Genomic DNA, 105,359 nt, shown 5'->3' on the forward strand with positions numbered 1-105,359 from the left:
ATAATTTGAGATGAAATTGGAATGTTCAAAACATTTATGGACCAATTTAGAATGATAGTCATAGTTTAGGGATGAAATTGGAAAGCTAAAAAGTTTGAGGACTAATTTAGAATTATAGTCATATTTAGGGATGAAACTAAAAAATTTAAAAGTTTAAAGACCAATTTAAAATGAGAGTCATACTTTGAGGATATGTGATGTAATTAACTCAACTGTGAAATATGAATGGAATCTTTAACTTAAATATAATGCAAAAATCAATAATGAAATTTTACTTGATAAAGTAAATAACTGCCATTTTTACAATAAATGAATTCTCAAAATTTGATTATAAACCATAAACCTTAAATTTTAAATAAATCACATGACATTTAAATAAAAAATATGATTTTATATAATTTACATTATATATATATATATATATATATATATATATATATATATATACTTTGACCTTCCCTGAATGGTAAATTATTGTTTTAGCCCCTTTATATTTCATTAATTTTCAAATTATCACAATAATACAATTATATTTTGATATTTTAAAATAAAAAAAAATTATGTTTTAATCTCTTTAAAATTATAAAATTCTAAATTAACGTAATAATAAAAAATATTATAATTTTTTTGAGTAAATCACAAATTTGTTCGTTGAATTTTTCTCTTTCTCCTATTTTACTTATTTAAATTTTTTAATGTAATAGTTAAATTATAAACATTAATTTTTTTTGTTACATTCGATTATGTGACTTATTTTAAAATTAAAACCAGTCGATTTTTAACTCTCTCTCTCTCTCTCTCTCTCTCGCACGCATACTTAACATGACATGATTTTAGTCACTCAACGCGTACTCATCCTAGCCCTAAAACCAAACATGCATACTAAGCATCTTCAACTCGCTTGTGTTTAGGATTAGGAGATCGAGATATTTTCTGGACACTAGGAGTCGGAGCAGCATAAGAATCGGATATGAAGTGTTAAACCCATAGCTTAAAAAATGGTTGTGGACTAAGGATGGGCATGAGACTCGAATTTGACAGGTTTTGACCTGACTCGATCAAATCAGGTTGGGTTAATTTCTTTTTAAAATTAAGGTTTGAATTTAGGATGAAAAATATTCGATCTGATCCAACCCAAAAAAATATAATTTTACCTTATATATTTAGGGATAATTGTAATAATATCCCTTTATATATTATTTTCTTTAATTAAATCCCTATTTTTATTGAATAAAAATAATATTTTTTGATCAATATATTATTCAGGTGTATATTTTTCGGGTCAAGTCAGATCGGTTGAAAGATGTATAATATTCGAGTGGGTCGGATTAACCGAAAACCCGACCCATGCCTATCCCAAGTTTAGGTATTAAGATTCAGCTGTGAGGAACTTTGAATCGTGGAACAAGGAACACCGACTGAATAGTAAAAAAACTAGGAGTCTGATCTAGCCTCCAAAACAAAGGTTTTGACCCAGCTCCAACTCCCCCACTCTACACTGCAAATAGCAAGTCTGCAGCACTCTCAACCAAACTGTTTTAGAAAAAGTGCAACCAAAGAAGATATGGTTCCTGGACTCAAGCTCACTACCACAGAGAACACGAACAACATCCACATTAATACCAAAGATCCTTTGTAGGCAATCTATTTAAAATTACCATCTAAGAGATGACCAAGTGCTTTGGAACGTGTAACCGATAATAAACCAATCTATGCCACTACACCTTGCCCCTCCTCTGCCTAACATCCTTCCAAATCTCAGCAATAGTGAGGTTATGATCAAGAAAATCCAACTGCACTGCAGTCGCCCTCAACTATAACAGTTTTCTCCAAATCCAGCTACTCCTTACTTTCACACTCACCTGTCAAAAGATAAATCCCTCAAGTAATGTGATATGTTTTCGTTTTTGCTGATACGAACATTTTAAAAATAAATAAGATAATCGTCATCATTTTAAATCCTATTCATATAGAAAAAATAGGTAAAACATCACCATTGATGTAGCTAATAATAATCCAAACAAATATCAGTTTAACAAATCGGTGATCAAGTTAACTTGGTTTACTCTCGCAAGAACGAGTTTCTTCTACAACCGAGGTAAACACCCCTCTTTGGTCTTACATGACCTTTGAACCAAGCGAGGAGACGGTATATTTAGCAAAATAGCAATCGATAATTGGATGTAGCTAATCTAAGTTTCAAAAAAAAAAAAACTGAACGGTAAATGTGGGATTTGATCATACAGCAAGTCTTCGTCTTTCATTTTGGGACAAGGGTCCACTGTGAGTCTGTGAGTTAGTATGAAATATTCAACATTTGATAACACTTATATGTTTGTCAGGTTTCAAACACGTGTGTAAATTTTCAATAGCAACTCTATTTGAAGTCGGGATTGCTCTGGTTAAGAGAAAAAATGAATTCGGAGGTTATTTGGGTAGACGTAGCATACTAGTGGGTACGGGTGTACTGATTTGGGTGAGTGTGTTTAATGTAAAGAAGATAAAGGTTGATGGTGATTAAGGTGGAGGTGGCGTAAGTGGTAGAAATGGGCCTCGGACGGTGTTTGAAGGTTACCAAAGATCATGTGGATAGTGTAATTGTAATGCGCTTTTCGATAGTCCCTTTTTCTTCTCTTCATTTGGCCAACGATGGTCAGAACAGTAACGGACGATGTTTAGAATGACAATCGGTGATGATCAGAACGATGACCGACATGGTGATTAAAATCTGAGTTTATTAAAGTTGAGGAAAGAAATGAAGAAAAAAAAAGAAGAGGAAATGAAAAAAAGTTTTTTTTTCCTGACATGTATTTTAACATTAAAAAATTGTTTAACTATGCTAAGCCATAACTTCGTTAAAAAATTAACGATAGAGTGAATGAAAAAGTTCAATGTATAAAATTTAGTTATTAAATTGAAAACTTTTAAAATATAATGAACGCAATAGGAGACAAAGTAAAGTTAGAGAGTAAATTTATAATTTACCCTAGTTTTTAATTCATTCATTGTCCAACTAAATAATAGTGATGATTGTATGCCTTTTTGTGAAAGAAGTAAGCTGTCCAAATCCATTGGGAATGTCTCAGGAAAGGCGGGTTAATATACGGCTAATATACAATATTATTGGATACATTAAAATGTATTTAATAAATTCGGTTTAGCGGTACCTATTATGTTGACAACTAATAATGTTTTAGGTAGAAAATATGAAAAACTATTAAAAATTTTGGTAACCGGTAAACTTTGGTTATCGGTAAGTATCTATCCTTTTTATAAAAGTGTCCATACTTTTAACATATCAAGTAAATTTTACCGGTTTTTTCATAATGAATCTGGTTTTGTCATATTTTTACCTGTTATATTGTAAATTATATATCCTTTTTATAAAAGTGTCCATACTTATTTCACTGTGAAAATATATTTATTATTATCTTTAGTTAATATTGTTAAATTTAAAATCTAAATAATATTTTATAAAATATCAAAACAATCAAATAATTTTTTGTGTAAATGAAATTATTAAATTAATATTGTAGGTGGAAAACATGAAACACTATTAAAAAATTGAAACATAAATTACATAACTTTCAAAAAAGTATATATCATTTTTATAAAAGTGTCCATACTTATTTCACTGTTGAAAACATATTTATTATTATATTTGGTTAATATTGTTAAATTTAAATTTTAAATAATATTTTATAAAATATCAAAACAATCAAATAATATTTTGTGTAAATTAAATTATTAAATTAATATTGTAGGTGGAAAACATGAAACACTATTAAATAAATTGAAACATAAATTACATAACTTTCAAAGAAGTATATATCATTTTTATAAAAGTGTCCATACTTATAAAAGTAGGTCTAAGTCATGAAGAAATATTAAAAAATTGTGCTACCGGTTCGTGTCGATCCAAATTAAAAATGTGTCGATCCAAAACGATATAACAGGTAAAACTATGACAAAACCGGTATAGAAATGATAAAACCGGTCAAGCGCTACCGGATACATTTAAAGTGTCGGTACTTTAATATATGGATCGACACTTCGTGAATTTAAAAGAGAAGCAGTTTTAAATCCTATAAAGTGTCGATACTTTTAAAAAATGTATCGATCCAAAACGATATACCAGGTAAAAATATGATAAAACCGGTAACAAAATGATAAAACCGGTAAAACGTTACCGGATATATTAAAAGTGTCGATACTTTATATAAGGATCGACACTTTGTGAATTTAAAAGAGAAGCAGTTATAGCGCCTATAATGTGTCGATACTTTAAAAAAATATATCGATCCACAACGATATAACAAGTAAAAATATGATAAAACCGGTATCAAAATGATAAAACCGGTAAAATGATACCGGATATATTGAAAGTGTCGATACTTTCGTAAGTACGTGTAATAAATTATCGACACTTTAAAAGAAATAGGTAATTATCCTTTCGAAAGTATCGACACCTGACATAAAAGTATCGACACTTTTGTATTTGTATCGATTAAATATAAATAACATATCCGATGAAAATATAAAGGCCATAGCTAAATATCCTCTGAAAAAAGATAGAACGGACGAGTTTTTGAAATCGAAGCGTAATTGTTGCTGCATTTCAGAAGGCGTTTCTAAAGCGAAGTTTGTTTGTTTGTTGCTGCAGTCGAATCGAAAAGTATGTTGTCGAAACCCTAATTTTTTATTATTACAGTAATCGCGATAGGGTTTTTTATGTGTTGTTTGGGGTTTTGGAGTAAGGAAGCATTTGGGACCGATTGCAGGTAGAAATAGATATTTAAGGAAAAATATAAATGTCGATACTTTTATTAAATATTATAGGTAGAAAATGATATTATAGGTTGTATAAATGTGCCGACACATTTTGGTGTGGCCATTCAAATTCTTTTGAAGAAAACCGTTTTACCACAAGAGTAGTTATCTATATTTGTATATTGAATAAAGTGTATGTAACAAAATAATTTGATTTGCGTAAACTGATATATGAAGGAAAAATGGAGTCAATGGGTTGGAAAATTGTTGGTGGAGCAGATGACTTTGAAATTGAGGCCGAGACTCGAAAGCAACCAAAGGGTGGATATATGTACTTCTAGTAAGTATCAATGTCCTTTTGTTATTATTGTTGAAATGGTAATTGGTTTAAAGTATCGATAAACTTTAAATTGATTACAAATTTTAAATGTTAACAGTATGGCCGAATGCAAAAGGATGAAGGGAGATGGCACACAGAGCGGTTCGGTATGTAAAATAAAATTGACATTGAGTAGTATTAGTATTTAGTGTTAATGTATTGATTAAGAAACGTTTATGTTTAATATTAGGTGAAAAAAGATGTGAGGTCCAAATGAAATTCAATGAGTGATGCTGAAAAGGAACCTTACATCACACAGTCAAGGAATGATAGTAAAGAATACAAAGAACGGAGGAAAGCACATGAAAATAAGGTATTCATTAAACTTGTAAATACGTTGATACAAAATATATAAGAACTATAACATTATATATTGTTAAAAAATGTAGGAAGTGTCGACAATATGCAGCATTAAAAGGGTGAATTTATTAATTAAACACCTTAAGGAGAAGGGTCAGTTGAATGTGCTGGGAGAAATAGGTTTTGGATCGTTGATCGGAGTAAGGGATCGACCTATTCGGAGGGAATTGTGTCGATCCTTGATGGCACAATTTGACGTCAGTCAATGTATGGCTAAGTATGGTGATTATTCATTCCCTCTGGGGGTATCGACTGCTGCAGCCGTCTTGTGGGTACAAAAAAAAAGGCAAAAGTGTTATAGAAGTCTGTAGGAGTAAGAACTGGAAAGCACTTGCCTCCAAATATGGTTTGAATCATAAGGTGACATATGCTGAAGTTGAAGAGGATATCAAAAGTGGATCTTTCTGGGGGGATGAGCTGAAGGCCCGAGTTCTATTGTACCTTGTCGGGATATTTCTTTGTCCAACGGGTGATACGTCAACGAACAAGGAATATATGAAGCTCATTTGCGATGAAGGCTTGAAGGGTGAATTCAATTGGGCTGAATATATCCATTCGAGATTGATTGAATCAATAATCACCTTTAAAAAGGGCAGCCAGAGATACCTCAAAGGGTGCATAGCAATCTTAGAGGTAAATGAGTTGAATCACTTTTTTGTGTTTTTATATAAAAATATAAATTTTATTATAAATGCAGGTTGCACTGTTCGATTTTTGGTCGGGCTGTGAGGCAGTGCCGGCTTATGAAAGAACCGGAGTGGCACGCATCCGTGCATGGGGGAAGGAAGAGGTGGTTAGAGTGATGGTGAAGTTGAAGTTGGATAGAGGGAAGAAGCAAGAAATGGTAATAAATGTAATTAAATAATATTAAGAATATAATCAATGTCTTAATATTGTAATTTAATTTTGAAGGTTATTGGCAAGGATGTAGAGGAGGCAGAGGAGAAGAAATGAGGGATGGTTGTATTGGGGGATGACGGTGAGTGGGACGACGGTGAGGGAAAACATAGTAACTTCGACATTTTGATGTCTGAATTGGCTGATATCAAAAAAATCCAATTTGAAATCATGCAAAGACAATCAAGAGTCGAAGAGAAACTTGATCGAGTCGTAGAGAAACTCGAGAGAGTCGAAGATACACTTGAGAGGCATAAGGGGGTAGTGGAAGGAAAAATAGATGGAGTGGTGAAAGAAGTAGAGGTGTTGAGGGGTGAAGTGGTGAAAGAAGTTGGGGTGTTAAGGGGTGATATTAAGATGGTGACGGGAGAAAAATTTGAGGGAGTGGTGAAGGAGGTTGTGGATTTGAGGAGTGAACTTACGGGGGTGAAGGGGGTGGTTGATAAATACTCGGATGAAGGAGCTCAATTGAAGGGTGAAATAAAAGAGATGAAGAGCTATGTAGAAAAAAAGTACGATGAACTGAAAAAATATGAAGAAGAAAAGAGGGAGGAGGAAGAAGAAGAGATGGAAGAAATGAGGAGGAAGGAAGTCGATGTCATTTATACACCGGAGAGTGTTATAGCATCAGTTTTGGATTTGGAATGTCCTACACCCCAGAAGAAGAAGCAGAAGGTAAGTTTAATAAAAGAATACTTAATTTGATTTTTATTATGTTGGTGTGACAAAAATTTGTATGCAAAATTGTAGGTTGAAAAAGCGGATATTCCAAGCGGAATTGATGACATCGAAGCTGCAATTTGTGATTATTTATGGAATAGCGAGTTAGAATCGGGGATCGTTAGACTTACGATATATTTATATGGAGATCGTTGTCATTCCATTCCGTCTTCGAAAAAATCAGTTGATGTAGGCTGTGTGCTTGTACTCAAACTGAGCTTGACTTGAGGTCATGTTAGTTTGTTATGCCCCTCACCGTTGCAGTACCCACATCGCCTAATTTTCTTCTCGACCTTGTTCTTCGGCACTTCTTTTCGCTTGCGTTGTTTTCGTTGAGGGTCACGAACATTGTTTACTACAATGCTCTGGTTGACTGAATGATTCAAACCAAACGAGTTTTCTAATTCTTCTATTAGTTTTTTCATCTCATCTCTTGCGGTTTTGAAAGACTCGTCTGTCTTTGATGCAATGTAGCATAACCTACTTGACGTTGAACGTAGAGCAGCGAACCTTGCCATTTGCATCACTTCTGGAGACACATTCAAATCAACATAGCTGGGTGCAGAAGCCTTCGCATCATTAGTCCACCTACTTTGAATCAAAGTCCCGGGCAAATATGTGTAGTCCAATTGCTTCAAAATGTGAAGTTGATGGCGACACGGAAGTCCAACGGTCTCGAATTTTTTGCAGGAGCAAATTAGAGTTTTCGTACGAGAATCAAAACTAATTTCAAATTTCCTATTTTTTTCTGCGTACTTTGACAAAATAATGTTGACATTCATCTGATAAGGACTTAATCTCTGCCTCAATCCGGTACAATGTCTCCCGTATAAGTTCATCTTGGAACACACGAAAAGATTCGCGGGTAAAAATCGCAGCGGCATGGCTTTCAAGGTCGACCAGTTTTGTGATCTGGAAGGGCTTCGTATGGGAACTTAAGTAATCCGCTTTCAACTCGTTCATACGCATTCTACTAATTCCATCTTCAATTGCACGAACAACATCTAAATATGTCTTCTTGTGTTTCAGTGCAATAGCTAGTGAAGCATTCATAGACTCGCACCTTTGTGTTGAGCGAATATTGGCAAAGAAATGACCGGTTAGATATGATTGTGCCCATAAGTGTCGTGTATTTCCCTTCTCAATCACCCATGGATGCTTTTGGACGTTGAATTCTGAAACAATCGAACGCCATTGAATATCAAATTCCTTGGTTGTCCACCAGGAAGCCATGCATTTTGAGAATGCTGCTGTAAACTTTGGGTCACCAATGTTAGCTTGTGCATTGCGAGAAAGATGCCAAGAACATAATCTGTGCTTAGCATAAGGGATAACAGATTTGATAGCCCTCTGCATTGCCCTATCCCCATCGGTTACAACGGAAATAGGTGATTTATTCATCATGGCTTCTAAAAAATTCTGTAGCACCCACTCGAAAGATTGAGACGTCTCGTCAGCGATTATGGCAGTGGCAAACACAATTGTGTTATGGTGATGATTGACACCAACAATAGGCATAATTGGTCGACCATACAAATTATCTTTGTACGTTGTGTCAAACGCAATTACATCACCGAAACATGTGTAATCCGATCTCGATGTAGAATCCGACCAAATAAGATTATACAATGCCCCCGATTCGTCTACCGAGTATGTCGTAAAAACCCGGGATCATCATGTTTCTTATAATCAAAGTAGGCAATAAGCGCATTCACATCCCCATCGACGATTTCCTTTGCTTTACCTCTTTGAAGTGCATTGTAGAGGTCTTTATGTGTAAATCCAACATTATGATAGCCCCCTGCCTGCTGCGTTAAATAGTTCATTACTTGTGACGTGCCAACACCGACCTCTTTCAATGTTGTTGCCTCATCGATATCAGCCTTACTTACAGCTCTATTAGAACGCATAAATGGTGTCATAGCAGATGTGCACAATGCATGATTATGTTTCTGATCAGACTTACTTATAACCCACTGATCGTTTGTATTTGTTGCTGTAACTACGACTCTAGCCTTACATCCTGTTCTTGTGACTGGCGTATGAGCACGTTGACGATCAACAGTATTGACTTTTGATACTCGAAACCCTTCTTTGGAACAACAAAATTCTTGTGTCTTCAAATTCCCTTCCACGTCAAGCCGTGTTGTTCCCTTACGTGCACTAAACCCATGTTCCCGTGCGAATCCCTTGTAAAAGTGCCAAGCTTGATCACGTGAACAGAAGAGCTGACCAACCAATCTGTCAGATTCATCAACATTATGTACTTCATGGCATTCCTCGGTTGGTTTAACATTGTCTACATCAGTATTATCCATGGCAAAAATTTTGTTGTGCAAGTTCAGTGCTCCAGGAGTTGATGGAGATGTAAGCAAAGGTTCATTTTGAACATGTTTCAGTCGTGCTGCTTTCAATAGGATGTGGCATTGGTAGTGGTAGTTAAAGGGTGGGTACACCATTAAATTCGCAGTACATATTTAGGTATGTACAATAACTACATATTTAGGTATGTTTGTTAACTACATATTTAGGTATATACATCTTTTGAGTGAGTTTTAAGATATTAATTTAGTAATTATAGGCGTCTAATGATTTATTTTTTATGTTACGGTATATATTATTATTAAATTAAAAACAATAAACATATATATTATATATTTATTATTATCTTTGGTTAATGTTGTTAAATTTAAATTATAAATATTATTTTATAAAATATCAAAACAATCAAATAATTTTTTGTGTAAATGAAATTATTAAATTAATATTGTAGGTGGAAAACATGAAACGCTGTTAAAAAAATTGAAACATAAATTACATAACTTTTAAAAAAAGTATCGATCCTTTTTATAAAAAGTATGAACACTTTCAATATAATAGGTAAACATATGATGTAATAGGTAGCGCTTATATAATGTAATAGGTATCGTTTATATAATGTAATAGGTAGTGGTTATATTGTAAAGTATCTATCCTTTTTATAAAAGTGTCCATACTTTTTTCACTGTGGAAAACATTAATTTAAGGTTATCTTTTGAGTGAGTTTTAAGATATTAATTTAGTAATTATAGGTGTCTAATGATTTATTTTTTACGTTACGATATATATTATTATTAAATTACAAATTCTAAATATTATTTTATAAAATATCAAAACAATCAAATAATTTTTTGTGCAAATAAAATTATTAAATCAAATTACTTTATTCCAACCATGTGACAAGTGTGACAACTCCATCAACTCACAACTCAGCTTTGAACTCAATCAATATTGTCTTTTAGCTTGATAGTTCATAAAGCATGTTACTTGAACAGTATGAATCAATTATGCAATTTTCATGTTCAATTTAACACTGCATTTCAAATTCATTTCATATGTAATTGGAGTTTGAATTTAAATTTCAATTTGAGTTTGAATTTCAATATATATTTCGGCTCCACTATAAATATTAGCTCAAGCCAATATGCATGTTATCATTGATTATTCCTAATTTCCATTGTTTTTTTTTTCCAACGTTTAAACGCGAGGGAAATCCCGACCATTGTATTTTTTGGTCAACTTTAAAGCGTCAGAAACGTTTCGGGCGTATGATCTGGGTGGTAAACAAATAGCAACTAAAATCATAAGTCCGAAATGCTTCTGAGTACCACCCAAATCATAAGTCTGAAATACTTCCGATGCTCATCAAAATCCAAAGCTCATATGGTGCCAAGCAAAAGGAAATCAAAAATCTCATATGATGCCAAGCAAAAGGAAATCAAAATCTACAACTTGAGTTTGAACATTGATATGATATGTTCAGTTATTATCATGTTTGGATTTTCTCGTTTTTGATTGCTTGGATAGTTGTTCTCTTGCTTCTTCAAGTGTCCTTAACTTGTAATTTATAGCTTGGAATGTGTTTGATGTTGTATATATTATTATTAAATTAAAAACAATAAACATATATATTACATATTTATTATTATCTTTGGTTAATGTTGTTAAATTTAAATTATAAATATTATTTTATAAAATATCAAAACAATCAAATAATTTTTTGTGTAAATGAAATTATTAAATTAATATTGTAGGTGGAAAATATGAAACACTGTTAAAAAAATTGAAACATAAATTACATAACTTTTAAAAAAAGTATCGATCATTTTTATAAAAAGTATGGACACTTTCAATATAATAGGTAAACATGTGATGTAATAGGTAGCGCTTATATAATGTAATAGGTATCGTTTATATAATGTAATAGGTAGTGGTTATATTGTAAAGTGTCTATCCTTTTTATAAAAGTGTCCATACTTTTTTCACTGTGGAAAACATTAATTTAAGGTTATCTTTGAGTGAGTTTTAAGATATTAATTTAGTAATTATAGGCGTCTAATGATTTAATTTTTACGTTACGATATATATTATTATTAAATTAAAAATTCTAAATAATATTTTATAAAATATAAAAAAATCAAATAATTTTTTGTGCAAATGAAATTATTAAATTAATATTGTAGGTGGAAAACATGAAACACTATTAAAAAAAATTGAAACATAAATTACATAACTTTAAAAGAAGTATCGATCCTTTTTATAAAAAGTATGGACACTTTCAATATAATATAATGTAATAGGTAAATTTGCAATACTATCGGTATAAATATACCGGATTACTTATAAAATAGGTAAATATAAGCGCTACCTATTACATTATATAAGCGCTACCTAGTATGTTATTGTACTTTATAATATTTCCGGTTAAATAATATAACATAACCGGTATAAATTTTAACCGGTCAATTGTTTAACCGGTCACGCCGTATATTAGCCGTTTTTTAGTCGCCGCACCGCAGAACTACCCAAATCCATTGAATGTCGTAATTCTTAACCTTCATCAAACTCCAATATTAATTATTGTTTTTACATTTTGGGTAAATTTTATATTTAGTATATAAACTATCATTTTTTGTTCATTTTAGTACTTAAACTTTCAATTTTTTAAAAATTATACCTAACGTTTAGTTTTTCTTTCATTTTCGTACCTCGCTGTAACGACATTGTATTTTTTATGGGTAAATTACATTATTCATTACTCAACTATCTTCTCAATACTATTTTGGTACCAAAATGTAAAAAAAAAATCAATTTAATTACTCAACTTGCTCCTATTTTAATCACTCTAATTTATTTTACTAATAATTTTTTGACATGAAATTTTTATTATTTTATTAATATATAATTAAAAAAATAAATTTGAAAGTTGAAGTGATTAAATTAGGAGTAATTTGAAAGTTAAGTAATTAAATTAAAAAAATTAGACTTTAGTGACCAAAACGAAACAAAAACTAAACATTTGGTATGATTTTGAAAAAAATAAAAGTTAGGTACTAAAATGGATCAAATTGATAGTTTAGATACTAAACACATAATTTACCCTTACATTTTTTTTAAAAATTTCAATTAGTTTTATAATAAAATAACAATATTTATTTTTTAATATAATAATTTAGTTATTGTTGAAACAAATATACTTGTATAGTATATCAACGTTTAGTTGTCTAGTTGTCTTTCAACCCATTTTCGAGCACTCGAGAAATTAAAATTAGCGTATCAGCCCACATATATATTCTTCTTTTATAAATTTAAAGATTTTATAAAAATTAATATCGAAATACCGTCTCGTATATCTTAACTTTAAATTTAAAAATAAGACCGTAAGAATTCATTGAATGACTTAAGATAAAATTAAATGTTAATTTTTTTAAAAGGAATAGAGTTGTAAATACACTTTGCAAAGTGTGTGCTTTTTTCATCGTTCTCCTCTTGAAAATTAATTGAGTTTGAATTTTTTATTTCGATCCCCAAACTTTTTAACCTGTTACTTTATTTGTTAATAACATTTATAATTAATTATAAAGTAAAAGTATTTATTATTATGAAAATGAATTAGGGTGAATATTTTTAAAAAGGGTAAACTACACCATATATCATTAATTTTTAGGTGATGTATCATTTATATTATTGAATTTTTAAATTTTCGTTTCAATTATATTACTGTGTCGTTAAATCGTTAACAATCGAATCAAAACAATGTCGTTTTGGCGAGGTGCATACGCCGAGAATCGCCAGCCATGTCGGCATCCGTCAGCCACATCATCGTGTCATTAATGATTTAACGATTTAATAGTATAATTGAAACGAAAATCGAAGTTCAATGTTATAATTGGTAAAATTGAGAACTAAGTGGTATAAATGATACAATGGCTAAAGATTGATGATATTTGATATAGTTTACCCTTTAAAAAATATCTGAAATCGTATGGAGGCTCCATGACTGTGGGTTGTTTATGCAACAAAAATCTATCCACCGTGTGAGGGTTGAGGAAGCATTGGAATTTGAGATATTTACTTCTTTTGGAAACCGAGGCAAGTTAAAAGTGCAATTAAAGTTGTGCATACTTTTTGCCTTTTTGGGTGTGTTTTCTAATGCAAATATGTTGGCAAAATTGCTCCTGCGGGTAGTGAAAAAGATTATTGGCTAGGGTTTGGTTAGAATTATTTTTTTGATATAATGTGATTGTTACGGTGTTTATCAGAAAAAATCGTAAACACAATGCATCTTTCGAAAAATGTGACAACCATAGTGCGACTCCTGCTTTGTTCCTCTGGTAGTTTTAACAGTTTTGGCATTCCAATAGCATGAAAAATGAAAAAGATCTATTGTATTTTTTCGTCTTTCACATTATTGTGTTGATCACATTATCTCAAAAAATAATTTCGATAACACCTTACAAGAGTCAATTATTTTTTTCAACACCCCACACGAGCAATTCAGTCCAAGTATGTTAGTTGAAATCACTACTTAATTTCTGGGTAAACATGCATTTGGTACTTGAACTTTGTATTAACATTCAATTTGGCACTTAATTTTTATTTTCAATTAGGTAACATTCCAATAGCGTGAAAAATGAAAAAGATCTATTGTATTTTTGCGTCTTTCACATTAATGTGTCGATCACATCATCTCAAAAAATAACTTCGATAAGACCTCACAAGAGTCAATTATTTTTTCAACACCCCACACGAGCAATTCAGCCCAAGTATGTTAGTTGAAATCACTACTTAATTTCTGGGTAAACATGCATTTGGTACTTGAACTTAGTATTAACATTCAATTTGGCACTTAATTTTTATTTTCAATTAGGTAACGTTTTGGTTCAAGTTGGTTTGAAAATGCATTTATCAATATGGATTGAAAATTCAACTTCAAATATCAATTTGAATAAAAAAATCAAGTTTATAATTGGGCAAAAACAAAATTAGGTAATCGTGTAAGAGTTTAAACCCTCGTATTGTGAATAGACTAAAATATATTGAGAGAGTCGTAGGCCTCTACATTACTCGATCTTGATTAATTAATCTATAGATCAGATAGTAAATATTATAGAAAATAAGTATAAAATTAAACATTAAACTAAATTTAAGTAGCAAATTATATATTTACCTTTTGTTTTTAACAATTTTTAAAATAATATTTCACAGCAGACAAGATCATCCATATCCAGCTCTTAAAAGGTGTTATTTGTCCTTTTCCATCTCAGCCGATTTCCTCGATACTCATGTATTAGGTTTCCCATTTCATTTCAACTGAACTTTGGTCTTTTTTTAAAATATTTTTAGAAAAATGAAATTATAAATATTTATAATTTTAATATAAAATGAAATATTATGATAAAAGTTTCAAATCAATCTAAGAGTTAATTGAATCATATGTCTTTAAACTATGATCCTTTTTTTAAATCGGTCCCTAAACTTTTAAATATTTCAATTTCATCCTTAAACTATGATTATCATTCTAAATTTATCCTCAAACTTTTGAACAATTTATTTTCATCCCAAACTATATCCTTCATTCTCAATTAGTCCTCAAAATTGTTCACCATTTCAATTTCATCCCAAATTATATGTATATACTAATTGTATTCCATTTTAATAAAAATCTATATTATTATATGTTTCAAAAAATAACGTTTAGGTTAAACTGTGGTTAAAACTAATTATATATTTGGATGAATTTTGGGATAAAATTAAAAGTTTGGGGGCCAATTTAGAATGAGGGTCATAGTTTGAGGATGAAATTAGAATATTAAAAAGTTTATAGACCAATTTAGAATGGTGATCATAGTTTAAGGAATATAATGCAATTAACTCTTAATTTCAAAATGAAACAAGCTACCAATATAATTTAATTTATTAAATTTAGGGATGTTATATTTTAATAGCAATATCACATTCATATATTGAGCTTAAAAAAGTTGTTTTCTGACGCGTAGTGTGAATGTACATTATTGTTCAAATTATTTGACTAAAGAAATGGGAATTTTATGGGCGATTAGTTTATCATTAAACGGGAAAAAACTTAAAGCGTAAATTACAAATTCATCACTGAGCTTTACCCTCTCTCCTATTTTACTCACTAAACTTTAAAAGTTTTCAATTTCTTTATTGAACTTAATACATTAAGTTTTTGTATCACTTTGCCGTTAAACAGTTAATGACGTTAAAATGATGTTGTTTTAAAAAAAATAAAATTTTCACCAAATGAAGCATTTTACATCTATATAACAGCCCATTTATAACGCGTCGTTAGTGAGAAAATGGATGAATAACCAAAAAACTTGTATTAAGTTCGACAAAAGGGTCAATGTTGCCCCTGTAGTAAACCTGATTTATTATTTTCACCTCTATCGTATTTTCACATCAATTTAGCCCTCAGAGTTGTTTAATTGTATCGTCTTATACCCAAACCTTAAATTCTAAATCATAAACAATAATAAATATTTTAAACGTTGATGCAATTGAGCAATTTCTAGGACTAACAATAGGGACAAAAATGATTAAAACCATAAATTCTAAATCTTAAACAATAATAAATATTTTAAACATTGATACAATTGAGCAATTTCTAGGACTAACGATAGGGACAAAAATGATAAATTGAGTCTGCTACAAGGATAAAAGTTACCCTTTTGCCTATTAAGTTCAATGAGGAAATTGAAAAGATTTAAAGTACAGCGAGTAAAATAGGAGAGAGAGTAAAATTTGGTTACCAAATTTGTAATTTATTCAAACTTTAAATATGTACACATAAAAGATGTGATGTTTGAATCTATAGAGCAAAGTGAGTAGGAAGATTAGATATTGGTTTGTAAAAATAAAAGAAAGAACATTAATTTGATTCAAAGGGATGAAGATTTTATGCGATGTGTGCGATAAAGAAGCTGCCGTTATGTTTTGCTCGGCCGATGAAGCTGCTTTGTGTGGAGCCTGTGATCGCAGTGTTCACCATGCGAATAATCTTGCCGGAAAACACACTCGTTTCTCTCTTCTTCATCCAACGAAATCCCCACTCTGTGATATCTGTCGGGTAAACTAAATCCATCATTATGAGTTTCAGTTCTACCGGTAGCGGATGTAACCTTTGTTCAGGATAGACACGTTATCATCCAGAAATACAAATTTCTTTATATTAGTAGTTTACTTTATCGGGTGATTATTTGAAATTTTATTTGTATCTATCTATACGAAAAGTTTATGTTTATACTTCCGTCCACCCTAAAAAATATTTTTGAATCATACTGAATTCTACTGTTTCTGGGGTTTAGTTTTGTTATTTTATCTTGAAAGGAGAGACGGGCGTTTGTGTTTTGTCAACAAGATCGAGCACTTCTTTGCAGAGAATGTGATGTTCCAATTCACAGAGCCAATGAATATACTATGGAGCATAACAGGTTTCTTCTCACGGGCGTTAAGCTTTCTTCTTCGATCGAGAACCCATTGACGACAGTCAGTGTTGAACCTAATTATTATGCCGTTGACGATGAAGTTTCGGTTTCGACAACGAGTATATCGGAGTACTTGATGGAAACTTTGCCTGGTTGGCGCGTCGATGATTTCCTTGAACCGAATTCATCTTCTGCCGCCATTAACGGTTACTTCCATTGATACATTTTCTGAGAAATTATTAGCAGAGTTGTTTTTCATCTCGACCAATTTGTGTTACGTGAAATTTTGAGGACGAGAAACTGCCGCTTGGTCGACAATCAAAGCTTTTTTAGTGGCTAGATCAGCTCTTTATATCTCAAGAAATGCAGCGATTTTTTTTTTGGTAGAAATCCGTGTTCTAGATGCAGACGCGGAATATTCAATCCGTTTGGTCTTTCAATGTCTTTCTCCCTTCTAATTCCAGCACTTTACATCTTTTAAAGGGTAAATTACAAATTTCATCATTAAACTTTACTCTCTCCTATTTTTCTCATTGAACTTTATTTTCTTTCCTATTTTGCTTACTGAATTTTAAAAGTTTTCAATTTCTTCACTGAACTTAATATATTATGTTTTTTGTTCAGTCCGTCGATAAAGAGTTAAAGCGTTAAAACGACATCGTTTTAAAAAAAATAAATTTTCCACCAAAATGACATCATTTTGCATCTATATAACAATCCATTTATAACGTCGTTAGTGAGAAAACAACTGAGTGACCAAAAAGACCCAATGTATTAAGTTGAGTAAGAAAACTAAAAAAATTTAAAGTACAATGAGTGAAATAAGAGAGAGTGAAGTTTAGTTACCAAATTTATAATCTACCCTCCTTTAAGTTGAATTTCAATGTAAATAATTTTTAGAGTAAGTGGTTAAATACTCTTAATTTGACAACATTATCTTTCCCTTAAATTGTGAGTTCAATACCCATTAAGAGTAAAAATTACCTTCCCCTTTCTTAGTAGAAATTGCTAAAAAAATTAATTTAAGTTCAATTAATATCCTATAATTTTTTTATTAAATTTGTATAACATTAAAAACGAGTAGAACATCGAATTACTAAATAAAAATGTTATAAGTATATGGTATATGATTTTGTATATGTAATTGTAAAGTAATTCGGTATATGCAAAAAAACATATTAATCATCGACGAGATTTATGAACAAAACAACATTTCACAAATCTTATCTGTACAAAACAATTGAAAGTTTTAAAAGACAACCTTCGCTATGAATAATAAGAAATGAAACTTTTTTTTTAAATGGTAGGAACCTTCAATCTCTTGATTATTTTACAGCTTCTCATTGAAGTAGCGAACAAACTTGTGATATACTTCTTTAAAACAATTCACAGATAAATTAAAGAAATGTATGCTCTTATCACATCGAAAATAGGAAACAGGCGATCCCAATCCTGCAAAAGAAGGGGGGAAAGGTCAAAATTGCATGATCAGAACGCCTCTTTTCAATAAGAACGAGAATCTGTTGTCGGACTCTGTGAATATCGGACATATCGGACAAAGATAAGTCCCAAGTTTCTTCTCCATATATTAAGGAATCATATGAATTCTTAATTCTATTCGATCTCGGAATAAAAGACGAGTGTGGGATAATTTGCAGGACCTTCATTTGGGAGGGTATGAATAATTGTAACATGAAGTGAAATGCCAAAAGCCTATCTGCAACTCCAGACGATGAATTGGACACTCGGAACAAGAAAGCGAACACGATTTACATACCGCAAAATGGACAACATGAACATTTCCGAAAATATAAGCACTCAAGTGCAGAGAAAGGGGAAAAGAGTGTAGCTTAGAGAATCACTTACGACGAAAAAGAAAAGCCAGGAGAAGAGCTGCAGCAGTTGGTGATTCAAATAATACTTTACAACGGATAGGAATTGGCATCTCCATTCCCAAGGGACTTGAGCTCTTTTTCCTTCATCTCTTGCATTCGAGCCTGTAAGTATTAAAGACTTTTAAGTTTGCGTTTGGCCATGAAAATCCATTAACTTCTAGAAATAACGTGATTTGTACATAGGTATGTTTAGTTTTTTCCTTTCTTCTTCCTTTCATTGGGGGAATCCTTGGAGGATTACATCCCCATACTTTCTCTAGATATACATTGGATATGGAAAATTCAAGAAAAATTAAAGGTAGTGAAAAGTTGGCAGAGGAACGAACCTTCAGGCGAACAACCAAAGGTTCTTCCTTAGGTCTTTCATTTGCTGGTTTCAATGACACTTCTGAAGCTTGTCTCTCTTTCAGGATATTGTTGCTCTCTATGTTGTTTGCTTTCTGAACTTCAACATTGTCTGCACCACTACTACGCTGCTCATCAATATTACCATCGAGCGTAGCAGCTCCTTTCTTCAACTTAGCAACAAGCACCCACATGTTGGCTAAATCATTCTCCAGAGCTTCCTCCCTCTTCTTTGCTTCTTCAACCTTTTTCCGGTATTCATCTTCTACCAATTCCTTCTCAGCTAGAGCAGCTTTAAGAGCTGCCTCCTGTTGTTTCCTAGCTTGTAGCTCCATCTTTAGATCATGTGGGTCAAGATCCCAGGACTCAAAGTCAGCACTAGCCACTCCAGAAAAGTCATAAGAGCGGCCAGAGAGCCTCCCCTTATGTCCAGGTCTCATGCTGGCATTATACTTCCGGTTGACACCGTTTAAAGCCGGATTACCAAAACCTCGAGAGTGTGCCAACTCTCGAGCAGCCAATAATTCCTTCTCTTGTTTTGCATTTTGCATTGAGAGCTTAGTCACCTCCCCAGCCAAACTCTTTAACTCAACAGCAGCAGCAGATGCTAATTCTTTAGCATAAGAAGCTTCCTCGGCAAGTTTTTGATTTTGGACATGCAACCCACTGTTCTCCTCAGAAAGCTGCACCTGTTCTAGTTTCAGTTTTTCATTCTCAATCTCCTGCAGGGATAAACACAAGTTAGAAGTTAGAATAGTCCAAATTTGAGACAGCAGACAGCTACAGTCAGTAAGAGTAGGGCAATTGCAGCAATATGTAAATTACCTGAGATTGAACCTTTTTTCTTAACTCATCAACGTATTCTTCGGATATTCCTTGTTTGGATGACAATGATATTTTGTCACTAGAGAGAGATGCCAATGGCTGCTCCAGGAGATTCACCTTCCCTTGCAATTCCTCGATCTCATAACACTGCCAACAACACTTAACAATAAGCAAAAGATAGCTCCATAATTATAAATGGTGTAACTATCAACAGGTTGATAAAGATGCCAAAAGCGCATAGAGAACCAAATGCAAGAAAAACAAAATTGTATAAGGACATAATAAGCCATTATATTAATTGAGAAAACTAGACATCAAGCACAAGGCTCTGACCTTGTTTTGCAGTTGTTCTTGGAGGATTCGATTATCTGCTGATTTTATCTGCATGAAGGAGAAGAATAAAATCTATTACACAGAATGGAAATAATCCTGTTTATCAATGCCGCACAAGTCACTGTTTAACAAGCCTTAGTCGATGGCAAAACAGTTCCCATGAAATTTACTTCGACTCCATGAATCAGAAGAATGGAACAGTGCTAACCTCTAGCTCAAAACTCTTCTCATTACACTCTGTCATAAATTTCATAAGTTTCTGTTGCAACAAGAAAGCGTTAAGAATTAGATAAACTAAAGCCAATGGGAATGAAATCCTCACAAATAATTTAACATAATCTTTAAAAAAAATTAAAATAAACAGATAACGACAATACCTGCTGCATATCCACAAATGATGCTTTAGAAATTGAAGCTTCACTCTCAGTTATTCGTTGCTCTAAAACCCTCATTTGCCTCTTCTTTTCTTGAATCTCCCTTTCCAAATTCTGAATCTGAGTTTGGATAAAGTTAATCAAGACCTTTATAAAAACTAAGCTAAGTTTATTGTTGAGTAGTTAGATATTGGAAACACAAGAACTCAAAGTTTAGTCCAGATTGCACAGTCACAAGTCTTATAACCTCACAGACACTCCAATAGTTTTAAAATTTATAAATAGATTGAACAATAAGTAATATTAGTTCAGTTCAGCTTGTCTGCTTTGCAAAAGAAAAGCGTGCTACCCAGGAAAACCAACAAACCCCCCAATTCTTCCTACCATTAGGAATATCCATCGGAACTGCCGCTGAATTAAGATGTGCTATAGATGTAAGGCAGGAAAATAATACCTGAGTTTTTGAGCTGTCAGGATCATTTACAGACTGATCCACAAGGCGTTTCAGGGTACTAGTGCTAAATGCAATCTCTCCAGCAAGCATCTTAACTTGCTCAACAAGAAGGTCCATCTGATCTGATGTCATCCGACCCTATAACCACAGAAGTCTTAGCTTTTATCATTACAATACCAATAGCAATTCAAGAAAACTATAAAAACACGAATAAAGAAGGCAATTCTGATTGTGATTCACTACAGAAATGGTGCAGGATGGTATGCTACTTTATTATGGTTTAAAATTTATATAGATCACAAATCCTGTGTATTGGTGACAGGGGTTGTAAAATTTCAGCTGCAAATAGGTAAATTAGAAAATGGAAATAAAGTGGAATTGAGGATAAGAGAGTGAAACTACTTTCTGATCGTTGAGAGTGAAAGCTGCAGAGACTTGATACTAGACCATCATAAAAATATATTAAAAAGGACAACAAAATAAAAAGATAAAGATGACTGAAATTGCAGCCCTAATTATGAGGTTCTAAGACCATCCAACCGTCAAGCTAGAAAGAGAAATTTGATTAAAGACTGGAAGGAATTTTTTTCTCTGAAAATATAACGAAATGAGATTTAAAAAAGGTTAAGTAAATGAAAAAAGTGGAACATACTGCCGGCAGTTTACTCCAACTAATAAGTTCACCCACTTTAGTTGACTCGGTGAAAGTACGGCTAGATGGTGAGAACTCATCATTCCTCCGGCTGAAAGATCTTCTGTTTTTGAACTCATAGCAAGGATCCGTAACGGGTGCTGAAATCAAAGATGGGGAATCTTTTTTATTGTCATCTTCCATGAGCAAGGCATCACCTACTCGTAGATCCAGTTTCTGATGAAGGAAAAGTACCAAAATGATTAAAAAACATATTATACTATTAGATTGAAAAACAAGACCTACAAAAAAACATCGCATGACTACATAATACAATCCAGAAAAAGAAAAGCAGACAAGGATAGCAAAACTCAGTAGCAGATATATCCGATAGAGATACAGATGCATGGCTCGGGTATCAACACTAAAAAAAAGAATTACAGTTATCCTTTTTGGCATATATAAATACATGTTTGTGTGTGTTTAGAATAATTGCGCTGGCTTAATTCTTCAACCATCTGTATAAAAGAAATAAGCTTTTGGTTTGACCTATTTATCAAAAGAACTTACATCCTCCTCACCAACAGAATGACGCCTTTGATGACTAGGTAAATCACTCAAACCTCCAGGGATTGTACTTTTAGTAGAAACAAGTATAAGCTTGGTAAGCCTTTGGATTCTGCTCATCAAAGCAGCTTTGGCTTCCTCTTCCTCCTCTAATCTAGATTGCATTTTCACCTGACCCTCCTCCAACTATCCCACAAACAACATATCGCAAGAAGAATACAGTAAATTGTTATGCCATTAAAAAAAACAATATGATTGCAGACAGGAAACTGCCAAACCTGTTGCCTTAAGCTCAAAAGTTCTTCATGATTAATACCAACAACCGTTCCCTTCCTTAGATGATCAAGTTCTTCTTTGAGGACAGAAATTTCTCTTTGATACTTCTTAATCAATGATTTTTCATCAATAATCTGGAATAAAGTTTAGTTTTGACAGCAGTATAAGATTCAGCCTTAAGTGCATCTCTCTACTACTAGCTGATAAAAGAAATGCAGAGGTTATAGAAACCTTATTACGTGAGGCATAGATTTCCACTCGTTTAGCCCTGCTAGCAAACTTCAGGGTATTATGAGTTTCCTCCATATTGCTAGATGCAGGTGTGACCGTGCAAATGACCTGTAAAAAAATCACATTTTGATAAAGGATTCATAACCGCACAGACAGATTACATAATATTATTAGAGAAAAAAAATTGAAAGAGGAAATTAATTTCATGTTGGAGGAAGATAAAACCAATGATCCTATAAGAAATAGCAAACAATGCCCAGTTACAAAATAATATATACTGATCAGCTCACCGAAACAAGTCCATGCCCACTTAGTGAAGATTGCAAAAGCGGGTAAGCTTGGAGTCACGATATGGAATATGGCAAGCTTTTCCTTCACTTAACTTTCCTATTACCTTCACAATGAAACCAGACCATCAAAATTATAGAATTAAAATGTTAGTCAAACAACTGCTAAAAATCAAGTCAGATGAATTTGCGACTGTTGTCAGAATATACTTGTCAAGATTCAATTCATTTCTCTACGCCTTAATAGAGACTAATCCAGCAGAGTAGATGAAGGGACACACATAATGCTTTTATATTTTGGCCTCTTATAACAAGGGGAAAGAAATAAACGTTCGTCCATAAAAATGTTTATACAAATCACTTACAGTTCCAAGAGTCAGAAGACTTTTGTTTATGAAGGATCCTTCCTTCTCCTTATTCCTGTTGTGTCAGTTTTGAACTCTCAGATCCAGCTAAATCAATCAAATTCTGGATAAGGGAACAAAGAAATTAACAAGTCAAAACATTTATTAAAGACAAATATTTGTTCTTGAAAAATGAAAGATCGATTAAATCATACAAGTTGAGAGAAGACCACTCCATCGTATTCATCACCATGAGCACTACTCTCAATCATCTGCAAATCCGTAAAGAAAGGAAATATACAACATAAGTATCCATTTTGTTTCAGAACAATTAAAAACCACACTCGCCTCTCAGATAAACTAAACAGCAACTAAGACAAATTTAAAGGTTACCCAAAACTTTTCAGGGAAATAAATAAGTTTGTGTGTCAAGAATGTTTACCAATGTGAATATAGTGTGACTTCGGCTGCTAAAGAGATTGAAATTATTTGAACCAACATGACGATGCTCTGTCCACGAAGAACATATTCAAACTTAGTAATAGAAAAACTCTACAAGCAGATTATCCATATAGAAGGTAGAAAGAAAAGATATTTAGGAAAAGGCATGGAAACAGCAAAAATAACCCAGAAATTACCTTCTCCTGAAGCAATAAAAGAAAGGGCATGTCCAGGAGACAAAACCACTTCTTCCTTTATACCCTCGATGTAAGTTCCCTGAAAGATAATGCTAACATAAGTAAAAATATGAAACCACTTAATTGCTAGCCATTCGATCAGCAACTTTATTGAATCATATCAAAAAATCTAAGCACAGGCCACCAAGAAAGAAAATAGTTTTTATTATTAAGAATTATAGACTGATATTAGAAATTAAGAATGTGAGTCCTTGTGTAGACATTACTTCTCGAATGAATGAGACGAAGGCCATTAACAAAAATAAACACACTGCAAAATTTTGAATAAGTTGAGCGAAAAGACCTGGGCATCTTCTCTAACGCGCAAATTTTGACCGGTTGGATCAAGTAAGTCATTTATCACCTGTTGTAACAAGCAAAATAACAAGAAAACCATTAAAAAAAAAAAAAGAAATTCCAACTTAAAAGAAACTGAAGACCAAAATTTTTAACTACCATTTATATGACTAACAATTCAACAAAACTACTCTTAAAGAACATTATAAATTACGGCAGATATGTAAAACCTAAAACCAAAGAAATTGAAACCTCCAGGGCTATGTTGAAATTTAATCATAAAATTAGAAAAACAACTCACCTCATTGTAGATTTCAATATATGAGACACGAAGTAAGAATTCCCGTCCTGGAGTCTGAATTATGAGCACAGTCGGTCATTCAAACTTTAGACATACAAATAGGGGAAACAATCTAAAGCAAGAAAACCATGGACCACAACCAAACAATTTTTAGTATAACTATTATTTTCCGAGAAAATGGCCTGGACTTTCAACACCAATATATGGAAGTTAACGGGAAAAGGCTATCTAAGTAGTTGGCTATGAAACAAGTAAATGCAATTGCTACTGCACAAGATGAAGCACAAATAAATCTTAAGATTGCATTGAAACATAAAAAACAAACAAAGGAATAAAAAATATGACACTTAAAGAACATTTGTTACCCAAGTGCTGAAGGTAACTTATGTAATGTTGTCCCAACTGACATAGTTCAAAACAAGCTACTATATGTTCTATAACTGATGAACCAAATTTTGAGAAGAAAACTAGGAACTTGCATGATTGCATCAAAATGGAGCAAAAAAAATAAAGTAAAAAAGGTACATGTGTAGGTTAAAGAAACAACACATGCTTAAAAGCAATGTAAAAATGGCATTCATCTGACAGTTTCTGTATTTATGCCTGATAAATTATGTCAGAAAACTTACATCTTGGATAATGCTGAACACGTCCTTTATTGCCAATGGTATGATACCAGGAGAATTTTGATCTCCCTGTGGATATTGAAAAAAGAAACAAAAAATCAAAAGTAAGATGAGTGGAAATTTTATTTTATTGTATCATAGAATTAGACACATGAGACTCATGTTAAATAAAAGAAGGAAAACTATTGATAAATATCAGGGTGTATCACACAGGACCTTGTTAATATTAATTGGACTGAGTAGTAATATGATTAAAATTTTATCAATAAGGGGCCAGATGAATATACAGTTTTAACGCAAAAAAACATCCCAAGATAGAAATAATCTAGTAAAACTTAATTTAACTAAAATGCAGATAAAAAATTCTTTTTTTTCCTTCCATTTCCAGGGTATATAAGATATTTAGAGAGTATGATATAAGAAGTAAATATATACATGACTTGGTTTCACCACTAATTATATACAAGTAAATATGTCCTAATTGGTGAACATTTTCCAGAAACAGTACCCAATAGTATACGTAAAAATTAACTTTCAGAAAGGATAAATTTAGCACAATTTAGGAGTCGAGATTAAAGTTCTGAAATTACTAAACTCGTGCATAACAACCTCATATATAAATGCAGAATGATACAGGAAGTCCACTGAAAAACAACTCAAGAAACTTAAATACATTGCCTTGTCCCAAAAAGAGCATTTACAATGTGAGATACCTTTACTTATTTTAATTGAATATTAGTTACCATTTATGGAGGAAACCACAAAGCTATGTATTTAAGGAGTTCCTCTCGAATTGCCATTTAAAAACTAGGGAAGTTTCATCCAAAAGCAACAAAAAACTAGAAAATTTGTTACTAATAAGCAAAAGAATTGACATGCAACAAGATTTGAAGAACTCATAAGTAAAATTTTATAAGCAGTAGAAAAAATAAGTTTGAGTTGAGGCAATTAGACTTACATGCATAGTGTGTGTCTTCCCACTACTTGTAACACCATAAGCAAAAACAGTTCCTATAATTCCAGCAAGTTAATATTAGCTTCAATCAATTACAAAAATATAATTTCAGAACTGAAACAAAACATGTTTGAGCAACATTACAATACATGGCTTCCGGAGATTAATCTTTAGATACTTTTAGTTAAATTCAATTAGCAAACGACTGAAAGAAATCAATATGCATTCCAACAATTCAATTGGCATACCATTAACACCTTCCATTGCAGCCTTCACTACAGGTCTAGCAGCTACCTCATAAACCTCTTGAGAAGTTGCATGAGGTCCGAATACTTTGTCTGTAAAAAAGCAAATAAAAGATCATACAAAGTCCACATCCATTCCACTTACCAGGCTTAAACATCATCATTTTAACTAAAATTTAATAAACCCAACAGAAAATTATATTTCTTCATTCAATTATACAACTTCGCGAATGGATAGATCCAACAATTCCAGAAATTGATGACAAAAACAAATCGAAAATAAATTCCAAATTAAAAGTCAAAACAAAATTGGAACATACCAAAAGCGTAGGCTGTCGCTGGATTATACTCGTTTCTCACAATCTTATCATCATCCGCATACCATGCGATCTCATCCCCTCTCAGAAATTCCCTTTCACTACAACCAGATAAAAAATGAGTGATAAACCAAATCATATGAATCGCAAAATCTGAAAATAGAACTCCGAAAGAAAAAAATTATCTACTGAGATCTAATATGGTACACTCAGATCTACAACATACTTCAACGGTCGAAACCGAATCGAAACTGAAATACTATCCCCCGACGGCGTATCCAACGGCTCGCCGATCATCTCTTCCGACGGATAAGCAACCGGCGTGCGAGCATTGTAACTTTGTAAACCGTAGTGCACCGAATCGGACATGGATCGAGAACCGTATTCACTTCCCGAGTTAAAATACGAAGATGCCGATGATAAGCTCACGTGATGCGTCGGTTTGCTGCTCATGAACGAAGAAGTCGAAGATGTGGATGAGAAACTCGAAGATTTCCTATACGATAACGGCGAGCTGCTTCTCGTTCTGTAAGAAGAAGAATCCATACAGGAGAGAGAGAGAGAGAGGTAAAGCGTGTGTGACTCACCGAGTCAGCGACTCAGTTAAGGACAATGCATACGAATAAAAAGAATAAGAAATCGTGTCAGTAAGCTCACATGGCTCGACATACAAAAGATTGAAGAGCATTTTTAAGATAAAAATAGAAATTATTAGAACTTGCAATTGGAATTAGAAGAAAATGTTAGAAAAGAAAGAGATTGTTTCGTCTTCTTTACGACAAAAAGGGGAGGGGTGGAGGTTGCAGAGAGAAATTGAAAACTTGAAATTGAAATGAAGGATTTAAAAATTAAATGTTAGGTTTGAATTTACAGATCCGTGTGTTTTACAGTGGAGAACGGAGTAACGTGGAAGTTGGTGGTGGTTTAAAAGTTAAAACTGGGTTAAATGAAGCATAGGGATTTTTGGAAAATATAAGAGTTAATTGTCCCACATGTCCTCAAATTATAACTTTCATTTTAAATTGATCTTTAAATTTTTAAATATTCTAATTTAATCCTCAAACTATGACTCTAATTTTGAAGTAGTCCGTAAACTTTTGAACATTATAATTTCATCCCTAAACCATAGCCCTATTTCTAAATTAGTCTCTAATTTGAATATTCTAATTTATCCCCAAATTCATCCAAATATGTAATTAGTTTCAACTAGGGATGGGCATGGGATCTAAATCTGACGGGTTCCGACCCGACCCGATCATGTGGGATTTTTTAAAAAAGTTGGGTTCGGGTCAGGTTTAGGGTGAAAATACTTAACTCGACCCGACCCTAGAAAAACATGTAATTTTACCTCTATATTTATGGATAATTGTAATATTGCCTCTATATATATTATTTTTTCAATTAAATTCATATTTTTATTGAATAAAAATAATTTTTTAATAAATATATTATTTTGGGGTTGGGTTCAAATTTTATATCAAAAATTTAGGTCGGGTGGAGGGTATATTTTCAACCATAGTTTAACCTAAAATTTGTTTTTTCAAACATATAATAATATAACTTGACCTAACGATTTTTTTAACAAGAGACGCGATTAGTATATTCATATAGTTTGGAATGAAATTGGAATATTTAAAAGTTTGAGTATTAATTTACAATGATAGTCATAATTTAGAGATAAAAATATAATATTTAAAAGTTTAGGGACCAATTTAAAATGAAGGCATACTTTGAGCATATATGATGCAATTAACTCAAAATATAATTAAAAAAAATGAGCGCCAATAACCGGCGGATATAGACGAAGTAAAAATTAGGAAAATCACTAGCATTTTTGTTAAAATTGCTAAAAATGTAGCATCTTTTTACTATTTCTTTTTCATTTTTGTGTTTTTTAACTGTCTTATTGGATAAATAAATTAAATTTTAAATATCAACAATTATAATATAATTGGACTTCATCTAATTCCTTGACAGATTTAAAAGAGACTACGACTTCAATTTTTTATATTAATTTCGATGAATTTGTGGGTCGATTTCATTAATTTAAAATTTATATTTTTTTATAATTAAGTTTAAAGGGATAATTCAAATATAATCATTCAAAGTTTCATATTATAATACGAACCAAATGATCTCAGTGGTTAAGAGATAATTATTAACTCTATATATTTTAGGTTCGAATATAATGTTTGTAGACGTATTTAAGCGTTAGTTATCAAATGATTAATAATATTCCGATCATATATTACCTTGTAATTATTTTAGACTAATAGAAAAAGTATTGTGTTATACTAATGCGGATAAATAGACAAGTTTACTCCACCATCCAACATATGACAAATTGATTTTGTTTAGCATGGTAGATGATCATACTCCCATGTATTGTTGGCAACCATATATAGATGTTCATGGGTTGGGTTGAATTTTCGATTTATCTAATCTGATTTAAAAATTATACTCTCCATCCGATTAAAAAATACACTTCCTTCACTCAACTCTAATCCGACTTGACCCAAAACAATGTATTTATAAAAAATATATATATCACTTTTACTTAATAAAAAATAAGAATTTAATTGAAAAATATATATATCACTTTTCTCTAGCCTTAAAACAGTCTGGTTTAGTGCAGGATTTTGGGTCTTGTTCGGGTGGCATTTGGTCGTGGAATATTGAAATTAGGAGACCCTTGTTTGTGTGGGAGTTCAACATTTGGGAGCAGTTTATGGAGGTCATAAATAGGGCTTCCAGTTCCTCCTGTTCTGCCGATTCTCTCCAATGGACAGTTTCCTCCGACAACAGTTACCATTTGTTTATCTATATATCGCACTGTCTGGCTCCAAATCGAACCCTATTTGGAAGTTCGTTTGGTCTATTTTAGCCCCTCCTCAAGTCGAAGCTTTTGTTTGGATGGTTATCCATGGCAGAATTCCAACGTTCATCGAGCTCCTCAAGCGGGGTATCAATCTAAGAGCTTCTTCTCGCTGTGTTTTCTGCTGAAATGTTGATGAATCTATTTCTCATCTTTTTCTTCATTGTGATCTCTCTTGGAGTGTGTGGGTTAGATGGTGGGGGCTTTGGAATATCCACTTCTTGGTTCCGGTTGATATTCGAACTTCTATTACTCAGTGGATCAATTCTCCGGTTCCTAAGTTCTCCAAGCCGATTAGGAATTTAGCTTTGTTTGGTTTTATCTGGACAATCTGGTTGTGTAGGAATGATGCATCCTTTAATAACAAAGCTTCTTCCTCTGCCCAGCTGTTCGATTCTGCATTGTTGAGAATTGGTTTTTGGGCGAAGAATTTATCGCCACTATCTGTGTTGTCGGCTCAAGATTTCGTTCGAAAGCCATCCATTATTAGATCACTGGAATTCGGCTAAACTCACGATATAATGCACTCAAAATAAATAATTCACGAAATAACGTTCTCCCAACATTATTTGCTGAAATAGGGCGAAATCAACAGTGTGGCCGTAGGTCGCCATGCCTTCCAGGCGACCTACGATGGGACATGCACAACCCAACCATAGGTCGCCATGCACTCCCAGCGACCTTCTAGGTCGCCATGCACGCCCGGCGACCAAGGAGGTCGCCATGCACTCGGGGAGACCAAGGATTCATGCATGGGGAGATCGTGCCATGCACTCGGGGCTCGGTTCATGCATGGGGCACTCGAGGCGACCAAGGATGACCAAGGAACGGTTCATGCATGGGGCACTCGGGGCGACCAAGGATCGGTTCATGCATGGGAAGAATGGGGAGATCGTGCATGTGTAGGTCGCCATGGAGTCCCGGCAAGGTCGCGAGCAGGCGAGCATGCAGCAGGGGATGTCGCCGCGAGTGCATGGCGACCTCCTTGGTCGCCGGGCGTGCATGGCGACCTAGGAGGTCGCTGGGAGTGCATGGCGACCTACGGCCACTGTTGATTTCGCCCTATTTCAGCAAATAATATTAGGAGAACGTTATTTCGTGAATTATTTATTTTAAGTGCATTATTTTGTGAGTTTACCCCTGGAATTCACTTGCTGATTGTCTTCCTCGTGATTGCATGGCTTTTCATCGAGTGTTTTGCTGCTGTTGTGCGTTGTAGCTAACCGGTTCCATGTTATAGGTTTACACATTCATGCAAGGAGGGGTTTTTTTTGTCTCTGTCTTATTTTTATGCTCTCCTCGAATCTGCTATGTAGGGACTAGGGAGTAGCAGCTGCTTTCGGCGCGGTTACTCTTTTTCGGGGATTTTTTAACGAGGCCTGTTACTTCTTTAAAAAAAATTGTTGCTTCAAAATTAAAATTCTCTTGTGATATTTAGGGAAACATGAACTTTAAGGTATGAATGAAAGCCACAGACAAGTAAAAGGGTCGAATGTCAAGCTTAATATTAAGACAATGCTCCCTTTAAGACCCCACCAGAATTTATATTAACCAAATGCATTCACAAATATTGCAAATAGAAATAAATATAAGATAAAACGTAATTCGTGGGTCCAAAATTATCAATACCCCTTTGGCTTCATCTTGACTTGTTGAATATTTCATACTAATTTGCAAATCAGCAAATTAATTTGTATAAACTTAAGTAATTCGTGGGTCCAAAATCTATTCTGGCCAGGTCTTGCCTTTGAGGGAAGATGGTCCTAGCAATGGTGGGCAAATGATTTAGAAGAAAATGGTTATGTCCCGTGGAAGATACATTAAGGATTTAGAACAGGTATGTATTTTTCTTAAAAATTAATTTTTTTTAAAATAATTATTTATTTTAATGATTATATATACCCTAAAATTTTATCTATATTTATTTCATATAAAAATTTATATAATTAATATATATTTTTATTTAAAAAAAAATTAATTCGTCACTTATTATATCGGCGAGCACAAGCTAAATTACCCATCACTTTTCCTTTTGAGTTGTTCACGTGCAAGCTTGATTTCCATTTTGTCTCCTTTCACATGCGAGGGGGGCCACCGCTCTGCCACATCTTTCGCTTTTTCCACTCCTCTGTTATAAATAATATGGAGTACGATTAAAACATATAAATAGAATTTCAAATAGATGTGCACTATTGTAAACAACTTTAATTTAACATTTTTTTTTATAAATTTTAATGATATTACTTGTATTTGTCCCAATAAATTAAGCACGTTATAAATAAAATAATTAACACTAATACTTGTTCTCTTTCTTATTTTTGAACTAAATTAGACTTGGATATAAGTAAAACAAATTAAAAACATATTTTTATTCACTATGGTCATACTATTCTTTATTTTTCTCTCCTATAAATATCTAGGCTTAAGTATAACCTACGATATTTCCCGAATGTTTCTGTGCCTAACATTATTATTTTAAGTATGTAATTTTAAATGTGGTTAGTTTTCTCAGTTAAGTGATATATGTTATATTTTAGTAATTTTAAAATTTTAAGTAAAATTAAAATTATATATTGTTAAAAAAATATACAAAAAAATCTAAAATAACCTCAAAACTGTGAAAACTTTCATTTTAACTTCTAAACCTACATCGGTCGCCGTCTTTTATTATTGATGAAGCTCTACCTGACTTCACCTACTCCCAACGATCAATAGTCCTATGAAATCGCGATCGATCTACTTTTTGTACCTCATGAAACTTATGATGAAAATCGCGATCAAACATGATTGCGACGACTAATGGACGAAAACTACGACGACGTATGATTAGAAGGATGACAGAGACTAAGTCGTCGGCGATGGTCGTAGTCGAAAAAAGCGACGGCGGTAGGTTAGTGTTAAGATTTAGATTTTTTATGAATTTAGGTTTTTTTCGTAATCTAAGAGAAATTAGAATTTTATAAAAATAATAATGTTTTTAATTAAAAAAACAAAATATGTGATAAGTGTCACCTAATAAATAAAACTAATGACAATTACAGCCCGAACATCTAAAGTAATAACGTTTGTAACGTTAGATACTATGATCATTCAAAAAATACTATAGACATATATTCATAAAAAACGATATAATTTAGATACTTATTTTATAATTAAACAAAATATATATAGAGGGATTGGTTATGTCACGATTTATAAAGTCTGTTGTTGGACCACCACAGTCCAATAATTTGCTAATTCAAGGAAAACGACCTCCTGTTAAAAAATAATTTTACCTAATGTATTAAGAGATAATTATAATAATATCTTCTATATATATTTTTAATTAAATCTTTATTTTTATTATAAAAAAGTAATATTTTTTATAAATATATTATTTTGGATTGGATCGAGTTTAGATTTTATCTAAAAAATGCATATTAAGTTCGGGTTGGGTGGAGGGTGTATAATTTTCGGGTCAACTCAAATTGACTGGAAACTCGACCCACACCTGTCCCTACCAAAATCCCTATCAAACCCGACCTATTGTCATTCCTAAATTTGAATTGAAATTTTCATTATTTAAAATTAATAAATAATAATATATGAAAAATAAAATTTAAATTTAACACCATACTAATTTCATAATTAAGACACTTGTAAAGGAACAGATTTGTATAAGAAAGAAAAAGATATCAAGTAAGAAATTTTAATCATCAGATTTAAAATTTATTAACTATTTTTATATTTATTAAAATTGATCGCTTGATCGTGTAGTTGTTTTTACTCTAAGAATTTCATTTAAAATATTACGAAAATCTCAAGTTGCTATATTTAAGGTCTATTTTCATATGATTTTATTAAGTAGTCTCAGTTATTAAAGTAAGTATTGTTCGTTTTAGATATCCTAAATTTGAACAATTACACATGCATGAATTGATATGTAAGTATTATCCATGATTAAAAATAAATAAATACTATCATATAGTCATTTGATATGATTAAAAATTTTATTTTTACGTCGAAGATAAAAAAATATAATTATTCATAAAAATTTAATATAATTGAATTAAACTTAAGACGTAATCAGAAGCTATAATACTAGCAAATATAAAAAGAATCTAAAGAGGGAGAAAAGTAAAAAAAACTGAGAAATGGATTAACTGTAAATAAAAAATTAAATATCATCTTATAATAATTTAATACGATTAAAAATTTTAATTTTATGTTAAAGATAAAAATATATAATTATTCATTAATTTTAATATAATTGAATTAAACTTAAGACATAATCAAAAGCCATAATACTAGAAAATATAAGAACAATATAAAGAGGGAGTAAAGTAAAAAATAAAAATTTGAGAAATGGATTAACAGGATAAGTTGTTGATATCAGTGTTGGATATTATCGTTGATATTTAGTGCCGGATATATTGAGGGATTGATGGGTACGTATTTATCTTAAAATTTAATTTTTTTACAGTTAATTATTTAATTTATTAATGATTGTTTAATTAATTATTTTATTAATAATATATATTACGATATTTAACTTATATTCACCTTATTTAAAAAATTTTATATACACACCTATAAAAATGTTTTTAAATCCGTAACTAGTAAGTGAGATACAACAGGGTGAGAACATACTCAACTTAAAATCTAAATTTTTTATATTAATAATTTATTTTATTCATAATATTAAGTCTTAAAATTTTGTTTATATCTCTACTCTATAAAAACATTATATTATTTATATATATATATATATATATACCCACTTTAAATAAATATTCTAGGATCCATGACTGGTGACGTGTAAGATTTCCCAAACGTTTACTTTTAGTGTGTTAGGCTCTTAGACTATCCCATCTCATTAATCACTGCTTCTGTTGGTGAGATTTTACTTTCCCTCGCCTAAACATTTCCATCTTATCAAATCAATGATTAAGAGCCGGACACAATTGCATCGTTTCTTTACGTTTTTCAATACCATCAAATCATACAATGAGTAGCCCAGTTTTGAAAGCTCCACTCCCCACGGCAAGACGTTTTTCCCGATAAATTACCGGTGATCGATATATTTACAGATCTAACAACGATTATATTATATTTTTTGATTTAATATCTATAACAGTAAAGCGTGGTCTTTGAACCGCGTTATACGCTGATTTGACATCACGTGGGTATAACGCATTCTTGATCCATGATATACCTAGGTATTTGACACGTGGGGTATAACGTGGTGCAGGAGGCGCTATACCCCTAAATACCCACCCCTCCACGTCTCAATCCTCCCTATAAATACCCCCATCCTTAATCACTTTTATCACACTAAATTCTCTCAAATTCTCTAAATTTCTATCAAATATTCTATTTTTTTAAGGTATATTTTATAATATTTTTACTATTATGTATTTAATTTATTTAAGTATTTTACTTTATTTAATATTTTACTAATATGATTCTTTTGCAGATATATAATGGAAGGCAGTCTACTTCGTTCGGATGAAAATCATATATCTCTACTCTTTGCTGATACGGTAACATTTTAACGTTTTAATTTAATTTAAATTATTATTAATAATTAGTTGATTTATTTAATGCATGATTATTAGATTAAGAATTAAATATCTCGACAATTTGCTGATATGGTAACATTTTAACGTTTTAATTTAATTTAAATTATTAGTAATAATTAGTTGATTTATTTAATACATGATTATTAGATTAAGAATTAATTTTTGTAATTATTTATTTTTAGGAGAAGAACCGTGTATTAGATCTTTTTATTAAGAATCTTAAGTTAGTGATACCCAACCATGTCTTGCCGTACTTTGTAGAGGCTGGATTCGATTACATAGGTAGATATCAGGATCACTGTAAGATAGAGCCAGACCTGATTTCTACCTTAGTAGAGCGCTGGAGGACGGAGACCCACACATTCCATCTTCCGTGCGGACAGTGCACGATCACCCTTGAGGATGTTTCTATGCACCTGGGGCTTCCGGTGGATGGAGATGTGATATCGGGGATAGCTTCCGGTTCTTGGCCTAATTTGTGTCGGGATAGTCTAGGACGTGTCCCGGAAAATTTTATCGGAGGTATGATATCGTTAAATTGGTTAGATGCCAATTTTCGGGAGTTGAGCGCAAACGCCTCTGAGGATGAGGTTAAGATGTATACACGGGCATGCATACTGCAGCTGATATGAGGGTTGCTGATGCCGGACAAATCGTGCAACCTAGTTCACTGCATGTGGTTGCGACATCTTAGCGACTTTCGTCTCGCCAGATCATTCAGTTGGGGCTCGACAGTTTTGGCTTTGTTGTACAGGGAGATGTGTGGAGCCACTGACTACAGGCGTAATGCTATCGGCGGAAGTCTCCTACTGCTGCAATCTTGGGCATGGTATCGATTGCCTTTTTTATGTCCCGTTGTGAAGAACTCATTCGTATTTCCACTACTTCTGAGGTAATTATAAAATTGATTTTGTATATTAATAATTTTATACAGCGTATAACATAATTTTTTCCTTGAATAGGTGATCTACTGATAGGAAAAATCATCAGGAGCTACCCGATGATTTAGAAAAAATTACGGTACTAATCGATCAGAAGGCTGGCACACATGTATGAATTTTAATGTTTAAAAATTGATTTTAGATTATAGTTATATAATTAGATTATTATTTTGATAAAAATTATATATTATTTGTTTTAGTTTGAATGGGTGACATATTCTACTGATGATGTGAGGGCGGTGATCCCACCTGAGTTGAGGGGTCCATCAGATGTTTGGATGGCAATGGTCCCTCTGATATGTTATGAGACCGTCGAGTGGCACTCCACTGATCGCATGCTCCGGCAGTTTGGTTGTTTTCAACCAATTCCGGAAGCACCTCACAATATGGACGAGTTGCATAGCTTAGATAGACGTGGCAAGACAGATACATATTGGCTGGTGAGGCATCATGAGTGGGTCGTGTTGTGGGAGGATCGACATCGGCACCTTCCACGTAGAGAGCCCATTTTTATTGACTTCTTGATGTATGCTGAGGATTATTATGAGTGGTTCAACAGTAACGGGAAACCATTTCTACTTCCCGAGGATGCACGAGGGCAGACCTTTCCACGACGTCGAAAGAGACGTTCACCGACACAGCACCATCGTCCTCCGACTTGTGGACAGAGAGCAGGTGCTTCCGGTTCATCCTCAGCTGCACCAGCAGGACCTTCCCAGCAGCCACCGCAGCTATATATGATGCCGCCATCACCTTTCCATTACCAGATGACGCCGCCGCCGCATTCACCTGGTTTATGACCCCGCCACCGTCACAGATGACCCCTCCTGGAGGCTATTGTGGGTCTATGTTTGCAGATCTGACTTGAGGTTCATATGCTGGATATTTGGCGGGTTCAGCCTCATCACCCATGGCCGCAGCACAGACACCTCCTATACAGTTTTCACACTCAGCGATGTCTGGGTTTTCCCAATTTTCGCAGGCCGGTGGAATAGTCAGTAATACACATCCAGTGTCTTTATTCTATGGACGTGATTCATCGTCATCAACTCCTCATCAACCTAATGCACATGCTCAGGACGACGACGATGACAGTGAGGAGTGAGAACCAGTGATACAAAGAAATCCTCCTCGAGACCGACAACCACCGCCCTGCGGAACACATTCGCTACGCATGTATCGATATATTTTTTATTATATTTGTATTTACTTTATTTTGTTTAATTGTAATTTTTTATTATTTCTCATTTAATACTTACTTTATTTTGTTAAATTTGTTGGACTTTTTTTTTAATATTATTTCAGTTAATTTTGTTTATTACCATTTAATATCAGTTATTGTAATTTGGTTATCATTTATCATTTAATTCTTATTGTAAGTTTGTTGTATTTAAATACCTAATTGTTATTAGTTTGATAAAATTTAATGATTGTGTTCGTTTTTTTAATCTTCATCAGTAATTATCGAATGACATTAACTTGAAGTAAATGCAAATTAAAATACAAGAATTATTATTTGATAAACAAATACATCATTTCCTCATCAATTATTACTTGATGACAACAGAAGTGGACATGTTTTTCTAGTGTGTCATGGGTTTCTACAATGGCCACATCTTCTGTCTTGTCTAGATCTTTCTCGAATATCCATATCGTAATGAATTCGATTGGATTTTGAACGACTACGCTCCCTCAATAAACTCAGATTTGGTACAATCGGAAGTCAATCTTGAACCTCATCAGGGTCATTGTCATTACCTATGGGAAAAACTCAAATTCGTATACCTTAAAAACTTCAGATAATAGGTATACGGGATCCACAAAATGGTTATAGTCTTGACGTGTATGCGAGCAAGTTGCTATCACATGAGAGCATGGATACTTCAGAGCTTGAAAAAACCCACAGTCGCACGTTCTGTCCCTTAGATTTACTCTTAACGACACAACTTCAATCCCTTAAAGAAGTCGCGGTAACTCTGTGACACGAAACATTTTATGCCTTCCAGAGAAGCTTGTTACAGACATTCCATTTGATGCATCATTTTTTTTTCTGTAGATCTGCAACTAATATAGGGTGATAGACATGACCGCCTTGCATCCAGGTTTGAGCTTGTCCCCCAAGCTTCGCAAGAAGTGCCCCCAAACGAAAATATATAGTTTTTACCAAAGCCGCTACAGGTAAGTGACGTGCACCCTTTAAGGTTGAATTGATTGCCTCAGCCAAGTTGGTCGTCATGTGTCCATATCGATATCCACCATCATATGCGTTCGTCCACATTTTTTTATCGATGAGGCTGATGTAATCGTATCCTTCCTCGTTCGCCCACAAATCTTGAAGCATTGATTCAAACGTTCGAGGAAGTAGTTCGTATCCTGATCAAAAAATATATAACTTACTAACTTGCTTTCTTTGCAAAATTAAAATGATCAAAAAATGTATAACTTATTAACTTGCTTTAACTTACCCATGCGCACAATTAATTGACGCTCATCATTCTTCTTGTACCTTATATGATAGTTCGCAACAATGTGTCGGAGACAATACCTATGTTGGACAAAGGGTGGTTGCCACATTGGACCCAAAGACTCAATTGCTGCTTTGATCCCAGCTTCGCGATCTGAAATGACAAATTTTTTCTCTCATGATAACATGTGCACAAAAATTTTGGAGGAAAAAAGCCCAAGAATCTGTATTTTCTCCTTCGACAAGAGCAAAAGCAACAGGAAGAATGTTGCGATTGCCATCTTGGACAACTGCCAATAATAAAACTTGCTTGTATTTTCCATACAAGAAAGTCCCGTCGATCTGGACTACAAGCTTGCAGTATTTGGCAACATTAACGCACTGTGAGTAACTCCAAAAAACCCGATAGAATTAGCTTTGATCGCGAAGAACTCGATCATTATGGTATGCGTAGGAGGTTTCGAAGTCCACAATTGTCCCAGGATTCAACGTCCGCACCAGCCTAAACCAACCTGGAAGTTCGTTGTAAGATGCATCCCATTCGCCATGAAGTTTGACAATGGCATTTTGTTTTATCAACAAAGCTTTTTTATAGGAGACAGTGTACCCTTACTGCAATTGTATAGATAAATCAACACTGCAACAGCTATTTGAGAGCTTTCTTTTACCATGGGCATGATGGTTTGGCATATCACTTCAGAGTCCAAGTTGGGATGATCTTGGTTGACCTCTCCAGCACAACATGTGTGATGATCGTTATATACTGTTTGTTTTCATATGTTGTTTTTTCTCTTCCTTTTCGATACGCGAACCATCCAAATGCATTCGTTTTCACTTCGGGCATAGTAGCATACATATTTTTCGATCGTGGATCGGTTGACTCTGGACTGAACAGAATTACGGATATTGTAATTTTTTATAGTCATCACCGCTTCTTTGCTTGAGAACTCCATGCCTAAAGATAACTCACCATTATTTATTAACGAGTAATATCCATAGTCACCGAGATGAGGCATATCCGCAAATTTTGGCCCGTACATTGCACCATAATCAGCTTCATACATGTGTGCAGGAGGGTCAGTTTGTGCCATATTTCCTGGAACTTCATCATCATCAGAGTTGAATTGCGGTGATTCTGGGTGAATGAATAGTCCAGTCTCAGCACCATCCGCACCAGGCTCACGAAGCGGTTCTTCTGGTGGAGATGATGGTTACTCCATGCTTTCCACATTTAGGTTGAAGAGCCTACTACTTGCACGCCTTCCCCTTGAACTATAAGTCATATCGACATTGAGATCGAAAAAGCTCGCTGTCGAATGCCCCCCTGGAGCTTAAAGCCATCGTGTCAAATGGAAACTGCACAGATGGTTGCGTCGATGACATCTCCATATGATCAAATAAATTTGCAAATGAATGTCTTCCCCTTGAACTGGACGCTGTGTTGTCATACGGATTGTTTGTGGACCCATCTCGGTACATATCGTAAGGAGTTGCGGATGAATATCTCCCCATTACGGCATTAAAATCATTACACATTACTGTAGTCGAGCTGTTAACTTGATCAACTTGTTCAGCCAGCCCATAGTGCGAGCTTAAAGATTGACCCCGTACAGCACGTACTTGAACAAAATTTGTATACATCTCAATAGCGGCGTCTGAATAATTACTTTAAGCTTCAACCATCATTTGAACATCATCATTGTTTGAAAGTTCGAACGCTGTATAAGTTAATGGCAACAATGATGTTGAAAATCTGTACTACAACGACGACATTCTTCTACTACTTCCAACATGAATATTCCTTGAAATCTTCGTTATCAGCTCCTCAAGAGTTATATTTCTCTTGAATGATATTTTAACACTCTCATTTGATACGAAAATAACGCCGGTTTCATCTTTTCGAATTTCACCATCATAATAAACAATAGATGAAAGTCGCGTCATTCATTGAGTTTAAAAGTGCGGCAATATTATATATGTAAAAAAAATAACTGAAACAAACCTGATTAAATAAATTATATATGAACGAAAATATAACACAATAAATTTTTTACACATCAACGTAAATAATTTAAATAATATAATTTTATATTATTATCTGCACCGCAAAACTATTTCATCGTATGCTCCCGCTTTTCAATTTTACAAACATAAAAATTAATTGAAAATAATTAGTATAATATTTTTTCAAATAATGATAATAAACAATAAGTATAATTAAAAAATTTTAACAAAATTACTTTATAACGAAAAATCGCACGAACTTCTAAATAAAATATGAAAAGATTGCCAGAATTATTACTCGTTGACGAAATTGTTGTATTAATTTATAAGTTGAGAAGAGAGATGCGAGGAGATGTAAGAACCGGAGGAGTGTATTTATAAACATATAAGGTGCGATACCTGCACCGCGGTATATGTAATTATTATATAACACGAATCAAAAACCGCGTTAAATATAATTTTGATACGCGTATAGCGTTACCCCTGATCCGCACTATACCCCTGCATGACGTATAGCGTGGAACAGGAGTCGCGTTATACCCCACGTGTAACCAAATCAACGTATAACGCTGTACAGAAAATGTGCTATACTCTACGTGCTTCCAAATCAACATATACCTCGATTTAAGAGACGCACTTTACTACTAGGGTGTTAAATTAAAAAATATAATCTAATCAATATTACATAATAAATATACCGATCACCAGTGATTTTTCGAAAAAAAATACCCCATGGAAAATTTATATTAAAAACTCAAAAAAAATTATTAGATGACTCCTATCCAGAATTATTTGGAAAAAATGACTCAAAATACCTCGCATTATATAAAATACGTTTATCTGCTCGAATGCTACATGGTAAACCTTAGTCCCATGCTTGCCTTTTTGTTTACGTGGAGAAAGAGGTTTCAATAGGCTTTTACTATACAACATATGTTTAGTTTTTAAAAGTATACCATGAACTAAAACTTTTACTAACAGTGGATTCAAAGTTCAAAATCAGAACATCAGATTAATCTCTCTGTCAATGAAGACCAAAATTTTAGTTTGTAGCAGACAGAGAATCTAATTAATAAATATCCCAGGAAGGTGGATCCCGCCACCTGTTCTTTTGATCCATTTCAAGAAGCAGGTGACAAAGTCCACCCCCTAAAAACATTGTCACCAAAACAGTCTAAAACTTAGATAAGAACCAAACTGAACCCCAACCAGAACTGAACAAAAGAGCTTTAAAGGAAAAAACCCAACACTGTTTTGTTCCCCTTAAGTACCCCTTGTCAAGTCGCAAGCAATTTTGATTTGGAATTAATACAGCTACAACCTATAACTCTTCCAATTACAGTTTCTTCCACTGATTGCTTTGAGCCATCACGAGCTGGGTTGAACCTTACAGGCTGAAAGTCTTCACTGGGAAACCCCATCCTCTCAAAGTGCTTCACCAGTTGTTCAATGCCCTGGTGAATAATGATCATTCACCAATCACAAGTGTGTTAAATAGAACAATGTTTCTAATATACAGATTGCATATATACCTGGAGTTTAGCACAACATATTTGACGAATCTTGTTGGACTTGAAACAGTCCCAACGTGTATCGTGCCATTCATCATAAAACTTCCTCGCAGCTACCGGGTTTGTGAAGTTTACAAAACCGTAGCCCTTGCTTGACTTGGTACTGCAACAAAGGTGAAGACGACAAATAGTATTCCACATCGCAAGCAATGTATATGTGTGTGACTGTGTTACTGTAAAATGGAGTAATAGAAAGAAGATTTAATTTGGTGACATACTAGAAGTCTATAGGAAGATACAAGAAATCAAACGCTGACAACGAAGGTTCCTCATCACATGCGTCGCCATTCTGTGACTTTGCCTCGTGATTTGAAAGCATGCAATGTTGCTCAAGAAAATCCTTCAACATCTCTCGTCTACAAAGAACCCAAAACACACAGTTCATCAGAGCACCAAATGCCAACAGCTGAAATGTTTGAAATGCATTGTAGCAGTATGACATGAGTACACAATACAAAGAACCAAAGAATCTTACGTGTATCTGATGGGAATGTTCTTCAACATGATCGTTGTTTCCTTTCCATCAGATTTAAGTGGAATCAATGGATGTTTCTCGCTTCTCTTACCATCAGTCCAATCTTGAACCTTCTCTCCATTGCTACGCTTAGCCATCCATTCTTTCTTGCGAGCTACTCGAGTACTGTCATCAGCTCTCAAACACCCTTCTTTCCTATGTCTTTTATCCTTCAAATGATGCTTACCTCTATACAAACCCATCTTATCCTTCAAAGGTTCCACCATCGAATACACCGGTTCAGCCACCGGCGAAACAGACATCTCTGGGGACCAAAACTGGGGCTCAACCTCAAGTTGATAGTGTGTAAATGGTGGAGCTGAGAAAGCAAGGGGATATTGGACAGATGATAGAAGTGGTGTAAATATGGGAAAACCAGGAGCTGAAACCAGATTATAATTTGCTGGAAAAAACTCGGGGGCTTCTGGATTTAAGCTCGAGTATTTGAACTCCATGTTCAGAGGAAAACTGTAATTAGTACTCACCGCCATTTTCAACTGTGATTGCAAAGCGTGGACATTGAGCAACAATGGTGGATGATCTTTCTTCGTTTATATAGTAGTAGGAGAAGCGCGTGGGAGAATGCGTGTGATGAAAAAAAAAAGCTTTGTCATAGGGGAAAGATATTGGTGATGATTGAAAATATAGAGGAAGACAGTGAAACGCGAGATTTGGTAAGATAAATAGGAAAGAAAAATATAAAAGATTTTAACGTAATATTGAGTTAAAGATAGAGGCACTGAGTCGTGACTTACTGCGGCGAATGTTCCCTCTCCATTTAATGTTATTAGACGTCTGATGTAATTTTAAAGGGTAAACTAAGCAAGTTATTATTAATGTTTGAGTAAATTTTTATTTTCACCACTGATGTATAAAAAGTTATAAATTGATCATTAACGTTATCGTTTGTTACAAATTGATCATTTAACATTAACAGCCGTTAACATGTGTGATGAAAATCGAGCTAAATCTCAATCTCTAAACTTAATTTAGGATTTTTCATTTCCATCTCTATTCTTTAATTTTTTTTTTAATTGTAAGAGAAGTCATATGAAAATGGAAGACTCCATTGATGTTCTACTTTGCAACTGTGAATGTTCAACTAAGGTTTTTTTTTCCTATCAAACTCAAAATAAGCTTATCATAAATCATAGCATTGTCCCCCTTTGCCATAACCTCCATTTAAGTACGATGGTTTTTCTTTGCTCGTTTTTCTCTCTACTTTTTCTCTCAGACTAATGGAAGAAGAAGAAATTGATTTATGGAAGGAGAAATGAGTTTATGTATAAGAAAAAAAAATGAGTTTATGGAAGAAGAAGAGATGAGTTTATAGAAGAAAAAAATAAAATGTTTATGGAATAAAAAGAAACGTGTTTATGGAAGAAGAAGAATGATTCATAATGGTAAATTAAACCTTTGATTTCTCCCTTAATTAATTAATTTATTAATTATTAATTACATATTAGTTCAAGCACCATTCAAAGGGATTCCAATGGTCCTCCAATGTGGCTGTCAAAAGTCCATATAAGCAGTTAACGCGCCAACTGTATTTTTCGTCACGCCTGTTAATAACTGTTAATATCGGGTGACCAATTTGTAACAAAAGATAACATTAGTGACTGATTTATGACTTTTGAAACATCAATAGTGAAAATAAAAACTTACTCAAATATTAGTGACCAATTATATATTTTACCCAAATGTAAAATTAATATTAAAAAGTATTCTTTTTAATATAACATTTAAATCTATCTTATTCATGAGTAGATAATAATGAGATCGACATTGGTCAGATTAGATCGGGTTTCTTGTGATACCCCAAACATCGGATCAATGACTAAAATGTAAAGATTAAAATTTTGATGATTTAATTTGAATAAATTAAAAAATTTAAGGACTGATTTTGAAATTTGTGTCTATGCCTTATTATCAAATATGGAAGAGTGAAAGAACATTATGGTATTTAATAAGAAATACATTTAAAATTTATTTTTTAAAGGTTTTTAAGCATGTGAGGATAGTGAAAGAGAATTATCTGGAAACTTGGTTATCTTCTTCTTCACCCACCGCAAACCCCATTATCAAGGTAAGTTGATTTTAAGTTGATTGTTTCTTAAATTTGTGGGTTAGTTTTGAAGCCTTGAGTGGTATAGAAGCTTAAGGAAAACTTAAGGATGAATAGAACTAAGAGTTTAGTGAATTAATGATAAATTGGTGGAATGAGTTTTTAAAGGATTTAATGAGTTTGATTAATATTTGGATTTATAATAATATATTTGAATTTTAAATGTTTAATTAAGGTGTTTGATTGATGGGTATGATTTGTAGTTTAAAGTATTCCATAGATAATTTTGGGAGGTTTAAAGAGGATTAATGAATATAAGTTGTGTCTGATAAATGTTATTGAGTTTAAGGACTTGAATAGAGTTAAGGGTAAGAGAATTAAGTGAGTTTTGAGTAAAATTCGAAATGGAATATGTGAAGTATGGGTAAGAGTATCGGTATTGGAAGAACAGTACCGATACTATAAGGGTAAATTGAAGGAAAAACGTATGAATCGGATGAATAATATAAATACTTATTGAAGAAGTGTCGATACTGACGTGGAGGTATCGATACTGTAATAGAAATGAAATTCTAGAAAGCTAAAATGATATCGATACTGAAGGGGGTATCAGTACCATAGAAGAGAAGTATTAGTACTTTAGGAGGGGTATCGATACTATTCAGTCTGAAATTTGAATTAGGAGTTTTTGTTTCATTTATGTAAGTGCTAACTAGTTACCCGTTATTGGAAATTGGTATTGATATTGGACATGTCTATGTGTAGATTTGGATTGAAATCGTACCGAAGAAATCGACATTATATGAGATTGAACGAAAGGAAAATGATTCCGTTTAGGACTTACCTGAGGTAAAGATGAGTACAATTTATCCGTTTATATTAGATATGAGGACGATTTACAATAAGCCAACCTCAAAGTTTTCGATCAAAAATATTTTATTTTATTTTATGCAATATTTTTTATGATGTTTTTATATAAATTGTATTTCCAAAGAATTATTTGATTTTATTAACATATGAATGTGTTTTATGTGAAAGTATTATGCGTGAATGTGTTTTATATGAAAAGATTCTACACGAATATATGCTCTATGCGAAAGTATTATATGTGGATAAAAGACACTGGAAGAAAGTAATGAAAATTAATAATAAAACTAAAGTCCAAAGTATATGTATGAAAATTAGAGGTATAGTTGACATGCCAAGAGTCGAGATTTCTATGTGGTCATTCGGGACAAATTTCTACGTGGTCTTTCGGGACAAATTCTACGCGGTTATTCAGAACAAATCTATGTGGCACTTCGGTGCAAATTATATGAGCAGTGGTAACTGCATTTAGTGCACAACCTCAATGTACTCATATACCTTTAGTTCTTAGTAATATGCGTTGGACTAAAATAATAAAGTGATATAAATTGAATAATGAGTAACAATATATGTATTTTTATGAAATGTAGCTTGATTTCAATATGAAATGATTAAGCAAATTTTTTAAATGATTTATTATACTCATTATTGTCTCACTAATTCGACGACTTAACGTGTGATGATTTCACACGTAGGTTCAAAGAGACCAGAAGATTAAAGCTAAGAAGGGATAACATGCACTTGAAGAATATCAAATCAAAACAATTTGAATCGTATGTTTTTTATCATTTTGTAATTTTATTGGCAGGTATCACAAAGTTTTAAATTGTAATTCTCTGATCTGTTTTGTAATCATACTATTTTATATTTATGTAAATTATTAAGTATTTATTTTCAATGTGAGTTATGAATTTTCAATAGTAACTTTGGGTTAAGGGTTTCACTACTTAAATATAAATAAAAGTTCAAATTTTTAACAAAATTTTAAAGAGTCAAAGTTTTGAAAAATCAATGTGACACATCGGATTCGTATTCGGGTCAGGTACGGGTACGAGTTAGGGGTGTTACATTTCTCGTCAACCCGATCTGACCTAAATAATATATATATTCCACCAGACCTGACCCGATCCGAAGAGAATATTTTCTTCACCCAAGTCGACTCAATTTTTTAGAGTATAAATCTGACCCGATCCAACCAAACCTAATATAACATAAGGACCTAATTAAAAAAAAAAACTATAGAGAGTGGTACTATAGCAATTATCCATAAATTTATATGAAAAGAACATACTGTTACTCCTGCGTCGTGTCAAAGATTTTGACCCTCCACACGAAACCGATCTGACCCGAATCTAATTTTTTTAATATAATCTTATCGAGTTGGATCATTTCAAAATCTATCACTTTCGAATTAAATTATCATTTTTATTCAAATTTGTAACCCGTTATTTATAACCATTGACCATTGTTTTCTTTTGTTATTATCATTATTTGATTAATCCACCTAAATTTCGATCGAACTAATATCTTAAAAAGACGTCTTATAAATGAAGAATTGTGTGTTTTATCCCAATAAAAGATTGAAAATTGTATAATTTACTATGGTTGTCAATCCCACCAAAACAATTATACTAAAAAAATCCAATACAGCTAATTGAATTTTATGTTCTTTTGTATGGCAGTGAAATATCAAATACAAGAATCCAATGCATAGGACAAAAATTCCCCCTCGATCCTCAAAACTCTCTGCTTCCAATAATAATACACACAATTTTCTTTTCTTCTCAAGTGTTTGATTTGCAGAATGGGGAGCTTAGGAGCACTGATGAAACACCCAGATGATTTTTATCCATTGTTGAAACTGAAAATGGCTGCCAGACAGGCCGAGAAGCAGATCCCATCGGACCCTCACTGGGGTTTTTGTTTCTCCATGTTTCACAAAGTTTCTCGCAGTTTCGCTCTTGTTATTCAACAGCTCCACCCCCAGCCTAGCTTAGGAATGCAGTAAGCAAATCTAGCTTATAAAATCCTTTGAATTTTATATGATGTGTGAATGAATTTTAAGTTAGATTTATAATTCTTGTTCAAAAAAGAAAAAAATCACAATGCTTTGATTTTCTAATCTCAAATACACCATTTTGGTTTGATGGTTTTGCAGGTCTGCGTATTTTATTTGGTTCTTCGAGCTCTTGATACTGTTGGTTTGTTCCCTTAATCTCATATTTCCCCATCATATATATAGATATTGATTATTGAATTTGTTACATGATTGTTTGCTTGCAAATTATAGTGATATTATGCATATGAATCTTGATCCACTTCAATTCCTTTTGAAGTTGTCAATTAAGTATAAAAACAAGATTTTGGTTAGTTTCTTTAAGTCGATATATTCATGCTATTGATCGGCACATTTTTTTTTTCTTGCAGAGGATGACACTAGCGTTGCAACTGATGTTAAAGGTCCAATTCTTATGGATTTTTAACGTCACATATATAATCCCGATTGGCACTTTTCTTGTGAGCTTCTTGATATTTTGCCTCCTTAATATAGAGGGTTGTCTCTTTAATCTAGTCTAGAAATAGGAGAAAAATAGCATTATACTATGTTATTTGAGCTCGATTGTGCATATGTTTGAGTCTTTATGTTTATTTTTTTTCTTCTGAATATTTCCATTTATTTGGAAAGTTCATAGAAGGTCATATTCCTTCAGTCCTACAAATACGTAGACACGAGTACTTTAAGCAAAATGAATACTTGGAGCAACATAACCAGGATTTCAATTGGTTCATATCATTGTTGGAGATTTTAGCTATGTACCCGGACTAGATTGCGAGTATAGGACATCCGTATGTGTTCGAAATGAGTATAGTCAACTTTTATTAAAATTTCCATGTATTAGGAGAGTTCTTAAGAGGACCTTATCCCCATACCTGTATTCAACTACGTGTCAAATACAGATATCAAACATGGGTAGTATAAGAAAAATGAAGAGTTGAAGCAACACAAACTTTTTCATACCAAAATAGAATCTTGTTTTTTCACCTATATAACTTTCTTTCATTTCAGGCGGTACAAAGGAATACAAAGTTCTCATGGATCAGTTTCATCTTGTGTCTGCTGCTTTTCTGGAACTAGAAAAGGGATTACTATCACTGTTTTACTTGTTCTTTCTTTGTTTATGCTAATCTTTCATCTTTTTTGTAGTCTATGTTATCTTAAATGCATGTTTCAAATTGGTTTTGCTTATCGATTATGCAATAGTTCTCTATTGATTTTTGTAGTTATCAGGAGGCAATTGAGGACATTACACTAAGAATGGGTGCAGGGATGGCAAAATTTATTTGCAAGGAGGTTTGTTACGCATGTATTATCCTTATGAAGTTTCCTGTTGAGGGGTCAGAACGAAAGACTCAGTTCTATTTCGGTTAACAAAATTCACGGTTTTCCCTTAAATGAGATCTATCTAAAAAGTGGAATAGGTCTTAATGAAGTCTTACCAGCGGATATTTTCATATTCTGATCATGAGTTACTTAGCACTGCCTATTCGTACTTTATATTAGGCACTTCTGGCTAAAGTTTAGGTTTCACTTATGAAAAAGAAAAAAGTTGCCAAGATTGGAAAAATGATATAGTTTAGTTACCAAATTGTCAGTTAAGCCTTCGTACTATTATCCGGATGTATGAATGAAGTATCAAATACTGTGGTTAATCTCTGCAAGATTTGATTCATGCTATGTATTAAAACTGATTACTCAAACTTAGCCACTAAAGCTGCACACTATGTAAAACGCCTTATAATAAATTGGTATTCTCTTGTATGTAAATCCAGGAACTCCTGTTTTTTATTGCAGGTTGAAACAGTTGACGACTATTATGAATATTGTCACTACGTAGCTGGACTTGTTGGATTAGGTTTGTCCAAGCTTTTCCATGCATACGGATCAGAAGATTTGGCTCCAGAATCACTCTCCAATTCAATGGGTTTATTTCTTCAGGTATTTGCTCTCTGATATATAAACGAACCAACATATTTCATGGCTGGATTTTGACGTTTGTTTGAAGATTTGATTCTAAAATTATGTGTTTTGGATCTAACGAAATGACAGAAAACAAATATTATCCGAGACTATCTTGAGGATATCAATGAGATACCAAAGTCACGCATGTTCTGGCCTCGCAAGATTTGGAGTAAATATGTCATTAAGCTAGAGGTATATGCTGCAACTGAATTTCATTCGAGTAACTTCCCTGTGTGTATGAGTTATATTCATCCGCAGGACCTGAAATATGAGGAAAATTCAGTCAAGGCAGTGCAGTGCTTAAACGACATGGTCACTAATGCTTTACTACATGTTGATGATTGCCTGGAGTATATGTCTGCATTACGTGACCCTTCGATTTTTAGATTTTGTGCCATCCCTCTGGTTGGAGAGAGTTTCATGTTCCATTCTTTTATATCATTTGAGTTGCATGCCATTCTTAATCTTCTGCAAGTGTAATACATCAACTCAAGTTTTTGTGTCTAATTTATTGTGTCTTGTTTTTACTAGATCATGGCTATCGGAACACTAGCCTTGTGTTACAACAACATTAAAGTCTTCCGAGGTGTTGTGAAAATGAGGTGCGGTAAGGTTATAGTCTCTGGAATTGTGTTCTTTGGCGATCAAATTTGAGGCATGGAAACTAAAAAGGGTTCAAAAGATCTCTTTAAACGTGCTTTCATAACAAGAATCCTAAAATCTTCCGAACTTGGTTCTTTGCTCCTTTTATGTCAATATTTGATCAATCAATTTTACATCTTAAAGTTTCGGTCCATGGACTATGTATACAAGTAATCTGTTATAAGGCTTATTTATTTTGGTTTAATGTTCGATTCAACTGGGTATTGTTTCCAGGTCTGACTGCAAAAGTCATTGATCGAACAAAAACAATGGCCGATGTCTATGGTTCTTTCTATGATTTTTCTTGCATGTTGAAAGTCAAGGTACATACCAACCATCTGGGTTATTGGATGTGTTGTATTCATATCTGAATTCTGCATTACTTTCATTATATGCATTCGTTTGGCCATTGTAGGTTGACAAAAATGATCCCAACGCACAAAAAACATTGAGCCGACTTGATTCGATTCTCAAGACTTGCTGAGATTTAGGAGGTCTCCTCTCTCCCTAAAATTTTATAAGTTCGTCATCTCTTACGTAAAATCATGCTTTCGTCCTTGGATACAGGCATATTTTCAGTAGGTGTATGGCCAGAATTTTCAAACCACTTTAATGTACTTGAAGAAAAACGTGGAGTCAAAGCAATAATAGACGATAGTTTAATGTAATTATGGGACAGTGTTTATTTCATTCACTATTTTGTTATCCTTTGAGACCATTCTGAAGTTGTTTTTAGTGTTTGTTGTAAACCATATTTTATATATAATTTTTATTTTTGTTTAGTGGGAGGGGGAATGAGTTGTCCGACATCACGGATTGGGTTGGCCGAGAGAGTTTTCTTATTTATTCATTTCAATGGTATGATTTCTTAGGGCTTAATTCACTTTTTAGTAACTAAATTATATTTTAATTTGATTTTTGATGCCTAAAGATTTTTTTTTGTTAAAAATAGGTATCTAATGTTTTTATTGTTACAATTTTAGGTGTTCGAACGTTAACCATCGGCAAAAAAAATTTCTTTAAATGACACTTGTCAGTCATATAAAACTTCAATTAGAAAAACACTTAAAACTTATTATTTTTATAAAAAACCCCATTTTTTTAAATTAAAAAAATCCCAAAATCTTGCAAAACTCTAATTTCAATCCTCCAACTATTGTCACAAAATTGGGTGATTGCAGCAGTGGTCGGAGATAGAGAGGACCACATGACTTCTAGTGGTTTTCTAGTGAATGACGATCGAGGTGGGTGAAAGGCGATGATCAGAGTTTGGTTGCGGGACGATGGCAAACTTGGAGGTAGCTTTGAACATGTTTAAAATACCAACCAAGAATTTTAATAACTACTTTATTGTTTAAACTATTTAATTAGTTGATAATATAAAAACTTATTGAATTTAAATATTGATGCTGGAAGTTTCCACTTTAAAAGGAAATAATTTATAATTGTTCCAAGGTATAAAACTCAAATTTAGATCAAATAAAGTACACAAATGATCCCCTAATTATAAAATATTACTTTATTGAGTCTTTTAACTATTAAAAGTTATAAAAATGATTTCCGATTGTAAAAACTTATTTTGTTGAGTCCATCGACTATTAAAAGTTATAAAATGATCACCTAAATATTCATTACGTTCCAAACTCATCTTTTTCGTTAAAAAATTAATGACACTCTGAGTTGGATGTTAACTTGTCGATTGATATATGATAAAATCTGATCTCATTATCTCAAACGACTATCATATATTACTCATAATGTTAACGTCAAGCTCAGACGACTGTTAATTTTTTAATGAAAAATGACGAGTTTGGAACATAATGAATTGTCAGATGATCATTTTGTAACTTTTAATAGTCGAAAGATTCAACAAAATAACTCTCTATAATCATGGGACCATTTTGTAACTTTTAATAGTCGACATATTTAATAAAACAATATCTTATAGTTGGAAACCATTTGCATACTTTACCCATTTTAGATTTAATTTCATACATAAAACACCACATGAATTTATGGTCAATTTATACACAACAAATTATAAACAGAGCAGATAGCACAATTCTAACATTAACACTTTACATACACAAAACGAAGCATAAAACCATGTCTCAAAGAAAATAAACAAATAAAAATCTAAAATGAATTCACATATTGATGAAAAAAAAATATTAAAGAGGGGGAAATTACTTACAGCATTTATTCTATATATATATCACATAAAAATAGGGCAAAGGGCAACAAGAACTCTTCTATCATAAATTATAGGGTAAATCATGCTTTTAGTATCTAAACTATCAGTTTTGGTTTGTTTAGTACCTAAACTTTCATTTTTTTTAAATCATACCTAACGTTTAGTTTTTGTTTCATTTTAATACCCGTTATTAAAAACTTAATGCGTTTAGTACCTAAACCATCAATTTTGATATATTTTAGTACCTCAACTTTCATATTTTTTTCAAAACTTAAGTATGGTTTAGGTACTAAACGTGTTTTGGTACCTAAACTTTCAATTTTTTAACACTTAAGTTTTGGTACTAAAAATGAAACAAAAACTAAACTTTAGGTATGGTTTTCAAAAAATTGAATGTTTAGGTAGTAAAACAAATCAAAACTGATAGTTTAGGTACTAAATCTGTAGTTTACCCTAAATTAATAGCACAATAAGCAAAAGCTACTGCATACACAACACAAAATCATATTTTCTTTTTCTCAGACGCCAAACAAACAAAGGTGAAGTGTTAAAAAACTTCTGCAACTTTACTCGCAAGAACACGTTCCCTTTTTTCTATGTATGTGAAAGGGAACCAACCTGCTTTGCCCTTGCATTCTCCTTCTGCCCACCCATTGTTTGTCACCTGCCAAAGAGTATATCGAAAGTGAACCCGGGTGAGTAAAAATGTTGGTTTACTGAATAGACCGACTGAAACAGGTGAAACAACAAGTTAAGAGATTTATGAATATAGAAGTCATGGTTAAACCTTCCGCACAACTACATAGTCTCCAGCTGAAAGATTCAGTTCTGTGTCAGATTCCCGGTTATACGGATACATAACCTGCAATAATACATCAATTACTATGTCAACTTACAGATTACGATAACTTGGTAATCCAAGTGTGCCAATGGTACCAATTTACAAACCTCGCCTAAAAAGTATCCCATGGCGTCTGTTGATTCACTATGTGTTTGAGATGCATAAACTCCATTAACTTCCTCATACGAGGGAGGCGGAGGCATGTTGTCTGCCACACTTGGAGCAGGTGGTGCTTCAATTCGTTGTCGCTCGGATATCATCTATCAGGAAAATGGGGAAAATCATGTCGGTCATAATATTGTAATTTGGAAATCATGTCGGTCATAATATTATACTTTTGTTGCACTGAAAGGATGTCGAGAAAAATGACTTGGTAGCAAAAGGTGCGTACCTCACTTTCAAGCAGCTCAAGTATCTGAAGGGCTCGTTGATGATATGTACGTTCGGCTTCAACCTTCAGACCAAAGATAAAATGAGGTTATCCAGTAAGGACTATGGTAAAAGAGTTTAAGAATGTATATACTGAGAACTACTTGGAAGTTAAATGTTCAAAATTAAGTTCCTACAGCATGCAAAATAGAATTAAGTTTATATAAACGGAAATTTCCATTACCATAGCGATAAGTCTCTGAAGTGTCAACCTCTGTTGTTGAACTTCAACAGCGGCCATTGCTGAAGCAGCTTCTTGTCCCAATGTTGACATGTTTGACTTTAGCTCTTGCAGTTTGTTTTCCACGACTTCCAATTTCATGACAGTCTCATGAGTTACCGGCATTTCCCTCGCTCTCGCTTGGCGTTTGGAGACTTCTATTGTCTGTCTAGGTCCAAAAGGATGTAAATTTATAGCATAATCAACTTCGTAAGTTTAAGCTTCGAAAAATCATAAATCACAAAGTGCATATCTTAACAAATCTCTAGAGAAAACAAAAGGAATATAACTCTTGACAACTCTCTATAATGAAACACTGTCTTCACAATTGATTAGTGGGCTTCAAGCCTCACGTCATGAACCTAATTGTTTGGAACTATATATGCATGAATCAGTAGAGTTTCCTCAGAAATTAATGCAAGCAGACATCCAATGCATAAGACAGCAATAGCCTATAAAACCTGTGATTCGGCTTCTTGTCGCATTCTGTCATATCGCTGAGTAAGATGTCTTGCATCCTCCAAAGGAGCTCCCATTACCATTGCTCTTAGTGGCTCAGCAACCTAACAGATCAAATAAGTCAAAACATAACTCAAATGATCATATTGCTGATAATAATCAGGGATAAGGTTAAAAAGTCTACAGATGCCGAAGCGAAGAATCCATGCATAGGTTATCAAAAGGCACGCTAGACATGAGTCTGCTTCTATGGATTCAAGAACTTAGAAACCTAAATTTCAAGGATTTTATGTTTCACTAACAAAAACCGTAAAGAAACCTGTGTTCCAAGAGACTTCAACAGATTCCCACGTTCCTTCTCCATTTGAGCACGAGCACGTCCAAAGCTTAATGCAGCTTTTGACAACGTATTGCCACTGGTACAGGTGTTTTCAGAACCATATTTCTTGCCATCCTCAGACAATTTTGTTCCTTCAGGAAAAAAAAATTACATAATAAAACTATGATACCAAGTCCATTAAATTCAAAGTGGAATTTCTGTGTTAACAAATGCTTCATTGACATAATACCTATTTCAACTTGTTTTGACCCAGTAACAATATATCCTTCTACACCACGGACAATATCCCTTTGAAAATGCTGAAAAACAAAACCAACCAACGTGAATGAAAATGGAAAAAGAGACAAAAGTTGATGACAGAAAAACTAAACAACCTTGGCCGTGCGCGTTGAGATATAAAGCTTCTCAAGTCTCTGATGTTGTTTAAGTTCCGCTTCATCAGTAACTACGGTGTCTGAACCTCCAAAACCGCCGCCAACAAACTGTTTGAGGACAGCCTGAAATAACATTTGGCAAAATAACCGTCTGTGTTAGCGAAACTTATACAATAGTCGAGCATTTGGATCACAACACGTTAAGTTGCTTATAGATAGCAATAAACAAATAAAGAACATACGGGAAGGTTTCTAATTGTATTCAACATAAATTAAGATTTTCAATATTTTACATTCATTTTCATCATTCAACATTGGGGGAAAACATAGATTCGAATTCCATAATCTAATTTTAAATTTTCAATTAAGCTGATAAAATAACTTCCATAACTAATCATTTTTCATTTCACGTTCGCATAACGGTTAATTATTTCCAAATTCTTCTGAACCGATTCAGGCATCATAAACGCGCGAAGCCACACGGAAATAGATCCAAAAATTAGTTAAAATCGAACGAGCGCATAATCGAAATCACCCATACTAACAGGCAAATCAAATAGAGAAAAAAAACAAAACTAGTGAAAATTTAGAGATAGATCATGGATTAAGCTGATAAAACAAACTTAAAATCGGATCTAAACAAAGTTAAGAAAGAGGGAGAACCTGTTGTTGGCGGGCGACTTGTTCCCTAAACCGGGAGGCTTGTTTTCTGATTGCCTCCATTAAAACGACAAAAATAGAGATCTTACAATGGATTCAAAGAGCTGAAAACGAAGCAAGATATAGAGAAAGATAATTCAAATCGTCGAACTCGAATAGTGCGTGTGATTTGGAGAATTTTCTTTTATTCGGATTCTTCAAGGAGCCTTTTTTTCATATATTTAATTTGACCTTTATTTATTTAGTTGGTTAGTATTTTTCATGGTTAAAGTACGCAGTTGGTTACTAAAGTATTAACAAGTGTTTACTTTATTCACTAATGTTTGAAAAGATATGTTATGATCATTTCATATTATCAATTTATCACAAAATGATCCCTTTTGATTAATAAATAATTTAATTGAATTGACCCTTAAAATCGTTATTGTCTGTTTCTTCTTAAAAACAAAATGTGATGTTTATATTATTTTAGCGATGAAAATACTATAATAATGGTGATAAGCTGAATGTGACTCATTGAACAACTGCACGATTATATAGCATTAGTAGTAGATTTACAGTGTGTCTTGTTCAGATGTAACCAAGCCTCCTTGAAGTGGGACATGACCATACTGTAGGTAGTTGATGGCAGGGTTATAAAATGTAAGATCATCTTACAATGTTTTCTAGATAGGTTAGCAGTGGCGGATTTGGGAAAAAAATGTAAACTAAACCCTTTAAAAAAAATTAAAATTTTAATTTGCCAACTAACCTCTATCACCAAGTTCCGCCATTATGATGCAAAACAAACACAACTCAATTATCAGCTTCTCATTCTAACCATTTTAATGGCATTCACAAGCCAGTATATAAATAAACTACGGTTGTCACACACCTTCATACTCTGCTACATGCTAAACTTTTATCTTCAAAAGTACTCCTATTTTTTTTCCTCCATGAAATAGGAGCCCAAGAATCATTAAACCATGGAGAAGGACATATCTGACAATTACCACAAGCCCTTAAACCCAGTAAATACACAGTTGTCAGAACTGAGAATCCATCCACCAATATCTGCATCCAAAAAAGTAAGATTATTACTCAAATATTATAGGAAAATCTCAAACAGGATTGCCCAACAAACTTAAGATGTAAAACTGTTGTAATGGATGGAAGGTTAGTGATTGAAAAGTACACTCCAATCAACATGATGACATCCCTATACTTATGTTTAGATATGTAAATAAAGATCGCAATCAACATGTTACCATGATTTGTGTTCAAATGTTATTAAGCTGTTCTTATCATGCATGAAGGTCACTTTCATTGGACACAACTGCCCTCGAGGATATTAGCAACCCTCGAGGATATTAGCAAAGCTTATATCCAAAGGCAAAAACCTAGAAATTCTTATGTGATTGTACAAGTCAGGAACTGCATGGTATCCCCCCCCCTACATCATCAAAATCAACGTGGATGGGGCGTTTATTGCAAACTCAAATGACGCAGCCATTGGGGTGATCGCGCGTGACCAGCATGGTATGGTTATAGGTAGGGTTGCACGCAAACTCAATCCCCCGAACACCTCGGAATCAACTGAAGCGTTGGCTTTTATTCACAGGTTTAGATTCGCCATTGAAAATGGACGGCAACAAGTTCTTATCGAAGGAGATGCTATTTCCATTGTGGACCGCCTTGCTAACAGAAGAGAGGACATTTCCATCGTCGGTTTGCTGCTCAACGTGGTTCAAGAGTACATCGCCAACAACCCGAGCTTTAAGGTCTTGTACCTCAATAGGGGAGCTAATAGAGTTGCCCATGCATTGGCAACCTGGGCACTATCAAGGAGTAACCCTTACTGGTTTTACTATGATGAACCAGATTGTATAAAAAACATGTATTACTTGATGCAATTGGAATCTAATTGAAGTTTCTCTTTTCGGAAAAAAAAGTCAAGGAACTGCATAATGCTCAAGCTCTACTCAGAAAAACATGATCTTTTTCTTTTTAATAATGTCATCTAAACACCTAAGTGAACTTTCTGAACCTGTAGAGAGGAGAAATTTCTGTTTCTATTACTAGGTTCCATCGATTCTCTTAATATAGTCTCCAACTTTCTGTAATTTAAATTGTAGTAACCCGTATCATGTTTTAGTTGCATGAAGACAAGTATGAAAAACCAAAACATAGAATCTCATCTGTGTTTTCCGATTTGCAAGACAATAGCTGTAACAGTTTCATGCTAACTCCATCAGTTTCAACGACAGTGAAGGTAATATCGGTTTGTAGTTCATAGTTCACAATTTAACCGTTCCAGACATTTAGAACAAATCTGATCCTGAAGCGACAAAAAAATAACCCACCTCATATGACGAGAATATGTAACTACAAGCAATGACTTGTTTCAGACACGCATTCATTGTTTCCTATTAATCAATTACAGTTCATCAACATAACAGAATGAGCTCTAAGGGAAAAATAATAAGTGCCTTAAGCAAAAGGCACCGTCATTTGAGAGAAAGTGACCTGCTGGGGCAAACCCTCTTAATTATTTTCACACGATCAATTTTAGATCGCATGCATTCTAATATGTAATGAGCATATATAATATAAAAGCATCAAGAAATGCACATAAAACAGAAAATAACTAACGTTTTTAACTTTTTTAAAGAAATGAACAGTATAAACTGAGAATGATAGGCGTACTATCTCATTTGTCAGGCTCTGCTTTGAAGGATCCAACAGGGACCACGCTTGCAGAATCATGATTATTGTTACTTGAAACATCCATGGCTTGCTCCTTAAATATAAGGCAGTAACAGAATTAATTCGGTTTTCAAAAAAGCATCTGACTACTCTGCTTCACACTCAAGGTTAAGAACGATGTAGCTAGTCAAAAGAAAGGACCAAACTTTGAACACCGGTACCTGATTCGTTGAAGTTTGCCCATGTATCCGTTGGGGCTTGGCATTTAGATCAATCAATTCATTACCCGCCTTTCCATCTCCATCAACATTACCATCAAGCGGTGGAATAAGGGAGAGTCTATGGTTCTGATCCTTCCTTACATCAATTGGATCAACCGTTTGCAACCCGAGTTCCTCCAAATGAACAGGCTTATCCCCTGGAAACTACAGCAAAGGGAAAGAACTTTGGCTACTTTCTATCAATACAGAAATGGTAAATGTCAAGCAATCCAACCTAAAATCAATTAACTACAGTAAAAACCACAAAGACAGAGACATGACATGAACGCCTACCACATGACAAATTTTGTTACGGGCATTGGGTAGGAAAACATGCAACAATAACATAAATCCAACCAAAACTAAAACAAAAATGATTGTAAGTTGACAAGCACAACTTGAATATAAAGAGCACAGGCGATCAAGGATTTAACCGATCTGGGATGACACCATGCCACTATAGTAGTAAAAACCAGTCTACAAAAGAATGACAAACCTCAACTCTCTGCCTCAACAAGAGATATCTTCCATGGGTCCTTTTGCCTCAAACATGTACAATCATATCACATTGCAGGCAAAGGGAACTGCCATCTACCTCACAGTAAAAGAAAGCTACATACAAAACCAACAAATGAACAAAATTCCAAAAGTTAACAAGTTTTCACAATTGTTATACTATCAGGTAAGAAAAAAAAACAGATATCAGTCAAATCATACATACCAGGTGCATTTTCGCATATATCACAACTCGGGACATCGCTGGGGTTAGCTAACCCAACCCTCACATGTCTACTCGCTAGCTTGTTACACATGTGAACCTGAAAACTCCAACAAATTACCGCTAAAAAAATTAAAAGTATAATAACTTTTGAGATGATTTCATTAATTTCAATTCCAAAGCTCAAATTTGATTTCGAAAGCACATCAAAAGAATATAATCAATACATTTGGAATACGGGTTAGAATCCACTTACACAACCTAAAACTCACAGATTTAGTTTTACAATGAAAATAGACAACTGAGATTGATTCTTTATTTTCTTTTTCCGATCACATAAATCTATTAATAAAAGAATAGGAAAAGTTATTATTGTTTCGCTTAAATTATATAGGAATTCTTGAGAATAAGAAGTTCTTCGTTTCCCAACATAGAAAAACCACTTAGATTAACGAAACATAATAGAATTATCGAGCAGTGTAAAATTGATGGATATGATCCTCATTGTGCATCTTGATACTAAATCAGTGTAAAATTAAAAGTGTTTTAATTACTGTGTAACAGGATCTATATCTTTTAATATATATATATATATAGACACACACAAACATAGTTTGATGGCAAATTAAAGACTGCAAGTAAATCAAACTATGGCGCTAGATGTGTATAGATACGCACTACGAATAGTTTAATTACTAACATTCAATAGTATGGGGAAATGAAGAGACCTTTTCGTCGCAGGAACGGCAAAGAGCGGCCTCGTCGGCGGCGCAGAAAAGGATGGCGGCGGCTCTCTCACAAACGTCGCAAAGCATTCGCATTTTGGTTTCTTTGTTTGATTTTCCGTTTACTTTTTATTTTCTTCGCTTCGACGGCATTTCTTCCACAGGAGAAAAAAAAACTGATCAAAATTTCAAGAACAGGAATTCAACGATTTTGCAACTGATTATTCATTTCAATTGCAACGAAAGAGTGATTGAAACGAGAGATGAATAAATTGAATATAGAATTAGAAAAAGAAATATATTTTGTTAAACATAGAAGCAAAGCAACTATTTTTTTTTCATAGCATCGGAGAAACTACGAGAAAAGAAATTGCCTAGAGCACAAGACAACGCTGACTCGCTGCAAGTATGTAAACCCCAATACTCGCTAGTTTTTTATTTTCATTTTCAATCACTCCTAAAATAATTGGAAAAAATATTAAAGAAAATGTAAAATTACCTTCCATGTGCCTCTATTATAAGGAATTGTTCAAGTTGGTTCTCAATTATTAAATGAATAAACTTATAATTTTTCACCCAAACATAAAAACATTCAATTTCATCATTAACATTGTTGAAATTGTTTTTTTTTTCTTTTATCAATCATCTGTTAAAATTCTAATTGAGTTGACATTTTCAGGAACAAATTTATAAAATCTTTATTGGAGTTTGAGATTGAATTGCAATTTACTTTGGGACTAAAAGAAAACTTTTCCAAACTAAGGAGACTAAAGGTCAGTTTGGTATGTAGCTTTTGAAAAATGAATTTAAAAAGTGTTGTAGAAACAAACTTTTAAAAATGTTGTACAAAAGTGTAATTTAAAATTTAACTATTTGAGATTGTTGTTAAAAATGAGTTTGAAAATATAAAATGTCTATTATGAACATTGTGTTCTAAATTAAAAATATAAAAATACAAAAAAATATAATTATAATAAAAATATATTTTATAATAACTCACCATTAATATTTTAATATATAAACCATGAATTTTATTTACTTTTAAGTAATTAAAATAAATTATTAAGTAATAAATTATTTTTCTAAGGATGTTAGTATTAAATTATTAAAATAAAATGTAAATACATGATTGAGTATAATCCATGTATTAGTAAGGGTAAAATTATAATTTGCTTCCAAAATTAAAGTTGAAAATAAAAAAGCTAGAAATCATAACTTTTGCGGTTGGTTTGAAAACCAACATTTGCATCGTAATTTTTTTTTCTTTTTTACCTATTTGACATTGATTTTGAGATCAAAACGATTTTTTTTAAAGCTAAAAAGTGCTTTTAAAAAGAATTACCAAACAGACCCTAAAAATAGTAACTAAATTTTTATCATGACATTTGAATTATAATAAATTGTTGATTTTTATAATGTTAATTATATGAGTTAATTATATCATATGTTCAAGAACTATGATCCTCATTTTAAATTGGTCTCTAAAATATGATTCTCATTCTAAATTGGTCCTTAAACCTTTGATTATTTCAATTTCATCCTCAAACTATAATACTCATTATAAATTAGTCCTTAAACTTTTGAACATTCTAATTTCATCCTCAAACTATGATCCTCATTCTAAATTGGTCCGCAAACTTTTAAATCATTCAATTTTATTCCCAAATTCATCCAAATATGTAATTAGTTTTAACAACAGTTTAACCTAAACGTTGTTTTTTTTCAAACATATAATAATATAACTTGACCTAATGATTTTATTAAAATTGAATGTGATTAGTATATACAAATAATTTGGAATGAAATTGAAATGTTGAAAAAGTTTGAGGACTAATTTAGAATGAAGGATATAGTTTGAGGATAAACATAAAATGTTCACAAGTTTGAGGATAAATTTAGAATGATAATCATGATTTAGGGATGAAATTGAAATATTTAAAATTTAGGAACCAATTTGAAAATATAATTATAATTTTAGGATGTATTATGCAATTAACTCTAATTGTATGATATAATTCGAATGAAGTAATAAATAACGACAAAACATAATTATTCTATACTAATGAGTCTGTCATGCTTAACGAGTATCGATTAGCACCACTAACGATGAGTATCATTAATTTAATTTATAAAAATTTAAATTCTAAATGACTCCACGTATAATTATATAATTATAAATGTATCATTGCCCCCTAACATATGTCATTTATACCAAGTTGCCCCCTAACATATGTCATTTATACCAAGTTGCCCCCTAAAGTATTTTTCAGGACATTTTACCCCCTAAAGTTTAAATCTTTACCTTGTTTGCCCTAAATCATTAACTCCGTTAGAAATAGAAAGGGTGAATTACATATTTAGCCATTCAACTTATTTCACGGTTTTGTTTTGGTCGCCCAACTATTTTTTCCTCTCAAAATCATCACTAAACTTAAATTTTTGTTTGGTTTTGATCACGTAAATCGATTCAATTTTTTTGAACTTACTAAATTTTGTTAACTTGGTCCTTATATTTTTTTTGTTTACATCAATCTCTAAACTTGATTTCTTTTATTATTTTGATATGTTGCATGACACAATCTTAAAATTTTAGATCATTAAAATAACTAAATATAAGAAAAGTTACGAAATTTAGAGCATATTGTGACAAAATAGTTTCATAATTTAAGTTGAAAAAAAGTACTAAAATGTAAGGAAAAAATATTGTGTAATCCCTAATTTATATTACACATGTCTAGATATTGGAACACCAATTAGGGTTGTTTAATATCATATACAAAAATTAAAAAGTTAATTTATGTTTTGAATAATTCAAATTATATATATATATATATAACTCAATTTTCATATTATTTATTAATTTTGAATAGAATGCAGGTTGAACATTTCTTATAAATCATAAGATTAAATATTGAATTTATTTCAGTGGATAGTTGCTCAATTTGTTTAAGCATTCAAACTGATAGTTTTTGCGATGAACCCTAGTTAATTAAACCATTTTAACAAGTTTAATTTGTAAAAAATATCTCTCTTAAATAATGTTAGAGGGTTCAAATTCTATTGTTGTGAATGAAAAAATTAGATTAAAAATATCTCATCTAAAATAAATTTTTATAATAATTGATTTGAATTAGTCTATCAATAGATAAATACCGATGATTCGATACATGAACGAAAGCTTACGCAATGTAAACTCAATAATTATTATAAACTTGAAAAGAGTTGGTGGTTTTACTTAAAAACATTGTCTGCTGAAGGGATCGTGACAACAAATTTTTCAAAGAATAATAAATAAATAAAAAGTGAAGATAAATAATTTAATGAATTAAGGTATCAACATCAAAGTATAGGTACCTTGAACAAAGGGGCTTATTATTTTTTCTTTATTAAAAAAGGGTTCGTTGTGTTTCTTGCTTGTCATCTTTTCATGGGGCAAATATTTTTTTCTTTAATTTAATTTTGATTGTACTATTTTTATCTAAAATTTTAATTAATATTTAAGACAATTTGCTAAAATGACTTTGAAGAGAAAAAAGATTAGCTCGATTGGGTTTAAATATTCAGGGATCGAGTATGCATCAACTTGTTGTTCGATTTATGATATTTATATATTTTGTAATTTTTATCTCATATATGTAAAATTATAATGTAAAAATTGTTAGATTGGTTGTGTTTGAATATTTAGGGGTTGACTTTGTGTGTTGAGTAAAAAATGTGATATAAATGAATTCTTATTTATTAAGAATTTTAAAAATAAATCGAATCAGTTTAGGTGACCAAAATGAAACAAAAAAATTAAGTTTAGTGACAATTTTAATAAAAATATAGTTGAGTGACTAAAAGAGAACCACGAAATTAGTTAAGTGGCTAACTATATAATTTACCATTGCTATTTTTAATGGAATTAACAGTTTGGAATAAACTAGGTAACGATTTAAACTTTAGGGGCAAAATATCTCGAAAAAACTTTAGGGGGTAACTCAATACAAATGACATACTTTAGGGACAATGATACATTTAAACCATAAATATTATAGAAAATAATAATTAATATTTTATTTTAAATAATTTACCTTTAATTTGTTTTAACTAATTTATAATTATATGTTGAGTCTTTAATAATTTTAAATTTTATAAATTAAATTAATGATGTTAATCGTTAGTGATATTTATCGGTGCTCGTCAAGAATCGTAGAATTTTTCATTTTATATAGTCATTTTTGATACTTAATTTTTTAAAAGTTGAAATGAACTCGTAATATAAAATAATAATTAATTAAAATTATATAATATTTAATTAATAATTAAATGATTGAGTTAAAATTCATGTTGGTTTAATATTGCTTTCGTTGATTTGAGACATAATGTCACATTTTAGAGAGTGACAGAGGATATCAATTTCACGCTGAAAAGAAAAAAAAAATAAAGTCATGAGTTTAAAAATAGTAACCTACACATTGTTTATGGGTAAATATGTCGTTTAAAAGAATGTGATGGCCTAAGATTGAACAAATTGTTTATGGGTAAAGTACACAAATGATTTCTTGATTATAAGGTGTTGTTTTATTAAGTTTCCCGACTATTAAAAGTTACGAAATAGTTCATTTTATAAGATATTGCTTTATTGAGTCCCTCGACTATTAAAAGTTACAAAACAACCGTTCGACTATTCATTATGTTCAAAACTCATCCTTTTTGGTTAAAAAATTAATGATCATGTGAATTTGACGTTAACATGCTGCTTGAGATATGATAGTCGTTTAAGATTATTATATCAGATTTTATCATATCTCAATTAGCAGATTAACGTTCAGCTCAGACTACCGTAATTTTTTTAACAAAAAATGATGAGTTTGGAACATAATGAATAGTCGGGTGACCATTTTGTAACTTTTAATAGTCAAAGGACTCAACAAAACAATACCTTATAGTTGGAGGACCATTTTGTAACTTTTAATAGTCAGGAGACTCAATAAAATGACGTCTTATAGTCAAGGGACAATTTGTGTATTTTATCTTTTTTTTATTTGTTTAAATTTGAACATAATAAGTTATTAATTAGTATAAACAAATCTTTTTAACAAGGATAAACACACATTTTAATGGGTTTAGTTTTAATATTTAATTTGTTACTTTTTAATTCAATTAAATACTTTTACCATATGTATCAATTTCTACTAAAAGCCAAACTCAAGTACCAATTCGAATCATGAGCCAAGCTTGTGTACCTAATTGGGCAAAAAAATCACATATCAAATTAAACCTTAAAATTAAGTTCATGCACCAAAATGTATATTTTCCCTTTCAACAATTATAAAATTTTAAAAATAAATAAATGAAAGGTGGATAATTGTCCTTTTTTGAGGCGAACACGTGTTAACCACATGAAGGCGACTGTAGTGTTGTTTAATTATGGCGGGTAGCAGTGCTGAGCTGTTGACGCCATGATCTACTCACTATGTTTTTTGTTGGTGGCCTCATAGCAATAATCAACGCGCCTTATGAGAATGTGGCCGACACGAAGATTGTTGAGTTGCATGGTCCAAAATACTCGTGGTTGGTGGACCCACTCGCCTGACCGGGAAGTCGGCTTAGCGAAGTTATCGATCGTTAATTTTTTAAGGTACTGTGGTGGCCATTACACATCCATCCGAAGAGCCTTTTTCACTATTGGATTTATCATTTATCTTTTCCAATTGATTTTCTTTTTCAAGGGATTTGGATAATTGGATTATTACATATACAAAATGAAAATAGGAAAAATAAGAGAAAATGAAAAAAATAATTTATTTTTTTGGTGTAACTATTTATATTTGATATATTGATCGGTTAATCTGGATCTGGTATTATAAAGATAAGAGCAATAGTCTCAATCCAGTTTACTCTATTCGCAAATGCCAAGATTTAAACTTTTAACCTTACTTAAGGGATCTAATATATTATATCACTCGAACAACTGGTTATCGATAAAAATAATTTCATTTGATTTACTCCATCAACCTCTTAGATTAGGTCTTTCATTTGTTTTTAAAATTAAAACTAAATTAATGTACAAAAAACCTTTGTTTTTTTAACAACTTAAACTTAATTATATTAAATCTTTGTAGGCTATTAAATTGGTATGACCCCTTATTTTAAATTGGTATGTAAACTTGTAAATGTTTCAATTTCATCCCTAATTTATGACTATTGTTCTATATTAGTTCTTAAACTTTCGGGAATTTTTATTTCATCCTCAAACTATGACCTTCATTTCAAATTAGTCCCCAAACTTTTTGAATATTCCAATTTTATCCCAATCTATATGTATATACTAATCACATCCCTTGTTAATAAAACCGATAGGCCAAGTTAAATTATTATATGTTTGAAAAAAAATTTAGGTTAAACTATGGTTGAAACTAATTACATATTTGGATGAATTTGGGGATAAAATTGGAAGATTCAAAAGTTTGGGGACCAATCTAGAAATAGAGTAATAGTTTAGGGATGAAATTAGAATGCTTAAAAGTTGAAAAACTAATTTAGAATGAGAGTCATAGTTTGAGGATCAAATTAAAGTATTCAAAAGTTTAAATACCAATCTAAAATAAAGATTATAATTTAGGGACATATGATGCAGTTAACCAACGTTCTGCCGTTGCATTCTATGTTGTTAGGACTCTTTATTTCTCTTGAAGTAACTGTATCTGACACAAATATTAAAATCTAAACTCGAGAATTTTCCAAGTAGATGGAAAAACTTTGAAAAGTCTAACCATACCCGTATCAAATACATATTCCCATTCAATACTCACACCCAAATCCAAGAAACAAGGTGTGCATCCGCATAAATTTCACAAATTGCACTCAGTTTTTCTTAATGTGGTAGGACATTATCCTATCCAGTCAAAGCAAAACCATGTGAAACACTATTTGCTTCACCTCATCTATTCGTTAATAGTATTGTAGCCAACCAAAACAATATAATACTATTAATTGCATATCCAATTCAATTAACGTTATCAGTAATCAAATTCTTATGATCAAAGTAAATGTCTTGGTATGTTATTATATCATGTCAATATACCTATCCATAGTCAAAGTCAAAGTCAAAGTCTTGGTATGCTATTATATCATGTTAATATAACGTTATCAGTAATCAAATTCTTATGATCAAGACACTAAAAATCTTACGAGATTTTATTCCAAAGTCATGAAAAATTCCTTACACCTCTATCTCACCTAAAACAACACTAAAAAAACCGAGTGTCTATCACCCCTTGACATGATCTGTCTAACACCAACTTTCTTCATGACATGCGCTGACAACTTTTTCTCGTTTTGATCATGAGCTTCCCCATCATAGATTCTAAAATCCAACTCAACCTAGGGTGTAAACATGACACCTAAACAAGCAAGCTATTCAAGTTCCATTTTAATCCAGTTTGATATTAACATCCCGAGCTAGAATTATTGTATTAGCCAAACTCAAGCAGGTAATGATCGAAGACTAATTGAGTTTTATTATTATTATCGTTGTTGGAAAAATCTCAATTCAATCTTTAATTTAAGTTCCAGCACTAATCAATAACAAGAATGTTGAATCTAAGTTGAGAAGATGGGAGGGATGAAGCAATTGTACCTGAGACCAGCGTCACCAACAATTCCGATAGCCATTCCAGCGGAAAGCCCAGCAAGGCCATAGACGAGCAGATGAAAGATAATAGGATTTGGCCTTAGGATTGATCCCAGTGCTGATAAAAACAGCAATGATCTAACCATAAATAGGGTAAACTACACATTTTATACTTAAACTATCAATTTTGATATGTTTTGGTACTTAAACTTTCAATTTTTAAAACCATACCTAAAGTTTAATTTTTGTTTCATTTTGGTACATGTTAAAAACTTAACGTTATTTTTTTTAAATTTAAAAGTTTGATTACTAAAACGGACCAAAACTAATAGTTTAGATAATAAACGCGTTAAGTTTTTTTAACGATGGGGTATTAAAATGAAAAAAAAACTCAATGTTAGGTATGGTTTTGAAAAAAAATCAAAAGTTCAGGTACTAAAACAGGCTAAAATTGATAGTTTAGATACTAAATGCATAATTTACCCCATAAATACACAAAACACCAACCATAAACAATAGATTTCATCACCAACTCAGGCCTCATCACACCCACGCCGCTCTTAGCAAGAATATTGAAATTAAAGTCTGATTTAAATTTATGTCATAAGATAAATTAAATCTTGTGAATGAAAAAAATTGACGCAGGTTCAATTCGATTGACTTTCAAATTTGATCGGACCTAATTTAACTAACAAAAGTGGAATCGAGCTAAATGAAGGATATTAAATACAACATCCTTGACTAATTTTAAATTTATTTTCTATTATTATACTAATAATTATTACAATAAATTTAAGGGTAAATTATGCATTTAGTACATAAATTATTAATTTTGGTCTGTTTCAGTACCAAAACTTTTAATTTTTCAAAATCATATCTAACGTTTAATTTTTGTTTCATTTTATTACTTCACCTTTAAGTTTTTTATGACAATGCATTTTTTATTGGTAAATTACATCATTCATCACTCAACTATCTTTTCACTCCTATTTTGGTAAGTTTAAAAAATTTCAATTTAACTAATTAACTTTCAAATTGCTTATATTTTAATCACACTAACTTATTTTATTAATAATTTTTGTTACATGATATTTTTTTATTATTTTATTAACATATAAATAAAAATAAAAAAATAAATTTGAAAGTTAGAGTGATTAAATTAAGAGTAATTTGAAAGTTAAGTAATAAAATAAAATAAAATAAACTTTAGTGACCAAAATAAGAGTGAAAAGATAGTTGAATGATGAATGATGTAATTTACCAATAAAATAGGTGCCTAGTACAAATCACCCGTTAAATTTTTAACGACAATGTACTAAAATAAAACAAAAACTAAATGTACCCATAAAAATATACAGTGCCATTAAGTATTTAACAGTAAAATACTAAAATAAAATAAAAATTAAATATTAGATATGATTTAAAAAAATAAAAATTTAGATATTAAAACGAATTAAAATTGATAATATAAATACTAACGCATTGGTTACCGCAAATTTAAGTGGGTGTGGGCCAGGAACAGATCAAGATTCTCAAATCAGACGTCTCTTATCATTCATGATGAGGATATCAGATCAGGTCAGGATAAAGCCAGGCCAAGGAGAAACAACAGGTGGCAGGCCCAACCGAGAAGTTGAAAAGAGGAAACACAAACCTCCCTTCATTGTTTCAATCCAAAAAACCCTTTGTACACAGTAGATTTGCTTCGCAGATCAAAGGCAAAATGGCCATCACACTCAACAATGGATTCAAGATGCCGCTGGTTGGTTTGGGTGTTTGGCGTATGGACGGAAAAGACGTTAGAGACCTCATCATCAACTCCATCAAGCTTGGTTATCGCCATTTTGATTGTGCTGGTACTCCGCCTTTTCCTCTCTTTAGGCAATAGTTGATTAGAATTCGACCAAGTCTTGCAATCTTCATACTGGGATTTGTCTTCCAAGTATGGTTTGAACTGCTAGATGTCACTACTAAAATATGGTTTGATGAACCGCCTAAGCTAAACCTCGAGTTTTAGTTTCACGGATCTGGAAATTGAAGAAGCGTTATTGGACATGTGAAGATTTTGTCTTTTCTACAGTCTACATGCATTATTTGATTGTGTTGTCATGTATTATTTGTGGTATATTTTTGTGTTCATGTTTCTCTGGTTTGAGATCCATGGATATTTAGTTTAACAGATTGGGAATTCGAAAATGGTTGAACATTTGAAGGTCTACTCTCTATTTCAGAACAGGTATTCTTTGATTGTGTTATCATGTATTTTTGGTGGCATAAATATTGTGCTCATGTTTCTCTAGCATGTCTGCGGTTGTCTCTCGGAGTTCGATGGTTCTTCAATATCAGAGATAGGGAAATCAGAAGATGGTTGATTATGTGAAGATTTAGTCTTTGTTACAGTACAGGCATTCTTTTATTGGGGTGTCGTGTTCACGCTTCTCTAACATCTCTAACCGTTTTACAGCTGACTACAAGAATGAAGCAGAAGTTGGCGAGGCATTGTCTGAAGCAATCAAAACTGGGCTTGTTAAGAGAGAGGACCTCTTTGTTACAACTAAGGCCAGTTCAATGGAAACTATAAACCCCCCTCCTTGTCTTCCTACTCCTCATCATCATAATACTTTATTACTATGTAGTTCTTATCTTACCCGGTTTGATTGCAGCTTTGGAATAGTGATCACGGGCACGTTCTTGAGGCCTGTAAAGACAGTCTTAAGAAGCTTCAATTGGAATATCTTGATTTGTATCTAGTTCACTTCCCTGTTGCCGTAAAGCACACTGGTAATTCCCGACCGTACTCTTTAATTGTTTCGTATGCATTTTACTCATGCTGTGTACTCTCTTCTCTGTAAATTCCATATTAAAATCTCTTAGTCTTGTAGGTTAAAAGATGAACTCGATACAAAAGCATCAATGTTTTGCTTTGATTTCTATGTACTACATTTCAGTTATTTTGGGGTTATTGAGTGCATTCTCTGGTAGTCCAGGAAATAGTTTGAATTTGTTTAAGCAGGAGCTGATGAATTGGATCCGTTGGCTTACCCATACATGACATTCGCACCCTAATCCAAGTAAAATAAGTCCATTCAATTATTTGAATTGTAATGCAAACTACCATTTCATAGATGGTGGGATGGTTAAAGGGCATTCAATAGAAGCAACGATGGAGTTACTCTCCAATTTTTGCTGTAATGTTCTGCAGGAGTTGGTCAAACTGGCAGTCCTTTGGATAAGGATGGAGTCTTGGACATAGACACAACTATATCGTTGGAGACCACCTGGCATGCAATGGAAGATCTGGTTTCGAAGGGTTTAGTTCGTAGCATCGGGATCAGGTCTCAGATTTGTCTTGACTATCTAGTTGTGTCCCTAAATATTTTAACTTTGGATTTATATCTGATACTAAATTTGTGTTTTCCAGCAACTATGACATCTTTTTAACCAGAGATTGCCTAGCTTACTCCAAAGTGAAGCCTGCTGTAAACCAGATCGAGACACATACGTACTTCCAACGGGATTGTCTTGTAAAATTTTGCCAGAAGCATGGAATCTGTGTTACAGCCCACACTCCGTTAGGTGGTGCTGCAGCCAACACTGAATGGTTTGGCACAGTGTCATGTTTGGATGATCCAGTCCTTAAGGTATTGCATTCTTCCTCGTGCAGATTAATTTTCAGTTCTTTTCGCCTGATGTTGTTTCATGTAGTTTATTTTTAATATATGTGCTTTGGTTTCAGGCACTAGCTGAGAAATATAAGAAAACTGTGGCTCAGATAGTTCTCCGGTGGGGAATCCAACGAAACACGGTTGTTATTCCAAAGACTTCAAAATCTGAGAGGCTGAAAGAGAATTTCCAGGTTTTCGACTTCGAGCTGGCCAAAGAAGACATGGACAAAATTAAAACCATCGACCGTAACTATCGGACCAATCAACCTGCCAAGTTTTGGGGCATAGATCTGTATGCATAGAGCAGGATGCCTGCCAGGTATTCTCTTTGTGGCGACTTATGGTTTCTGAAGAATAAGAAATCCATGATTGGAAAATTTGTAGTTGGATTTGTCAGTCGTCGAAGTTTCTTGTATGTTATCGAGTTGGCATTTATCTGCATGGATCGAGACATGTTTATCTTATTTCTTTTGGTTTCTTTTCTCGTTTCCTCTCTAGAAAAACAGTGTATCTGCATATAATTTGTTTCATGGAACATCATGCAGGCATAACTTGGTCCAATGAGTTGAAAAATAGGAAAATTTCGTACATAAGATAGAAAAGATAATGGACTTCATTAACATGTAAACGTACATGACATTACAAGATCCAAACAAGCCAACAAGTAATGTAAACATTAGTGGATGAATAGTATAATGGGAAATCAATCAAGTTTATGCTCAAACTCGACTTGAAATTTTAATCTGTCAAATGATTAAAACTTACATAGGAAGAAGATTTATGGTTGCTAAACTTGAAACTAATTTGAAAAAGATCCCAACTGTGTACGAATGGTTGTTATTGAAGATATAATAAGGAGAGTAAACCTACACTAAAATATTAAAAAATACATAGCATTTAGTACTTAAACTATTCGTTTTGATCCGTTTTAATACCTAAATTTTTATTTTTTTAAACCGTTCCTAACATTTTTATTTTTGTTTTATTTTAGTATCCGTCATTAAAAACTAACATATTTTTGGCCCGTTTTAATACCTAAACTTTCAATTTTTTAAAAAATCTAAGTATGATTTAAGTACTAAACATGTTTTGATACTTAAACTTTTAAATTTTTTTCAAAACTTTAAGTTTTTTGTACTAAAATGAAAAAAAAACTAAACATTAATTATGATTTTGAAAAAAATTAAAAATTTAGGTATAAAATGAATCAAAATTAATAATTTAAATACTAATCGCGTAGTTTACCTAAATTTATATTATTAATTCATCTAATAGTCAGGATGGCCGAGTGGTATAAAGCGTCAGACTCAAGTTGTTGTTCTCGTTAGAGTGTGGGCTCAAATCCCACTTCAAAATAACCATATCCTTATCAATTAATTATTTGTATTCAACACTTAAATTCAAATAATAATAGTAACGTGATATTATATAACTAGCCAATATTATAATCAACGAAATTAATTATTATAATTTTTTTATAATAATAGTTTGTCTATTAAAAAAATATAAACGATTATAATAAAGATTTACAACAATAACAGTAAATTAAACACATAATTAGGCGATTTTTTATAATCATTGACGCAAGAAACTAACCACTTAAGATCATACAAGGAAAATATTCAAAATCTAATAAAAAACTCGATCAAAAGATAAATACGAACAAATTTGATCATAACGACAAACGTACCACCAAAGGAGATCAATCTATTAAAAGATTATCGACAAACCATAAATTAGATTCGAGTAACGTGAGAAAACTATTTACGAAAGTAAATCATATATTCAAATCCAATTTGATGGTCCAAAGCAGGAAAGATCAACATGATAACAAATAAACGACATCTTGATTAATCGTGAGGATGTCAAATCTAACCACAAGAAAAAAAATAAACAAAAAATATCAAACGATCGAAATCGTGTCAAAGGAACGAGAAAAACGTATCATAAAATAGAAATAAACATGTCATAATAATAAAATTATTAAAAATAAAAAATAAAATAAAAGTTTAAAGTAATAAAATATAAAGAAAAAAAGATTAATAGCAACGATCATCAAGATTAATGCCATCTAATATATAAAAAAATAATATGCGGCGTTTAAGGTACTTTACTCCAACGATGTTTAGATGGCGACGCTAAATTCTAAAATCTAGTTATTATAAAATTTAGTTCTATTTACGAATAATGAAAATGAATGAATATATTTTTTAATTCATGATTAAGGTATAAAGTAAAAAAGATTTTGTAAAATATAAACAAAAAACTCCAGTTCTCGCCACGTGTATACCTCTGATTGGCCCCAGTCCCTCTCCCGCTATAGAAACTCCCTCCCTTTCGCTTAAATCATAACTAACCACCAAAATTAATTTGCCAAATCCACTAATCGTTTTGTCCTTACTTTTTACAAAGAAAATATCTGCTACAATGGCAAATCCTAAGGTCTTCTTCGACATGACGATCGGCGGCCAACCGGCTGGCCGGATCGTGATGGAGCTCTTCGCTGACTGCACTCCCCGCACGGCAGAGAACTTCCGTGCCCTTTGCACCGGCGAGAAAGGCGTCGGGCGTAGCGGAAAACCCCTCCATTACAAAGGCTCGAGCTTCCACCGCGTGATCCCCAACTTCATGTGCCAAGGGGGCGATTTCACCGCCGGAAACGGCACCGGAGGCGAATCCATATACGGAGCCAAGTTCGAGGACGAGAACTTCATCAAGAAACACACCGGGCCGGGGGTGCTCTCGATGGCTAACGCCGGACCTGGAACGAACGGGTCTCAGTTCTTCATTTGCACCACCAAGACGGAGTGGCTGGATGGGAAGCACGTGGTGTTTGGACAAGTAGTTGAAGGCATGGACGTGGTTCGAGCCATCGACAAGGTGGGTTCTAGCGGTGGAAGGACTTCCAAGCCCGTTGTTATTGCAGATTGTGGACAGCTTTAAAAAAACACCCAATGTGGTTTGTTCTTGTTGCTGTTTTCATGTCTCAAGTTTCAAGTTTTGTTGGTGGTTCTTCTAGAACTAACCATAGAATAAGATAGGGGTTTTCTTAGTTTCTATCATAAACATCAATCAACTGATGAAATTTTCAGTTTTAAAGTTAATATGAATCAATTTCCCACTCATTCATCAATTCACTTCCCTAGTTCCCTTTACATGTAAATTGAAACTGATGAGGACTGTTCCACATTATTGGTGTTAATTCCGAAGATTTAGCACAAACAATTTTGCTTAATTTCGTCTTATTAGTCTTTGTATTGTTCTTTTCAAGACAATCACGAAGATTATAGTTAATCGATTGAAACTGATTCTTCCTAAATGGATTTTAGAGGGATAAACCAATTTTGTCTCGGGTCGAAGCATCTCAGACAACATCATTATAGTCCAGGAAGTGATGTATTCGATGAAATGAAAGCAAGGAATAATTGGTTGAATGGCTATTAAGATTAATCTCGAAAAAGCCTACGATAGATTGGAGTGGGATTTTATTGATGTTACACTCTCGGATGTGGGTATTCCGGAAGACATTTGTAAATTGATAATGAATTGTATCTCAAGGGCATCGACTCAGATTATTTGGAATGGGAGCCTTACGGATGACCTTCTCATGGGATCCGATACGGTGATCCGTTTTCTCCTTATTTGTTCGTTCATTGTATTGAGAGGCTTGCGCAAGCTATTCAATGCGAGATTAATGATGGTGATTGGTGACCTATTCGCCTCTCCAAGGATGGATCGCAAATTTCTATTCTTTTCTTTGTTGATCTTATCTTCTTTGCTGAAGCTTCTCTCGATCAACTTGACGTTATACAAAAGATTTTTCGTGATTTTTGTGACAGCTCAGGCCACAAAGTAAGCCTCGCCAAGACCAACATCTACTTTTCTAAGAACATCAGTGATCACCTTAGGGAGGATATCAGCAGTGGTTTTCAATTTGTATTTGTTGATGATCTCGGGAAATACTTAGGGGATCCTTTGTTCAGAAGGTCTGTGATATGTTCTAACGACTCTCTCACCTTATGTTATGCGGACTAGTTATCTCCCTAAAGGCATTTGTAATGGTATTGAGCATCTCATTCGTCGTTGTATATGGGATGGCTCGGATGAGAAACGTGGTTTGCATCTAGTTCATTGGAATGAGGTTTTTATGTCTCCTAGTTAGGGTGGCTTAGGCACGAAATCTTTAATCCCAAAGTGAAGCCTTTATCATGAAAATTGCTTTTAGATTTGTGGCTGAATTGGACCAATTTTGGGTTCGAGTTTTACTTTCTAAATATAAAATTGTTGATTTTGTTCCCCAATCTATTGCCCGAAGGGGATGCTCACGTTTGTGGACTGGTTTGAATATGATTTGGGAGACTGTTCGAGAGGGTATTATTTGGAGCCTTTGTAATTCTAAAAAATTTTGGTTGGGGACTAAAATGAAACGTATACAATTTTGGTGGTTAAAGTGAACATTTAGAAAAGTTGGAAATGAAATTAATGGTTGATTCAGGATTTTATTGAAATGAATTAATAGTTAAAGTTTTTCGAGAGTTTTCGAATAATCAAATCGAATAGAAATCAATAATTTATCTCTAGCCATTGGATTTAGGGAAAACGATGTCATTTCCTAATGTTATAATTAATATGAGCCCTTGGATTAAGAAGATGGATTCTTGGAAGAATTAGTACCATTGGATTTAAGTTAAAGTCCATGTTAAATATGGACTATTGGATAAAAATTGATACATAAGATTAATATTAAAATTTATTTTAATGGCAAAATGGTCATTTGATATTCTATGAAATTAATATAAATAATAAAATGATTATAAATGGCACGTGACATGTTATGAATCATTAAAGTTTAAGGATAAAATAGTCCTTTCATTTTTGAAATGGTAATATTAGTTTATAGTATAACATGTGTTAATAAAAAGAAAAAAAGAAAAGAAGGTAATTTACTTAGAATTAGGGTTAAGACATGAAATACAAAATTGATCTCTTGAATTCTCTTTCATTTGGTACTAATAATTCATGGTTTATTCGTATTATATGACTGGGTAGGAAGATGACATGCTTTAGAGTTTGATGATTCATGAGATTTAAAGTTTGAATATGATGAATTGGGTGTTGTTTTATCATTTCCATGCTTGAATAATTGATGAAAAATTATTGAGAAATAGAAGAAAAAAATGGTTCTCTATGCTTAGATATGATGTTTGGACAGTAAATTCATGTTTGAGTGCATAGGTGACCGAATTGACAACCTTGCAAAGTTAGGATTTTATATATAAATACTATTTTGATGGTGAAAATGACAAGAAAATGATGTTACCTTCTTGAATGGATTGTTCGAAGCTTGAATCTTATGATGATGATTTAGTGACCAATTCGACTATAAAGGGAATTAGAGGAAAATTTTATGAAATTTTTATCTGAAGGGTTTATTATCATTCAAGCTTCATTTTAATAATTAGAGTGTGAAATCGAAGTTGATATATGAAATGTCCTTCACGTGGACTTTGAAATATTAGAAGAAAGAAAGTAAATTTCTTATGGAATTATGAAAGTTAAGGTTTGAAGGAAATATAAGAAGCCTTGTTATCTCAAATCAAGCATTGAAAAAAAAAACAGAGAAGAAAATCTTTCTTTATATGCACATGGCTTAAATAGACTACTAACACGTACTTTAAATGATACAAATGGTCTTACTGTGATACATAATGGGGGTAGGAAATGTTCAAGTTATTAAATGTTACATATTACTAAATGTTATAGATGTTTATATGTATATTGCCCAAGTTTATTATATGAGAGTTTTAGGTATATCGGTATACCATAGAGTTCACACTTGTATAGATTCCATCATTTGAGATGATGCATCGTATTCCATCCTTCAAGATGATGTATAATATTTCATCCTTCGAGATCATACACATTAATCCATCATTCGGGGTGATGCACTGTATTTTATCCATCTGGGTGATGCACAATATTCTCTCATTTAACTTGTCCCTCTCATAGTAATTTGAGTATTTAAATAAAATGAACATGTTATTTTGTAAACTCTAACTTAACCTAGACATTACGATCGAGTCTCGGAGATATCACCGACTTAAACTCAGAAAATCTATATATATTTTTAGAAAAATCCAACGATTATCAAAATAGATTATGAAATTGATGAACAACAATTATTAAACTCATAAATAAATAATAATAAAATTCCATAAGTTTAATATCTCAAATGTATGAATACACATTATACCAAAATCCGATAAAAGAGTTTAAAACATAATAAATGTTCAATAAAAATCATACTGTAAACGATAAGATATATCGTTAAACGATCTTTCAAGTACCAGAACGATCATAATAGTCGAATAAATATAAAAGTAAGAAAACTAAATGTGAGCTATGAGGCTTAGTGTGTCCTCTAGGGTGGGTTAAATAACACATGATATAACATGCAATAAATTTACGATAAAAGATAATATATATACAACATATCCAAGCAACATCAAAGATAATTTGCATTCAATGCACTCAATTGTCCCATCCACATCGACATACGATTATTCGATAAATTAAACTTTACCATTCTATAAGGATACACCAGCTTGTAATTTGGTAATTAAAATTACCATCAAATAAGGATGCATCAACCTGTATTTCGATAATTGGGATTACTATCCAATGAGGATTTTCCGGCCTGCATTTCGGTGATTGGAATTACCATCCAATAAGGATACAACAGCATGTAATTCGGTATTGTTACTCTTCACAAACCCAACCCAATGCAACATACATGATGAATGTCGTTTCGATATACATTGGTAAGTCATACATACTTAATATCATGATTACGGTAACAAATAAACAGTAAGTGTACATCGTTGAACATATGTCGTAATTAAATCATATAATACATGTATTTACTATCTCATGCTCATTCAATCACACATCAACAAATACGGTAAATGAGACAACATATCGTATAACCGGTTCACAAGCATATAACATACATACACACACAATCATAAACACATGTAGCACTAGGCGAGGTAAACACATTTAACAAGCTGTAAGGTCAACTATGCAATATGCTTTTCACATTCGGTAACACTAGGGTAAGACTAGGGATGGCAAACGGGTACAGTTTCGTGGATTCCGCATCGCATCCGCTCCAATTGGAGCGGGGATGGGTATAATTTTAGCGGGTAGTGGGCGGGTGTGGATTTATAAAGTGGTACCCGTCGTGGGTGGTGGGCGGGTAATGGGTTTGAGACATTACCCGTCCCCGCATCCGCCCGCCCCACATCCGCCCACCCAGTTAAATATCTATTAAATTTTGGACCATTATAAATTTAGTGTAATTTTAAAGACTAATTTATAAATTTTAATATTGTATAATATATAACATATAATTTATCCAAATATTAAGGATATTTAGTCTTTAATCTGGTCTTTAATTAGGGAAATATTCGGCTCTTTGATTAAACCCATAATCCCACTAACCACGTCACTTTCCATGTTCTTTAGCCCATGCTGCCCATCCAAACACAAATTAGTCGTACTATAAGCATTAACATCAAAAGCAGCAGTTGCCATGTTCTTTGGGCCCTCAAAACCCATATTAGGCGCACTATGAGCATTAACATCGAAAGCAACACAAGAATCCAGCTCTGCGACTACATGCTCCATAACATTCGTAGAGCTACTCCTCTGACAAATTGAAGCATGCGCTGCTACCCCATCACGAACTGTTTGGGAACCAACTCCAACATCCCATTAGTTTGCTGTCAGGCGGGTCTATATGGGTATGTCGCTAGTGGGTAGTGGGTGTGGGGATGGATTTGAAAATATACCCGCGTGGGCGGGTGTGTATTTGAAATTTTGTACCCATCATGGGTGGTGGGCGGGTGGTGGATTGAAAAATATTAGGTGGGTATGGGGATGGGGGAGGGGGTATCCGCACCCGACCCGCCCATTTGCCATCCCTAGGTAAGACAGTTCTAGGTCCACTAATGATCGCTCGAGCAAGGTCGAGTCACCTTCAAACTCAAATAATCACATATAAGTCTATTTCCAATTAGGAATAATTAAAATAGAAAAGTCTAAATAATTAAAATGAACAATAAACAGAGGCTTTTAGATTAAAATTTGACAAAACAGACTGCAAAATCAGATTCAAGATGTCGAAAAACGTCAAGGTATAGGTATTCGGAAAAAAATCAACGGGTCAACTGTAAAAGTCAATGATAAATTATCAACGAGTTAAAGTCAAGGGGTCAACAGTCGGTCTGGGTCAATAGGTCAACAATCAGGTCAGGTCGGTTTAGACGAGTCAACTTGATTTGGTTCGAGTTCGGTCAATTCGATTCCGTTTGGGTAGTTCGATTCAACGGTTAAACCAGTCAAATCGATTATCCTGCCAAAACACTTCTACACTTGTAACAGCGGTGCGAATAGCGCATGAAACGGCCTTCGGTGGTCGAAATCACTCTAAATTTCGTTAAAAACTTAACGGTGATATTGACGTGTCACCATAAGATAATGTCACGTCATCATTGAAAAAAATAAAAAATGTCATGTCAATAATTTTGTTAATTTTTTAATGACGAGTATCAAATTAAAACCTAAACTAAATATTAAGTAAGATTTTGAAAAAATAAAGTTTAAGTACCAAAACAAAACAAAAACAATAGTTTAGGTACTAAACTTATAATTTACCCAATTTTTTAACGTTCTTATACTAGTATAAAAATTAAATTTATAAATTACAAGAGGGGTCCGGGGCCCTTTGGGCGTCATTGGCCCTCCGTCCCTGGCAATGGCTCGACGATAAGCTTTTGGAACGATGTTTGGATTACCGAACTTGGCCACCTTCGAGTGTTGCGGTTAAAAAATAACAATATTGATGGGATTGGCATAAAAGTTTGAGATATGGTGGGTTCCAACGGAGACTGGAATTGGTGCTCAATCCGAACCCTTTTGTCCCCCTCAGCTTTTCTCCCCATTGTTGCGATTCGTCCTCCTAACTTTTCAGGGGCTGATACTCCAGCTTGGAAATGGGATAGTAAGAAAGGGTTTACAAATCGTAGTGCCTACATCCAGCGTGCACCTCGTGTTCTTATGGAGAATCAGCCTTGCTGGAGCCATATCGTCAACTATCGAGGTCTTCCAAGAGTTCGGATGTTTTATGGCTCATGTGCAAAGGAAAACTACTCTCTAATGAGGAACTTGTGTGAAGAAATTTGTCTTCTGATGGGAGATGCTCCATTTCTCATATATTCCAGGATTGCGAGGTTGCTAGGTCAATGTGGCAGGCTTTGGTTAAACCTCATCATTTTGAGGAATTCATCAACATTGAGATTAGTTCATGGGTGGGGACAAACCTTACTCGGCAATGTTATTTTCCTATTGATCCTATCGATTGGGACCTTATAATTGGTTCGATGCTTTGGTGCATTTGGATGCGTAGGAATAAGATTATATTTGATGCAGGTTATGTTGCTGATAGTAGCTTGTTACAGCAAAGCCACCGTATAATGCAAGAAGTTGTGCGCGCATTGTTAACTCGTGCAGCAAGGCTCGGTCGTACAGCTCCAGTGAGTCGTGAATTGCAATGGAGACCCTCGACTAATGGTTGGTTAAAAATGAACGTGGATGGCGCGCGTAAGATTGATATTGGCCTGGCTGTTTGTGGAGGGGTTGTGAGGAATACAACAGGTGATTGGGTAATGGGTTTCACCAAAACTATCGGGGTTTGATCGATACTTGATGCAGAGCTTTGAGAAATCTTAGAAAGTGTTCCCAATGCGGAACTTGGGTTCACGTTGGATTATTGTTGAAAATGATAGCAAGGAAGCTTTGGCCACTCTTGGAGTTGGCCCGAGTTTGCGAGGGTTCTTATCTATGGTGCCTTGGCCCTCATATTCAAAACATCATTGATCGTGACTGGAATCTGAAGTTTATGTTCGTTCCCCGTGAGAGCTATAGATTAGCAAACGAAATGGCAAAACTAGCTTGGTCGAGTTCTTTTAGCCTCCATACCTTCCTGACACCTCCTAATGAGATCATGGATGTTTTTATGACTGAAATGTGAGGTGCCTCCTTGCATGGCAGTGAAGATTAACACTAGTTTGTTTTGTCTTTTATCTCCCTATTAAAAAGAAGTTTTTTTTCAATTTTTTATATATATAAAATGTATGTATTGTACAGAACCACAGCAAACTGCTACAAAAGAACTAGAGTATCTAAAAAAATGATATTCAATCAAGCAGAACTCAATCTATATAAAGCTTAACATTTACGTAGTCAAGCCTATCTAAATTCTTCCCATGAAGATTGAAGCGAATAGGCTCCTTCAAAGAATTAAGAATCCCAGCCTCGCTCTTAGTCGAACCCCTAAAGACTCTACTATTACCTTTTAGGAATGAAATCACCCATTTCAACTGATGTTCCATAAGAGCACTATGGTGTCCAGTCTGTAAATACCAAGAATGAACTCTCAAATCTCCACTGAAAACTCACACTCAAAAGAAATGTTATCTCTAGACTCCGCATCATCAATGCATAACACACACGCAATCCACTGCCAACCCCATTTTTCGTAACTTATCCTTGGTTGCAAGACGGTTAAGAACAGCAAACAAGCAACCACAACATGCTTAGGAATATGCATGGGGAACATATCAATTTGTGCCACCAAACCTTGCTCTCCTTCCTCCTAAGTTCACACCAAATCTTTGCAGTCTTCACATACTTCGAAATGGCAGTAGAAAACAACACACAAGCCTCACTAACATCATTTGAAAGATTTGTGGTTAAATTTGGATTCAACTTGAAAAAAATTTAATTCTTTTTAAATTTGAGTTTAAGTTTAAGCTTAAGGTTTTTGTTTTATTATTATTTAAATTGAATAGATTATTTTATGATTTAGTCAATGAGTTTATCTCTATTTATAATTTTAATCTAATTTAATTATAAATATAATTAAAATTTCAACGTGATTATCAAAGGCTAGAGATGTCGGTGGGACAAATTATGTGAGAACTCGCCCCATTTTACATTTAATTGGCTGAGGATGGGGCAGGTTTTGTGAATAGTAAGACGACGATGATGATAAATTACATTAGTTGTGTGATGTGACATATGTGTATGATTTTGTTGTCTTCAATTCTTCACTCATCTCACATTATTTGTATTTAAACATTATTAAAATGATAAAATTGGAATAATATCATATATGTAGTGTGGGTTCAGAGGAAAAATATTATATATTTTTTTTATAAAAATACTATATATTTATTTAACTGATACATATAAATATATTACATGAAATAGATTATAGAGCGGATATAACAGGAATTAGATGAGCCTCAAGACTCATGTAGATATTGAAATAAAGATGATTTTAATTTTATATTTGATAACTATTCATGAAAAATGGTATAGTTTGGATACTTGTTTTATATTTAAGTCTATATGTGTGTGATATAATAAAATATAAAATAGACAACAGTAGATTTGGATCAAGAAAAAGTCAACATGATACTCTAATTCTAGAAGAAAGAAAAACCTTAAAACAGCGTGTCATCAACAAACCTCTATACCCCATAAGTTCAACCTAATGCACATTACCTCAAAACAGCAAGTCATCAGCAAATTTCTAGAGGCCCACCAACCGAACCTAAAATGACCAATCACGTTACAAGAATTCTTAATATTACTCTAAATTTTTAACTTCAAAATTGATTTAATCTTACAAGAGTGGCAGTGGCTTGGTTTATTTTAAGAATACTAAGGGATTAGATAGTATTTGTTTATAATTTTTTAATTGTTGATAAAATATACACACTGCATTTAATCATCGATAACGTATACATTAATATCTTATTTGGACTTTGGAGTGGAGAAAGTATAACAAATGTTCAAATGGGGACTAAATTACTAATTTGGTGTAGCAGCTAACAAAAGCATTAATGGTGTGAGTAGAACAAGTTGCAGTTAATTAGGTATATAATTCATGCATGGGTTACATTTTTTATTTGAAGAAAAGAGAAAAAAGAAATGGAAAAGTTGGGTATTCCAGTAATGATTTTGTTGGTAGCCATTGCCATGCAAATGGTGGATTGCGTGGAAGAGGGTGCCAAGGAAGTGGAAGAATGGTTCGACAAGCTTCCGTATGCGAAACAAAAGGTAACCAAGCTCCATTTCTTCTTCCACGACAGATTTGCAGGAAAGCACAACATAACTGCAGTCCGGGTCGCCCATGGACCCGGCACTGATAAATCCCCGACATCATTTGGTCTTGTTTTCGTCATGGATGACCCGTTAACAGAAGGGATGAAACCGACAACCAAAGAGTTGGGTCGGGCTCAAGGACTATACGCGTTTTCCGGGAGAGACGAACTGAGCTTGTTGATGTCATTTAACTTGGTGTTTACGACCGGTGAGTTCAACGGTAGCACTCTTACCATTCTGGGGAGGAACCCGGCGGTCCCCCACCGTGAGATGCCGATCGTGGGTGGGTCAGGCGTTTTCCGATTGGCGTGTGGGGTGGCGTCGGCCCAGTTGCGGTCATTCAATATGACCACCGGTAATGCTCTCATCGAATACAACGTTGTAGTAATCCATTATTAAGTGAATGCCCACATGCATTTGTTTCTACGTTCCTTTCTTGTATTTACGTCTTTCTTTGAAAAACACCGTTGCGCTGTATTCGAAATAAAAATAAATTACACATTTAGTACCTAAACTATCAATTTTGATCCGTTTTATTATCTAAACTTTAATTTTTTCAAAATATACCTAAATTTTAGTTTTTGTTTTATTTTTAGTACCAAAACTTAAGTGTTGAAAAAACTGAAAGTTTAGGTACCAAAACATGTTTATTACCTAAATCATACTTAAGTTTTGAAAGAAAAAAAAGTTTAGGCACTAACGCATTAAGTTTTTAATGATGAGTACTAAAATGAAATAAAAACTAAACGTTAGATATGATTTTAAAAAAATTAAAAGTTTAAGCTCTAAAACAGACCAAAATTGATAGTTTAAATACTAAATGTGCAATTTACCTTTGAAATAAACATGTTCATGAATTTGATGTTCCTGGAAAACTAGATGAAACCCTGTAAAAGGATTGTTTCAGAGTAATGTTCTTAGACCTGATACGATAATGGATAATTTGAGAGTTCACATAAATGGCTATCGTTGTATTTGGATTTTGGTTTAAATCCAATTCGAGTCATAGATAAATCATATCAGAAAGAGAAGTAACCGTAAAACCCGCACAAATAGAATATTTTTATGGGTAAACTATATATTTAGTACTTAAAATATCAATTTTGATCCGTTCTAGCATTTAAACTTTTAATATTTTCGAAATCATACCTAAAGTTTAGTTTTGTTTCATTTTAATATCCCACCATTAAATTTTGAAAAAAGTGAAAGTTTAGGTAGCAAAACACGTCAGTACCTAAATCATACTTAAGTTTTGATTTTTTTTTTGAAAATTTAAGTACTAAAACGGATCAAAATTGATAGTTTATGTACTAAACGCGTTAAGTTGTTAAGGACGGAGTATTGTAATGAAACAAAAAGTAAACTTTAGTATGATTTTTTTAAAAAAATTGAAAGTTTATGTATTAAAATGGATCAAAATTGATAGTTTAGGTACTAAGTGATTAATTTACCCTATTTTTATTTAAAGGGTTTCATATTGATAGTTCTAAAATCTTGTAATAATAAATTTATGGATAAAACAATTCAATTCCTATATATAACGCAAGAAGAGCGGTGGCTTTTATTTTTGGATGCCAAACATGGAGAAAACCTCGTTTGACCATTACAAATCTAAAGTTGCCTCCTTCTTTGCATTGACTGGCGGCGCCACCACATCCTCCTCGGCCACGCCACCCCGGAAGAAACCATGCATTCACTGATGCCTCCTTCACGAAAACTCCTTACGTATCTTTGACTCTGGTTTTACATTTCTTTTCTTTCTCATTTTTCCGGTGCCAAAATACAAAAATAACATAAAATTTCTCATTAAATTTAAACATTGTGCCATCCTACCTTTTTTTATAAAAAAAAACATTGCGCAAACTTGTCGTTAAAACCAGACACAGAATCAAAGTATTTTGTTTTGTCTTAAAAAGTATCGTTGTATTAATTGGATTTTGTCATTGTTTCCGGGTCCACTTAAACCATGGCGGGCGTTGTGAAACAACTGCTGGCCAGGCCAATACAGGTGGCGGATACGGTGACAAAGGTTGCGGATGAAGCACAATCGTTCAAACAAGATTGCCAAGAGATTAAAGCCAAGATCGACAAGCTAGCGGGCCTCCTCCGTCAAGTTGCGCGAGCGAGCAACGAAGTTTATGAACGCCCGACACGGAGAATCGTCGATGAAACCGAACAAGTCCTTGACAAGGCCCTAACACTGGTCCTCAAGTGTGGTAGAACAGGTATCTTGGGGCGACTTTTCACCATTATACCGGCAGCAGCCTTTAGGAAACTGTCAATGCAGCTCGAGAATTCCATCGGAGATGTTTCGTGGCTCTTGGCTGTGTCGGGAGACAATAAAGACGATGAATATCTCGGTCTTCCTCCCATTGCGGCGAATGAACCTATATTATGTCTTATATGGGAACAGATTGCTATTCTTTACACAGGTACGTTAGAAGAGCGGTCCGATGCTTCTGCTTCATTAGTGTCTTTGGCTCGGGACAATGATCGATACAGTAAGCTGATCATCGAGGAAGGAGGAGTCCCTCCATTGTTGAAATTGGCCAAGGAAGGGAACCCCGAGGGTCAGGAGAATGCGGCAAGGGCAATTGGGTTGCTCGGACGTGACGCGGAAAGTGTCGAACAGATTGTAAATTCTGGTGTTTGTGCAGTGTTTGCGAAAATCCTGAAAGAAGGTAAAATGAAAGTTCAATCAGTGGTGGCTTGGGCTGTGTCCGAATTGGCTGCGCAGCACCCCAAATGCCAAGATCATTTTTCACAGAACAATATAATCCGGTTTCTCGTCAGTCATCTCGCCTTCGAGACCGTTGAGGAACATAGTAAGTATAGCATCGTGACCAAGCACTCGTCGTCGATGCATTCGGTTGTTTTGGCTAGTACAAATCCCCAGGATTCCGACAAGAAAGAGCACGAAATGGATAGTCATATGGCTCGTCCCATGGGGAATCAAGCAACGCCTAGCCAAATGCAAAATGTGGTTACCAACACTATGGTTATGAAAGGCAAGAATGTTGGCAGCTCAGCAACACCACTGCAACCGAACGGCCAAGCTAACCAATCCAAAGGCGCCCACCCGATTGCCGGAGCCAGGTCGCACCACCGTGTCTCCATATCTGGAACTAGCATTAAGGGAAGGGAATTTGAAGACCCTGGCACTAAAGCACAAATGAAAGCAATGGCAGCAAGGGCTTTGTGGCTGCTTTGCAAGGGAAACCTCAGCATATGTCGTAGCGTAACCGAATCGAGAGCTCTATTGTGCTTCGCTATCTTGTTAGAGAAGAGCACCGACGACATCCGATACTACTCGTCCCTTGCGTTAATGGAAATCACCGCCGTGGCGGAGCAAAACTCTGAGTTGAGACGCTCTTCTTTCAAACCTACGGCCGCAGCAGCCAAAGCCATCGTCAACCAATTACTCAAAGTCATCAGACAGGGCGACTCGGACCTCCTCATCCCGTGCATCAAAACAATCGGGAACTTGGCGAGGACTTTCCGAGCAAGCGAAACGAGGGTCATCGGGCCATTGGTGAAACTGCTGGACGAAACGGAAGCTGAAGTTTCGATGGAAACCACCATTGCACTTAACAAATTCGCCACACCGCAAAACTACCTCCACCTTAACCACTCGAAAGCCATCGTGGACGGCGGCGGCGTGAAGCATTTGATCCAACTAGTTTACTTTGGGGAACAAATGGTGCAGTTCCCGTCGTTGACTCTTCTGTGTTACATAGCTTATAATGTTCCCGACAGTGAGGTCCTTGCTCAAGAGGAAGTGATTATAGTGCTGGAATGGGCATCGAAGCAAGCTCATTTAGCCGGAAATCATGACATTGACGAGTTATTACCAGAAGCCAAGAGTAGATTGGAACTGTATCGATCCAGAGGTTCAAGAGGATACCACTAAATTCAACATTTTCAGAACAACAAAAAATAAATAGTTTCAGTTTTTGTACGTTCCATTCACCATTTACTTGTATATATATAAATATACAGCTAGCATTTATGACAACTTATTCTCGTGAAATGAGACATCTGTGTTTGCAATTTACTTGAGTTCCAATATTACTGAGTTGAGTTCAAGATGAAATAAGTTAAATTTAAGATTAAAGTACACAAATGGTTCCTTGACTATAGAATATTGTTATTTTTATTCCCTTGACTATTAAAAGTTACAAAATGATCATTCGACTATAGGGAGTTGCTTTGTTAAGTCTGTTGACTATTAAAAGTTACAAAATGATTACTCGGCTATTAATTATGTTTATTGATTTTAGATGTTTTGTTTATTGATTTTAGATGTTTTGTTTATAATAAAAATTTAAATTTTTATATCAAAGCTAATTTTATTTTCAATTAGGATAAGCAAATCTAATCAACTCTAATTGAGTGCATTTAATTTTTATTTCAAATAAAATTTGATCTTTAAAATAAAATTTGATTGAACAGAAACAAAATTCTAAATTTAAAGTTTGAGTTATACTTAACATTTTTATTTCTCGAACTACGTTTGATTGTATTACATTCTTATAATTATTTTGAGTTTAACTCTTTTTAGTATTGCTACAACCATCTATCATATTAACTATTTTCTTATTAATAAGTGTTGAATATAATAATAAAATCAATTATGTTTCACTTTAAAAAATGATAATATTAAAAGGTGGACACCTATCAATTATAAATATAAATATAGAAAACACGAAAAATAAAAACAATAGGTATTATTTCTTTCAAAGGTAAATTACACATTTAATACCTAAACTATCAGTTTTAATCCGTTTTAGTACCTAACTATATTTAAAAAAAAATCATACCTAAAGTTTAGTTTTTGTTTCAATTTTAGTACCAAAGCTTAAGTATTGAGAAAATTGAAAGTTAAGGCGCCAAAATATGTTTAGTACCTAAACTGCTAAATCATACTTAAGTTTTGGGGGAAAATGAAAGTTTAAGTACTAAAACGGACAAAAATGATATTTTAGGTACTAAACGTATTAAGTTTTTTGATAATTTTGAAAAAATTGAGAGTTTAAGTACTAAAACAGATTAAAGCTGATAGTTTAAGTACTAAACGCATAATTTATCTAATTTTTTATTAATATATTTTTCAAGGCTGACCTGATATTTGATAACCACATCATTTGCATTGTTCTGATCTGCAATATAAAGTCACTGTCTCGCCCTTGTTTTAGCTTTTATTTTTCGCTTCAGTTTTTGTGTGGCTTTTTTTAAGATCTGAGCTTTGGTTTGGGGAGACATGAGTGAGAGTAGGTTGACTGGAAAGGTGAAGTGGTTCAGTGACCAAAGCTATTGATGTAACTGGCCCCAACGAAAACTCTGTTTGTAGCTCCACTGGATCTGGACGCGGTGGATCCGGTGGGTATGGAGGTGGTGGGGGAAGAAGAGATTACGAAGGAGGTGGAGAATGCTTGAAGTGTGGAGAGATGGGATATATGTCTATAGACTGTGGACAAGGTGGTGGAGGCGGCAGCGGTTTGGCGTGTTATAACTATGGTGGCCCTGAACATTTTGCAAGGGAGTGTCCAACAGCAAACGTTGAAGTATGCAAGGTGTAAACGTGGCTTTGCCTCTATTATTGATTATTGTAAATATTGTTTAATCTTTATTTGAAGTTAAATTGTAAATTATATTGAGTTAATTCTAATATGTTGAATTTTTATATGAATTTCAATGAAGATAATATCTTTTAATTATTTGAACAATTTTGATAATAATATAACGTGCAGTTAATTTCAAAATTAAAGGAAAAATGTTACAATTGTTGTAAAAAAATGACCTTATATATACCTGGTAATAGTTCAAAAACACAAAGATGAAAGTCAATTCTAACAAGCATTGTTTGGATTAGCATATAAGTTCCGTCAACCAGCTTGTTTCATACAAAACAAAAGACCAAAATACAAAAGTTGATTGGATCTTCATGAACAAAAATTAAATTTAGTTCTACCAAACATTCATTGTCATTCTAATTCCAGGCTGCTTGCGAGAGACATAACATTGTTTTTGATGAAGTTGCCTAGTAGCGACAGCCTTTTTCCCTTTCTAGTTCAGTCCAGGACCTTGCCATATATGTTGAAACTGGGAAGTATGAGCTCCAATCTTTTTTGGGCACTATTAGGGACTGTCAGAACCCTTTCACTCAAAAATTCAGGCTGCAAAGAAATTTAACAGGTGTATTCATAAAAAAAATTCAACATTTCACACATTTAAACAACTGAATTTCCACATTTACAAATAAATAATTAACCGACTGCAATTAAATATTTCACCAACTGAATTTGCACATTTCACATAATTTCAGACAAATAATTAACCAACTGAATTTTCAACATTTCAGACAAATGCACAAAAGCTGCAAATCATAAATGTCAAATATTTCCAACATTCCATAATCTATTCAATATAAACATTTGAAATTCAATTGATACGAGCTTAAATCAATTAAAGTATGTCACATATTTGAACTTGTAAAAAATTATTAAATCAGTTGAATAAATATAGACGGTAAGTGTTAGGCATATAGATGAAATACTCACATTAAGTGTTTCTTCACCAGTATTCATATTGATATATATATGTATATCAATATGTCTTTTACTTTTTCTAGATGGTCCATCACGATTCTTGACAATAGAATTTGGTGTGGTTGACTTCTTAGTCGATGTGGCTACATTTGTATTCAACTACAATCCCATAAAGTTAGTGAGTACAAAGCCTCCAAAACACAATTTGAAACAAAATTGAATAAGAAGTATACATGACTTCAAGCATCATCGGTTATTTTTTGTGGACAAATTTTCTTGTTATGGCCCATTGTTTTACAATGACCACATGTCATTTTAAGACATGATCTTGAAATTCTTCCTAAATTTCAATTTTTTGGGCTATCTTTATCTTTTCTTCTCTTTCTCTTAAGCCTTTCAGGTTGGACCCTGACTACAGGAGAAATAATTGGAGCAAGATCTTCGGCCAAATTTTTTTCCTCTCACAGGTTGTAGGATATGTTTGTAACTTGCATATACTTTTCCTTACTGTACCACTCAAAAAATAATCTTCAGGTGATTTGGAGTCTTGATACATTGCACATATGGCATGACAACAAAGAATCCCTCTAAGTTCCTATTCCCTACAAGTTCGTGTCAACTTCTTTAAATCAACAACATGTTCGTTACCCAAATGAATAACCTTAAACCCTCCATCACAATTCCATATAAGCCTACATTGAGTGGAGATGGCCATGTTTCTTTCCAACTTTTCTAGAGCTCTTGCTGAGATGTTGGTTCTCCATTTTTCTGCCCAAGTCCTTTTAATTGAGTCAATAGAATAGATAAAATAGCCAAGAGTGAGGTGAATTGACAAATAAAAATTTTGTTGGAAGCTTAAAGAGAAATTAGAAAAATGAATATAAGAATTTAGAGTGGTTTGAATTTCTAAATCAAAGTCTACATCCACTACCTTAGCTATTCATGTTAAGGATTTTCACAAATTCACTAATTTGTAACAACATTTGAGTATAAGGTGTAACCTTACAACTCTCTGAAGAATTATACCCCAAATTCTTGAGACACTATCTCAATGAGAAAAATACAATTTGCAAACTTATAAAAAATTCATTAAGAATAATGTTTGCACAATTCAAGAACAAATAAGAACACTTGAGAAATAACAATAAATGAGTACGAAAGTGTTATTTGAAAGCAAATGGTATATTGAAGAATGTTGACTTAAATTTTGGCTCTAGTTGATTGGTTTTGGCTTTCTCTTTGATCTCTTGTCATCACATATGACTTAGAATCTTATTTTTATACCCCCTCTATTAATTCTACTCGTTTGGGTTATTGTGGGAGTAAATAGAGCCATTGAGAGATAGTTTTATGCATTAAATGTTGCCCAGACGCTTGTAGTATCGGTACTCAGGCTTTGGGTATTGATACTCCCAATATTAAATACAAAAATATAGTCGTTGGGGAAAGAATGTATTGATACTAGTACAAGGGGTATCGGTACGACATTTATAAGTAATATTGATACCAAATGAGAATACTGAAATTTGAAAATTTCAAAAACAAACGGGCAGTATCGGTACTACTGTTAAAAGTAGTATCGGTACTGAGATAGTATTGGTATCAAAATAGCATTCTGTTTTATCAAACCAACAGGCAGTATCAGTACTTCCTTAGTAGTATCGGTACCATTGTATTATTTTGGGCTTTAACATCGATACTTCATGAACAATATCAATATTGTTCTTGTAGTATCGATACTACTATGCTTAAAATGAGTTTTTGACTTGATTGAAGTTCAAAACCCTTAGGAAAAAATATTTCAAAAATATTTTCATTATTTGACTCAATTTTTTTAAAATGAGGAGTAAAATAGAGTTTTTGAGCTTAAAAAAAATTTATATATTCGAATGACCAAATCGAATATAATCCTAGAATTTGTTAAAAATATTTATCATTTTTTTATATCAAAATATCAAAGTATGCTCAACAATTTCCCCCTTTTTGATATAAAAAACATTTAAGAAATTTTAAGATTTTCTTTCAAAATACTCCCCCTTAATATAACATTTCTCTCTATTTTTGTTAAATCAAAAAGTTAAGAATAAACAACATAGATAACAAAGCTGTGAAGATCAAACTTATCAAATAGGGTTAGTCAACATAAAGAATATTTTTAAGCAAGATGCATGGTCATAAAAAAAAATAAACATGTCTCAAATATCCAAAATATCATAAAAATCATAATAAGAAACCAAATGGTATAAGATTCCAAATAACAAACATCAAATCATCCAAAGCATAAAAACATCAAATCCGAAATATCAAAGTATGAGGAAACATCCAAAAGTGATAAAATCCAATGTAGCATAAACAAGACCAAATCAAATGCAACTAGTAATGTAAAAAGCGATTAGGCATCCGACGGAGGAGGAGGATCAAAATCCGAAGACGGTGCGCGGAGAGAAGCAAAATAGAGAGAGAGAGAGAGAGAGTCAATCCTATGCGTCACGTATTTGAATCGAGCAAGGATATCACGTAGAGAATCCACATACTGTCAAAAAGCTATCTCGGACACCTGAGTCCCCAAGGCAGAAAAGTGAGACTTTATGGTCACAAACCTCAAGTCAAACGTCTCCATAATAAATTGAAAGTAAGGAGGCATCGAAGTAGTATCCTCACCAACAGCTCGAGGAGGCTCGTCGGGAACGAGATTCATCGAATCGTCAACGTCGTGCAACAATCATCATCTTGAGGTTGAGCTGGAACCACTCTAGAAGAACTCGCGCCTTGCTTACCTTGATTTTTTTTTTTGTAACTAATTTACAACTTGTTCCCAACCCGACTGACGAAGAGATTTAAGATCAATGGTGGTCGTCAGGGGGATAGTTGAATCAAGTTCTACCTTGAGACCCGCTTTGAAAAGGATATGATTTAGAATACAACCATAGACAAGTGACTCGATTCTCTTAGAAGGGACATTGTTAACGGTGTCAAATAACTCATCAAAAATAATTTGGGCAAAGTTTATCTTTTTGTTGTTTTGGAAGTAGTGAAGCCACCAAATGTCAACACTGCGGAGAGAGGAATATTTACCTCCGGATGGTCTAAACCGCCAAGAGATAATCAAATGCAAGCACCGCTCGTGAAAGTCAATGATACTAAAACAACACTTTTGCCTACTTTTAAGGTGGAAGGAACATAGTATTTTTTATTGTTTATTCCAGTGTTGTCTATACCAAAGGCAGTGGCTATGGTGTCAGAATCAATAGTAATGTATTGCCACAAAAGATAAGAGTGAATATTTTTGGTATGAGTTTTAGTTTCGTTTTGCATGCAAGCCACATGAGAGTAGAAAATACAGACAAGTTGGTGATAAACAACGGGCTTAACTATAAAGGTGTTATTGAGCTTCCAAACCTTAAGGAGAGGAAGATATTTGAAATTTATGGTGTTCATAGGGAGAAAAGAAGGAATACACTCATCCCTAATGACATAAATTTCAAAATATTGAATATGCCTCACGTAAAGGTTTTGACGGTTTGGTTCATTGAAACAAGAGTTCATAATGATTAGTTCACTAAGAGGTGGGTTAGGATTGAGAGGATGATTTGGAGGTGGCTTGGCTCGAGAGGATGAAGAACAAGGACATTTTTTAGACATTTTCGAAAAATTGGGGTAAAGGAACTCTGCAAAAGATAACAATATACATGTATGCAACAAAATAATCTCAAAACTCAATATGAGTCCACAATTCAAGACATTTAGTAATAATTATAAAAAATAGGCGCAAAGTTTATATATAATATATATATATATATATATATATATATGTAAAAAATATTATATATATATATAGTTATAAACAAGATAGTAATAATTTAATTCAATTATTTTTAAATTAGAAAATGAAAAAAATTAGGAAAATTAGAAGAAAAAAAGTAGAGTCTAGTGTAAGAATACAATATTAGCAATGCTCATTCACTAATTTTAGTAAAAACTAACTAAAACTAAGTTTAAATTCGAAAAAGAAAAAAGTTAAGATTTAGAAGGAAAAAATACCTTAAATTGTTGGATTGAGATATAATAGATGATAAATGTACGAGTTTGCTGATAAAAACATATCATAAAGAGAGAGTTATTAAAAATAAAAAACAAAGATACGACATAATAAAATAAAAAAAATAATGTATGTAAGCCGTCGACGATCAACATGAAAATAATGTTGTTATCTCTTACAAAGATGAAAAGAAAAAACTAACAACGATACAAGTAAAAAGAGAGGAAATTATGGTTGAAACAGAATTAATATATAATTTTTTATAACAACTTAGCAATCATTATTAAATAAATTTTATAAAATATTCCTTTTAAATCAAATATTTTTTTCACCCAGAATAAATGTGAATTTAGTATTTTTATTTTTTTATAACAACTTCAATATTCATTTTGCTTCTTATTGTCCATCTTACACGTGCTCCACGTGCTTCTGATTATATTTATGCTTTACACCTGGATACACTGTAAAATTTCTCCATCTTGAATCTCACAATTAAAAGCATTACCTTATAAAAGAATAAAACTCGACGCCCCAACTCATTGAGTCTTCATTGGCAACTGAGTCTGTGAGTGATAGTGTTGGAGAAAATAATATATAATTAGTATCTCTTTGTACCTGTCTTTGTAATTCTCATGGAAAATCAAATAAAGATTTATTGTTAATAATTAGGAGAAAAAAGAAATAAAGTTTCGGGAAAAGATGCGTCGGGAGATCTTGATTTTGTTACAACCTCGGTGCCTCCTTCTCTTGACTGCCCTCTCGATTTTCTTCATTTTCGCTTTCTCGGGAGCTAAGCGGGTGCTTTTCTTCAACTCTTTTCTCTTCAAATTCAATGTTTCTTGCGTTTGGATCTGAATTTGGATTTTATTACTTGTTTCTTGCGTTTTGCACTGTGGAACAGATTTGGTTTTCTCTTCAAATTCAATGTTTCTCTGCTCCTTTTGGATGTGGTTTATCTCAGATTGAATACTCTAGTTATATGTTGCTTCGAATTTTTGACAAAATATTTAGTGTTGGATAAACTGAACATAGGCCTAGTTTAAAAGCTCATTTGTTTTGAAGAATACTGTTGTGAGCATTTGCTTGTTTCCAAAATTGAACTTTGCAAGTGAGTATTTTGTTGTTTTTCTGAATGTGCTTTGTTAAGACGGTCTTGAGGCTGCAATTTCCTTTGATGTTTATCTAATATTTGCTTTGCTCTTCCAATCTCGATAGATTACTCAAACAATAGTTTGTATTAATTGATTCATACTGAATTGTCGATTAGGAAGAAGAGAAGGTTGTAGAAGAGGAGCATGAAATCACCGACAGAGTATACTTGGATGTTGATATTGATGGCCAGCGTGTAGGTACTACACCTTCACTTTCTTACTTAAGAAGCGTTGAGTAGAAATCTTACTTGTCTCTTTTCAGTTTATATTTATATAATTTGTGTTCTACAGGTAGAATCGTTATTGGATTGTATGGTGAAGTTGTACCCAAAACTGTTGGTATGTTTCAATCTTCTGGCCACTAGTTTTAGTTGCCAAAGAACTTAATTTCTTGAAACCATTGGCATATTAGTAGTGTACAAGTTACTCTCAGCCTTGCCATATGTCGTCATTGTTTTGTGAGATTAGCTTACCTTTCAGCTAATTCTGGTGTATAAATTTTCCTTCTCCAATTTTTTCCATTTTCTAAAACGTACCGTAACTTGTTTCATCCATTGTTGAATTTGGATTTTACATTTATGTATACATGTTTAATATTGCTGATGTTTTCTGTTTGCAGAAAATTTCAGGGCTTTGTGTACAGGTACTTAAGTTTTATCTATGTTAGTTATGTTCCATTGTAGGCAGTTTAAACTTTACATGGTAAATATGCTTAAATTCTTGCTTGAAAACTGCAGGAGAGAAAGGCAAGGGTGCTCGGGGGAAAAGACTTCATTATAAGGGAACACCATTCCACCGAATAATATCTGGATTCGTGGTTCAAGGAGGTGATATGATTCATGGTGATGGAAGGGGAAGTGAGTCTATATATGGTGGCACCTTTCGTGACGAGAGCTTTAAGATAAAGCATTCACATTCAGGTACTCTTATGTGTATAACTGTCAATTGCACCTAAAATCTTTAATGTTGTCTTGATTTTCAAGGCTCTTCCGTTAAATGGTAAAATTTTCTTCAAATATTCAGCTGGTTTCTCTTGATCTGTTTGCAGGTGTAGTTTCCATGGCTAATACTGGACCTGATTCCAATGGCTCTCAATTTTTTATCACCACTGTCAAAGCCAGTTGGTAAGCTATATCCAAAAACCTTTTTTTGTGTGTGTAGAATCCTAATGCGAAGGCTTATAATCATTGAACAAAGCTTCCTATTGATATACTAATGTAAATATGTTCATTAGCTATTCCCATTATCTGTACAATTTATGAGAATGCATTGACCACGAAAGATTGGTAAAGGTGTTATTCTTAACCCCGGTAATACTGGGAGATAAAACATCCCAAATTTCTTCACTCTTTTGGCTAATTTCTCATCATGGTACGATCTTTTCAGGTTGGATGGGGAGCACGTTGTTTTCGGTAAGGTTATTCAGGGCATGGATATTGTGTATATGATCGAAGGGGGAGCCGGGACTTACAGCGGCAAACCTAGAAAGAAAGTCATAATCGCCGACTCGGGAGAGATACCTAAGAACAAATGGGATGAGGAAACATGAAGCTCCTGGTTATATAAAAACAAGATAGATTTTCTTTTTTGTGTTTTGACTTCGCTGATTTCTTTCTAATATAATCGATTCATATTTTGCTCCATTGTATCATTTCCTTCATGAACTATTAAATCAGAACAAATTAGATCCAATACCAATTGCTCACCCCATTTTTCAGTTATCGTATGGGCATTTAGCATTATTAACACCAACAATTTCAAGAAATTCCAGGAAATGGGTGTGTTTTTGAAAAATATTTATTTGATGCACTGGATCATTAATATATTGAGGCTGTATTTGACACTAGGGGGTGTTTAAGGTTAATTCGGTTAGCTGATTGAACCGAGTTATCCAAAATTCATTAATCGTTTTTTCCCCTTTAACAGTTAACCGAACTGAATTTTTTTCAAAAAATTTAACCGAATCGAATTAAATTCAGTTAATTGGTTGTGGTTGGTTAACCTAATTAACTGAAATTTATAAATAATATATAAATATTATACATTATATAATATTTAATATTTTCGGTTTATTCGGTTAAAACCAAAGTTTAAACACCCTAAAGTTAAATAATATATATAATATATTAAATATTTAATAATTTCAGTTAATTCGATTAATTAACAGATAGCCAAAGTTCGAAAAAAATGTTAACCGACGGAACACAAAATTAACCGACCGAAATTTCGATTCGGTCGATTAATTTGGTTTTAACCGAATTATGAACGCCTATTTGACCCTATTTTCGGAATTAGAATGACACGATCAAAGTGAAAATAAACAATCTTTGTTACCCATTCATTCTGTAGATTTTTGTTTAGTTGATGCAATCATATACAGAAACAAGCAATTAAGAATGACCAAATCAATCTGATAAAAATCAAGAAATGTTTCTTTTTTTCATTAAAAAAAAAAAGCAACAACAATAATTAAGATAAAAGAAACATATTACTCTTTGGTTCTCCATTGCAATTCAATCTGAATCCGTCCATTTTTGGAGTCTATGAGATGGTATCTCTCGTTGATTCTTTTGTTGGTAATAACATCTGAAAGACTGATATCCACATAACCTAGTGATTCCTGTTCCATGAGAATCATTTATGGTTGATCGTAAGTAACTGTAGCAAACTTAAAACAAACATGGCCGTAAAACAAGACATGCAATGCGAGCAATGGTGCAAAACAGTACCTTTGAGACCCGTAGTCCCATCCTTGATGAACTGCTGCAAACTTCGAAATGAATTTTATCATTAAGGGGGGGCTCATCTAACATAAACGTAAACTCCTCTTCCCATTTTGGATCTCTGTTTTTCTTTACTTTCTGCACAGAACAATGCCATTTATAAGAAATACAAGCAAGTGATGTGTACTCTACTGATTCGATGCTATTCAGATAAAATAACATGCCTTAGTCTTCCTCTTCTCGCCTCTAAAGAAGATACGCGCGTACGGATTAGTGTGGTTCTTTCCTTCAACATATTCTGCCCCATGGACTATGACTACAAGCATACCTCCTCCATCAGGTGTACTATCTGGGGCCCTCTGCAATGTTCTGGACTCCTGGAAAGTTTTCAGTATTTCTTCTTCTTTGAAGGGCTTGTACGTTACTTCCACCACAAGCTGCCCGCGGGACTTTTCGTTTTCAGACTCTTCTGCGTTCATATTTTTAAGGAGTTCAAGGGTCATAACTTTCGGCTCGTCCGGAGTCAGATCTTTCAGTGGAACCTCATTCATGCCCATTTTGTCATGCTTCCCAAACTGAGCAAGAGAACTAATATTTAAGGTAACAACAGGTCAAAAAACCATAAACTTGGGATCAATAAAAAATAGTATGAAAACTTACTTGCTCCCAGTCAATAACCTGAAGTTTTAAGACCTGGGTTTGAGGATCTTTAACTGTTATATTGAACTCCTCATTCCATTCAGGGTTCAAGTTCTTCATCTTCACGGTGGTTTGTTTAGATGGAAGTTTACTCTCTGTTAGCTTTATTTTCACATAAGGGTCTGACGCACCCAAAAGATCTTTCTTTTTTAGTTGCACTGCCCTTATAACTTTCACATGGAGAATTCCTTCAGGTCGGTTAAATGCTCTGCATGTTCTAATGGATATATAAGCCTAGACCGAAAAGCTGAAAGTAAAAAATGACAAACAAAACATATAATAGAACATGAGCTCATCGTGAAGCTTACTTTGCTGGATCCAGAATTTCTACTGTCAGACTTTTAGGCCAGAGATACATGTTTGCTACCTGATCTTTGATGATTTCCTGCATGACATTGTCTTATAAACATTCAAAACTATGATTCATATAGACAAAGCCAGTTGGGGGCATTAATGATAATATTTTCCTGTCTCCAAGGCAAGAAGTTAGAAAGAGATGCCCCTCAACTTCTATGGATAAAACTTGTGCATTTAGAAGAAAGATGCCAAAAACAGATATTGGTGAAAGAAATGGAATTTGCAACATTTAATAAAACCTATATATAACCATTCAGACGATAAATTTTAAGAGAGAGAGAGAGAGAGAGAATGGGATAGAGCACTACAAGACATTTTACCTGGACAACCCTGTAGAGAATAGGTATTGACATGAGATCAATGCCTACGAGCTTCAATCCAAAGTCAACATGGGGCTGCAAACAAGGAGACAAAAAAAGAGAGGAACTAACCACGATTCATCGAAAAGGGAAAGGGAGAAACAATGCATCCAAAAGAGAGGAAGTCAATGAATTACTGTATGTAGAAACAATGATATAGTTCTCCCGTTTCGGAAATGTAATTAGTGCAGTTGAATACCAAAAAGATAAAATTAGAAATTTCAAGTGCTGAATGCCAAAAAGATAACAAGGAAAAAATATGCGATCAATTTTGGAGATTAAAACATCATTATGAAACTCAGTAACACATCTTAAAGCGAAATCTTGGTACCAGTGTATAAAAGTTCATAGAATGTCATTGCTCGTGCACAATGGTCCATGACTAAGGTGCGCAAAACAGTCCAATCTGTTCATATGAATAACTTGAGCCTATCTACTTGAAGTTTGGAGGCACAGTCAAATATTCAATCATTTGTAGTTTACTGAGTTACTTAGATCTCTAAGGTAGTTGACGCTATACTTTGCTACCTTTATGTTTGATGTATTTAAAACTAGGGTAAACTATGTGTTTAGTACCTAAACTATCAGTTTTAGTCCGTTTTAGTACCTAAACTTTTATTTTTTTCAAAATCATACTTAATGTTTAGTTTTTGTTTCATTTTAGTACCCCCATCATTAAAAACTTAACACTTTTAGTACCTAAATTAAACATGTTTGGTACCTAAACTTTCAAAAAAAATCAAAACTTAAGTTTTGGTACAAAAAGTATGAAACAAAAACTAATTTTAGTTATGGTTTTGAAAAAATTAAAAGTATAGGTACTAAACGTTAAGTTTACCCTAAAAACTATTCCATTTTATATTAGTTCATTTACCTACTACATACGTGTCTAAGAAACTACACACCTAGCAATTATTTTACGTAGATAGCCACAATATTTGTAGTTAAAATCTAAAATATACTTCACCACACAAAAAAAACGTCAAAAGATCAAAGATATATAAATCATAGAATTTGTAATTAATTTTATCCATAATCTCAAGCCTTAATATCTTTTCCATCAAGGAAACAAAAATATTTGCAAAACATGGAAAAGTTGGGACCAAAGGCTTCAAGGTAATGCGCGGAAGAGCAAACACTTGCAAATCAATAACCTGGAACAATCAGAGCAACACAATCAACAACCTCTCCCGGTTCTTCAACACAATTACACAAGTAGTTCAGTGCAGAAAAGTAATAACCTGAACAGTTGCCTTCAAACCATATGCTTTTACGGCAATGGTAACACTTGGATTTGCAGCCCATTTTATTAGTGGTTCCATGATTAATTCCTTCTCTTCCGTGACATAAACTTTCATACCTATAAATGAGAAGAAGACTAACAAGATCAGGGTGTAAACTGAAGGAAAATAAAAGAGATATCAACTAAATTAAAACTTAAAAAATATCAACTCTAATTTAATGGCCTGATGCACCAAATATTTGTGGGGAGAGTATGTTGCACCCGCATCTAAACATCCAATCCTGGAGGTACTCCTCTATTTTGGGGTAGGGGAAAGAGGGAACCTACCTTTATCATGTGGCCTAAAGTCTATCTCAGCATGCCGAGCCAAGTAGTTAAATTAACATAATAAATAATTTACCTTGTCTTTTGTGTGACTTGTTTACATAATAAATAAATGGGTAAATTACGCATTTAGTACCTAAACTATCAGTTTTAATCTATTTTAGTACCTAAACTTTCAATTTTTTCAAAATCATGCCTAACGTTTAGTTTTTGTTTCGTTTTAGTATCTCGAAGTTAAAAACTTAACGGGTGATTTGCACCTGGCACCTTTTTATGGGTAAATTGCATCATTCAACTATCTTCTCACTCCTATTTTGGTCGCTAAAGTTTAAACTTTTTTAATTTAATTACTTAACTTTCAAATTACGCCTAATTTAATCACTCTAACTTTCATATTTATTTTTTATTTTTAATTATATATTAATAAAATAATAAAAAATATCATGTCACAAAAACTATTAATAAAATAAAATAAAGTGATTAAAATAGGAGCAATTTGAAAGTTGAGTAGTTAAATTAAAAAAATTAACCTTTAGTACCAAAAAATAGTAGCGAGAATATAGTGGAGTGATGAATGATGTAATTTACCCATAAAAAATATAGTGCCGTTAAATTGTTAATGGTGAGGTACTAAAATGAAAAAAAAATTAAACGTTAGGTATGATTTTGAAATAATTGAAAGTTTAGGTACTAAAACGGACCAAAACTGATAATTTAAGTACTAAACGCATAATTTACCCTAAAGAAATTATCCTTGGGTTTAAGTGGCGTGCTGACTTTTCCAATAATTTACCACATCCTCGAAAGTGGCATTCCAGAATAACGTTCATGCTAAATACAGTACCATTTATGCTATATTGCTATCTCCAATATCTATTCAAGATTACCAAGCAGAGTTCTTGGTATTTACCCAGACGTCTTTCAAAATAAAAGGACAAGGACAATTGGCACAGGATTTGCAGGAAGTAGAACAACAAACTCTAAAGAGTAATTGATTGGCTAACCTTGGAAAGTTGGCGACAAAGATCCTAATGTAAAAGTTTCAAACTCAACAGCATCAATTTTATATTGTGGAAATTGTTCATCAATGATAGGTTTGACAATATTCTTTGCTGTTGCACAGATGGCCTACAGAAGAACAAGTACATAAAAAAGGGCTAAGAACAAAAAGAAGACATCAAGAAAAGGCAACTTTTAGTTGGGGCTAGAAGTTTAACCTTGTTAAGATTAGGCCACATACATTCCAAAAATTTGTTTACCCAGTCAACCTACTCAAAAGCCAGAACAAAAAAGGGACAGTAGTTTTCAGATTTCCTTTCATTAAGGCATCAGGAGATGGGAAGAATGTGACTGACACTAATGATATTTACGTACGCGTTCGTAGTCTGGGTTTTTAACCCAGAATGGTATCTCTGGAAGCATCTTCTTTAATGTCAGTGGATCTTCCTCCACCAATGGCTGGATTTCAGGATCCTGGTAAAACAAATGTGTACATATATAAACTCCATAAAAGAAAAACAAAGGATGCAGATATCAAATATGCAAATTGACTTTCTCTCCTTCAGCTCTCCATGTGTGTTCCATTTTCATATTTTTCAAGAACACAAAAACAATGACAATTTTCCCAATGCAACTAGAAAAAGGGAAGCTACCCCGAATTTCAGAATTAAAACATGAATTTTATAAGGAAACTATTTCATTACTGTCCGGTGATCCACATGTTAGTTTCTTATGCTATCTTAAATTTTTCAAAAGCCATTTCTGTCTGATAAGCATCTGTTAATTCTATAATAAACTATTTATCCGACTGAAAACATCTAAGGAATCAAAATATTTTAACCAGAAATCCATGCATAAAATGAACATCAAACAATGTTGCGATTGGTTACCAAAACAAAAACATAAATAGATAGATAAATACATGAAAGCAACTTCAATCTAAGATCTCTAAGCTTAAAAAAACATTTCTACTGCATTTTTAACACAATTAACAGAAGAGCAATGAAACAACAAGGATTACCATGACATCGCTAGGCTGGATGTAGATGAAGAAGAAATAACCGATCACAAGACCGGCAGTAATCCCAAATCCGAATCCAAAAATGCCCAACACAGCACAAAAAAACCCCATCAATTCAAATCACGAATTTCTTTGGATCAATCGATCTCGTTAACGAAATACTTCATCCCCGAAATTTAACCGGGAAATCGAACAGGAAATTACTAATTGTAGCGGCATATCAAAGTTGAAACATGGGGTGATGGAATTGTCATTCACTGATAATTATTTCGGGAATTAAAGAAAAACAAAGATCAATCTAAATGTTTATTGAAAAAAGTGAAAGAAGAAGTAAAAGGAAGGGGGAGATGAGTATCTTCTAACGGACACTGATGATTAACGAATAATGGAAGAGCTTCGTATAACTGATTTTTGATTTGTTGGGCCCACTGCCATGGGGCCCATTACACGTGCCCTGGGAACTTATTTTTGGATTCTGCTGCAAAATTAACGAAGGTGAATATTTTGGAGAACTTGGAACTGGCTTGGAATGTGGAGGTCAAATTCTACATGGGATAACTCATTAATGAACCAACTTGTTTCATGGCAGAGAACATGGACGGATGCAGGATTTCATGCCCAGAGAGGCGAACTTATAAAATTTTAGGAGAGGAAAACATATGACCCCACCCAGCCCCCCCTCTACGTTCATCCCTGGCAGAGAACCTGATCGGAAAAGACGGCAGAAACCGTGTTTATAAAGGTATCCTCCTAGAGCGCAAGGTTGTTGCAGTCAAGATTCTCAAGTCATCAAAATAAGCCTGCAAAGATTTTGCAATGAAATCAAAATAATAGCCTCGCTGAAGCATAAGCACATCATGCCTCTAAATCGGTGTCTGCATTAACGACCACGATCTATTATCTGCCTACGATTTATCATCCAAGGGAAGCTTGAAAGTTCTGCACCGTATACCTTCCACGATCTATGTTTCGTAATCGGACTCGCATAAGACCATACTGACAAGCTGACATATACTACAGGGAAGATTGGGTTGAAATTGGAAGTGATATAACATTGCAGATGGGATTGCGTAGGCCTAAATTACCTACACAATGAGTCTCCTCCACCTGTTATTCATAGAGATGTCAAGTCTTCAAACATTCTTCTTTCAGATAGGTTTGAACCAAAGGTAATTGGAATGGTAATTTATCGAAATATTGTCGATAACAGGATCGCTTCTTTTCCTTGTGACAGTTATCTGACTTCGGGCTAGCAATACAGGGACCAACTGGTTTGCATCTTTGACACAAGATGACGTTGTTGGAACATTTGGGTAATCCTAGTTACATTTAAGCCTTGAAATGCTTGATGTGGAAGATGATTCGACATCGTATAGAATCATGGAGAAAAGCAGTAATGTTTCAATAGAGGAATACTGTAAAGAAATGTGGAGCAGTTTCAACTAGTTTATTGGCATGTCTTAATGACCTGAAAGTTGTTGTAAGAAAGTTTCGAAAACCCTGTTCCGGGATGTCTAAAAACATGTACAGTTCGAGTGAAGACAGAAGTAAAAAACAGCAAAGCACCCAATGTTAGAGGCATGGTCTAAATGTTCTTATAAAAAAATGTGATATGATTGAACCCCATGATATTAAAACACCCCACAAATAGGGCAGTAAATAAGCCGAGTCGAGCTCAACTCGACTTAAGTGTAAAACTGAACTTGACTCAATTAGAAAACTCGCGAGCATAAAATTTTCAAGCTCGATGCGAACTCAAATTAAAGAATAAAAGTTCGACTCCGTTAGAAAGCTCGCGAGTTTAAATTTTCAAATTTCACTTGAAATCAAAAAATTGAAGCTCGACTCAAATTCGAACCCGAACCTTAAATACATGAAAGTCTTATATAGTATTTTTTTTATAAAAAAAAATAACATACAAATGGTAATATTGTTATTAATTTAAGGATAAACTACGCATTTAGTACTAAACTATCAGTTTTTATTCGTTTTAGTACCTAAAGTTTAGTTTTTGTTTCATATTAACACCTCATCGTTAAGAACTTAATGAGTTTAGTACCTAAACTATAAGTT

At 33.2% G+C, this 105,359-nt stretch overlaps 10 protein-coding genes and 3 pseudogenes across 11 annotated transcripts; 8 read left to right on the top strand and 5 right to left on the bottom strand.

Annotated features, from left to right (window-relative positions):
• The first annotated feature begins 16,358 nt into the window (after positions 1-16,358).
• Positions 16,359-17,116, top strand: LOC120160576 (B-box zinc finger protein 20). Its single transcript, XM_039170962.1, has 2 exons — positions 16,359-16,538; positions 16,799-17,116. Exons 1-2 carry the CDS (start codon positions 16,359-16,361, stop codon positions 17,114-17,116), a joined length of 498 nt encoding a protein of 165 aa, XP_039026893.1.
• Positions 17,117-18,180: 1,064 nt separating this feature from the next.
• LOC120160675 lies at positions 18,181-27,650 on the bottom strand (annotated as a pseudogene).
• A 14,140-nt stretch (positions 27,651-41,790) lies between these two features.
• On the bottom strand, positions 41,791-43,297 carry LOC120160577. The gene is made up of 5 exons (XM_039170963.1): positions 42,768-43,297; positions 42,511-42,648; positions 42,254-42,395; positions 42,034-42,175; positions 41,791-41,870 (listed from the first exon to the last, which is right to left on the bottom strand). Exons 1-5 carry the CDS (start codon positions 43,295-43,297, stop codon positions 41,791-41,793), a joined length of 1,032 nt encoding a protein of 343 aa, XP_039026894.1.
• A 4,214-nt stretch (positions 43,298-47,511) lies between these two features.
• On the top strand, positions 47,512-50,902 carry LOC120160121 (annotated as a pseudogene).
• A 2,101-nt stretch (positions 50,903-53,003) lies between these two features.
• On the bottom strand, positions 53,004-56,113 carry LOC120160120 (SH3 domain-containing protein 2-like). Its single transcript, XM_039170560.1, has 10 exons — positions 55,922-56,113; positions 55,259-55,381; positions 55,114-55,183; positions 54,864-55,015; positions 54,547-54,648; positions 54,050-54,250; positions 53,828-53,890; positions 53,544-53,696; positions 53,383-53,457; positions 53,004-53,259 (listed from the first exon to the last, which is right to left on the bottom strand). Exons 1-10 carry the CDS (start codon positions 55,979-55,981, stop codon positions 53,143-53,145), a joined length of 1,116 nt encoding a protein of 371 aa, XP_039026491.1. The 5' UTR covers positions 55,982-56,113; the 3' UTR covers positions 53,004-53,142.
• Positions 56,114-56,636: 523 nt separating this feature from the next.
• Positions 56,637-60,548, bottom strand: LOC120160124 (annotated as a pseudogene).
• LOC120160578 lies at positions 56,884-57,825 on the top strand. The gene is made up of 2 exons (XM_039170964.1): positions 56,884-56,985; positions 57,325-57,825. The coding sequence occupies exons 1-2, from the start codon at positions 56,884-56,886 to the stop codon at positions 57,823-57,825; spliced, it is 603 nt and encodes a 200-aa protein (XP_039026895.1).
• Positions 60,549-69,561: 9,013 nt separating the features above from the next.
• LOC120160122 (NADP-dependent D-sorbitol-6-phosphate dehydrogenase-like) lies at positions 69,562-89,050 on the top strand. Of its 2 annotated transcripts, XM_039170562.1 has the most exons (7): positions 69,562-69,780; positions 70,389-70,483; positions 70,588-70,705; positions 71,127-71,259; positions 71,346-71,565; positions 71,661-71,919; positions 89,038-89,050. In XM_039170562.1, the coding sequence occupies exons 1-6, from the start codon at positions 69,648-69,650 to the stop codon at positions 71,889-71,891; spliced, it is 930 nt and encodes a 309-aa protein (XP_039026493.1). In that variant the 5' UTR covers positions 69,562-69,647; the 3' UTR covers positions 71,892-71,919; positions 89,038-89,050. The 2 variants fall into 2 exon arrangements, with proteins under 2 accessions (XP_039026493.1, XP_039026492.1); XM_039170561.1 differs by lacking the exon at positions 89,038-89,050 and having other exon boundaries at positions 71,661-72,030.
• Positions 73,950-74,612, top strand: LOC120160127 (peptidyl-prolyl cis-trans isomerase-like). The gene has a single exon (XM_039170565.1). It carries the CDS (start codon positions 74,017-74,019, stop codon positions 74,530-74,532), a length of 516 nt encoding a protein of 171 aa, XP_039026496.1. The 5' UTR covers positions 73,950-74,016; the 3' UTR covers positions 74,533-74,612.
• Positions 83,647-84,242, top strand: LOC120160126 (dirigent protein 22-like). Its single transcript, XM_039170564.1, has one exon. It carries the CDS (start codon positions 83,650-83,652, stop codon positions 84,220-84,222), a length of 573 nt encoding a protein of 190 aa, XP_039026495.1. The 5' UTR covers positions 83,647-83,649; the 3' UTR covers positions 84,223-84,242.
• LOC120160119 lies at positions 85,790-87,750 on the top strand. The gene has a single exon (XM_039170559.1). It carries the CDS (start codon positions 85,790-85,792, stop codon positions 87,731-87,733), a length of 1,944 nt encoding a protein of 647 aa, XP_039026490.1. The 3' UTR covers positions 87,734-87,750.
• A 5,843-nt stretch (positions 89,051-94,893) lies between the features above and the next one.
• Positions 94,894-97,206, top strand: LOC120160123 (peptidyl-prolyl cis-trans isomerase CYP21-1-like). Its single transcript, XM_039170563.1, has 7 exons — positions 94,894-95,208; positions 95,678-95,759; positions 95,853-95,900; positions 96,181-96,204; positions 96,299-96,481; positions 96,610-96,685; positions 96,948-97,206. The coding sequence occupies exons 1-7, from the start codon at positions 95,110-95,112 to the stop codon at positions 97,108-97,110; spliced, it is 675 nt and encodes a 224-aa protein (XP_039026494.1). The 5' UTR covers positions 94,894-95,109; the 3' UTR covers positions 97,111-97,206.
• An 843-nt stretch (positions 97,207-98,049) lies between these two features.
• LOC120160580 (synaptotagmin-1-like) lies at positions 98,050-103,423 on the bottom strand. The gene is made up of 12 exons (XM_039170965.1): positions 103,287-103,423; positions 102,641-102,739; positions 102,484-102,534; positions 102,271-102,394; positions 100,941-101,059; positions 100,754-100,853; positions 99,661-99,737; positions 99,292-99,368; positions 98,945-99,191; positions 98,509-98,859; positions 98,291-98,422; positions 98,050-98,181 (listed from the first exon to the last, which is right to left on the bottom strand). The coding sequence occupies exons 1-12, from the start codon at positions 103,395-103,397 to the stop codon at positions 98,050-98,052; spliced, it is 1,620 nt and encodes a 539-aa protein (XP_039026896.1). The 5' UTR covers positions 103,398-103,423.
• Between the last annotated feature and the right edge of the window lie 1,936 nt (positions 103,424-105,359).

The sequence above is a fragment of the Hibiscus syriacus genome, unplaced genomic scaffold, assembly GCF_006381635.1.
Source record: "Hibiscus syriacus cultivar Baekdansim isolate YM2019G1 unplaced genomic scaffold, ASM638163v2 tig00111392_pilon, whole genome shotgun sequence".
Taxonomy (NCBI): Eukaryota; Viridiplantae; Streptophyta; class Magnoliopsida; order Malvales; family Malvaceae; genus Hibiscus; species Hibiscus syriacus.

Bases quoted from the DNA above. Each gene is read 5' to 3' on its own strand.
- LOC120160576 (XM_039170962.1), top strand. From the start codon at position 16,359: ATGAAGATTTTATGCGATGTGTGCGATAAAGAAGCTGCCGTTATGTTT. The intron at 16,539-16,798 runs GTAAACTAAATC...TTATCTTGAAAG, and splicing joins CACTCTGTGATATCTGTCGG to GAGAGACGGGCGTTTGTGTT.
- LOC120160577 (XM_039170963.1), bottom strand. From the start codon at position 43,297: ATGGCGGTGAGTACTAATTACAGTTTTCCTCTGAACATGGAGTTCAAA. The intron at 42,396-42,510 runs GTATGTCACCAA...CCTTTGTTGCAG, and splicing joins TATCTTCCTATAGACTTCTA to TACCAAGTCAAGCAAGGGCT. The intron at 42,176-42,253 runs GTATATATGCAA...ATTATTCACCAG, and splicing joins TATGTTGTGCTAAACTCCAG to GGCATTGAACAACTGGTGAA.
- LOC120160120 (XM_039170560.1), bottom strand. From the start codon at position 55,981: ATGGAGGCAATCAGAAAACAAGCCTCCCGGTTTAGGGAACAAGTCGCC. The intron at 55,184-55,258 runs GTTGTTTAGTTT...TTTGTTTTTCAG, and splicing joins TCTCAACGCGCACGGCCAAG to CATTTTCAAAGGGATATTGT. The intron at 53,891-54,049 runs GTAATGGAAATT...TTTGGTCTGAAG, and splicing joins TTCAGAGACTTATCGCTATG to GTTGAAGCCGAACGTACATA.
- LOC120160578 (XM_039170964.1), top strand. From the start codon at position 56,884: ATGGAGAAGGACATATCTGACAATTACCACAAGCCCTTAAACCCAGTA. The intron at 56,986-57,324 runs GTAAGATTATTA...TGATTGTACAAG, and splicing joins CAATATCTGCATCCAAAAAA to TCAGGAACTGCATGGTATCC.
- LOC120160122 (XM_039170562.1), top strand. From the start codon at position 69,648: ATGGCCATCACACTCAACAATGGATTCAAGATGCCGCTGGTTGGTTTG. The intron at 69,781-70,388 runs GTACTCCGCCTT...ACCGTTTTACAG, and splicing joins TCGCCATTTTGATTGTGCTG to CTGACTACAAGAATGAAGCA. The intron at 71,566-71,660 runs GTATTGCATTCT...CTTTGGTTTCAG, and splicing joins TGGATGATCCAGTCCTTAAG to GCACTAGCTGAGAAATATAA.
- LOC120160127 (XM_039170565.1), top strand. From the start codon at position 74,017: ATGGCAAATCCTAAGGTCTTCTTCGACATGACGATCGGCGGCCAACCG.
- LOC120160126 (XM_039170564.1), top strand. From the start codon at position 83,650: ATGGAAAAGTTGGGTATTCCAGTAATGATTTTGTTGGTAGCCATTGCC.
- LOC120160119 (XM_039170559.1), top strand. From the start codon at position 85,790: ATGGCGGGCGTTGTGAAACAACTGCTGGCCAGGCCAATACAGGTGGCG.
- LOC120160123 (XM_039170563.1), top strand. From the start codon at position 95,110: ATGCGTCGGGAGATCTTGATTTTGTTACAACCTCGGTGCCTCCTTCTC. The intron at 96,205-96,298 runs GTACTTAAGTTT...TGAAAACTGCAG, and splicing joins TTTCAGGGCTTTGTGTACAG to GAGAGAAAGGCAAGGGTGCT. The intron at 96,686-96,947 runs GTAAGCTATATC...CGATCTTTTCAG, and splicing joins ACCACTGTCAAAGCCAGTTG to GTTGGATGGGGAGCACGTTG.
- LOC120160580 (XM_039170965.1), bottom strand. From the start codon at position 103,397: ATGGGGTTTTTTTGTGCTGTGTTGGGCATTTTTGGATTCGGATTTGGG. The intron at 101,060-102,270 runs GTTAGCCAATCA...TCTCATTTATAG, and splicing joins TTTGTCGCCAACTTTCCAAG to GTATGAAAGTTTATGTCACG. The intron at 100,854-100,940 runs GTTATTACTTTT...TGATTGTTCCAG, and splicing joins GTTTGAAGGCAACTGTTCAG to GTTATTGATTTGCAAGTGTT.